Source organism: Entelurus aequoreus, linkage group LG21 (genome assembly GCF_033978785.1).
Source record: "Entelurus aequoreus isolate RoL-2023_Sb linkage group LG21, RoL_Eaeq_v1.1, whole genome shotgun sequence".
NCBI classification, from domain to species: domain Eukaryota; kingdom Metazoa; phylum Chordata; class Actinopteri; order Syngnathiformes; family Syngnathidae; genus Entelurus; species Entelurus aequoreus.
The window spans coordinates 39,510,368-39,637,867 of NC_084751.1; the positions used below are offsets into that span (position 1 = coordinate 39,510,368).

The 127,500-nt window shown below is 37.3% G+C and overlaps 1 protein-coding gene across 1 annotated transcript; it reads left to right on the top strand.

The window, feature by feature from the left end:
• Positions 1-19,322: 19,322 nt before the first annotated feature.
• On the top strand, positions 19,323-105,257 carry onecut2 (one cut homeobox 2). The gene is made up of 2 exons (XM_062031645.1): positions 19,323-20,772; positions 104,950-105,257. Exons 1-2 carry the CDS (start codon positions 19,608-19,610, stop codon positions 105,234-105,236), a joined length of 1,452 nt encoding a protein of 483 aa, XP_061887629.1. The 5' UTR covers positions 19,323-19,607; the 3' UTR covers positions 105,237-105,257.
• Positions 105,258-127,500: the final 22,243 nt, after the last annotated feature.

The following is a 127,500-nucleotide window of genomic DNA, read 5'->3' on the forward strand; positions in this document are numbered from 1 at the left end:
ATGTTCTCCCAATTTTTTTCACTGCAAAAACTGCAATCTAAGTAAGATTAAATAGCTCAAATAAGGGTGATATTTGCTTATTTTCTGTCTGATAAAATAATTATTCTCACTAAGCAGATTTTATGTTAGAGTGTTTTACTTGTTTTAAGGGGTTTTGGTCCTAAATGATCTCAGTAAGATATTACAGCTTGTTGCTGAGATTGTATGACCTATATTGAGTAAAACATGCTTGAAACTAGAATATCAACTGTTGCAAAGCTGTGTCATCAACACTCACAAGTATAAAACTACTTTTTTAAAGTAATCATTTCTCATTTCAAGCATGAAAAAAAAAAATCAAGACTTTGACACAATTGTGTCTCATAATTAAAACAGATGACAGTTGGCATAGTACAGTAAACTGACAGTTAATATTTAAAAATTTAACATTTCTAACAATTTTGAACAGAAATAGTTCATGCACATTCAGATGAATTCTTCAAAATTACAATTAAAAATGTTTTGGCCGGGGGCCGGGTTGTATATATGCGCACTAATTGACTGAAAGAGCACGCACTTGACGCGATGATGTCATGTTATCCATGGAAAAATGCATTTTTAGACCATATGATTTGCCTGAGTGGCTAGGAGACCATGAGAGTAACAACCTTGTTGCCTTTCCATTAAGAACAATGAATTAGTTTTTAGTATAAGTTTGCTGGTTTCAAGAAATGTAAGGCCTACACTGCAAAAAGTCAATGTTCAAAAACAATTTTAAAAAATTAAAATAATTTGGGGTATATTATATGAACTAAGCAAAATTATCTGCCAATAGAACAAGAAAATTCGGCTTGTCAAGACTTTCCAAAACAAGTAAAATTAGCTAACTTCAATGAACCCAAAAATTCCTTAAAATACCGTATTTTCCGCACTATAAGGCGCACCTTCAATGAATGGCCTATTTTAAAACTTTGTTCATATATAAGGCGCACCGCATTATAAGGCGCATAGAATAGACGCTACAGTAGAGGCTGGGGTTGCGAGACCTGTTGTGGCTCAATATTGGTCCATATATAAGGCGCACCAGATTATAAGGCGCACTGTCAGCTTTGAGAAAATTTGAGGTTTTTAGGTGCGCCTTATAGTGCGGAAAATACGGTAAGTATATTCTCACTAATAACAAGTGCACTTTTCTTGGTAGAAAAAAAGAGACCTTTTTGCTCAATGTGTTGAAAATATTCTTAAATGAAGTAAATGCTAGTGCCATTATCTTGACATAATGATATGCGCTCGGCATCATGATTTTTTTTTCATGCTTGAAGTAAGAAATTATTTCTTTAAAAAAGTAGTTTTATACTCGTGAGTAAGGATGTCCGATATTATCGGTTGATAAATGCTTTAAAATGTAAATGTGTTTTTCTTATTATTGGTATCGTTTTTTTTTGTTTTTTTTGTTTTTTTGTTTTTTTAATTAAATCAACATAAAAAACACAAGATACACTTACAATTAGTGCACCAACCCAAAAAACCTCCCTCCCCCATTCACACTCATTCACACAAAAGGGTTGTTTCTTTCTGTTATTAATATTCTGGTTCCTACATTATATATCAATATATATCAATACAGCCTGCAAGGGATACAGTCCGTAAGCACACATGATTGTGCGTGCTGCCGGTCCACTAATAGTACTAACCTTTAACAGTTAATTTTACTCATTTTCATTAATTACTAGTTTCTATGTAACTGTTTTTATATTGTTTTACTTTCTGTTTTATTCAAGAAAATGTTTTTAATTTATTTATCTTATTTTATTTATTTATTTTTTTAAACGGACCTTATCTTCACTATACCTGGTTGTCCAAATTAGGCATAATAATGTGTTAATTCCAGGACTGTATAAATCGGTATCGGTTGATATCGGTATCTGTAATTAAGAGTTGGACAATATCGGAATATCGGATATCGGCAAAAAAGCCATTATCGGACATTCCCACTTGTGAGTGTTGATGACACAGCTTTGCAACAGTTGATATTCTAATTTCAAGCATGTTTTACTCAATATAGGTCATCAAATCTCAGCAACAAGCTGTAATATCTTACTGAGATCATTTAGGACCAAAACCCTTAAAACAAGTAAAACACTCTAAAATCTGCTTAATGAGAAGAATTATCTTATCAGACAGAAAATAAGCAAATATCACCCTTGTTTGAGATATTTAATCTTACTTAGATTTCAGTTTTTGCAGTGTAGCGCATATCATTATGTCAATTTACTTAATCTAAGAATATTTTTCAACATATTGAGCAAAAAGGTTTTTTTTCTACCAAGAAAAGTGCACTTGTTATTAGTGAGAATATACTTATTTTAAGGTATTTTTGGGTTCATTGAGGTTAGCTAATTTTACTTGTTTTGGAAAATCTTGACAAGCCAAATTTTCTTGTTCTATTGGCAGATAATTTTGCTTAGTTCAAATAAAATACCACTAATTTTTGTATTTTTTTTTCCTTCTTTTTGAACACTGACTTTTTGCAGAGTCGATGTTACACTTTTTCCCCCCCCCCTCAGTTGGTTTTATCCAGCAGTCACGACGATGCCGTCTTTTCTCTGCGAGAGAGACAAAACTTCTGAAGGGGAAACCGGCAGACAGGTTGTCCCTCAGTGGACCCCCTGCCTGGTGCTCTGACAGCTGATCAAAAGAAGAAAATGGGTCAGGCTTCTGTTCCTCTGCCCTTAATTACACAACAGTCTTTAAACAAAGCAACATCTGCCCAACTACCCACCCTGCTCCTCCTCCATCTTGCCTCTTTGCGTCCCTTCATCGCCCTTCTTCTCACCCAAACTCAAAACATTTTATAGTGGTCTTTTTTTTTTAAAGAATGATTTTCAGGCAATTTTCAGGCAATTTCCAGTGAAAAAGAGACAAACAATTGGTGAAGATTCTAACGATGTGTCCACTTCCAGTTTAGTACACCCCATTCATTCGTTTGTTGAGCAAAATGTCCTCTGCAGGGGACGTTTGCTTTTGTCGGCGCTACATTACAAATTCCGGATTTTGTTTGAATACAAAATAGACTGGAGTTAACAGTAGCCTCGAAATTTGCTTTCTTTAATGAAGAAAAACAAACATTATAGTTCCCCCCTGTTATTTTATTGTTTTGTTATATCTGTTTAACTCAGGGGTCGGCAACCCAAAACGTTAAAAGGGCCAAATTGGACCAAAAATACAAAAAACAAATCTGTCTGGAGCCGCAAAAAAAGAAAAGCCGTTTATATAAATCTTATAATGAAGGCAACACATGACGTAAGTGTCTATATTAGCTATAATAGCCTACTATCAAAATGACTTTGTCTCGCAGGCTGAAGCAAATCTTCGTTGACAGAAATGTTGAAATGTAAATATTTATTCTGCACATTAGAAACCATTAGTAAATCAGAAGCTACTCAGAATGAAAGATAACTCCTGGAAATTACTGGCCAAAAGTAAAGATTTGTGTGTCCAAGTTAAAGGCTGTCTTCTTTTAATAGATTTATTACGATCTCTGCAAGCTGGGTAACATTTGCTGTGGTCTGGAACAACAACTATGAGAAATGCAGCCAATATTACATACAGATAATGTGTCATGAGACATGCAAATACAAATTAAATACACAGAGGACATAAGTAAAGGAAATTAAATGAGCTCAAATATAGCTACAAATGAGGCATAATGATGCAATATGTGCATACAGCTAGCCTAAATAGCATATTAGCATCGATTAGCTTGCGGTCATGGATTGACCAAAATATGCCTGATCAATAAATCGATAAAATCGACAAAGCTCACCTCTGTGCATTTACGCACGGCATAAAATGTTTGGTGGACAAATTGAGACAAAGAAGGAGTGGCATAAAACAGGTCTTTCCGTGGCAGCATCGGAGAAAGTTGTACATGTAAACAAACTAGGATGAGTTCAAGGATCGCTGAAAGTAGTAGGACAAAACTGTGCATGTTTAATACAAACAGTGGAATCTCTAACAATTAGGAAGGTTTGTGTCATGTTTGTCCTCCTACAGGAAATATAGTAAATCAAAAAAAATATTTTTTTCTTCGCTTTAGTTGTATTTTTCAATTTGTCGCACTTTTATTATTATTATTTTTATTCTGCAAATTTTTTTAAAAATTTTTATTCGACCCCTTTTACCGTATTGCATTTGCACTATCTTGTTTAGCACATTCATTGTTTATGTTCTTTGTTTGTTTTTTGTTTTGCTTAGTTGTTTTTTTTGTGTTTTTTTTTGCTCCATGCTTTTTTAACCTGTAAAGCACTTTGGTTCAATCTAAAAGTTGTTGAAAACGTGCTATATAAATAAAGTTGACTTGACTTGACTTGACTTGACTTATGTATCTTTTTCCATTTTCACACATCTCTGAAAGAGGTCCAGGGAGCCACTAGGGCGGCGCTAAAGAGCCACGGATTGCTGACCTCCATACTAGGGCCATGTAAATACATGTGGAATTTCTCGGTATTTGCTGGGATTGCTTGTCATAGATGGTGCCTTTAAAACAACTCTGTCAGGCTCTTTTGGTGTTTTTCCTTTTTACAACATTAGAAACCATTAGTAAATTAGAGGCTACTCAGAAGGTGAGATAACCCCTTGAAATTACTGGTGTCTAATGGCCAAAGGTATAGATGTGTGTGTCCAAGTTAAAGGCTGTCTTCTTTTAATAGATTTATTACGATCTTTGGCAAGCTCGGTAATGTTTGCTGTGGTCTGGAACAACATGGCACACAAACAACAACAAATATTTTTGGAATACATGACAATATAATATTTTGATTTTGATCATTTTGAATTTTAAAAGATATACAACAGGGGTCACCAACGCGGTGCCCGTGGGCACCAGGTAGCCCGTAAGGACCAGATGAGTAGCCCGCTGGCCTGTTCTAAAAATAGCTCAAATAGCAGCACTTACCAGTGAGCTGCCTCTATTTTTTAAATTTTATTTATTTACTAGCGAGCTGGTCTCGCTTTGCCCGACATTTTTAATTCTAAGAGAGACAAAACTCAAATAAAATTTGAAAATCCAAGAAAATATTTTAAAGACTTGGTCTTCACTTGTTTAAATAAATTCATTAATTATTTTACTTTGCTTCTTACAACTTTCAGAAAGACAATTTTGGAGAAAAAATACAACCCTAAAAATGATTTTAGGATTTTTAAACACATATACCTTTTTACCTTTTAAATTCCTTCCTCTTCTTTCCTGACAATTTAAATCAATGTTCAAGTAAATTAATTGTTTTTATTGTAAAGAATAATAAATACATTTTACTTTAATTTTTCATTTTAGCTTCTGTTTTTTCGACGAAGAATATTTGTGAAATATTTCTTCAAACTTATAATGATTCAAATTCAAAAAAAATTATTCTGGCAAATCTACAAAATCTGTAGAATCAAATTTAAATCTTATTTCAAAGTCTTTTGAATTTATTTTTAAAAATTTGTTCTGGAAAATCTAGAAGAAATAATGATTTGTCTTTGTTAGAAATATAGCTTGATCCAATTTGTTATATATTCTAACAAAGTGTAGATTGGATTTTAACCTATTTAAAACATGTCATCAAAATTCTAAAATTAATCTTAATCAGGAAAAATTGCTAATGATGTTCCATAAATTATTTTTTTAATTTTTTCAAAAAGATTCGAATTAGCTAGTTTTTCTCTTCTTTTTTTCGGTTGAATTTTGAATTTTAAAGAGTCGAAATTGAAGATAAACTATGTTTCAAAATGTAATTGTCTTTTTTTTCGTGTTTTCTCCTCTTTTAAACCATTCAATTAAGTGTAAATATCATTAATTATTAATAATAACATCGAGTTAAAAGTAAATTGAGCAAATTGGCTATTTCTGGCAATTTATTTAAGTGTGTATCAAACTGGTAGCCCTTCGTGTTCATCAGTACCCAAGAAGAAGCTCTTGGTTTCAAAAAGGTTGGTGACCCCTGATATACAATTTCATGCAGTACATGATTTGTAATGTCAAAAGGGAAAGAAGAAATATATTTAGTGAGAAAAGATGAAGCATTTTATTAACACATATTCTTTTGCAGGCTTTTGCGGGCTACATAATATAATGTGGCGGGCCAGATTTGGCCCCCGGGCCTTGAGTTTGACACTTGTGCTCTATGGCAAAAACAAGTTATTATAGTAATAGTTATAGCTGTAGGAAGATTAGTGGCATGGGTTAATGAATGTTAACTTGTGAATATTAAAACACACATAATAGAGGTAGTAACAGTGTAATAGTGTAAAATCATACTATTATGGTAGAATGATGCTTAGTGTGGTCCAACAAGGCCAAATGTTGAAAGAGCCATATTGGACCAAAAATACCAAAAAAAAAATCTGTCTGGAGCCACAAAAAATCAAAAGCCTTAGATAAGTGTTATAATGAAGGCAACACATGATGTAAGTGTCTATATTAGCTATATTAGCCTACTATCAAAATAGCTATGTGTCGCAAATCTTCGTTGACAGAAATGTAATATTTATTCTACACATGTTTGCAACATTGGAAAACATTAGTAAAACAGAGGCTACTCAGAGGGTGAGATAACTCCTGGAAACTACTAGCAAAGGTATAGATGGGGCGGTATAGCTCGGTTGGTAGAGCGGCCGTGCCAGCAACTTGAGGGTTCCAGGTTCGATCCCCGCTTCCGCCATCCTAGTCACTGCCGTTGTGTCCTTGGCCAAGATACTTTACCCACCTGCTCTCAGTGCCACCCACACTGGTTTAAATGTAACTTAGATATTGGGTTTCACTATGTAAAGCGCTTTGAGTCACTAGAGAAAAACGCTATATAAAATATAATTGATTGATTGATTGAGATGTGTGTGTCCAAGTTAAAGGAAATGGCAGGCTGTCGTATTCTTGTGGATTTATTACAATCTTTGCGAGCTGGGTAACGTTTGCTGTGGTCTGGAACAACATGGCACACAAACAACTCTGAGAAATGCAGCCAATTTTACGTACAAACATGCAAAACTAAATTATATAGAAAGAGGATAAAAGTAAAGGATATTAAATGAGCTCAAATATACCTACAAATGAGGCATAATGATGCAATATGTGCATACAGCTGGCCTAAATAGCATGTTAGCATTGATTAGCTAGCAGGCATGCACTGACCAAATATGCCTGATTAGCACTTCACACAAGTCCATAACATCAATAAAGCGCACCTTTGTGCATTCACGCACAGCATAAAACGTTTGGTGGACAAAATGAGAGAAAGAAGGAGTGGAAGATTTTACATGTAAACAAACTGTTGCGTCACAGTCCACACTATGGTGGGTTCAAGAACCGCCAAAATTAGTAGGACAAAACGATGTTCACCAAATACTGTCATCAGTGAAGCATACACACAAACATATTAAACAGTGGGCTTTCTAACCATTGGGAATGTTTGTGTCATGTTTGTCCTCAAACAAAAAACACACTACAACTAATTATTTTTACCCCATCTTTTTCCATTTTCAATCCTTTTTTAAAAATGCTCCAGGGAGCCACTAGGGCAGCACCAAAGAGCAGGCCTGGCCCTAACCAATCTGGCGCCCTAGGCAAGATTTTAGGTGGCGCCCCCCCCCCCCCCACACACACACACATCGGCAGTGAAGTGTATATACTCACAAGAAACCGAATAGCTTTGTCTTTGACCCTTTTTTTTTACTTAAAGAAAGCAAATTAACATATTATATGAGAATGTTATGTTATGATTATCTTTAACCGAATCACAGCAGTGCTCAAATTAAAAAACAGCATTCCCTCTCATGTGATATTGCTTAATTAACATTGATGATGTGCACTTTAACAACTAGGCTTACAACTATACCTAATATATAAAGGGGTGGAAAAGTGACTATTACCTGCAGGGCAAACATTAGGCAATAACAATGTAAACAAAAAACACCTGCTTAAAAGATCTAATACAAATGTCCCTGAGGAATGTAAGGTGGGAGTACTGTAATTACCTAACGTTACATTATTATTTTCCATAACAATTTAGCCCCCTCCACAATATTAACCCGACGTTAAAACAGAACTAGCTATTTATTGATTAGCAATTGCCGAATCATGTAACATTAGCTTAATGCTAAAAAGCCAGGTTACTATCACATTCTGTAACAGACAAATAATTTCATGTAGGCTAACGTTACCTACCTGCTACCTCTGTCTTTTTCTCGTTTCTCCTCCTCTTCTTTTCTATTTTTTCTTCCCTGGGCACCTGACAGTTTTGGCCGTTTTGACATCTTGTGTTGATTTTTTGATGTGGTAAGAGTCATGATACGGGAAGGGAGGGGGCGCACCGTGCGGGGGGGCGTAATGTTGTAACAAATAATATTTCTATTAAATAGGCTTTACTTTGCATTTTAATTAACGTGGGATTATTTTTTGTATTTAGAAATAATAGTACCAACTTTTTTTTTTCTTTTCTCCTCCAACATTTGTGGCACTGGCGTGGCGCCCCCTGATGGACGGCGCCCTTAGCATTTGCCTATACGGCCTAGGCCACGGGCCGGCCCTGCCAAAGAGCCGCGGGTTGCTGACCCCCCGCTTTAACTCCTTGGACAATGTTTTCTCACAATTAGAGCAGGAGGGCTTTAGACAGGGGACGTCTTAATCTGACCGACCAGATGGATTGTTTCTCAAAAGAGTTTCAGAAATCCATCTGGGCCAACAGTAACTCTTTGGACAAGGGAAACACTTTTTTGAGAACATTCAGGGCGGTTGGACAAATGTTGTATCTAAAGTTTTATCACTTGCATTAGTGGACAAATATTTTGACTCAGGGGCCACATTAAAAAATGTGTCTGGGGCGGCCAAGGTGTATGTGTGTATAAATTATATATACACATTTAAGCTGTAAAAATCTTCTGTACAGTATATGTAATTGAGTCCACTTTTTATAACAGACCACCTCAAAAAAACGGAATGGAATTTTACACTTTTTTACTGAATGGGACACCAAAAATGTACATTAAAATAAAGAGAGTGTGATTTACAATATTAAGGCCCGCAAACAGGTTTTATCCGGCCCACAGGATGAATTTAGTCAGTATAAAAATCAACCTGAAATTTTTGAATGAAAGAAACTGCTGTTGTAAATGTGTCCACTAGATGTCACCATATCAATTCTTTGTATCTTTGTAGATGATGTCACATATGTACAAAATAAACCACATGATGTTAGTACATCAGTCGAGGAAAATGGGCAAACTACATAAATATCATACTGTAATTTGATTTTGATATAATTTTTTTATCTTGATAGATTGAAAATGAACACCAGTGAGTTGACTGATGAACATTATCATATAATTTATTCAGAAAGTGTAAATAACGACAAATAAAGATAGAATAGTATTAACTGCAAAAAATAAGTGTAAAAAAAGAACAACGACATTATGATTTCTACATTTTCAGAATGTGCTTGTTCTATTTTTTTATTTTTTTTATTTTTTATTTTTTTTGTCCTGTCCGGCTTCTAAATATTAAAATATGTTACAAAATAAATAAATAAATACATAAACAAATAAATAAATACATTAATAATGTTTTATTTTTAAACAAATAAAACAATCTGAAGTTGTCTTTATTTATAAGTTATCGTGCTGTGATTGTACCAGTCCGGCCCACTTGGGAGCAGATTTTTCTCCATTTTTGTACACCGCCTATTTGTATGTGTTTAATTTTGTCTTCTACTGTTACTGAATAGCATTATTTTACTTTTTCTAAGATTAAAAGATATTCTGTTTTTGTCAAACCATCGATTTAATTTGTCCATTTATTCTGTTATTATTTGTATTAACTTATGTGTGTTCTTTCATAAACAAAACATGGTCGTAATACTAACTTGAAGTCCTTTGTAACTTTACAAATGTCGTTTATACAAAGATTGAACAATTCTGATCCCAGTATAAATCCCTGGTTATACAAAGATTGAACAATTCTGATCCCAGTATCAATCCCTGGTTATACAAAGATTGAACAATTCTGATCCCAGTATCAATCCCTGGTAATACAAAGATTGAACAATTCTGATCCCAGTATCAATCCCTGGTTATACAAAGATTGAACAATTCTGATCCCAGTATCAATCCCTGGTTATACAAAGATTGAACAATTCTGATCCCAGTATCAATCCCTGGTTATACAAAGATAGAACAATTCTGATCCAAGTATCAATCCCTGGGGTACGCCGCAAGATATCTCTCGTGCTGTTGACATATTTTCACTTATTTTCACGTATTGCTTCTTGTTGGTTAAGTAGTTTTTTACGTGGTTCAGGACAAACCCTCTGATTCCATACAGTTTTAATTTATTGATTAAAATATTATGATTACCGTAATTTCCGGACTATAAACCGCACCAGCTAAATTTAGGGGAAAATACAGATTGCTCCATATATAAGCCGCACCCGAGTATAAGCCGCAGGGTTTTGATGTGTAATTAGCGTAGTATATAGGGGTTCCTGCTACCACGGAGGGGATTGTCGGGACAGAGATGACTGTTTGGGAACGCAAAGCGTCCCATTTATTAACAATAAATCTTTCAATCATTCAATCAAACTTTCACATCTTTGACATGGCGAACAGCATTCGTGCAGAGTACAAATAATACAACGGTGCAAAGTAATACAAAGTGCTCGCCTGTACGTTATCAAAATAACCAGCCTACCGGTATATGAAAAGTCAGTCTTTAATCATTGTGTCATCGTCTTCCTCCTGCGTACTAAAACCACCGAAATCCTCTTCGTCGGTGTCGGAGAAGAACAGGCCGTAAATAAGCCGCACCCTTGTATAAGCCGCAGGGACCAGAGCGAGGGGAAAAAGTAGCGGCTTATAGTCCGGAAATTACGGTAATTGTGTCATATCCATAAATACCGCAGCTGCACTCTGTTTACCATCTATTGCATTGGTCATTTCCACTGTTACTTTGATTAATGTCATTGAGGATGAAATGTTAGCTCTGTATCCTTATTGGTTCTCTGCAAGTGTTATGCTTTTGTTCATGAATTTGTCCAATCTGTTTTTTCAACGATTTTAGAACATTTTGGAAGTAAAGGAACAGGTCTCCACACTGCAAAAACTGAAATCTAAGTATGATTAAATATCTCAAATAAGGGTGATATTTGCTTATTTTCTGTCTGATAAGATCATTCTTCTCACTAAGCAGATTTTATGTTAGAGTGTTTTACTTGTTTTAAGGGTTTTGGTCCTAAATGATCTCAGTAAGATATTACAGCTTGTTACTGAGATTTGATGACCTATATTGAGTAAAACATGCTTGAAACTAGAATATCAACTGTTGCAAAGCTGTGTCATCAACACTCACAAGTATAAAACTACTTTTTCAAAGTAATCATTTCTTACTTCAAGCATGAAAAAAAAAAATTATGATGCAGAGCGCATATCATTATGTCAAGATAATGGCACTAGCATTTACTTAATTTAAGAATATTTTTCAACATATTGAGCAAAAAGGTCTCTTTTTTTTCTACCAAGAAAAGTGCAGTTGTTATTAGTGAGAATATACTTATTTTAAGGTATTTTTGGGTTCATTGAGATTAGCTAATTTTACTTGTTTTGGAAAGTCTTGACAAGCCACATTTTCTTGTTCTATTGGCAGATAATTTTGCTTAGTTCAAATAAAATACCCCTCATTTTTGTATTTTTTTTCTTGTTTTTGAACACTGACTTTTTGCAGTGCAGTCTTGTAAAATCGATACAACTTTTTCTATTTCCATTTTTTCTGTTAATTAAACTGTTTGAATTGACAGGTTACGGGTGTACGTTGAAGATGATCAAATTCCTTCGATAACTGTTTTTTTTTATTGTTTTCATATCCATTCCATGGCAGTTCTGGTGAGGTTTTTCTTTACAATTTTGATGATTTCCTCGTTGGTCATTTGTCCTTGGAAGTGTAATGAATTGTACAGTAAACAGGCTACAGGCCATACCGCTCTTTCATTGCAGCTCCCACGCTCATCAATTCACCCCGAGACTGTCAATAACAACCCCATGCACACCATTTACACAGCAGCAGTTTCCACTCAACACTATGAGTGTCTCACTACCTCAAACTTCCTGTTTGAAACATTATGTACAGAGAGACAAAAACAACAACAGCAAACACAACAATAACAACAACAACAACAGAGCAACATCAGCAAAAACGACATGTACAAATATGATGGTAAAAGTGATAGCAAAGAAGCAGTTAGCGAAATAAATAATGATACAGAAATGACAATGAGCATTATTACACTACAAATGGAGCAATACAAATACCAATAGAAATAGCGCAATTGATAATGAACAATAACAATAATGTACCTCTATTATCAACAATACAGTTGTTCAAATGCAACAATACATATACGTAATGATAACGGGAGATACAAAAGAATGCAGAAAAATGGAGGGGAAGAAAGAGAAGCAACCTATATTAACCTTGTAGATTGTTATAGTAACAATAGGTTAAGCTTTGTCAGTGTGCCATGTGTTACCCAGTTTTCCCTAGGGCCACAACGTTAATATATGTTTGTTGAAACGTGATCATGTGCAAGAGTGTATGTATGTATACGTACTTGTATATGTACAGTATGTGTATATGTGTGCTTGTACAGTGAATGTATATGTACAGTATGTGTATATGTATGTTTGTACAGTGAATGTATATGTACAGTATGTGTATATGTATGTTTGTACAGTGAATGTATATGTACAGTATGTGTATATGTATGTATGTATGTATGTCCAAATAATTGTAATATAATCAACATAGTGATTAACTTTAAAAGTGCATATTACAATTTTTTTCTACATTTAAAACGTGGTCTAGATAACATGTAATGGCGGCTTTTTTGTTAGCATTGATTATGCTTTACAGATCATCTTTAAGCCGCTTTCTGGCCGTCTATTTAGGATTGCTGTTTTGTGGACGGTCCTATTTTGCTGTTTGTTATATTTTTGTTGTGTTTTGTTTGATTGTAAAAGATACACAACTAGCCCTGCGATGAGGTGGCAACTTGTCCAGGTTGTACCCCGCCTTTCGCCCGATTGTAGCTGAGATAGGCTCCAGCAACTCCCCGTGACCCCAAAAGGGACAAGCGGTAGAAAATGGATGGATGGATGAATAAAACAACTATCGAGGAGCTGGTCTGAGAAGTAAAAGAGGAGCCATGTTCATATGTAGTTAATATTCAGTGTTTTATTGTTCATAGTTAATATTGTAAATTCCACTTTCTTTATTTTGATGTACATTTTGGGTGTCCCATTCAGTAAAAATCTGTAAAATTCCATTCCTTTTTTTTGAGGTGGTCTGTCATAACTTTTGGTATTAGTGTTCCTGAAAAAAAGAGACCCAAACACACATACTGTACAGAATTCTTACAGCTAAATGTGTATATATAATTTATACACACATACACATTGCCCCCCCCCCCCCCCCCCCCCCCAGACACATTTCTTCTATCAATGTGGCCCCCGAGTCAAAATATTTGCCCAGTTCTGGACTACAGCGTCAGTTACAATGGCAGACTCGCACAAAGCTCTTAGGGTAAATTTCTACCATATATGAAGAATTCACTGTCGCAGTTCTCTGCCGTGGGTTCCCCTGACCACCACGCACTGGCACGAGAGCCCGGTATTCTGGTTACAATAATGTTTTTATTGAGTCCACTCTGCGGCAACTGCACTCCTTAGTCTATCTTGCTCTCCGTTGTGCTCTCTAGTGTGTGTCTTTCTCTCTCTCTAGCTCCAACTCCAACCACATGTCTCGTTCCGGCTGCTGCTAATAAGGGCGACAGGTGATTAGATAACAAGCCCCAGCTGGGCAATCTACTCACCTGCCGCTGTCTTCGAGGCCGGTTCTTACACACCCCTCCACATTCACACTTAGGAAAAACATCACAAATCGTGCATACTCCAAACTACTTGTTTGGAGGAAGGCAATATTGTTTTACAGATATCTCTGAAAATGCCTTTGTGGTTTGATTTCAAATTTTTGGGACAGATACACACAAATCAGGTACCAATAGGTAAGAAAAGTTGGTTTTGCATGGCAGGTTCACTTCAAATGTGATGTGTTGATTGTTCTACTGATTGAATTAAAAGAAAACATCTGATCTTCAACCAAACAGGTTGACGCATTTTACCTTTATTAAAAGTTCTTAAGGTTTGGTTCCTGGAGATTACTTTACCATACATTTCCAAAAGAAAAAAAAATGTGTATGGCAATCAACAGAGTTGCGAGGAATATCAGTTTGATCACCTTTCTTTACCTTGAGAAAGAGTGACGAGCTAAGATGAGATCAAATGGGCAAAGGGTTCAAACAGCACCCTCAGTCTATTACAGAAAAGTCACAGATTAAAGTATGTGGTCTGTCTATGCAAGCTTCTAGATTCTATCAGTAAAGACTGAACTCATCCTTTTTTTTGGATAACATTTGTTCAAATGTGTCCGTTTGACGTCTTTGCTTCTCAGCTTCAACTTGTCATGATCCATGTCCCAGATCATGTTTTATGTTCTGTTAGTTTTGGACTTCATAGTTCTTGTTTTTTGTGCACCCTTGTTTGTTTTAGGTGACTTATTATTTCCACCTGCCTCTGATTAGGGTTCGCCCGCTCACCTGCTGCCCGAGCACTAATCAGAGGCATTATTTAAACCTGCCTTGCCCTCCAGTCAGTGCTGGAGTATTGTTTGTTGTATGCTATGGACTCCCTGTATCATGCAATGCTCTGTTCATGCCTGTTTTCTGGAGATACCATAGTTCATGCTGATGATTTCATGCTTAGTTCATGCTGCTCGTGCCTTGCCAAGTAAGTTTTGTTTATTTATGCCACACTTAGCGACTTTTTGTTTCATGTCCGTAGTTCAGGCTAAGTGTTAGCTTTTGTTTCCTGCGTTAAGTTGTGCCTTCGCCTTGTGCGCCTTTTGGTTTTCACCTTTTTTTTTTAACATTAAAACCATGTTTTCTTGTACACCGCCTGTCATCTCTGCATCTTGGGGTTCATCACCTCCACATCATGACACAACTGGACTCAAACATCCGTTTTAGGAACTGATCAAAGATCCCACCTTTGATTGACAGTGTCAACATATCTATTTTATGATAGATAGATGCGAGGGTGACTCAAAAAAAGCAGAACCCATAAACTATTCACTAAAGCCAACGAACTTCAGTCTGCGTACAACCATTTCCCAAAGTTTCAATTATTTGGATTGTTCTGCATAAAAGTCTGTTCCTTCCAAAATATGCTCCAATTGACCTTTGCAGCCTTCAGCTCGCCAAAGTGCAACAGAAACAATTGGTGAACTAAAGGCAGCAATCACAGCAAAAATCTAAGAAACCCCTAAAGAGGAATGTTTTTCAGTAATTGGCAATTTTGTGCAACATATGCAAGTTTTCTTTTAATGCCGCAGAGCCCATTTGGAGCATATTTGGGAAAGAACATGACTTATATGCAAAGCGAGGTAACCAAGGTAACCCTGAGGAAATATTTATGAATTTTCTTGAAATGTTCTTGACCTTTGGAGCATTTAATGACATTTTATTTGTTCTGTTTATTTTGAGTCACCTGCTGATATGAAAATTACCCTTCAAAATACAAAATGGTATTTTAAGATCATACATTAAATCAGTTTTTCTGTTGGTCCCTTAGATGAAGATCTGTTTTCCAGCTGTGGTCCGTATAGTGCGCAAGCTGACCTAAGTTGCAATACACTTTTCCGCCACTTGTGGCAGTAATGACAATCCGGAGCTAAAGTCACAGAGATTTTTCTTAAGCGCAAAAATGATGCCTAAAATTGTGAAGCTGTATTTTCATTTGCACTTTAATTGTATTGACAGCTTAGTTGAGATTTGTTAAATATTTTGTTGGAGCTGGAGTCTATCCCAGCTGCACTCGAGCGGAAGATAATTGCATTGTAGATGTCGGGAATATGGTTTGTTGTGACCACAATATGCAGACGACCGCGGGAGGCAGCTTGCAGGTAAAAAAGTATCTAATGCTTAAACCAAAAATAAACAAAAGGCAAGTGCCGCTAAGAAAAGGCATTGAAGCTTAGGGATGGCTATGCAAAACAAAGCAAAAACTGAACTGGCTGCAAAGTAAACAAAAACAGAATGCTGGACGACAGCAAAGACTTACAGCGTGTGGAGCAGCAGATGGCGTCCACAAAGTACATCCGTACATGACATGACAATCAACAACAAAATAGGAGAGCAAGACAAGAACTAAAACACTAAACACAGGAAAACAGCAAAAATTAAGTAATTATTAACACTTATTGGTCTACATATAGAAAAAGGCGCTTGCCTTCTTTTTTTGTGTGTGTTTTTAGGTGGCCCGTCTAATTTAGTTGTGTCCCCCACCTCAAAATAGTCTGGATGTGCCCCTGGATATCGGGTTAGTGCGTCTGCCTCACAATACGAAGGTCCTGGGTTCGATCCTGGGCTCGGGATCTTTCTGTGTGGAGTTTGCATGTTCTCCCCGTGACTGCGTGGGTTCCGGCTTCCTCCCACCTCCAAAGACATGCACCTGGGGATAGGTTGATTGGCAACACTAAATTGGCCCTAGTGTGTGAATGTGAGTGTGAATGTTGTCTGTCTATCTGTGTTGGCCCTGTGATGAGGTGGCGACTTGTCCAGGGTGTACCCCGCCTTCCGCCCGAATGCAGCTGAGATAGGCTCCAGCACCCCCCGCAACCCCGAAAGGGACAAGCGGCAGAAAATGGATGGATGGATGGATGGGTCCTGTGTTTACTTTGTATTAGATCGAAACCAAAACGTGCAGTATTTTTTTTTTTTTTTCAGCTGAACACGCAATACATTCAACAACTGAAATAATAACACTCAAAATATGTTTATAAAGCATATTTCGTCGAAGTTTAGGTAAGCTAAGTTTTTTTTAAACTTTTTTTTATTGAACAACAAACATTAGGGGTGTGGGAAAAATCGATTCGAATTCCAATCGTCATTCTCACGTTGTACGATTCAGTATCGATTCTCATTTTTCAAAAATCAATTTTTTTAAATTTTGTAATTTTAATTTTAATTTTTTTATTAATCAATCCAACAAAACAATACACAGCAATACCATAACAATGCAATGCAATTCAATTCCAAAACCAAACCCAACCCAGCAATATTAGTAACAATTTAAACATAGCAGTGATTAAAAATCCCTCATTGACATTATCATTAGACATTTATTAAAAAAATAAAAATAAAAAAGAACAATAGTGTCACAGTGGCTTACATTTGCATCGCATCTCATAAGCTTGACAACACACTGTGTCCAATATTTTCACAAAGATAAAATAAGTCATATTTTTGGTTTATTTAATAGTTCAAACAAATTTACATTATTGCAATCAGTTGATAAAACATTGTCCTTTACAATTATAAAAGCTTTTTACAAAAATCTACTACTCTGCTTGCATGTCAGCAGACTGGGGTAGATCCTGCTGAAATCCTATGTATTGAATGAATAGAGAATTGTTTTGAATCGGAAAAATATCGTTTTTGAATCGAGAATCGTGTTGAATTGAAAAAAAAAATCGATTTTGAATCGAATCGTGACCCCAAGAATCGATATTGAATCGAATCGTGGGACACCCAAAGATTCACAGCCCTTTTGCACATAATACTCAACATAAACAAACTCGCAATACATTCAACAACTGAAATAATAACACTCAAAATATGTTTATGAAGCATATTTTGTTGAAGTTTGGATAAGCTAAGTTATTTATTTTTTTAATTTTTTATTTTTTTATTTTTTTTTATTGAACAACAAACATCCAATCCAATCCAATCCAATCCACTTTATTTATATAGCACATTTAAACAACAAAAATGTTTCCAAAGTGCTGCACAACAATATTAAAAACAATATTAAAAACAATATTCAAATATTATCCTTAGCTCCACCAATGACTGAATAAAAACCAAAAATAAATAAATACAAAAACAATTTAAAAACAATATACAAATAAATATGATAAAAGACGATTTTAAAGGGTAAAACCAATTAAAACAGTAAATAGAAATCCATCCATCCATCCATCCATCTTGGACAACAGAGGACAGAGGACCACACAACTCACGTAGTGTTAAAACATTGCACATAAACAGCCGAACACACAATACATTCAACAACTGAAATAATAACACTCGTCAAAGTTTGGATAAGCTAAGTTTTTTTTTGTTATTTTTTTTTAATTGAACAACAAACATACACTACCGTTCAAAACTTTGGGGTCACCCAAACAATTTTGTGGAATAGCCTTCATTTCTAAAAACAAGAATAGACTGTCGAGTTTCAAATGAAAGTTCTCTTTTTCTGGCCATTTTGAGCGTTTAATTGACCCCACAAATGTGATGCTCCAGAAACTCAATCTGCTCAAAGGAAGGTCAGTTTTGTAGCTTCTGTAACGAGCTAAACTGTTTTCAGATGTGTGAACATGATTGCACAAGGGTTTTCTAATCATCAATTAGCCTTCTGAGCCAATGAGCAAACACATTGTACCATTAGAACACTGGAGTGATAGTTGCTGGAAATGGGCCTCTATACACCTATGTAGATATTGCACCAAAAACCAGACATTTGCAGCTAGAATAGTCATTTACCACATTAGCAATGTATAGAGTGTATTTCTTTAAAGTTAAGACTAGTTTAAAGTTATCTTCATTGAAAAGCACAGTGCTTTTCTTCAAAAATAAGGACATTTGAATGTGATCCCAAACTTTTGAACGGTAGTGTACATTTATTTCACACAAAAGTCAAGGCACTTTCAACATCAAGGAAAGAAAAACAGAAGCAATTACAGATAGAGTAATAATACTAAAAAAATATGAAAAGAAATAAAGACAAAAAGGGCTACCTAAATCACTTTAAATGTTTTTAACAATGATAATTAATTTAAGGGCTTTTCTACTCTTAATCATTCTCCAATATTTGATTGGTAATTGTAACCCATTAAGCCAATTTGAAAATGTAGGCCTTACTTTCATTAATCGACATTTATGTAGAAAAAATAATAATGTTGACAAACATTTATTTGTATGTTACAGTCGTTTACCCACAACGTGCAGTATTGCCCATCACTCTGCCAGTGAACCCGCCCACCGCACCGTACCCTCGCTCCGATTGGCCAAACCGGCCATCAGTCACTCCTTCCCGCTTCTCCACCCCCTCTCTCGTGCAGCAAGTTCGGTTGCGCTGTCGGCTAGGGGACCGTGGACAGCTCCTGTCTGAGCGGCAGAGCGACACAGGAGGAGGAGAGGGCAGGACATGGACGTGGGGGAGCCGCCGCACAGGCCCGTCTGAGCAAAGATTTAAAAAAAAAAACACTTTTTATGTGCACCTTCCACGGAAGAGACACAAAGAGACCGACGCGGAGAGGCCTTGGGAGGTCCGGGGAACAACCGAGAAAGTGAGAGGAAAGAAGGGGGGGGGAACACGGCTACTGACTACTGACCCATCCCGGCGCATCGGGGGTGAGAAGCGGTGCGAGGACGGGGGAGGAGAAGACGGAGAAACATTTCCGCTCGACCCGATGGACTGAGGACAGATGAATGAAGACCGCCTACACTAACGCCTATAGATGCCTGGCCAAGGATCTGGACGCTTACGCCATGAACACGGACATGACGATGGACGGCATCGGCAACCTGCATGGCGGGGTGGCGGTGGCCCCTGATGCGGAGCTGATGAGCGGCCACAGCCCGCATCACGGCCGCGGGGGAGGAGGCTCCTCCGGGGCGGCGGCGGCGGCCGCCCTGCGGATCCACCAGGACCTGGCCTCCCGCTCCGCCATGGTGTCCGGCATGGCCAGCATACTGGACGGCGGCGGGGAGTACCGCCCGGACCTGTCCCTGCCGCTGCACCACGCCATGAGCGTCCCCTGCGACACGTCCTCGCCCGGGATGGGGATGAGCGGCACCTACACCACCTTGACCCCGCTCCAGCCGCTGCCTCCCATCTCCACCGTGTCGGACAAGTTCCACCACCACCACCACCACCACCAGCGGCTCACCGGGAACGTCAGCGGGAGCTTCACCCTGATGCGGGACGAGCGGGGACTACCGGGCATGAACAACCTCTACAGCCCCTACCACAAGGACCACATGTCCGGGATGGGTCAGAGCCTTTCCCCGGTGCTCGGCAACGGCCTGGGCTCCCTCCATAACACCCAGCAGGGTCTCCACAACTACGGCGGCTGCACCACGCATGGAGGCCACGACAAGATGCTCAACTTCGACCACACCGCCTCCATGCTCACCAGAGGGGACCACCACCAGCACCGAGGCCTGGGTGGCCCGGGGAGCGGGATGATGCCTCACCTGAACGGGATGCATCACCCGGGACACCCCGTGTCCTCCACGGGCCACCACCCCCACCCTCACCTCCATTCTCCATCCCACGGGCCGGTGTTGGCGTCCACCCGGGAAAGACCGCCCTCCTCCTCCGGGACGCAAGGGGTGAACAGTTCGGGCCAGCTGGAGGAGATCAACACCAAGGAGGTGGCGCAGAGGATCACGGCGGAGCTGAAAAGGTATAGCATCCCTCAGGCCATCTTCGCCCAGAGGGTGCTGTGTCGCTCCCAAGGGACCCTGTCGGACCTGCTGAGGAACCCCAAGCCCTGGAGTAAGCTAAAGTCAGGCCGGGAGACCTTCAGGAGGATGTGGAAGTGGCTGCAGGAGCCGGAGTTTCAGAGGATGTCGGCTCTCAGACTGGCAGGTAAGACGTCAAATCCACAGTATACCTTAAAGCTGGTTGTCCCCTATTTTGGGATCCTGATCAATAACAAAAGGCAGGCGAGGTTATGGGGAACGTCCCCGCAAACACATTGATCTCCTCAGCGATCGAGCCAAATACCTAAAAGAATTACGCAAACTAGCTGAGATAGGCTCCAGCAACCCATCGCGACCCCGAAAGGGACAAGCGGTAGGAAATGGATGGATGGATAATATGGAAAAAAGTAAAGGAATAGGACTTTTGTGTTGTTAAGAGGAAAAATCACACTAAGTTAAGTGCATCATGACTGATTAAATCATCATTGTGCTGATTACAACTGTTGTTGAGTAGGAGTGATACAGTAGATAACATCTATTTTGAGTATAAGGCAGGAGGTACTAAAATAGTAAATAAAACAAGTAAAAAGCTTAAAATGAAGACAAGCCTTTTCTAGTTAAATTGTGTATTTTAGCTCTCTTTCGCCCATGTTTTAGTTTCCGTTCAGTTCAGTTCGGTTTCAGTTTATTTCGAACATGCGTACGATACAATGTAAGGCATCGCACAATTCCAGTTGTTTCATTAAAGCACGTCCGAAAAGGAGTAGGAAGAAGCAGAGCTTATTTAATCCTACCCCTTTTCATACCATAGCAAAGTTATCCAATTTCCTTGATCTCTGTAACAGAACAGTGAACAAACCATAGTAAAGATACAAATATTGAATACATAAATAATCTTTGTCTCAATAAAGATTATGTATGTATTTCTTTTTTAAGTTGAATTGTATTCATGCAAATGTACATGACGTAACCCCCGAGCGACAAACTGCCCCCTCCGCCCCGCATTTTGGACACCACTTGTGTAAGGTGAGTACCGGTAGATTAACATTGACAGATCCAGAAGAAGGCTCGAGGGGATCAGGAGATTGAAAGGTTGTCACTTCTGTGGGTCTGGGGCCCCCTCTAGTGAGGAGCCTGGTTTGTGTCCCGACAACAACACAAAAAAAACCCCTCTATTGTCTGCAGGGGACAGAAGTAGCAGTGAGGACCGTACAAAAGAATCAGTTTGGATGATAGTGGAGATGTACTGTAAATTGCACCGAAAAAGTTGAGTGATCCAACAGAGGCTGTACTATAAAAGCAGTGTTTTACTGTTAAATTTTAACCCACAATTGCAGGATTTGTCTAAAAAAATCAAATTTTTGTGATAGTTCAGTCCCTGTTAGAAAAGCTGGGCTGCAGGTGTGGTATTTGTTTTATCCCACTCTTATGCAGTGTAGTGTGAAAAAGTGTGATTTATTGTCATTTATTTCAGTAATCAATATGTTGGAATCCCAAAACAATAGAGACAAAAATTAAGCGAACGGATCAAAATAAAGTGAAAGAGGGAGGAGAATGTTTAAAACAATCATATTATGGCTTCTACATGAAGAACTTTCAGTCATCAAGCGCAAATAAAATACAAATGAAATATCTAGTATAATAACAAGATAGTGTAAAAAGTATGTACTATTAGCTTGAAAACATGATTAAAAGTTGTCTTTTTTTTACATTTTGAATCAATTGAATTGTTTAAAATGCTAATTTTGGTTTGGGTAAAAGGCAATTTACAACACTTTGTCAGTAGCAAATATAACAATATATATATTTTAAAATAATGTGTTATTCTGCTGGAACTTGTGATTTAGGGCTATATAAATAAACATTGATTGATTGATTGATTGAAAACATCAAATTGATTATAAGCTGTCATATTTTGACATTTTTAATCAACTGAATTGTTTAAAATGTTTATTTGGGTTTGGGTAAAAGGCAATTTACAACACTTTGTCAGTAGCAAATATGAAAATATATACATTTTTAAATAAATGTATGCTGTGTTATTATACTATAAAGTTAAAAACATTTTTGTTTAGACTGTGGTCCACAAATACAATTAAGGGTAATAAAAGTGCTTTTTTTAAATGGAATAATTATATGGAATTATTTTGTAAAAACTATTACATTTATACAAAATTTAAGGAAATTAAAAAAAAGGGTTCAAGATGTTCATCATAATTCTTGTTCACAAAGTACACAGAACAAGAATTATGATGAACATCTTGAACCCTTTTTTTCCTTCTTCTTTTTAATTGAGACAAAGATTATTTATGTATTTAATATTTGTATGCTTACTATGGTATATTATTTATTTATTGTTTATTTGTTCACTGTTCTGTTACAGAGATCAAGGCAATTGGATAACTTTGCTATGGTATGAAAAAGGGGTAGGATTAAATAAGCTCTGCTTCTTGCTACTCCTTTTCGGACGTGATGTCATGAAACAACTGGAATTGTGTGATTCATTACGTTGTATCGTGTGCATGTTCCAAATAAACTGAAACTGAACTGAATTGAAACTAAAACATGGGCGAAAGAGTGCTAAAATACACAATTTAACTAGAAAAGGCTTGTCTTAATTTTAAGCTTTTTACTTGTTTTATTTTCTATTTTAGTACCTCCTGCCTTACACACAAAATAGATGTCATCTACTGTATCACTCCTACTGGAATTGTGTGATGCATTACGTTGTATCGTATGCATGTTCCAAATAAACTGAAACTGAACTGAACTGAAGTATTTTCAACAATGAATAATTGGTTTAAGACTGATATGTAACTTAACCAACCTCTTTCATGTGTTCAAAACATTCCAAATTCAGTTTAAATAAATAATTTTTTTAAATTTTCTTTTAAACAAATATTTATTCCTCACCATAATGACCTGCGTTTCGGTCAATCAAAATGATCTAAACTGTATCATCTGTTTTTATTCATTAGAATACAGGCTTTTAGTGGAAATATTTTAAAAAAAACACGCAATACGTAAACTCAATAATGTATTTAATATTGTCTGAACTATACTGTTGATATCAAGGCTGTGTTTTGATATGGAATTTCCAACATTTTCTTTTCTTAACACTAATCAAGATTTTTGACTGTTAAGCGTTGATCAATGCAAGTATTTTTGTCAATAACTACATTGAAATGTGTCCAAAACGGAGACAAGAGTGCAGATACATATTTGCTCCAATTGACGAAAGCTTTACATTACCAACAGTTTGTGCTGGAGCTCTGGCTGATGAGATTATCCCTGCACTATTACGCCTGTTCTTTGATTCCTCGATTCCCGTCTATTGACCCTGTGACAGGGCTTGTTTGATTCGGAGAGCTGTTGTTTGATTATAGATTAACAGGAAATGCCTTGAGTGATGGAGGAGGGGTGAGCAGGCGAGGGCGCTTCCACGGTATGTGTGTTGTAAAATGGCAGCATGCAGACACACTAAGCAGCATCCTCCACTCATGCTGTCTGCTGGAGATGTGATGTGCCTCTTCCGCTCCTCCGCTCACCCCAGCTGACTTTTGCACCGTGCAACACCCTCTTCTTCCTCTTGCATCAGTAAATGACAGTAAATTGAGTGTACTTGTCTACATATTGTACATCTATTTTCCAGTGTTATCGATGATTTTATCACAATTACACGCAGTAAATTGTAACGAGATTATATTTTTCATAGACAGTGCATGGAACAAATCTTCTCGACATACATACATTTATTTTGGCATCAATTTACATGCTGAAATGATATATACCAGGCCTGGGCAATTATTTTGACACGGGGGCCAAATTTAGAGAAAAAAATGTGTCTGGGGGCCGGTATATCTATTTTTAGGAAAACTAATACAAAACCTCACAATAAAGTCTGATTGAATGATAAAAATGTTATGACAGACCGCCTTAAAAACGGAATGGAATTTTATTTTTTTCTATGAACAATAAAACCCCAAATATTGAGAACATATGATCGTCACACACCCTCTCAATCGGCATATTTTACAATCAAGCCAAATGCAACAAACACAGCAAAATATGAACGTTAAGGGTAAAAAAAACAAAAAACATCTACAATCTGATATATCACTAAGCTTTAGAACTTTCTTGTAATGCGGGTATCCCTGACACCCGCATTTCAGGCTCTGGAAACACTCTGTGGAAACGCTCCCCACCCACACTGCTTGGTGCCTCGTCTGACCTGCTGTGACGTAGATTACCATACTAACTAGTAGAGTTGTACGGTATACGGGTATTAGTATAGTACCGCGATACTTATGAATCATATTCGGTACCATACCGCCGCTGAAAAATAGCGGTCCGCCACACCCTAAGATTTTTTGTTAAAATAAAGCCAATAATGCCATTTTTTCTAGTCCCCTTTATTTAGAAAAGTATCGAAATAATATTGGTATCAGGACAACACTAGTCACTAAAATATCATGCAAAAGCGCAGATTCCAACCATTGAAAAACTTTGTATAGTTCATAGGGCTGCAACAACTAATCGATTAAATCGATTAAAATCAATTATAAAAATAGTTGGCGATTAATTTAGTCATCGATTCGTTAAATCTATGCTATGCGCATGTGCAGAGGCAATATTTTTTTTATTTTATATATATATATTTTTTTTTAAAATAAGCCTTTATTTATAAACTGCAACATGTACAAACAGCTGAGAAACAATAATCAAAATAAGTATGGTGCCAGTATGCTGTTTTTTTTCCAATAAAATACTGGAAAGGATAGAATGTAGTTTGTCTCTTTTATCCGATTATTAATCGATTAATCGAAGTAATAATCGACAGATTAATCGATTGTCAAATTAATTGTTAGTTGCAGCCCTAATAGTTCACTGCACATCATAATGGCAGCTACACTTTCCATCTTAAAGATCTAAAAAAAATATTTGGGAATGTCCGGCGGGCCAGATTGAAAATCTTAACGGGCCGCATGTGGTCTTAATTTTCCCAGGGCTGATATATACGGTAGTGTCATTACCATCAATTTTCCCTGTGCAGATGGCAGACTCAACTTTTGTCTTTTGAGTATTACAGTTTTTTCCATTTGCTTACACACAATTTTACTAACTGTGTGTCTTTTTTCAAAAGGATTTACACACATTCAATTTTCTTGATTTCTAGATTATTTGCAAAATGACACACTTCGGTCCAAAACACATGCACATTTATCATTTGTCATCTCACTCCCACAGACTTCAAATGATAAGACACTATTGGAGTGAGTTACCCAGAACAGTGATAAATACAAAACACATTTGTAAAAACCCCTATTTTACTATAAGAAATCACATTTTTGGGACATTCTGCCCAACCTTTTTAGCATATGTGATGAATGATTACTGTAACTTGACAAAATATATTGGCAAATCCACAGCAATCGTCATTGTTTACTTTGAAGTGGGCCTATACGTAAGGACCTAAAGAGAAAGTAAAAATATCCTGTAATCTTTTCAAGAACTGCAAAATGCAAATATTTATTTTTACCCCAGTCAGGTAAAGTAACATACAGTTTTTTCCATTTGCTTACACACAATTTTACTAACTGTGTGTCTTTTTTCAAAATGGATTTACACACTTTTCCAAACACAACATTCAATTTTCTTAATTCCTAGATTATTTGCAAAATCACACACTTCGGTCAAAACATGTGCCCATTCATCAAAATAAAGCAAGCATTTGTAAAAATGCAGTTTTATTGTCATCTCACTCCCACAGACTTCAAATGATAAGACACTATTGGAGTGAGTTTCCCAAACAGTGATAAATACAACACACATTTGTAAAAACCCCTATTTTACTATAAGAAATCACATGTTTGGGGCATTTTGCCCGACCTTTTTAGCATATGTGATGAATGATTACTGTAACTTGACAAAATATATTGGCAAATCCACAGCAACCGTCATTGTTTACTTTGAAGTGGGCCTATACGTAAGGACCTAAAGAGAAAGTAAAAATATCCTGTAATCTTTTCAAGAACTACAAACTGCAAATATTTATTTTTACCACAGTCAGGTAAAGTAACATACATTTTTTTCCATTTGCTTACACACAATTTTACTAACTGTGAGTCTTTTTTCAAAAGGATTTACACACTTTTCCAAACACCACATTCAAATTTCTTAATTCTTAGATTATTTGCAAAATTACACACTTCGGTCAAAACATAAACCCATTTATCAAAATAAAGAAAGTATTTGTAAAAATGCAGTTTTATTGTCATCTCACTCACACAGACTTATCATTTTATTTATTTTTTTCATTTATTTATTTTATTTCAGGCAATGACATAAAAAAGTACAAAGTTGACAACACATAATAATATAATTTAATATAGTGCAAAAGGTAATGTATAGCATGTAATGTCTGATTGTCCAGTTTTGCCTGAAAGGGAGTGGGAAGAAGATAACTTATTTAATAATTTTAATTAATGACTTTAATGAATGATTACTGTAACATGACAAAATATATTGGCAAATCCATAGCAATCGTCATTGTTTACTTTGAAGTGGGTCTATACGTAAGGACCTAAAGAGAAAGTAAAAATATCCTGTAATCTCTTCAAGAACTGCTCAACAATGATGCTGCAAACTGAACATATTTATTTTTACCCCAGTCAGGTAAAGCAACATAACACAGTCGTCAACAATGACATGCAGTACAAATTAAAATCTGAGACAAATACAGTTTTTTCCATTTGCTTACACACAATTTTTCTAACTGTGTGGCAAATCCATAGCAATCGTCATTGTTTACTTTGACTATACGTAAGGACCTAAAGAGAAAGTGAAAATATCCTGTAATCTTTGCAAGAACTGCTCAACAATGATGCTGCAAACTGCAAATATTTATTTCTACTGCAATTGAGGGGATTATTATGATGCGTTCAAGGGCCATAAGACTCTTGAACGCATCATAATAATCCCCTCAATTCCCCCCCAAAATGGATTAACTCGCTGGAATATAAAGACAATACAACATACATCCATAAACGTGGATGCATATGCAAAAGTGCAATATATTTATCTGTACAGCAATCTATTTATTTATATCTGCACCTTATTGCTCTTTTATACTACCATGAGCTAATGCAACAACATTTCGTTCTTATCTGTACTGTTAAGTTCAAATTTGAATGACAATAAAAAGGAAGTCTAAGTCTAAAGTAACATCACAGTAGTCAACCAATGACATGCAGTATGAAATTAAAATCTGAGACAAATAAAAAGGTTTAAAAAAAAATCTGGAGATAAAGATGATCACAATCCTAGTGTGAAAATGTGTGTATCACAATCATTATCTGTGTGCAAGATGTGAAGATGTGTGTATCACAATCCTTATCTGTGTGCAAGATGTGAAGATGTGTGTATCACAATCGTTATCTGTGTGCAAGATGTGAAGATGTGTGTATCACAATCCTTATCTGTGTGCAAGATGGGAAGGTGTGTGTAAAGCATTGTGTGTAATATTTCTCAAAAACTGTAAAGCAGAGTCTATGCTTAATATTAGGCAAATCTGCACAATGGTTTTGCTTACTGTGTGTACACTTTGTTAACTATGTGAACTAAAGATGTCCGATAATGGCTTTTTTGCCTATATCCGATATTCCGATATTGTCCAACTCTTAATTACCGATTCCGATATCAACCGATACGATATATACAGTCGTGGAATTAACACATTATTATGCCTAATTTTGTTGTGATGCCCCGCTGGATGCATTAAACAATGTAACAAGGTTTTCCAAAATAAACTGTTCTGTTGTGTTTATGTGGTGTTACGGTGCGGATGTTCTCCCGAAATGTGTTTGTCATTCTTGTTTGGTGTGGGTTCACAGTGTGGCGCATATTTGTAACAGTGTTAAAGTTGTTTATACGGCCACCCTCAGTGTGACCTGTATGGCTGTTGACCAAGTATGATTTGCATTCACTTGTGTGTGTGAAAAGCCGTAGATATTATGTAATTGGGCCGGCACGCAAAGGCAGTGTCTTTAAGGTTTATTGGCGGTCTGTACTTCTCCCTACGTCCGTGTACCACTCCGTACAGCGGCGTTTTACAAAGTCATACATTTTACTTTTTGAAACCGATACCGATAATTTCCGATATTACATTTTAAAGCATTTATCGGCCGATAATATCGGACTGCCGATATTATCGGACATCTCTAGTGTGAACATTTAAAGTATTTAGTATGTAAGCAATTGGAAAAAACTGTATAAAACAGGGTTCCTCAACATTTTTTTCCACCAGGGACCCGTTTAAAGTATGCATTATTTTTCACGGACCGGCTTTCCATGTGTGTCAGATAAAAACAGCAAAAAAAATTAGCATGAAAAATCAACTCACCGTAAGACTGAAGAAGTGGGAGCCCTGGGCGTGTTTCTTTGCGAAGACATAGTCCCTGGCATGTTGATGGCATATATTGTATACCAGTGTTTCCTAACCATAGGAAAGAGCGCCTCCTAGAATGTAATATACACTATATTGCCAAAAGTATTTGGCCACCCATCCAAATGATCAGAATTAGGGTGTATGGTTGTTTTTCAGGAGCTGGGCTTGGCCCCTTAGTTCTAGTGAAAGGAACTTTGATTGCTCCAGGATACCAAAACATTTTGGACAATTCCATGCTCCCAACCTTGTGGGAACAGTTTGGAGTCTGGTGTGGATGAACTTGACTGGCCTGCACAGAGTCCTTACCTAAACCTGATAGAACACCTTTGGGATGAATTAGAACGGAGACTGAGAGCCAGACCTTCTCGACCAACATCAGTGTGTGACCTCGCCAATGCGCTATTGGAAGAATGGTGGAAAATTCCTATAAACACACTCCGCAACCTTGTGGACAGCCTTCCCAGAAGGGTTGAAGCTGTAATAGCTGCAAAAGGTGGACCGATTTCATGGTGAACCCTATGGGTTAGGAATGGGATGGCACTTCAAGTTCATATGTGAGTCAAGGCAGGTGGCCAAATACTTTTGGCAATATAGTGTATGTGTTTTTTCAGCTGTGGTCCGTATCGGCAGCAGCGGTGCTCAGTTAAAATACACTTTTCCACCAATATAAAACAAAGTTTAGTTTAGTTAAAAAACATATTTATTATTAATTTAATTTATTTCAGCACAACATAATACATCCATCCATCCATCCATCCAAATTGTACGTAAATGTATTGTTTATTTGATTAGTACTTATTTTTCAAATCGGCCTGACCTAAGCCTAAGGTTTATTTGTTCAATTAATAATAATCTTTATGATTGACACATGCTTATATATAATTTGACAAGGTAGTAAAACTGTAAGTAGGTTAAATATAAGTATTGAATATGATCAAAATCAAGAGTAAGATTACTAATTCAGGGTTAATATTGTAGTGGGCCCCGGGCTTCTCTGTAGTGAAAAAGTTGGGTTAAGAACTCCTGCTATATACAATGACAATTAGCCTTTGGCTACAATCCGGCACATTACCACCAGACCTTCGTAACTTAGACTCAATATCCCTCTTCAAATCAAGACTCAAAACACACCTATTCCTGACTGCTTATTCATTGTAAATCTTATCGATCTTTGTTGTTGTTGTTGTTTTTATCCAATTGATTTTATTGTTTTGATTTCGTACAGTGTCCTTGAGTGCCCAGAAAGACGCCTTATAAGTAAAATGTATTATTATTATTATTATTATTATTATTAACATTGTATATAGGGTTGGGTATCGAGTATCGAGTATCGATTGGAACCGGGACTAACTTTCCGATTCTCCCAGAATCGTTCAAAAGTTTAAATTTAGATTCCTATTTTCGATTCCAGTCCGCCGACCGGAAAAAAATATGACACCAACGAAGAAGCGCCCACCGCCGGAAGTGTTAGCATAGCCGAGCGAGCGAGTCAGTCAAGCTCAAGCATGGATAGCGGGCGTCGGCGGTCGAAAGTGTGGCTTTACTTTACAAAAAAAAATGAAATAACCGCGAAATAACAGAGCTCCATGTCCACCAAGAAACGAGTGGAGAGAGAGCTGCAGATGTACCAGGACGTTCCACCGATACTTATGTCTGACGACCCTGCTGCATGGTGGTGGAACCAACAAAAGACTTATCCTTTGCTGTCATATCTCGCTTTCTCCTATTTATGCGTTCAAGCTTCTTCCACACCCAGCGAACGTGTATTTTCCACAGCAGGAGACACTATCTGTCCAGAACGCTCACGCATCCTGCCTGAGAAGGCGGATATGGTCATTTTCCTAAACAAGAACTGTCTCTGATTTTATACTGTACCAGCTGCTAATCTGGACTGGGTTTTGCAAGTTGTTTCTTATTGTTTATTTGCTTTTCTGCACCAGGTTAGCCCATCAGTGGGAGCACGGTAACATTTTTAAGTACCTGCAGCATCATACACGTGTGTGTGTAAATGTGTTTTCATGAGGTTTCCTGCAGCATCATACACTTGTGTGTAAATGTGTTTTCATGAGGTTTCCTGCAGCATCATACACTTATGTGTAAATGTGTTTTCATGAGGTTTCCTGCAGCATCATACACTTGTGTGTGTAAATGTGTTTTCATGAGGTTTTCAAAAATAAAGCTCTCTTGAGGAAAGTGTACCCCTGGGAAAATGTATTCATAATTTATAATATTTATATTCAAGTTCATAGATTTGATATTTATATTCTAGTTGAAAACAGCCCTGTGAGGAATTTATAGTAAAGTTCATAAAAAGTTAATAGAATTAAAATTGTTGGAGAATGTCAGACTATTTCATTCAGAAAGACTGTAGGTTAGCTAGCTCATTTAAAATATCCTAAACATTTTTTTGACACTGCCTCTTAAAAGAATCGGAATCGAGAATTGTCAGGAATCGGAATCGAAACAAAGAATCGGAATCGTTCGAATTCAAACGATACCCAACCCTAATTGTATATGTCCATTAATGTGCATTGTCCCATGTACTATAACAAAGGAGTTGTAATATACATCTATTAACAAGCTTATTGTTTCGGTGCGGCCCGGTAGCAAATGCGTCACAGGCCGGTACCGGTCCCCGGACCGGTGGTTGGGGACCTCTGTCATAAAAAGACCAAATTCACAGGCCATTTTAGCTTAACGTGTACCGAACATGAAACATGCTGGGCGATTTAACTGTTATTTGTTCCCTGTTGATGGAGTTTTTAGTTCAGTTTTTTTTTTACCGAGAACTACCATTCGTGCAGAGAGTCAATATTGTCAAAGGAGATGATCAGTTGCTGTTGTTGGGACAGTGGCCGTGCAGGGATTACTGTAGCGCTATGTTTCTCTTTGCCAATATGATTTTTCGAATGACAGGAAGCAGCAAATCCTTGATCAACAACGCTATAGCCAGCTCAAAGAGCTGAGGTCGCAGGTCAGAGCTGCAACACAGCTTTATACGATGTGGCAAATGTAGAAGCTGCAGGGGAAAGATACTTGCAGCCACCGGAAGGGTTTGCAGTCAGCACTATTTTCTGCCAAATTTCTCCAAGGAATATTATGTAAGGGATCATGTTTGACTGAAAAAGGGACATGCTCTTGTAAGAGCTCTACCCAGTGCAATTTTGAACTAATTTTGTACTGACTTATAGTGACAACTGTCAATGTCTCAGAAAATTTAGGGATTAGATTTCATTTTCTTGGATCATTGAGCATTCACACATTTGGCTTTCTACACCAAAATGTGTCTATTTATTAAACTTCTTCAACTTCTTCTTCTTCTTCTTCTCTAGATTTTGGTGCGCTCTACCTCACACATTTTTCACCCGATTCAAACCATTCCAACTTCAAACTGTTCAGCCTATTCGGGAATCGTGGGTTTCCCTTGAAAAATTCCAAAAATTCCCAGATTTCCTAGAATTCTAGGTTTTCAGGGACATTTTTCACATTCAGAATTAATTGGCATTTTTCACACTTCCACCATTTCCACATTTTTCAACCCATTCAAACCATTCTACCTTCAACACATTCCACCATCTTGGAAATTCAAACTACCTTTTTTCTAAGTTAAAAAAATATTCCAGGTTATGCCAGAATTCCTGTTTTTCCAAAGCCCTATTTCCCCTCTTTTTTCTGGCGACTACTCCTTCCACCTTTTTTAACGCATTTCAACCGTTCTACCATACTTGCCAACCTTGAAACCTCAGATACCGGGAGGTGGGGGGTGGGGGGGCGTAGTCGGGGGTGCGGCGGGGGGGCGTGGTTGGGGTGCGTGGTTAATAGGGGAGTATATTTACAGCTAGAATTCACCAACTCAAGTATTACATATATATATATATATATATATATATATATATATATATATATATATATATATATATATATATATATATATATATATATATATATGTATGAAATACTTGACTTTCAGTGAATTCTAGCTATACATATATATATATATATATATATACATATATATATATATATATATATATATATATATATATATATATATATATATATATATATATATGTATATATATATATATATATATATATATATACATATATATATATATATATATATATATATATATATATATTATTATACATATAAATAAAATAAATACTTGAATTTCAGTGTTCCGGAGGCTATCCAGTAGATGGCAGTATTGTCCTGTTTAACTTCTCCGTTCATGACTGAGTATATCATTTCGGCCACCGTGTTCAATGGAGAAGTCTGTTCTACAAAATGTACAGGCAACATTAACCTTCCCCTTCGAATTGTCCTGGATGAACTGAAATTCTTGTTTCCATTCGTTTTGGAACTTGCAAGCGTATTTCTTCATCTTGCTCGTCGACGGCGTCGCCATGTCTGTAACTTCCTCGTTCTTCTGCTTCGTCTCCTTGTTGTGTGCGCAGTTGTGTACTCTACTCTCTAAAAGCCGTAGATGTTATGATGTCATTGGGCAGGCAAGCTGTTTATATCGTGGGAAAGTGGACGTGAGAACAGGCTGTCCCCACTCACGTCCGCATTGAGCTGGAGGGGGCGTGGCCTCCAGCTCCGGCTGAATACCGGGAGTTTGTCGGGAGAAAATTTCTGCCGGGAGGTTATCGGGAGAGGCGCTGAATACCGGGAGTCTCCCGGTAAAACCGGGAGGGTTGGCATGTGTGCGTTCTACCGTCAAAACACTCCACTTAATCAGGACAAAAAACAAAGTTGTTTTTTTAACTGGAAAAATTTCCAATTTTCCCGTAATTCCAGGAACTCTGTAATACCATTTCTCAATTCAATGTATTACTACATGTTCCTGGAATTACTACTTCCACATTTCTCGACCGATGTGAAAAATTCAAACACCAACTATTTCAACTCGTTTACACCATTCAAGTTTATTTCAATTTTTTTTTTTAAATCCTGCTTTTCTCGAAATTCCCATTGAAATCAATGGGACATTCTTCAAAGTTCCACAACTCCCACATTTTTTATCTGATTCAAACTGTTCCAACTTCAAAATATTCAGCCTGTTTGGGAATTGTGTGCTCCACTTCAACAATTCTTAAAAAAAATTCCAGGATTTCAGTTCAACTTTAGCATTGGAACATTCACACACAATTCCTTCAGGAATTGCCTCATCTAGTTTTCATTATCATCCGACAAGCTTGTTCAAGTCCTAGCTCCACACCAGTTATGTGAAAGAAGTTCTATAATCAAAGTTTTATACTGCTTTAAAAATCTGACTTTATAATTCCTGGCGATCACAGCAATCAGTCGTGATTTAGTAATACAGATCATAGTGTTAGGTTACCTCCAGCTTTGACGGCAAAGTAAAAAGTCAAACATAAACAATTAGCAGGATTACAAACAACACACAACTGATTTTTCATTTACTTTGTACAGTTGAAGGCCGAGGAAAAAAAATCTATTCCCTAGATTCCCCTTTGTGAACACTTTCTGGCGACTGAGTGACACTCAAAGGCAGGCCTGGGCAATTATTTTGACTCGGGTGGCCAAATTAATAGAAAAAATGTGTCTGGGGGCCGGTATGTCTTTTTTAGGAACACTAATACAAAACCTCACAATAATGTCTGATTGAAAGCTAAAACGTTATGGAATTTTACTTTTTTTTTTACTGAATGAGACACCCAGAATGTGCATGAAAATAAATAATGTGGGATTTACAATATTAACTATGAACGATAAAACCCTGAATATCGACAACATATGAACGTCACACCCCCTCTCCATCGACATATTTTACAATCAAGCGAAATGCAACAAAAATGCAACAAACGCAGCAAAATATGAACGCGAAGGGTAAAAAGAAACCCCACCTACAATCTGATATATCTGATATATCCCTAAGCTTTAGAACTTTGTTGTAAAAATCTTCCTGACATCCGCATTTCAGGCTGGCCACTCTGGATACACTCTGTGGAAACGCTCCCCACTCGCACTGATTGGTGCCTCGTCTGAGCTGCTGTGACTTAGATTACCATAGTAACAAGTATATCATGCAAAAGCGCAGATTCCAACCATTGAAATACTTTGTATAGTTCAAGTTTTACAGTCATTTGAAAACATCACTGCACATCATAATGGCAGCTACAGTTTCCATTTTAAAGATGTAAAAAAATGATTTGGGAATGTCCGGCGGGCCAGATTAAAAAGCTTAATTTGGCCAGATCTGCTCTAAAGAAAATTTCATGTCACAATTATAGTAACCAAAATTATCACCATTATCAAAAAGTACACAAACCGAAATCTGTTAACCACATTTTTTTTGGAATGTATTTAGAAATACACAACAGACACACAACTGTCCTTGGCAGACAATACATTGAATATTGTGCTTCCTAAGAGCCTAGTTAATGTTATTTGAGTGTTTAAAAATTTAAATGTTTCAAAAATGTTCAATTACAGGTTCACGTCCTGTTGTGAACACATCTACCACTGTGTTCTAAGAGAGCACAGCCTGTAGGTTGAAGAGTTTAAGTGCTCAGACAGCAATGATTTTATACAAACTTATATTGGGGTTTGGCGTTTGTAACGGGGAAAGACGTTAAGATGTCTTGTATTAATTGTGCGATATGTACAAAAATATGTATCCCGACTAGGGCTGCAACTAACGATTCATTTGATAATCGATTAATCTGTCGATTATTACTTCGATTAACCGATTAATAATCGGATAAAAGAAACAAACTACATTTCTATCCTTTCCAGCATTTTATTTTAAAAAAAACAGCATACTGGCACCATACTTATTTTGATTAATGTTTCTCAGCTGTTTGTAAATGTTGCAGTTTATAAATAAAGATTTATTTAAAAAAAGAAAAAAAAATATTTTTTTATTTTTTAAAAGCCTCTGCGCATGCGCATAACATAGATCCAACGAATCGATGACTAAATTAATCGGCAACTATTTTTATAATCGATTTTAATCGATTTAATCGATTAGTTGTTGCAGCCCTAATCCCGACATACATGTACTAGCTAATTTTATATCCCGATAACAATATATATCACAATATAGTATTTTCCTGTAGATCAGATATATACACACACAAGACAAATGTACATTTTGAGTTTGAGTTTGAGTTTGAGTTTGAGTTTATTTCGAACATGCAAGCATACAACATGATACATCACAATTTCCAGTTTCTCTTTTCAACATGTTCGAAAAGGAGTAGGAAGAAGCAGAGCTTATTTAATCCTACCCCTTTTCTTTTACATACCAGTTTCTAAAACTTTTGTTCACTTCCTGTTCTCAATTTATCCATTTCATATGATGAGATAAGTCAGATTATTTTGAGAGTGAAAGAATGGATGAATTAAATAAATTCAGTATTCTTCTTCTTTGTACTTTGTAAACACTTTAAGTTTGAAGAGTTACGTTTGGTTACGTTTGGTTACATTGGTTATGTTTATAGTTATGTTACCTTTAATTTGGCTATTATGGTGTCATTTTGATCATTGTTTTGATTATATTATAATTGTAATATTTGAATGATGGTAAATGAATGTGTTGTAGCAGTTGTGGATGTCACTAATGTGGCGGTTCGAGGAAACACTCGGTTGCTTTTCCAAACACGTCTTTAATGAACTGCCAACATAATAATGCTTAACAGTTTAATGGCTTTGTAAAAACACTGAGACAAAGTCAAAGTTCATGGTGTTTTGGAAAAAGCACCATTTTTTTCCTCACAGTTTTCCACTAACTTGAAATGTTTTGCCAAGAGGATTATTTATCATGTGTACGTTTTCAGAATATGCTTGTTCTATTTTTGGCCAAAGAAAACAATTTTGAAGTTGTCTTTATTTTTAAGTTATCATCCCATGATTTTACCAGTCCGCCCCGCTTTGCTTATATGTCCTCATTTTTATTTATAAAACACATTTATAACAAAGACAAGGCAATGAAAAAATATTGTTGTATTGTTAGTACCGGCCCTTCTTTTCAACAGTTTATAATAGGGCAGGGGTCTGCAACTCAAAACGTTGAAAGAGCCATATTTGACCAAAAATACAAACAGAAAAATCTGTCCGGAGCCGCAAAAAATTAAAAGCCTTATATAAGTGTTATAATGAAGGCAACACATGATATCAGTGTCTATATTAGCTATATTAGCCTGCTATCAAAGGCTGACATAAATCTTCATTGACAGAAATATTGTATTTTAATTGTTATTCTACACATTTGCAACATTGGAAATCATTAGTAAAATGGAGGCTTCTCACAGGATGAGATAACTTCTGGAAATTACTGGCTCAGAATGGCCAAAGGTTTATAGATGTGTGTTGTCAAAGTTTAAGGAAACGGCGGGCTGTCTTCTTCTAATGGATTGATTACAATTTTTGCAAGCTGGGTAACATTTGCTGTGGTCTGGAACACACCGTTGCATTTTGTGGCTTTTAATGCCTCACAATCAAACACTTTTATGTTAAAATGCTGAACAGATGTTTATTGGCATTAAGTAAACATCTGTTCAGTATTTCACAATCAAACACTTTTATGTTAAAATACTGAACAGATGTTTATTGGGATATGTTAAAATACTGAACAGATGTTTATTGGGATAAGGTAAAATACTGAACAGATGTTTATTGGGATATGTTAAAATACTGAACAGATGTTTATTGGGATAAGGTAAACATCTGTTCAGTATTTTAACATAAAAGTGTTTGATTGTGAGGCATTAAAAGCCACAAAATGCAACGGGTCCATCAGACCCACAGACGCTGGCTGAGTAACAACAATATGAACATTACACAAAGGATGCTTAGTCTGTCGCAAAATGATTGTCAGATCTTCACCGTATCAAGTCCCACCAGACGTTTTCTTTTTAAGATTTTTTTTTTCCCTCAAAAACGTTCCTTAAGGAAATCCTCGGGGCAGTTCCTACGGTAGGAAAATGCTCCAAAGGTGCAGCTTTGAAACATCTCCCAAGCTTTATCTCTTTTCGGGGGGGCGGGGGGTATTATGTGATTGTCCGGGGAATTGAACACAAGAGCAGAGGCAGCAGCAGCCCGATGAATTATTGATGGGAATCTCGGCGTGACCCTCCTCGGTCTGCTCACTTCACTTCTTCTTCACCTCACAGCCGGGTTAACCAGGCAAAATGGAGGGAGGGAACAAGATGGGGGGAGGAAGAGTGGAGCCCATTGTTTGGATGGAGGATGCTGCCTGGCTGCCTTCGACTTCAAGTGAATTATGGATGAAAGGAAAACGATCCTCAAATCAGTTTTAGAATATAGGAGAGCTCATATTTCCACTCAAACAATTCCATCAACACAAGGGTCAAACATTTTGTGGGGTTTCTGCAACAGGATGACGTATGAAACGAGTACGGAATGGCTACATTACACAAACCATGCACAGGATCTGCAGCATCTACCTCGAGATGTTTTCCCTCCAGATGGAATGGAATTTGAACTGTTATGTCACGAGAGATATTGCGATTAGAGAGTCCACTCTGGGTCAAATTGCACTGAACATCCAAATGACTCAACTCTAAATATTTTTCCATTTTATGCATCCTTTCTGCGAGCAGACACAGTACATTATTAATGAGCTGAACTCTGGCTTTAGCACACTGATTACCAGCAGTTACTCTGCGTGTGTTTTTGTTGTGTATGTATTTGGTCTTCCAGTTCGAGTGCATCTGTGTTTTTAGCTTTTTTCCCCCCAGTCTTCCATAATACTGGATTTAATTAGGCTGCTGGAAAGAGACTTAAAGAATGTTAGTGTGTCTGTGTGAGACAATGTGACAGAAATAATTGTAATCTCCTCTTCTTGTTTGCTAAGCGCTTGCACACTGCTAGACTTTAAACCCCTAAACCTGGAAAAAGCACATAGACCTGTGTATGCGCATGGTGCAGCATCAGGATTGAGGAAGATAAAGAGTCAACTTATTACACATGCAAATGTACACTACCGTTCAAAAGTTTGGGGTCACCCAAACAATTGTGTGTTTGAGCCTTCATTTCTAAGAACAAGAATAGACTGTCGAGTTTCAGATGAAAGTTCTCTTTTTCTGGCCATTTTGAGCGTTTAATTGACCCCACAAATGTGATGCTCCAGAAACTCAATCTGCTCAAAGGAAGGTCAGTTTTGTAGCTTCTGTAACGAGCTAAACTGTTTTCAGATGTGTGAACTAGGGCTGCAACTAACGATTAATTTGATAATCGATTAATCTGTCGATTATTACTTCGATTAATCGATTAATAATCGGATAAAAGAGACAAACTATATTTCTATCCTATCCAGTATTTTATTGAAAAAAAACAGCATACTGGCACCATACTTATTTTGATTATTGTTTCTCAGCTGTTTGTACATCTTGCAGTTTATAAATAAAGGTTTATTTACCGTATTTTCCGCACCATAAGCCGCCCCGTGTTATTAGCCGCACTTTCAATGAATGGCATATTTCAAAACTTTGTTTACCTATTAGCCGCACCTACGCCGCGCTAAAGGGAATGTCAAAAAAACAGTCAGATAGGTCAGTCAAACTTTAATAATATATTACAAACCAGCGTTCTAACAACTCTGTTCACTCCCAAAATGTAATGTGCAAATGTGCAATCACAAAAACTTTAATAATATATTACAAACCAGCGTTCTAACAACTCTGTTCACTCCCAAAATGTAATGTGCAAATGTGCAATCACAAAAATAGTAACACTCAAAATAGTGCAGAGCAATAGCAACATCAATAACTCAACGTTGCTCGAACGTTAATGTCACACAACACACAAAATAAACATTTAAAGCTCACGTTCTGAAGTTATTACTCATCCACAAATCCCTCGAATTCTTCTTCTTCTTCGGTGTCACCCAGTCTCTTCGCGTAAACGTCTATCAGCCACTCGCTCATCTTTTCTTCATCCATCCATCCCTTCGAGTTAGCTTTTATGATGACGCCGGCTGGAAAGTTCTCTTTTGGCAAGGTCTTCCTTTTGAATATCACCATGGGTGGAAGTTTCTGGCCGTTAGCATGGCAAGCTAACGGATATTCACCGTACGTGCTCCCGTTGTATCCACAGTGCGGTTCACATGAATATCAAAAGTCAGTGGAACCTTGTACGCGTGTCTCTTAGTAGGAGACATTTTGTGGTCTTTACAGAAACACACAAATGAAATGAAACGTAATATCCGTGCGCTTCTTCTTCTACGGGGGCGGGTGCTCACCTTGGTAGTTGCTTACAGTAGAAGAAGAAGCGCTTCCTCTTCTACGGGGAAAAAAGATGGCGGCTGTTTACCGTAGTTGCGAGACCTAAACTTTATGAAAATAAATATTAATATTAATCCATATATAAAGCGCACCGGGTTATTAGCCGCACTGTCAGCTTTTGAGAAAATGTGTGGTTTTTAGGTGTGGCTTATGGTGCGGAAAATACGGTAAAAAAAAAAAAAAAAAAACTTTTTTTTTTTAAAAAAGCCTCTGCGCATGCGCATAGCATAGATCCAACGAATCGATGACTAAATTAATCGGCAACTATTTTTATAATCGATTTTAATCGATTTAATCGATTAGTTGTTGCAGCCCTAGTGTGAACATGATTGCACAAGGGTTTTCTAATCATCAATTAGCCTTCTGAGCCAATGAGCAAACACATTGTACCATTAGAACACTGGAGTGATAGTTGCTGGAAATGGGCCTCTATACACCTATGTAGATATTGCACCAAAAACCAGACATTTGCAGCTAGAATAGTCATTTACCACATTAGCAATGTATAGAGTGTATTTCTTTAAAGTTAAGACTAGTTCAAAGTTATCTTCATTGAAAAGTACAGTGCTTTTCCTTCAAAAATAAGGACATTTCAATGTGACCCCAAACTTTTGAACGGTAGTGTATCTGCTATCATCATGTAGTGCAGGCCTCGGCAATTATTTTGACTCGGGGGGCCGAATTTAGAGAAAAAAATTTGTGTGGGGGCCGGTATATCTAGATATATATATATACATACACATATACTGTATGTATGTATGTATATATATATATATATATATACAGTATATACACGCACACACACTATATATTAGGGGTGTAACGGTACGTGTATTTGTATTGAACCGTTTCGGTACGGGGGTTCCGGTTCAGTTCGAAGGTGTACCGAACGTGTTTCTACACGGACATATTAAGTAGCACACGTTGTGTAAACAATGCACACCGAGGCACAACACACGGCATGCTAGCAGCTAACGGGCTACGATAGACTGACCATACGTCCTCTTTTCACCGGACATGTCCTCTTTTGCGGAGCTGTCAGGGCGGAGTTTCTTAAATGCCTCAAATGTCCGGCATTTTGAGTTAGGGTTGCGTGTATTTTCAATGTACGTTCAGGGTTAAGAAGGGGCTAAAAACAAAAGAAATTGTGCACACAGCAGCATTTGTGAGGGAGGGGCAGAGACAGAGAGAGCGAGAGAGTTAGGATAAACGCGCATGCGTCGCCAGGCTCTGCTTTTTATCCATAGATTTATCAGATTTAATTTGTTATTATCTATAGCAGGGGTGTCAAAAGGGTGCCCCGGAGGCCATTTGCGGCCCACAGCTAATGTTTTAAAGGCCCAGGGCACATTCTAAAAATACTATTAAAATAAACAAAAACATAACATATGTGAAATAAAAAATCTTAAAGGTTAAATGTAATTTAGAAAAAGTTGCAATGTTGACTAATAAAACAAAGCTGTTATTTTTTCTTTCAAAACATAATATTGAATCAAAATCAATGTTATTATGAATTATTGACCTATCCAAGGTTCCCATTACTTCACATCAAATATTTCACGAAGAAAAATATTTTTGGTGGAAGATTTTGCAAATTTGGTAAATAAATAACCCAAAAATTTATATTTTGTTTTTTTCTTACTGTACCGAAAATGAACCGAACCGTGACCTCTAAACCGAGGTACGTACCGAACCGAAATTTGTGTGTACCATTACACCCCTACAATACATATATATATATATATATATATATATATATATATATATATATATATATATATATATATATATATATATATATATATATATATATATATATATATATATATATATATATATATATATATGTAAACTGTGAAAATCTGCTGTACAGTATGTGTGCTTGGGTCCTATTTTTAGGAATACTAATACAAAACCTCACAATAATGTCTGATTGAATGCTAAAAATGTTATGACAGACCGCATTAAAAAACAGAATGGAATTTTAAATTGTTTTACTGAATGAGACACCCAGAATGTACATGAAAAGAAAGAATGTGGGATTTACAATATTAACTATGAACGATAAAACACTGAATATTGACAAAATATGAATGTCACACCCACCCTCGATCGACATGTTTTACAATAAAGCGAAATGTAACAAAAATGCAACAAACACAGGAAATATTAATGCGAAGGGTAAAAAAAAACTTTCGATATATCTGATAAATCACTAAGCTTTAGAACTTTGTTGTAAAAATCTCCTTCCGCGTCTGTCCCTGACACCCGCATTTCAGGCTGGCCACTCTGGAAACACTCTGTGGAAACTCTCCCCACCCACTCTGCTTGGTGCCTCGTCTGAGCTGCTGTGACTTAGATTACCATAGTAACTAATTAGATTACCATAGTAACTAGTATATCATGCAAAAGCGCAGATTCCAACCATTGAAATACTTTGTATAGTTCAAGACTTACGGTCATTTGAAAACATCACTGCACATCATGACGGCAGCTACAGTTTCCATCTTAAAAAACTAAACAAATTATTTGGGAATGTCCGGCGGGCCAGATTGAAAAGCTTAGGTCTGATGTAGTGTAATCATATTGAGCTTCTGTACTGGCTCCAATTACTTTGGTACAGTTGAGGTAACATAAGATTGGTTAATTTTGTGTCAGACTGTCATGTCACCATATACAAGCAGTCTCGTAAGAGTACCGGTATATTCATATTATTCATTGAGATGCATGCGGTAAACAATGCTTTAAACAGAGCTTTAAGAAATACATAGAAATGAACCCTAGAAATAGTTGATCTCTATAGCGCATACCTGGGCAAATTAAGGCATTTCAAGTTAGCATCGATTAGCTTGCAGTCATGGATTGACTAAATATGCCTGAAGAGCACTCCAGCAAATCAATAATATCAACAAAGCTCACCTTTGTGCATTCACGCACAGCATAAAAAGTTTGGTGGACAAAATGAGACAAAGAAGGAGTGGCATAAAACACGTCTTTCTGTGGCAGCATCGGAAACAGTTGTACACGTAAACAAACTACGGTGAGTTCAAGGATCGCTGAAATTAGTAGGACAAAACGGTGCTTGCCAAATACTCTCATCAGTGAAGCATGTATAACATAAACAGTGGGATTTATAACAATTAGGAAGGTTTGTGTCATGTTTGTCATCTAACAGAAATTTTTTTTTTTTTTAAATAGTATTTTTTTTCTTCATATTTTTCCATTTTCACACATCTCTGACAGAGGTCCAGTGAGCCACTAGGGCAGCGCTAAAGAGCCGCATGCGGCTCTAGAGCCGTGTGTTGCCGACCCCAGCCTCGGGGATGAAGATGCACATTGCAGCATCCATTTTACTTCAACTTATGTTAGTAAATATAGTTCTTCCTAATTACTACATGGAAATACATAAAGAGTAATCCTCAATTACTTAAAGGCCTAATGAAACTTACTACTACCGACCACGCAGTCTGATAGTTTATATATCAATGATGAAATCTTAACATTGCAACATATGCCAATACGGCCGGGTTAACTTATAAAGTGCAATTTTAAATTTCCCGCTAAACTTCTGGTTGAAAACGTCTTTGTATGATGACGTATGCGAATGACGTCACTAGTTAAACGGAAGTATTGGTACATCTTTGAATCCAATACAAAAAAGCTCTGTTTTCATCTCAAAATTCCACAGTATTCTGGACATCTGTGTTGGTGAATCTTTTGCAATTTGTTGAATGAACAATGAAGACTGCAAAGAAGAAAGTTGTAGGTGGGATCGGTGTATTAGCGGCTGGCTCTAGCAACACAACCATGAGGACTTTGACTTGGATAGCAGACGCGCTAGCCGACGCTAGCCGCTGACCGCACGGATGATCGGGTGAAGTCCTTCGTCCTTCCGTCGATCGCTGGAATGCAGGTGAACACGGGTGTTGATGAGCAGATGAGGGCTGGCTGGCGTAGGTGGAGCGCTAATGTTTTTAATCATAGCTCTGTGAGGTCCCGTTGCTAAGTTAGCTTCAATGGCTTCGTTAGCAACAGCATTGTTAATCTTCGCCAAGCTGGAAAGCATTAACCGTGTAGTTACATGTCCAGGGTTTAATAGTATTGTTGATTTTCTGTCTATCCTTCCAGTCAGGGGTTTATTTCTTTTGTTTATATCTGCATTTGAGCCCGACACTATCACGTTAGCTCCGTAGCTAAAGTGTTTCACCGATGTATTGTCGTGGAGATAAAAGTCACTGGGAATGTCCATTTCGCGTTCTCGACTCTCATTTTCAAGAGGATATAGTATCCGAAGTGGTTTAAAATACAAATCCGTGATCCACAATAGAAAAAGGAGAAAGTGTGGAATCCAATGAACCAGCTTGTACCTAAGTTACGGTCAGAGCGAAAAAAGATACGTCCTGCACTGCACTGTAGTCCTTCACTCTCACTTTCCTCATCCACGACTCTTTCATCCTGGCTCAAATTAATGGGGTAATCGTCGCTTTCTCGGTCCGAATCTCTCTCGCTGCATTGTAAACAATGGGAAAATGTGAGGAGTCCTTCCTCCGGTGACGTCACGCTACTTCCGGTATAGGCAAGGCTTTTTTTTATCAGCGACCAAAAGTTGCGACCTTTATCGTCGTTCTCTACTAAATCCTTTTAGCAAAAATATGGCAATATTGCGAAATGATCAAGTATGACACATAGAATGGATCTGCTATCCCCGTTTGAATAAAAAAATGTCATTTCAGTAGGCCTTTAAGGGTTCAGTTCATTGCTCAGCAGTAAATAGTTTTGTATCTAGCCACCAGTCCGGTTGTCCATGGTACCAGTTCTTACATCTTTGGTTTACAAGCCAAATTAGAAAGTTTCAAAAAATGCAAAATCTGACCTTTAGAACGCACAGAGCAATTTTCCGTTGGACTAATTTCTTCCAAAATGAAAGTGACTCGCTGTCAACCAACCAGTATGCAGGATAGTGATAGTGAAGTCTGACCTGAAGGTTGTGACTTTAGAAAACTAGACTCAATCAAACTGTGCAATGCAGTAGTCGAGATCAAGTTATGTTACAAGGCCTTTGCTTTGGATTGATGTTTTCTACACAAGCTTTAAAACAATGCAGCGCCTCATCAATTACTTAAATGTTAAGGAATCAGCCCTGCTTGTTCACACTCTTTACAATCTTCACGGTGGCTTCCAATGAGAATATCAGAGGCGCTGTGCAGTGATTTTTCTATTAAGAATGTCTGCAACAATTATGTTGCCCTGGAGGTGTTGGAGTGGTACAAGTGTTGCCGGGCACAACAGAGGAGGCCGAGTTCAGAGGAGAAAATGGTCCTGTCACTGCTTTATTAAGGCGGTCAAATCAAACGTGACATCTGTACTCTGACCTCATCGAGGCCGAGTGTTTGGAGAATACACACAACCATCTGCAGGGAGAAAGAAGGAAGCAGGCCAGAGTTTAAATCAGATCTTTTGCAGCCTTGACTATCATCAGGTTAAATGGATATGTACTTTATATGTTCATGCAAAATCTGGCAAATAAATGTGATGCTATTGTTTCAATTCATACATTATAGAAATAGTAACAAATATTTATGAAAGAAAAATGATCAAGCAGGTGCTTTTGTCATTAAAAACGGACTTAACATTAACTTCAGTGTGTATGCTGCAGAATTCACTGAAGGTGGTACAATCTAAACCCGTCTTATACCGCTTATACCTTTGGATTTTGGTTAGAATATTTGTCCTGGTTATGCCCTCTTTTGTAGCCTATATATACACACTATGAGGAGTGTTGAGACATGTATTGATCTGCAAATCTGTCAGTTGGGGATTGGCTGATTGTGTACAGGGCTGCAACTAACGACCGACAGTTGTCTTGTCATCGACTATCTTAACGATTAATTGACTAGTCAGATTATGAAGCTTATACATATTCAGTGGCTCTTATTTGGCCAAGGGCGTTTAAATTCAGCTTGAGATATTTTTATGCATAAGACAATAAGACAATAAAGCTCAGTACTTCATTGAGAGATAGATATTTTTACCTTTACAGCGCTGCTTTACAAAAAATAATAATAACTAGAGATGTCCGATAATATCGGACCGCCGATGTTATCGGCCGATAAATGATTTAAAATGTAATATCGGAAATTATCGGTATCGGTTTCAAAAAGTAAAATGTATGACTTTTTAAAACGCCGCTGTACGGAGTGGTACACGGACGTAGGGAGAAGTACAGAGCGCCAATATACCTTAAAGGCGCTGCCTTTGCGTGCCGGTCCAATCACATAATATCTACGGCTTTTCACACACACAAGTGAATGCAAAGCATACTTGGTCAACAGCCATACAGGTCACACTGAGGGTGACCGTATAAACAACTTTAACACTGTTACAAATATGCGCCACACTGTGAACCCACACCAAACAAGAATGACAAACACATTTCGGGAGAACATCCGCACCGTGACACAACATAAACACAACAGAACAAATACCCAGAACCCCTTGCAGCACTAACTCTTCCGGGTGCTACAATATACACCCCCCCCCCCCACACACACACACACACACCTCAACCCTGCCCACCTCAACCTCCTCATAGTCTCCCTCAGGGAGAGCATGTCCCAAATTCCAAGCTGCTGTTTTGAGGCATTTTAAAAAAAAATAATGCACTTTGTGACTTCAATAATAAATATGGCAGTGCCATGTTGCCATTTTTTTCCATAATTTGAGTTGATTTATTTTGGAAAACCTTGTTACATTGTTTAATGCATCCAGCGGGGCATCACAACAAAATTAGGCATAATAATGTGTTAATTCCGCAACTGTATATATCGGTATCGGTTGATATTGGAATCGGTAATTAAGAGTTGGACAATATCGGATATCGGCAAAAAAGCCATTATCGGACATCTCTAATAATAACTCTAATAAGCTTTTGTCCGTTTAAAAGCAACGACAGGCAAAGTTCTGATACAAACAACGTTTATTTATGTAATCAAAAGACAGTCAGAATCGCAGCAATAACAACAAAACAGTTTGAAAAAAAACCTTTAAAAACATAATTGTGCCGTATTTGGAAACAAATTACGCTTCCTGTATTGAGCGGTAAAGGGATGCAATTAATACTGTATTTTTTTTACCATGAGGATAAAAACTAGTCTGTAAAATGTCAGTGAATTCCACTGACTGACAACAGATTCACAACAGTCTACCACAGGCTAACCCCGTATTTTCACTGGATGCGTAACGGCTGCTGAACGGTGCCCACACGGAACGTCTCCGCCATCGGCTGTCCACAAATCCTCACCGTTGTTCTAATGCGCATTGCTGCAGCTAAGCCAAAAAACCTTTTGTCAGAAAAATTGTATGTAAATTATCAAAAAACTTTCCATTCTCTGAGTTCCCAGTGAACAGACAAGAGGCTGTCTTTGTTGCACCAAGCCAAAGGCTTCGAAAATTCCGCTGTGTACGATGCGAGGAGACGGGAGGGGTTATCTATTTTGATCCAAGACCTGCACAAGCTCGATCCAGGACCAGTCCGAGCCCGAGACATCTTTTTCTTTTGTGTTAATGTGACCGAAAACAATGGCTGTTTACATACCCCCCATTCTTTTTAGAAACAGCTGTTGTTATGTAAACAGGGAAAGTCCAAATAATAAGAGGTGGCGTACAATCTTTCGCCAGAGCGTGCTGAAGACTGTGCAAGAGTTTCTCCTCAAATTGAGCCAAATTTAATTCTGTCTCTGTTTAATTCCTTGCTTCTTGTCTCGTTTAATAGATGTCATCAGTGTTTGAGCCTGACACCTTTGACAAGTTGACTTCATATAAGTATACCATACTATTATGTATTTTAATGTTACAAAAAGTATTTATTGAACAATTTGTTTACCGTGTATTCATAATCACTCCAAAACATGCATGTAATTCAATTCTGTGTGTAGTCTCTATGTAGATTGTCAGTCATCAATTCATATAATCCGCAAAGGTTGAATGGAAGCAACCAATTATTATTTTTTGTGTGTAGAAACGTCTGGGTGTGCTTGTATTACACTGACACTAATGTTATTAATAACAATATAGCAGGAAATACTGTATTTTAGCACTGATGAGAAGCCCTGTGCCAAAAACAGTCATAAGTATTTGTTATAAATTCATTCAATTGTTTGAGTATTCAGTTTGTTTTTAGTAATACTGGTGGACTTAGTTCAAATATCTGGATTAAACCAACGATCGCTTCCTGGAATCATTTGTTCATATTCTGCTCTATTTTTCCGTTTTCCGAGAATTTGTCTCCTCAACCTCTGCGCCCCCTTCCCTGAGGTTCATTAGTATTGGTGTAGCAGCGTGGCTGAAATAACTCTGTCTGCAGGTGTAATGAATAAAGACAGGCGGCACAGAGCCGTCAGTCTCTGGACAGGCTTTATGGTGAAAGACGAACAGCAGTGAGAGAAATAAAAGGACAAATAAAACACGTTGCCTTTTGGGGTTCGACCCCGTGTTGCACAAAATCATGTCGTAATAGATTACGTGCTAATGAAATTCACGTAGCCGACATTTACTGCCGCTTGACAGGAGGGTAGAAAACATTGAAAGTATGGTAACATCAGCACAATGCGAGATACAGTTTTCTTATTTCAGTGTTTTTGTGTGTTTGTTGACAGTGTGTTGTATGTAGGTGAGCTGATATGTATCGGTAAAGTGGATCAATGCACCAAACAGCAACATGTTGTCTCTTCTTTGCTTTATTTAGATTGTGCGTGTGTGTGTGTGTGTGTGTGTGTGTGGGTGTGATAATCAGTATAGGTAATGTGTGTGTGTGTGTGTTTGATTGCGAAGCGGCAGTTTGGGCTCGGCCAGTGCGTGGGGATGGATATATGTGGATCGATGGCTGTAATCCAGAGCAGATTAAAAGAGCATTAATACTGGCAATGATAACATAAACGGTGCGGACCTAGATCTCCATTGATCTGCTGGAACCTGATCTAGACTGGTTCCTGGAAGAGGGGAGGAAGAGAAGGGAGCGCTGACGGATGGTGGTTATGGTAATACGAATATAGTACAGACGTTTGTTATGTACTGTAAAATACATGTTTTTTTAAAAATGGCTATTTCTGATGCAAAATATCCCTAATTGATTGTGTTTACTATATATTAGATCAGGGGTGGGCAATTAATTTTTAACGGGGGCCGCATGAGCAACCCAAGCACTGCTGGAGGGCCACATCGACAATATTTCAATTAAATTTTGCTCAATATTATTTTTGATATATACCGTAAGATAAATAATAATAATAATAATAATTAATAATAATAGTAATACTTCAACATAATGTGTGTAACAGCATTCCATGACTAATATAAATAAATTAACATTAATAACAAATGACAGTAAAATAAGCACACGTATGACTGAGGAGTCATAGTGTAACTTTGTGTGGTGTTTGAGTTGTCCGACTTTTTGTGTGGCCATAAACGCACCAGTGGTTTAGTGCTATGCGTGTTGGTGACAGATGACAAGTTGGTTTTGGCCTGGTTTGTACGGCAGAAAATGACTAGTTTTTTTAGATAGAAGTGTTTTACTCATGTTTTTGGTGTGGTTATGTCCGAATATAAACAGTTTTGCTCAATAAAGTGATCAATATAATTCCTGTCCTCGAAGCATCTCGATAGACGTTACAATAATTGAACGGTGTTCAATTGAACGGTGTTGACGAACACCGTTAGGGACGCTTGTTGTCACTGTCACTCAAAGTTGCAAAAAAAAAAAAAAAAAAAAAAAAAGTTGCATTGCAAAATTACATAGAATAAATATGTTTATTTTGTTTAGAACTCAGATGGGTTTGATTTGGTGCGCGGCATATATTTGCTGCGCGCAGCGGACGCTTGAGCAGTGCGCAATTGCGCAGGCGCGCACCTTGGAGGGAACGTTGCTTGGCAGTCCATGTCTTGTTGGAAACACGCCATTCTTCATCATCTTTTCTCTTTTTAGCGTCTCGGGTGTAAACCGTGCATCACTTGTCGCTGCATGTGCACCTTCACTCGCAGGTTACACACGGACACACGCCCATAAATAATACTTTTCAAAATAAAAGCAGCACAGTTGCATTGCGCGCACGACATAGATGTTCTTTCAACTTTATTTTGTAATTTGTGATTGCAGCTGTTCACATTCACTCACAATCACGCACACGCATACGTCCACACGGAAGTAATACAAATAACGATTTTCAAAACAAAAGCAGCACCGTTGTATTGCACACTCGACATAGATACTTTTTAAAATTTATTTTGTAATTTATAATTGGCCTCACGCGGGCCAGACAGGGACGCACAAAGGGCCGGATGCGGCCTGCAGGCCGCAGAATGCCCAGGTCTGGGTTAGATACATGTTCTTTATTGTAGATTACAGTAGTGTGTTCACTGCACCATATTTGATCTGAGGCTTGTGCAGCCCTTTGAGACACTCGTGATTTAGTGCTATATAAATAAACTTTGATTGATTGATGATTGATGTGTTTCTAGTAGTTTAGTATTTTTTATTTATCCACATGAAAGGCACAGTATAATAAACTAGATAACTAATGAACGACAAAACATGGTGAAATAAGACAGAGTGGAACTTTGCATAATTGTGCAGATGCTTACACTCCCAGAGAGTAGGGTTATGTAACCGGGCGAAGTTGGTAGAGTGGCCGTGCCAGCAATCGGAGGGTTGCTGGTTACTGGGGTTCGATCCCCACCTTCTATCATCCTAGTCACGTCCGTTGTGTCCTTGGGCAAGACACTTCACCCTTGCTCTTGATGGGTGTTGGTAGCGCCTTGCATGGCAGCTCCCGCCATCAGTGTGTGAATGGGTGAATGTGGAAATACTGTCAAAGCGCTTTGAGTACCTTGAAGGTAGAAAAGCGCTATACAAGTATAACCCATTTATCCTTATTTATTTACAACAGCAAATATCAACAGATTAGCAAATGTATACGAACAAATTCAACGTTGTCAAGCAGGATTTACAATCTTGTACCGTATTTTTCGAAGTATAAGTCGGTCCAGAGTATAAGTCGCACCGGCCGAAAATGCATAATAAAGAAGGAAAAAAACATATATAAGTCGCACTGGAGTATAAGTCGCATTTTTGGGGGAAATGTATTTGATAAAACCCAACACCAAGAATAGACATTTGAAAGGCAATTGAAAATAAATAAAGAATAGTGAACAACAGGCGGAATAAGTGTACGTTATATGAGGCATAAATTACCAACTGAGAACGTGCCTGGTATGTTAACGTAACATATTATGGTAAGAGTCATTCAAATAACTATAACATATAGAACATGCTATACGTTTACCAAACAATCTGTCACTCCTAATCGCTAAATCCCATGAAATCTTATACGTCTAGTCTCTTACGTGAATGAGCTAAATAATATTATTTGATATTTTACGGTAATGTGTTAATAATTTCACACATAAGTCGCTCCTGAGTATAAGTCGCACCCCCGGCCAAACTATGAAAAAATCTGCGACTTATAGTCCGAAAAATACGGTATTTGTTTATCAAATGCTGCGAAAAAGGTTTGCTTTGTTTCAAATTCAAGTGTGATTCAAATTCAAATGAATGTGCGCTGTTTTAAATCATCCTCAGTTAAAATGTATTATATCATATTTGCAGCTATTTAATTTAGCACTTATGATTACTTATTTGATATTCTCAACTACTGTATTTTCCAGACCATAGGGCGCACTGGATTATAAGGCGGAATGCCGATGAGCGGGTCTAGTCAGGTCTATTTTCATAAAAAAGGTACACCGGATTATAGGGCGCATTAAAGGGGTCAGATTATTATTACTTTTTTCTAAATTGAAAAAACTTTCCTGTGGTCTACATAACATGTAATGGTAGTTATTTGGTCAAAATGTTGCATAGATTATGTTTTACAGACCATCTTCAAGCCGTTTTATTTACGTGGCTCACCTTCGACAGCGTCTTTTCTCCGTCATCATCTTTGTTGTAGCGGTGTAGCGTGCAAGGACGGGAGTGGAAGAAGTGTCAAAAGATGGAGCTAACTGTTTAAATGACATTCAGACTTTACTTCAATCAATAACGGAGCAGCATCTTCTCATCCGTGGCTCACTAGTGCAATAACAACGCCGGAAATGTGTCCCGTGAAAAACCGTCCGACCGGAACTCTCTAATAACTAAAGTTCCTTGGGTAAATAATGTAAACTCACTACACCGGTATGTTTTAGCGCTCTCATGGCGAGTTTACTGACAGATATAAGTAAGAACTTTACACTACTTTATATTAGAAATGGCAACAGTGGATGAATGTCCCATAACAAGAAGATAGAGAAAAAGAAAAAACTTATTGACTATGGTGCCGTCACAGACTACAAAGGCGGACACGCGCACATTTTCAGGACTTGTGCAGATCCCAAATACAGATCAGCAGGTACCAGAAGGTAAGAAAAGTTGTTTTTGCATAATATTGCGAAACAAAACACCAGATAATGTCTTACCTTATACACACTCCATAATAATACTCATGTGTTGAAGCACAGTACAATCCATTAAGCGGTGTGGCTTACCAAAGTCGTACTAAAACATTTTGATAGATTTTTGAGCGCCATATGTAATGTTCTATATTTTCAATGGAACATATAACATTTTGGTGTTGTTTATTTGAGTCATATTGCAGTCCACACGTATCTCTTATGTGTGACTGCCATCATATTGCAGTCTACACGTATCTCTTATGTGTGACTGCCATCTACTGGTCACACTCGTCATTAAACCATGTACCAAATAAAATTCGGTAAGGTCGGTAAGCACAACCAAAATTATTCTGTACATTAGGTGCACCAGGTTATAGGGCGCACTGTCGAGTTTTGATAAAATGAAAGGATTTAAGTGCGCCTTACCGAAAAATACGGTATGTCATTTTTAGTTGAACCGTTTAGTTTAGTTTAGTTTAGTTTAGTTGTGTGCAGTCAAACAGTCAAAAGCAAATTTGAACATCAACCAAGAAGGAGATTGATGGTCATATTTTTTTCCATTTTTCTTCCTCCACATTTGGTGGTAAAAGAATTAAAGAGCTCTATTTTGATGATCAGACTCGCTGGATTGGATTGAGTGGAATCCTTTTCAATTCAAGTGGGCCACATAACAGGATTCCCTGAGATGATATTGTCTGTTACTGGATGAAGTTTTAGATTAGATGGATTGGATCCAATTGTAGATACTGCAGCGTGTATTGGAGACAAGTTCAAATGGGACAGAGTAGCTAGAAATGTGTCTTTCGTCTCTATCCATTCATTCATCCATTTGTAATCAGCAGGCATGCATTTATAAACCCCGTTTCCATATGAGTTGGGAAATTGTGTTAGATGTAAATATAAACGGAATACAATGATTTGCAAATCATTTTCAACCCCTATTCAGTTGAATATGCTACAAAGACAACATATTTGATGTTCAAACTGATAAACTTTTTTTTTTGTGTAAATAATCAATAACTTTAGAATTTGATGCCAGCAACACGTGACAAAGAAGTTGGGAAAGGTGGCAATAAATACTGATAAAGTTGAGGAATGCTCATCAAACACTTATTTGGAACATCCCACAGGTGAACAGGCAAATTTGGAACAGGTGGGTGCCATGATTGGGTATAAAAGTAGATTCCATCAAATGCTCAGTCATTCACAAACAAGGATGGGGCGAGGGTCACCGCTTTGTCAACAAATGCGTGAGCAAATTGTTGAACAGTTTAAGAAAAACCTTTCTCAACCAGCAATTGCAATGAATTTAGGGATTTCACCATCTAATGTCCGTAATATCAACAAAGTGTTCAGAGAATCTGGAGAAATCGCTGCACGTAAGCAGCTAAGCCCGTGACCTTCGACCCCTCAGGCTGTACTGCATTAACAAGCGACATCAGTGTGTAAAGGATATCACCACATGGGCTCAGGAACACTTCAGAAACCCACTGTCAGTAACTACAGTTGGTCGCTACATCTGTAAGTGCAAGTTAAAACACTCCTATGCAAGGCGAAAACCATTTATCAACAACACCCAGAAACGCCGTCGGCTTCGCTGGGCCTGAGCTCATCCAAGATGGACTGATACAAAGTGGAAAAGTGTTCTGTGGTCTGACGAGTCCACATTTCAAATTGTTTTTGGAAACTGTGGACGTCGTGTCGTCCGGACCAAAGAGGAAAAGAACCATCCGGATTGTTCTAGGCGCAAAGTTGAAAAGCCAGCATCTGTGATGGTATGGGGGTGTATTAGTGCCCAAGACATGGGTAACTTACACATCTGTGAAGGCGCCATTAATGCTGAAAGGTACATACAGCTTTTGGAGCAACATATGTTGCCATCCAAGCAACGTTACCATGGACGCCCCTGCAATGCCAAGCCACGTGTTACATCAACGTGGCTTCATAGTGAAAGAGTGCGGGTACTAGACTGGCCTGCCTGTAGTCCAGACCTGTCTCCCATTGAAAATGTGTGGCGCATTATGAAGCCTAAAATAGCACAACGGAGACCCCCGGACTGTTGAACAACTTAAGCTGTACATCAAGCAAGAATGGGAAAGAATTCCACCTGAGAAGCTTCAAAAATGTGTCTCCTCAGTTCCCAAACGTTTACTGAGTGTTGTTAAAAGGAAAGGCCATGTAACACAGTGGTGAACATGCCCTTTCCCAACTACTTTGGCACGTGTTGCAGCCATGAAATTTTAAGTTAATTATTATTTGCAAAAAAAAAAAAAAGTTTATGAGTTTGAACATCAAATATCTTGTCTTTGTAGTGCATTCAATTGAATATGGGTTGAAAAGGATTTGCAAATCATTGTATTCCGTTTATATTTACATCTAACACAATTTACCAACTCATATGGAAACGGGGTTTGTACTAACCTTATCCCATTCATACTTGTCCGTTTAATATCTATACCCAACCACCCATTCATGACCCATACCCAACATAGCACTCCATAGTTCAAGTTATATCATGGGCTATTGAGCTGCCGAGCCCTGCTGATCTTTACCGCAGCTGTATCCCAGTGTATACAAGGGTAAAGATTGATTCTCTTAAAATAGATGCACACCCAGGGAGATACAGTTACATTTCCAGATTCCTTGTTACACGCATGCAGGCGTTTCATGAATTCTAGCAGGGTATGTGTCTTGCCTGAACACTACCTCAAATTTCAGATCAAACTGCAACTAACGTTTCGTCTATCCACAGTGCGAAGCTGCTTATAAGACACTAATCCTTACCACCATGGCGCAAAATAAACTACATTTAATCCAAGGTACATTATCATTATCACCAGCAGGAAGTACCGTATTTTTCGGACTATAAGGCGCACTTAAAATCCTTTAATTTTCTCAAAACTCGACAGTAAAGTAAGTAAAGTTCCAATGATTGTCACACACACACTAGGTGTGGTGAAATTAACCTCTGCATTTGACCCATCCTCTTGTTCACCCCCTGGGTGAGGGGAGCAGTGAGCAGCAGCGGTGGCCGCGCCCGGGAATCATCTTGGCGATTTAACCTGCGCCTTATAACCCGTTGCGCCTAATGTACGGAATAAATTTGGTTGTGCTTACTGACTTCGAAGCTATTTTATTTGGTACATGAAATGATAAGTGTGACCAGTAGATGGCAGTCACACATGAGAGATACGTGTAGACTGCAATATGACTCAAGTAAACAACACCAAAATGTTATATGTTCCATTGAAAATATAGAACATTACACAAGGCGCTCAAAAATCTATCAAAATGTTTTAGTATGACTTTGGTAACACCGCTTGATGGATTGTACTGTGCTTCAACATACGAGTATTATTATGGTGTGTGTATAAGGTAATACATATTATCTGGCATTTTGTTTGGCAATGTTATGCAAAAGCAACTTTTCTTACCTTCTGGTACCTGCTGATCTGTATTTCGATCTGCATAAGTCCTGAAAATTTGCACGTCCGCCTTTGTAGTCCGTGCCGACACTGTAGTTGATAAGCTTCTTCTTTTTCTCTATGTTCTTGTTATGGGACATTCATCCTCCGCTGTTGCCACTTCTAATAAAAAGTAGTGTAAAGTTCTTACTTATATCTGTCAGTAAACTCGTCATGAAAGCGCTAAAACATACCGGTGTAGTGAGTTTACATTATTCACCCAAGAAACTACAACAAAGATGACGGGGAGAAGACGCTGTCGAAGGTGAGCCACGTAAATAAGACCGCCCACAAAACGGCGCATCCTGAAGCGACTGTCAGAAAGCGGCTTGAAGATGGTCTGTAAAACATCATCTATGCAACATTTTGACCAAAGAACCACCATTACATGTTACGTAGACCAGGTCAACATTTATCAACAAGCTATTGCGAGGAATGTAGACCAGGTCCCCAACCACCGGGCCGCACAAGAAATTAAAGACATTTATTTTTTATTAAATCAACATAAAAAACAAAAGATACATTTACAATTAGTGCACCAACCCAAAAAAACTCTGTCCCCCATTTACACTCATTTACACTCATTCGCACAAAAGGGTTGTTTCTTTCTGTTATTAATATTTCTGGTTCCTACATTATATGTCAATATAGATCAGGGGTCACCAACCTTTTTGAAACCAAGAGCTACTTCTTGGGTGCTGATTAATGCGGAGGGCTACCAGTTTGATACACACTTAAATAAATTGCCAGAAATAGCCAATTTGCTCAATTTACCTTTAACTCTATGTTATTATTAATAATTAATGCTATTTTCACTTAATTGAACGGTTTAAAAGAGGAGAAAACACTAAAAAAATGACAATTAAATTTTGAAACATAGTTTATCTTCAATTTCGACTCTTTAAAACTCAAAATTCAACCGAAAAAAAGAAGAGAAAAACTAGCTAATTCGAATCTTTTTGAAAAAATTTAAAAAAGAATTCATGGAACATCATTAGTAATTTTTCCTGATTAAGCTAAATTTTAGAATTTTGATGACATGTTTTAAATAGGTTAAAATCCAATCTACACTTTGTTAGAATATATAACAAATTGGACCAAGCTATATTTCTAACAAAGACAAATCATTATTTCTTCTAGATTTTCCAGAACAAATATTCTTCGTCGAAAAAACAGAAGCTAAAATGAAGAATTAAATTAAAATGTATTTATTATTCTTTACAATAAAAAAAATAAAAAAAATTACTTGAACATTGATTTAAATTGTCAGGAAAGAAGAGGAAGGAATTTAAAAGGTAAAAAGGTATATGTGTTTAAAAATCCTAAAATCATTTTTAAGGTTGTATTTTTTCTCTAAAATTGTCTTTCTGAAAGTTATAAGAAGCAAAGTAAAAAAATTAATGAATTTATTTAAACAAGTGAAGACCAAGTCTTTAAAATATTTTCTTAGATTTTCAAATTCTATTTGAGTTTTGTCTCTCTTAGAATTAAAAATGTCGAGCAAAGCGAGACCAGCTTGCTAGTAAATAAATAAAATTTAAAAAATAGAGGCAGCTCACTGGTAAGTGCTGCTATTTGAGCTATTTTTAGAACAGGCCAGCGGGCTACTCATCTGGTCCTTACAGGCTACCTGGTGCCCGCGGGCACCGCGTTGGTGACCCCTGATATAGATCAATACAGTCTGCAGGGATACAGTCCGTAAGCACACATGATTGTATTTTCTTATGACAAAAAAACAAAAACAAATAAAATACCAGAAAGTAAGTGAAGTGCGGCCACTTTTTCAGTCATAAATAGCTTTTTTTTTAACTTTTAAATTATACTATCTACTATGTTCATAACACCACTGTTTTCAACCTTACGCCTCAGCCACTTGGTCCTTCAGTGATACTTCTCCACTGTAACTTCCATCACTTCCTTTGTGTCTTAAAGTTGTGTTGTGGCTTTATGTTACTGTGTTACTGTTAAAATCGCACTTATACTCCAGTGCGATTTATATGTTTTTCCCCTTCTTTATTATGCATTTTCGGCTGGTGCGACTTATACTCCGGAGCGACTTATACTCCGAAAAATACGGTAGTATATCATGCAAAACCGCAGATTCCTACCATTGGAATACTTTGTATAGTTCAAGACTAACGGTAATTTGAAAACACCACTGCACATCATAATGGCAGCTACAGTTTCCATCTTAAAGATCTAAAAAAATTATTTAGGAATGTCTGGCAGGCCAGATTGAAACGCTTAACCCCTGGGCCTTAATTTGCCCAGGTCTGCTACAGTCCTTTAGAACCGCGGCCTGAAATCATAAACACTGCTTTTGTAACATAACATTATTCAGTTGTGTATTAGTGTGGCGGAACTTACAAGGTCGGACCAGGATGTAGGGATATAACGTTTGCATCTCGTTTTGAACTGACCCTAAAATCACCCATTCATTTATCATTCATACACATCTGATTACTACTACAGCATCCTTTCACCATCCATAATCAACCATCATCCATTTATTCACATCTACAACCATTGCACCTCACACTGTACTCTCAGTTTCAAATGCTAAGCTACGGAATGCTTTGCATCTCAAAGACCAAAAAAACCTGATCCACTTTAACAGCCACAGGTCGAAATAAAGACAAAAACAGCGGCGAGCCGTTTGCCAGTATGTCAGTTTATAGCCGCCAAACCTCCTCTCGATCAATCGCTGACAACAATGCAATCTATTGATTGCAAAATATAATCATTCTGCCCGTCTTTGCTCTCTCACACGGCGATGGCTTCAGGATGCCAAAAAACATATCTGATAAGAACAAGTACAGAGAAGCCAGTTAACTCATCATCTATTAGTCTTTGTGTGTGTATTTCCAAACAGAGCTTCTCTTTGACTTATCCTCACTGTCAACATCCAGTGAGTCAAGGTTAGTGAATGTTTTCCCTGAAGCCTTTTTGTCTCTCCCGAGACATTTGTTTGTAAATGTCCATTATACATTCTGGTGTCACAGTCACAACATGTCTTGACCAAAAGTATGAGAAGTATGAGGCGCATTTAGATTTTTTTGAAATATTTTCGTATAGGCTTTTCGAATGGTTTCAAGTATAGGCAAGGCATTTATAGAGCACAATTCGTACACTGCAAAAAGTCAGTGTTCAAAAACAAGAAAAAAAAATAAAAAATTAGGGGTATTTTATTTGAACTAAGCAAAATTATCTGCCAATAGAACAAGAAGATTCAGCTTGTCAAGACTTTCCAAAACAAGTAAAATTAGCTAACCTCAATGAACCCAAAATACCTTAAAGGCCTACTGAAATGAATTTTTTCATTTAAACGGGGATAGCAGATCCATTCTATGTGTCATACTTGATCATTTCGCGATATTGCCGTATTTTTGCTGAAAGGATTTAGTATAGAACAACGACGATAAAGTTCGCAACTTTTGGTCTCTGATGAAAAAAGCCTTTCCCCTACCGGAAGTAGCGTGACGACACTGTTCATATTTTCCTATTGTTTACACCAGCAGCGAGAGAGATTCGGACCGAGAAAGCGACGATTACCCCATTCATTTGAGCGAGGATGAAAGATTCGTGGATGAGGAAACGTTAGAGTGAAGGACTAGAATGCAGTGCAAGACATATCTTTTTTCGCTCTGACCGTAACTTAGGTACAAGCTTGCTCATTGGATTCCACACTCTCTCCTTTTTCTATTGTGGATCACGGATTTGTATTTTAAACCACCTCGGATACTATATCCTCTTGAAAATGAGAGTCGAGAACGCGAAATGGACATTCACAGTGACTTTTATCTCCACGACAATACATCGACGAAACACTTTAGCTACGGAGCTAACGTGATAGCATCGTGCTTAACTGCATATAGAAACAAAATAAATAAATCCCTGACTGGAAGGATAGACAAAAGATCAACAATACTATTAAACCAGGGACATGTAAATACACGGTTAATGCTTTCCAGCCTGGCGAAGCTTAAAAATGCTGTTGCTAACGACGCCATTGAAGCTAACTTAGCTACGGAGCTAACTTGATAGCACCGTGCTCAAATGCAGATAGAAACAAAATACATAAACCCCTGGCTGGAAGGATAGACAGAAAATCAACAATACTATTAAACCATGAACATGTAAATACACGGTTAATGCTTTCCAGCTTGGGGAAGCTTAACAATGCTGTTGCTAACGACGCCATTGAAGCTAACTTAGCAACGGGACCTCACAGAGCTATGATAAAAACATTAGCGCTCCACCACGCCAGCCAGCCCTCATCTGCTCATCAACACCCGTGCTCACCTGCGTTCCAGCGATCGACGGAGCGACGAAGGACTTCACCCGATCATCGATGCGGTCGGCGGCTAGCGTCGGATAGCGCGTCTGCTATTCAAGTCAAAGTCCTCCTGGTTGTGTCGCTGCAGCCAGCCGCTAATACACCGATACCACCTACAATTTTCTTCTTTGCTGTCTTTATTGTTCATTAAACAAATTGCAAAAGATTCACCAACACAGATGTCCAGAATACTGTGGAATTTTGCGATGAAAACCGAGCATTTTTGTATTGGATACAATGTGTCCGAATACTTCCGTTTCAACCATTGACGTCACGCGCATACGTCATCATACATAGACGTTTTCAACTGGAAGTTTCGCGGGAAATTTAAAATTGCACTTTATAAGTTAACCCGGCCGTATTGGCATGTGTTGCAATGTTAAGATTTCATCATTGATATATAAACTATCAGACTGCGTGGTCGGTAGTAGTGGGTTTCAGTAGGCCGTAGGTGGATAGCTAATGTTTTTAGCATAGCTCTGTGAGGTCCCGTTGCTAAGTTAGCTTCAATGGCGTCGTTAGCAACAGCATTGTTAAGCTTCGCCAGGCTGGAAAGCATTAACCGTGTGGTTAAAGGTCCATGGTTTAATAGTATTGTTGATTTTCTGTCTATCCTTCCAGTCAGGGGTTTATTTCTTTTGTTTCTATCTGCAGTTAAGCCCGATGCTATCACGTTAGCTCCGTAGCTAAAGTGCTTTGCCGATGTATTGTCGTGGAGATAAAAGTCACTGTGAATGTCCATTTCGCGTTCTTGACTGTCATTTTCAAGAGGATATAGTATCCGAGGTGGTTTAAAATACAAATCCGTGATCCACAATAGAAAAAGGAGAAAGTGTGGAATCCAATGAGCCAGCTTGTACCTAAGTTACGGTCAGAGCGAAAAAAGATGCGTCCTGCACTGCACTCTAGTCCTTCACTCTCACGTTCCTCATCCACGAATCTTTCATCCTCGCTCAAATTAATGGGGTAATCGTCGCTTTCTCGGTCCAAATCGCTCTCGCTGCTGTTGTAAACAATGGGGAAATGTGAGGAGCCTTTCAACCTGTGACGTCACGCTACTTCCGGTACAGGCAAGGCTTTTTTTATCAGCGACCAAAAGCTGCGAACTTTATCGTCGATGTTCTCTACTAAACCCTTTCAGCAAAAATATGGCAATATCGCGAAATCATCAAGTATGACACATTGAACGGATCTGCTATCCCCGTTTAAATAAAAAAATGTCATTTCAGTAGGCCTTTGAATAAGAGGGTTTTCAACCCAAACCAACATTGAGGCCTGTCTCACATCCGCTGAAAACTATTCCAGATTTTAGGAGCATAAAACTGAAACACAGTCTCAACAAATTTGGTCCTGACTCTAGGCATTAGCAGGAGACCACTCCCTGAGGTTCTTAGAGCTCAAGATGTTCATTTGGCTCGAACATGTAAGAGATGTACTTGGCACCAGACCATGAAAAGACTTGTACATAAGCAGAGCTGTTTTAAAGTCTATTCTCAGAGCAAAAGGAAGCCAGTGCAGGGACCTAATCACTAGACTAAAGTGGTCATATTTCCTGGTTCAAGTCAGGATTCGAGCAGCAGCATTTTGAATGTACTGTTGTACTGATGTTCTCATAGTCATTCACATCGACGTCCCACTGGGGTGAGTTTTCCTTGCCCTTATGTGGGCTCTGTACCGCGGGTGTCGTTGTGGCTTGTGCAGCCTTTTGAGACACTTGTGATTTAGGGCTATATAAATAAACATTGATTGATTGATTGATTGACTGAAGCTGCTTTACAGCTCGTTTAGAGAGCCCAATGTGAAGGCCATTACAGTAGTCTAACCTGCTAGAGACAAATGCATGGATTAGTCATTCTAAGTCAGGTTTAGACATTTTTTTACTGTAATTTTGGCAATGTTTTTCAGATGGTAAAAAGCTGCTAATGTTATTGACTCTGAATATAACAAGCCAAACTGCCCTCTGCATGGATGACAAAAAAATATTAAGCTACACTATTGGCATGCCCACGTAGACCATGATGGAATGCGGTTGACCTTTGGATGACAAATATACAAATTGTGCAAAAATGGCAAATAAGTTGTGATGCAACACTGAAATGATGCATGGTCATACGAACTAACAGACCGGAGAAGGGGGACACGAGCTTGGATCTGTGACTTGCGATGACAGTGATTCTAAGACTTTTCAAAGTTCTGAAGCCATGTATCGTTTGCTTCTGCACAAAACATAAACCAGTGTCTTAACCTGAATTCTTTCTCACCCATTAACTTAAGTATGATCTAACCCAGGGGTCACCAACGCGGTGCCCGCGGGCACCAGGTATCCCATAAGGACCAGATGAGTAGCCCGCCGGCCTGTTCTAAAAATAGCTCAAATAGCAGCACTTACCAGTGAGCTGCCTCTATTTTTAAAATTGTATTTATTTACTAACAAGCTGGTCTCGCTTTGCCCGACATTTTTAATTCTAAGAGAGACAAAACTCAAATAGAATTTGAAAATCCAAGAAAATATTTTAAAGACTTGGTCTTCACTTGTTTAAATTCATAAATGTTTTTACTTTGCTTCTTATAACTTTCAGAAAGACCATTTTAGAGAAAAAAATACAACCTTAAAAATGATTTTAGGATTTTTAAACACATATACCTTTTTACCTTTTAAATTCCTTCCTCTTCTTTCCTGACAATTTAAATCAATGTTCAAGTATTTTTTTATTTTTTTATTGTAAAGAATAATAAATAAATTTTAATTTAATTCTTCATTTTAGCTTCTGTTTTTCCGCGAAGAATATTTGTGAAATATTTCTTCAAACTTATTATGATCAAAATTCAAAAAAATTATTCTGTCAAATCTACAAAATCTGTAGAATCAAATTTTAATCTTATTTCAAAGTCTTTTGAATTTCTTTTAAAATTTTTGTTCTGGAAATTCTAGAAGAAATAATGATTTGTCTTTGTTAGAAATATAGCTTGGTCCAATTTGTTATATATTCTAACAAAGTGCAGATTGGATTTTAACCTATTTAAAACATGTCATCAAAATTCTAAAATTAATCTTAATCAGGAAAAATTACTAATGATGTTCCATAAATTCTTTTTTTAAGTTTTTCTCTTCTTTTTTTCGGTTGAATTTTGAATTTTAAAGAGTCGAAATTGAAGATAAACTATGTTTCAAAATTTAATCGTCATTTTTTTCGTGTTTTCTCTTCTTTTAAACCGTTCAATTAAGTGTAAATATCATTAATTATTAATAATAACGTCAAAGGTAAATTGAGCAAATTGGCTATTTCTGGCAATTTATTTAAGTGTGTATCAAACTGGTAGCCCTTCGCATTAATCAGTACCCAAGAAGTAGCTCTTGGTTTCAAAAAGGTTGGTGACCCCTGATCTAACCTATTATTTTGAAAAAGGAAATATTTACATACGAACATGTCCTCTTTAATAGCCCTTTAAAAATGTACACACACATACCAGGCTGGCTATAGTTGTTGACTGATCCAGCTGTGATGTACAATATTAATTGCCTTATATGTGCTGTAGTAGCTGTTATAAAACATCTGCCGTGAAGTCATTGATGCGCGAGAAACAGTGTTGTTTGATGATGGCATGGTATGTATAGCTTTTCTTGTACTATGTCTAAATATTGGTACAACAATGCAAGGTTTCATTGAGTTGTGGGACAGAACTTTTGTACAGTGGCAGAATAAACCCACTGTCAGGTTCAAACACTGATGACATCTATTAAACAAGACAAGAGGCAAAGAATTAAACAGAGACAGAATTCAATTTGGACTCAATTGAGGAGACACACCTGGCCACACTGTACCCGTGTACAGTATCTCAGCACGCTCTGCCAAAAGATTGCATGCGTCCTTCTTTTATTTTGGACCGTCCCCGAACCACCTGGCCACCGCTGTTTCCAAAGGACAAAGGTCGCAAAAAACTTCACAGAAAAGGTCGTAAACAATTCACAGAAAAGGTCAGTTCAAAAAGAGTTCCTTAAAATAGTTCAAAAAGAGTTTGTAAAATACTTCAAAAAGAGGTCTTCTGGAAATTGGGCAGATCCTGTCATCTCTCCGCTTTGAAGTCACAGTTGAGTTTTACGAGCCTTCTTCTTGGTACGTTTCAAAGACAGCTTTTGTCTTCTTGCTAGGAACTCATTTCAACACAATGTTTTTTGTGATAACTTACAAACAATTATTCTAACACCTAACAGTACAAACATTTATTTAATTTCATTTAGACTTACACTACCGTTCAAAAGTTTGGGGTCACCCAAACAATTTTGTGGAACAGCCTTCATTTCTAAGAACAAGAATAGACTGTCGAGTTTCAGATGAATGTTCTCTTTTTCTGGCCATTTTGAGCGTTTAATTGACCCCACAAATGTGATGCTCCAGAAACTCAATCTGCTCAAAGGAAGGTCAGTTTTGTAGCTTCTGTAACGAGCTAAATTGTTTTCAGATGTGTGAACATGATTGCACAAGGGTTTTCTAATCATCAATTAGCCTTCTGAGCCAATGAGCAAACACATTGTACCATTAGAACACTGGAGTGATAGTTGCTGGAAATGGGCCTCTATACACCTATGTAGATATTGCACCAAAAACCAGACATTTGCAGCTAGAATAGTCATTTACCACATTAGCAATGTATAGAGTGTATTTCTTTAAAGTTAAGACTAGTTTAAAGTTATCTTCATTGAAAAGTACAGTGCTTTTCCTTCAAAAATAAGGACATTTCAATGTGACCCCAAACTTTTGAACGGTAGTGTAGGTTTTAGGTTTTTTAGGTTTTTAGGTTTTTTATTCAGCCCACAATACAAATGAGATCTTATAGGGCCTCTCTAGCACTGACAACATTGGCGCCTATTTCATAGTTCTGGACATTAAAAATACAGGTAAAATTACCCCCAAATAGACATAATACAGATTTTAGGCTTATTATCTACAGCTTCACGTTTAGCTTCAAAATGCTCCGAAATCACCTTGCTGATGTCACTTACAGAAGCCTGGAGGCAATTTAATATTGTGCGGTATAGGCCTGATCTACTAACATCCAAATACCACGAGCTAAACAGCGTGTGCAAACTATAGGGCGTGATTAGTTGCGTGTCATCTACTAAGACTATGTGTACAATCGATAACTAGTGCAAAAGTGGTGCAGACTGCTCTGTTTAAATTAGGTTTTTCCGTGTCCTGTGCAACTTTCACAATAGAAACACTCCTTTCCCCCCTCATTCATGGTATCGTGCTCTTACCTGTGGCGTTTTACTATGTTTTGAAACAATCACCACATACAAAACCCAAAACCAGTGAAGTTGGCACGTTGTGTAAATGGTAAATAAAAACAGAATACAATGATTTGCAAATCCTTTTAAATTTATATTCATTTGAATGGACTGCAAAGACAAGATACTTAATGTTCGAACTGAGAAACTTTTTTTTTTTTTTGCAAATAATCATTAACTTAGAATTTAATGGCAGCAACACCTTGCAAACAAGTTGGCACAGGGGCATTTTTACCACTGTGTTACATGGCCTTTCCTTTTAACAACACTCAATAAACATTTGGGAGCTGAGGATACCAATTTTTTTAAGCTTTTCATGTGGAATTATTTCCAATTCTTGCTTGATGTACAGCTTAAGTTGTTCAACAGTCCGGGGTCGCCGTTGTGGTATTTTACGCTTCATAATGCACCACACATTTTCAATGGGAGACAGGTCTGGACTACAGGTAGATTTGTGAGTGCCGTGTGTAATGTTCTTTATTTTCAATCGAACATTTAAAGTTTTGGTGTTGTTTACTGGCGTCATATTGCAGTCTACACGTATGTCTTATGTGTGAATAACCTCTACTTGTCACACCTATCATTACACCGTGTGCCAAATAAATTTGCTTCGAGGTCAGTAAGCACAACCAGAATTATTCTGTACATTAGGCGCACCGGGTTATAAGGCGCAACGTCGATTTTTGAGAAAATGAAAGGCTTTTAAGTGCGCCTTATAGTCTGAAAAATACAGTACTATCATGTCTATTATGCCTAATGTCACTATTTTGTGTCACAGCTACATTCATATATATTGTGTGTGTTATATTACACATGGTGATGTGTAATGTTAACACAATATCATACTGATACACATTGTAGGACATTATCCAGCATCCTCTGCTCTTGGCGGAAATTTTCATTTTTCTACTAAACAACTAAATGTCAGCTGACACATTTACAGTAAGGAATGTATTATTAAACACAGCGAGGAATTTGTACATTTGCAAAAGTTTTAATATAGTGTTGCAACATTCTGTTTACATACGCATCAGTTGTTGGAATGCAATGGACAACTAGATGAGGCAATTCCTGAAGGAATTGCGTGTGAATGCTCCAATGCTGAAGTTGAACTGAAATCCTGGAACTTTTTTAGAATTGTTGAAGTAGAGCACACCATTCCCAAACAGGCTGAATATTTTGAAGTTGGAACAGTTTGAATCAGATGAAAAATGTGGGAGTTGTGGAACTTTGAAGAATGTCCCATTGATTTCAATGGGAATTCCCAAAAAATTTGGGATAGCGGGAATTTTTTTGAAAATGGTTGAAAAAAACTTGAATGGTCTGAATGAGTTCACATGCTTGGTGTTGGAATTTTTCAAATCAGTGGAGAAATGTAACATGTTGAATTGAGAATTGGTATAATGGAATTCCTGGAATATCGGGAAAACAGGGAATTTTTCCAGTTCAAAAAACAATTTTGTTTTTGTCCTGATTAAGAGGAATGTTTTGACGGTGGAACGGTTGAAATGCGTTGAAAAATGTGGAAGGAGTAGTCGCCAGAAGGGTGGAAATAGGGCTTTGGAAAACCAGGAATACTGAAAAATCCTGGAATTTTTTTTAACTTGGAAAAAAATTTAGTTTAAATTTCCAGGATGGTGGAATGTGTTGAAGGTGGAAGGGTTTTAATCGGTTGAAAAATGTGGAAATGGTGAAAGATTGAAAAATGGCCAATTCATTTTGAATGGGAAAAATGTCCCGGAAAACCTGGAATTTTGGGAACATCTGGGAATTTTTGGAATTTGTCAAGGGACAGCCTGTGATTTCCGAATAGGCTGAACAGTTTGAAGACTTGAATGTTCTGAATGAGAACATTGGTGTTGGAATTTTTCAAATGGGTCGAGAAATGTTGAAGTAGTAACATTTTTAATTGAGAAATGAATGGTATTAAGGAATTACAGGAATTTCGGGAAAACCGGGAATTTTTCCAGTTCAAAAAACAACTTTGTTTTTTGTCCTGATTAAGAGGAATGTTTGGACGGTGGAACGGTTGAATTGGGTTGAAAAATGTGGGAGGACTAGTCGACTGAAAAAGGGAATTCTTGAAATTTCTAGACATTTTTTGAACTTGGAAAAATGACAGTTCGAATGTCCAGGATGAGTGGAATATGGTGAAGGTGGAATGGTTTAAATCTGTTGAAAAATGTACACCCCCCCCACCCCCCACCCCCCGCGCCCGCCCACCTCAACCTCCTCATGCTCTCTCAGGGAGAGCATGTCCCAAATTACAAGCTGCTGTTTTGAGGCATGTTAAAAAAAATAATGCACTTTGTGACTTCAATAATAAATATGGCAGTGCCATGTTGGCACTTTTTTCCATAACTTGAGTTGATTTATTTTATTTTGTTACATTGTTTAATGCATCCAGCGGGGCATCATAACAAAATTAGGCATGATAATGTCTCAATTCCACGACTGTATATATCGGTATCGGTTGATATCGGAATCTGTAATCAAGAGTTGTACAATATCGGAATATCGGATATCGGCAAAAAAGCCATTATCGGACATCTCTAGTGGGAATGCTTTGGAGCATTCACACAATAAACAGGAATAGAGTGACTAAGTGAGGTGGATAACAATAAAGGCCATTTCCTCATCTGCTCAGTGACATCACCGGGCCATCAGAACCCGTGATTGGTCAGCCTGTATCTTCTGGTAAATAGTGGGCGATGCATTACACACACACACACACACACACACACTAGGGATGGGCGATACCACACTTTTAGGATTCAATACGATACCGATACTTTTTCTTGCATTTTCATCGATACCGATACCGATACCAATACCAATAATTTCTTATTGGCAATTTTTTGTCAGTCAAAAATATTATTACTATTGTTATTATTTAAGACAAATCACAAGACAAATACAGACCATTTATACCACATTTATTATGGTCAATATATAATAAAAGTAAAATTAGAATAAATAACATAAATATGAAAAATAAATTAAATATTATATATAATAATAACTATATATTATATATAATAATAATTAAATATTAGGGCTTTCCAATTAACAGTCAAATCCGAATTGCAAGAAGCTGCAGTTATTTTTTAAAGTTTGTGATATAATTGGCAATTAATGAAATATGAAATAGGCTAATGTTTTCGAAATGTAAGAAATCATGTTACAGATTAAAACTAAAATCACATTCAATCATATATTCAAGATTTTCTTGGAAAAAAATAAAACTGTAATGCAAAGATGAAGAATCTCCAAATTGTATCTCTTTCTTATCTTGTTTTAAATACTCAAGCAATTTTCAACTAACAGTAAATTCCCCTGTGTGGAAATTATTTGAATTTAGGATAATCATTCAAACAAAAATATTCAGTAAACATTACTAAAAAAAACAAAAAAACAATGCCTGTTTTAAGTCAACAATTGGACAACACTGGATATGCCTGGCTGCATCGCTGTCGGCTGGCTGTGTGTGTGTTGCACGTTGACGACGCTCATTCGCTGTCTCCTGTAAGGCTGCAGCTAACGATTATTTTTCTATCGATTAATCTATAGATTATTTTTTTTCGATTAATCGGTTAATCTATAGATTATTTTTTTCGATTAATATATAGATTATTTTTCCTTTTGCCGATTATTTTTTTATTCAAAATGAAGATGAAAAAATAAATGTAGGCCCGTTTTTTCAAAAGGCATGGCTTTTATTTACAAAAAAAAAGAAGTATGGCCACTCAGTCAACATTGACAACAACATGACTAAATATTCTGTAACAATGTAAACATTTAAAACTTTTAACATTTAACAAAATTAAAAGTAGCTTATTTGCTTTTTAATGTGCAAATATAAAAGTCAACATCCAGTGCAAATCTTAATATTCTGCAATAGTATAAGCATTTCAAAAGTAAAAGTATTGCTTATTTTGCTTTAAAATGTGCAAAAATAAAGTAAACATCCAATACAAAAAAGTGCAAAACGAAATATTCTGTAACAACAGTGTAAACATTTCAACAAAAGTGAAAGTATTGCTTATTTGCTAAAATGTGCAAAAATAAAGATAAACATCCAATACAAAAAAGTGCCAATCTAAATATTCTGGAGCACTGTAAACATTAAGTATTGCTTTTAAAATGTGCAAAATAAACATCCAGTCCAACACAGTACACAATAACCAATTCTACTCATTCCAGTGAGTGTCTAACAGTTGTAATGAAGAAAGGTTAGCATGTCTACATGCTCTGGTTCTTTTCTTGTTTACAATATTCCCAGCAGCTGAAAATAGGCGCTCAGAAGGGGTCGATGTGGCTGGAACTGAGAGCTAATTAGCCTTCACCTCAAGCCAGGACTGCGAGTGAGCTGAGCTGCAGTTTAAGTTTCTAGAAGGTCAACGGGCTCATAGTGATGTTACTAGTAGTTGACTGGGAGGTGTTTATTATCATTTGGGGAGAGTCCGCTGCCTGATGCTCACCTGCTAAACACCTATCTGCTCCACGCTGAAGCGCTGACTACATGCGCTCTGAATACGCACTGCTGATTGGCTGATAATGCTTCGTGTGTACCAATCAGATGGTTGTGTGGGTGGGACAATGCTGCGTGTGTACCAATCAGATGGTTGTGTGGGTGGGACAATGCTGCGTGCTGAGACAGAGGCAGACGGAGCAAAGCAGCTTGGTAAGACTTTAGCTTTAGCTTAGAAACTCGTTCTGTACACCCCCGTACCGAACCGAAAGCCCCGTACCGAAACGGTTCAATACAAAACACGTACCGTTACACCCCTAGCAGATACAAATGACACATTCATGTTTTTGTGTAATGATGACAACGTATGTTCGCGCGGACGATTGACTAGTTGATGGTTTTCTTTTCAAATGTTCGTTCCTAGCCGTTGTGCTGCTATGATAGGCCATTTCCGCTCGACACAGTGTGCATACAACAACATTATTAGGCCGTTTATTGAAATACTCCCACACTTTTGACCACTTTTGGCATGCTTTTCCCCCCTCGCTCGCGCCGCTCGCATCGTCTTCTTTGATCGTCTGCTTTGCGCTTCGCCATGACGGTAGTGTGACGTCATTATGCTACGCGTCGACGCACAAAAACGGCGTCGACGTATTTACGTAACCGATGACGTCGATGACGTCGATGACGTCGATGACGTCGACTACGTCGACGCGTCGTTTCAGCCTTAGTCTCCTGTCACGTGACTGGGCCAGCTCTATACTCTGCCAGGTACAGGGGTGTCCCAGCACATAGTAAGTTAAGTAAGTCATCAAAAACATCTGAAAGTGATGCTTGCACCCCCCACACGCCGTTTTTTGGTTTATATCGATACTTTTTTCAGAAAAGTGATGCCAAATGAGTAGCGTGTGAGTATCGATATATCGATACCACAGGATCGATACGCACATCCCTAACACACACACACACACATAAACACATGCTCAAATAAGGAACAATTAAATACTCTACATTTGGCCCTAAAACAACTCCTTAACATCATTATGTGTTGTGTGCGCACAATTCCAGAAACACTGCCGAGCACATTTACACCCTTAATTGTGTGCTTATATTGATCTCCAATCAGTTACATTAATGATTAAGTGCTTCAGCTGCTAAGTGTATTGAATAGCGCTGATGTAATTCCATATTTTTCTTTACATTAAAAACGCCTTTAAGCGACGGGTGATTAAACTTTTAGTGCTCCTGCGAGTATTTCCTGCAGCAGGACAGTCAGTGTGTGTGGCATTGATCTCCAAACTAGTTTCCACGTGAGTGTTCCCGTTTAACAAAAGGAGGGTAACCAGCTAAACAGTGTGGCTAATGAATAGCCATAATGTACAGGCACATTTTCCAGCCAGCTTGGTTTATTACGACACAGTTTGCAAGCACGAAGCCTAATTTGATTTGTGTTTCCACCTTGGGATGTGCGTAACAATGCGGGGTGAAGAAGTAGAACCCATCAATAGAGAAGAGGAATGGTAGTACATCCCAGATGTTGTCTTGTTTATTTTGAGTATTTACGTGCAATTTGCCACTTAAGTCATCAGCTATTTAGACATTACTTTTGCTTAATACATATGAAAACATTCAAACATTCTAGATCCAATCCGTTTACGGTACTTATTAAAACTAGCCGACATTTTTGGGTGTTTTTCTTTCCCAGAACGACGAGACAAAGGGAGACAGCGAGAGCGTCTTTAGTCTTGTGTTCCATTTCCGGTTGGCAAAATGGAAAGATCACAGTGCATTAAGCACATCCCCACACACACACACACACACACACACGGGCGTACACAAAAGTGTATTGTGTAGTGCTCATTGCTAAGTGCTAAATTATTGCATTTCTTTATGTACTACTGTAAAGTATGTATGTGTGCGTGTATGTTTTGAAAATATAGTTAGAATCAGTTTAAGTGCTGTGATAGTAAGTGCGCATTGCTGTATCAAGTGTCAAATCTGGAGTGTGATAACACAATAAGGTACGACTATTTTCTGATACCAATATTGATCCCGTATAATATCAGCATGCATTATACGTATTATTATTATCATTTTGTAGTGTGGAATGTTAGAAAGGGCTTGATCAAGTGAAATTACTCAAAGAGAGAACATTGATATGTATGAAAAACACTAACCTGTTTATTATTAATCGTCTGGATTAGATTTACAGTGCATCTGAAAAGTATTCACTGCGCTTTGCTTTTTCGTCATTTTGTTATGTTACAGCAGACCTGGGAAAATTAAAGGCCTACTGAAATTATTTATTTTTATTTAAACGGGGATAGCAGGGCCATTCTATGTGTCATACTTGAACATTTCCGATATTGCCATATTTTTGCTGAAAGGATTTAGTAGACAACATCGACGATAAAGTTTGCAACTTTTGGTCGCTGATAAAAAAAGCCCTGCCTGTACCGGAAGTAGCGTGACGTCGCAGGTTGAAGGGCTCCTCACATTTCCCCATTGTTTACACCAGCAGCGAGAGCGATTCGGACCGAGAAAGTGACGATTACCCCATTGATTTGAGCCAGGATGAAAGATTCGTGGATGAGGAACGTGAGAGTGAAGGACTAGACTGCAGTGCAGGACGTATCTTTTTTCGCTCTGACCGTAACTTAGGTACAAGGGCTCATTGGATTCCACACTCTCTCCTTTTTCTATTGTGGATCACGGATTTGTATTTTAAACCACCTCGGATACTATATCCTCTTGAAAATGAGAGTCGAGAACGCTAAATGGACATTCACAGTGACTTTTATCTTCACGACAATACATCGGTGAAGCACTTTAGCTACTGAGCTAACGTGATAGCATCGTGCTTAAATGCAGATAGAAACAAAAGAAATAAGCCCCTGACTGGAAGGATAGACAGCAGATCAACAATACTACTATCAGGAGACACCGAACCAAACACTGGACCTGTAACTACACGGTTAATGCTATGCCGCCTGTCGAAGCCTAGCAATGCTGTTGCTAACGACGCCATTGAAGCTAACTTAGCTACGGGAACTCGTCAGAGCTATGATAAAAACATTAGCTATCCACCTACGCCATCTGCTCATCAACACCCGTGCACACCTGCGTTCCAGCGATCGACGGCGCGACGAAGGACTTCACCCGATCATCGATGCAGTCGGCGGCTAGCGTCGGATAGCGCGTCTGCTATCCTCAAAGTCCTCCTGGTTGTGTTGCTGCAGCCAGCCGCTAATACACAGATCCCACCTACAGCTTTCTTCTTTGCAGTCTTCATTGTTCATTAAACAAATTGCAAAAGATTCACCAACACAGATGTCCAGAATACTGTGGAATTTTGCGATGAAAACAGAGCTGTTTGTATTGAGATACAATGTGTCCGAATACTTCCGTTTCAACCATTGACGTCACGCGCATACGTCATCATACATAGACGTTTTCAACCAAAAGTTTCGTGGGAAATTTAAAATTGCACTTTATAAGTTAACCCGGCCGTATTGGCATGTGTTGCAATGTTAAGATTTCATCATTGATATATAAACTATCAGACTGCGTGGTCGGTAGTAGTGGGTTTCAGTAGGCCTTTAAGGCCCGCCGGACATTCCCAAATAATTTTTTTAGATCTTTAAGATAAGCTTGGTTAATAATGTGCCAGACTGTCATGTCACCGTATCCAAGTAGTCTCCTAAGAGTGTATTCAGATTATTCATTGAGATGCATGCGGTAAACAATGCTTTAAACAGAGCTTTAAGAAATACAAAGAAATGAACCCTAGAAATAGTTGATCTCCATAGCGCACACCTGGGCAAATTAAGACCCGGGGGCCGTTCAATCTGGCCCGCCGGACATTCCCAAATAATTTTTTTAGCTCTTTAAGATGGAAACTGTAGCTGCCATTATGATGTGCAGTGATGACATACACTATATTGCCAAAAGTATTTGGCCACCTGCCTTGACTCATATGTGAACTTCAAGTGCCATTCCATTCCTAACCCATAGGGTTCAATATGATGTCGGTCCACCTTTTGCAGCTATTACAGCTTCAACTCTTCTGGGAAGGCTGTCCACAAGGTTGCGGAGTGTGTTTATAGGAATTTTCCACCATTCTTCCAAAAGCGCATTGGTGAGGTCACACTCTATGATGTTGCCTGGCTCTCAGTCTCCGTTCTAATTCATCCCAAAAGTGTTCTATCGGGTTCAGGTCAGGACTCTGTGCAGGCCAGTCAAGTTCATCCACACCAGACTCTGTCATCCATGTCTTTAGGGACCTTGCTTTGTGCACTGGTGCACAGTCATGTTGGAAGAGGAAGGAGCTAGCTCCAAATTGTTCCCACAAAGTTAGTAGCATGGAATTGTCCAAAATGTTTTGGTATCCTGGAGCATTCAAAGTTCCTTTCACTGGAACTAAGGGGGCCAAGCCCAACTCCTGGGGGGTTGTTTGGGGGCGGGGGGCATGGTTGGGGGCGTGGTTATTTACAGCTAGAATTCACCAACTCGAGTATTTCATATATATTTCATATATATATATATATATATATACATATGTATGAAATACTTGACTTTCAGTGAATTCTAGCTATATATATATATATATATATATAAATATTTTTTTTAATTTTATTTACATAGAAAAAAAAAATACTTGAATTTCAGTGTTCCAGTGGCTATCCATTAGATGGCAGTATTGTCCTGTTTAACTTCTCCGTTCATGATGAGTATATCATTTCGGTCGCCATGTCTGTAATTTCCTCGTTCTTCTGCTTCGTCTCCTTGTTGTGTGCGCAGTTGTGCACTCTATAAAAGCCCTAGATGTTATGACGTCTTTGGGCAGGCAAGCTGTTTATTTTGTGGGAAAGCGGACGTGAGAACAGGCTGTCCCCACTCAGTCTCAGATCCGCATTGAGCTGGAGGGGGCGTGGCCTCCAGCTCTGGCTGAATACCGGGAGTTTGTCGGGAGAAAATCTCTGCCGGGAGGTTGTCGGGAGAGGCGCTGAATATCGGGATTCTCCCGCTAAAAACGGAAGGGTTGGCAAGTATGGGATAGGTGGCCAAATACTTTTTGGCAATATAGTGTATGTCTAGCTTGTGTGCTATTGTGTGCTGAGCTGTTGTGTAGCTGCTGGCTCCTAGTAGCATAGAAGCATACAGCCTACCATGTTTACCTTTTGTAAATAACTACACTAAAATACAAGAAAGGACCAATTTGTGTGCTAATTGAAGGATATTTAGCTATTAACTTGCTGTCCAGCTTTGTACAATTAAATGTTCTGATAGACAGATATGGTTCAGGACACACCAAATGATTAACCATATGATTATAATCATGAGCACATTTTTTTCAGTAAAATGACATGAGGTACAGTCACAAACATTTGATATCAGCACCCATCAGTGCCCGGAAGCTCTGGATCAGTCTATGAGGTCATCATATATTGAAGTATTATAGCGTAGTAGCTGTATTTGATGTTAATGTGGCACTATATATATGTTTTCATGCAGTGACTCAATTTTTAATGAGCAGGATGACTATGAGGCAATTATGCTGTCATTCGTATTGTAAACAATGCCTTAATAGTGCCTTTTTTGTGTGTGGCATAAGTACTAATGGTGGTTCTTTAGTCAAAATGTTGCATAGATTATGTTTTACAGATCATCTTCAAGTCGCTTTCTGACAGTCGCTTCCGGATGCGCCGTTTTGTGGGCGGTCTTTATTTACGCGGCTCACCTTCGACAGCATCTTCTCCCCGTCATCTTTGTTGTAGCGGTGTAGCGTGCAAGGACGGGAGTGGAAGAAGTGTCAAAAGATGGCGCTAACTGTTTTAATGACATTCAGACTTTACTTAAATCAACAACGGAGCAGCATCTCCTCATCCGGAAAACAACAACAAGGCCGGAAATGTGTGAAAAACCGTCCGACCGGAACTCTCTAATAACTAAAGTTCCTTGGGTGAATAATGTAATCTCACTACACCGGTATGTTTTAGCGCTTTCATGGTGAGTTTACTGACAGATATAAGTAAGTACTTTACACTACTTTATATTAGAAATGGCAACAGCGGAGGATGAATGTCCCATTAGCACCGTGTGTAATGTTGTATATTACATATATAACTATATCTACACGTAACTCTTATGTTTGACTGCCATCTACTGGTCACATTTATCATTTCACCATGTACCAAATAAAATAGCTTCGGGGTCAGTAAGCAAAACCAGAATTATTCCGTACATTAGGAGCACCGGGTTAGAAGGCGCACTGTCGAGTTTTGAGGGAAAAAAAGGATTTTAAGTGCGCCTTATAGTCCGGAAAATACGGTGTGGACGTTGCCTCCTAGCAGCTCCACTGTCAGACACGGCACAGGAGCCAAGCGTGCAGGTTTTAACAAGGTTTTAATAAACATAGGTTTTTAACAAAAGTTTTCTCTCCTGAAGGACGCGACTTTTCAGCCACGTCCGTATCCTCTCTCCTCTCCTGCTCCCGGCCGCTTACTGTTAAGTTAAAGTTAAAGTTAAAGTACCCATGATAGTCACACACACACTAGGTGTGGCAAAATTGTTCTCTGCATTTGACCCATCACCCTTGATCACCCCCTGGGAGGTGAGGGGAGCAGTGAGCAGCAGTGGTGGCCGCGCCCGGGAATCATTTTTGGTGATTCAACCCCCAATTCCAACCCTTGATGCTGAGTGCCAAGCAGGGAGGTAATGGGTGCCATTTTTTATAGTCTTTGGTATGACTCGGCCGGGGTTTAACAGCTGATTAGATTAACACGTACCACCTGTGAAATATAATCACCTGCCAGCTGTGTCTCGCCGTCAGCACTGCCACGCGGCAGTCTGATGGTGCTCTGTCCTCAGCACCAAGGACAGAGGCGGTGACCTTTGCTCCTGCAGGCAGCGCTGGCCACATCCCCCTCCACATACGGTATGTCGTATTATTTACCCTGTATCTCCCCCGAACTTAGCTGTCATTTTGGAATAAGTGACAGAAGAGAAATGCATAATGCCCGCAAAGTTAGACTCTGTGGAAAATGAGCAGCATATTTTTCCTATACAGGACTTTAGCATTTGACTTCACAAAAAAAGAGTCATCCTAAACTAGACACTTCCCAACTCCAGCAATGGTGTCGCCTTCAAATTGGTTGAACGGAATGAAATGACAATTAACGATTTAGATTATTTTGGAGGTAAACAGTACAGGCATCATGACAGAATTGTTTTCTGCTGGACCTCCTGTTGAAGTGTTTTGACGTGCCAAAACGTGGCGCCACACTCCAGCGCTGAAATGTATGTTGAAGGACGACTTTACTACTTACACTGCACTTATATGCCCTGAGTGTAATGGATACCAGGCCTAAGTGGTAATGGTGCAATAAAAAAATGATACAGAGTGCAAGAGGAGGGGAGCCATGGTGAAAGGAAAAAAAAAAAAAAGAGGAATGAAGCAAGTCAAAAAAAATAGGAGGGGCGGAAAGATGAGCAAGAGGCAGGGGAGACTGATGCAAGCAGCTATAGGTATAGAGGAGGAGAAACCAGGATGGAAGAAAGACAATGGAGCGGCAAGATAATGGAGACAAAAGAGTGATGATGAAAGCAAAAATGAGTGAGAGACACAAGATGATAGATGATGCAGAGAAACACAAAAGGCAAGCTTTTGAAAGAGCAAAATAATGAGTCAACAGAAGAGGAAACGACGATGCATAGCGGGAATGGTGATGAGGTAAAAAAAAAAAAAGGAGTAAATTATAATAAAAGTTGCAAGTTTGGGTTTATTGTTCTGTTCATACTTGCACATCTGATTGAATTTGGGGCGGCATAGCTCCATGCTTTTATTTTTTTTCTGTATTGTGTAGTTATAATGATATGCTTTTACTTGTAATTGTATTGAGTTTGTGGACCCCAGGAAGACTAGTGGGTTGTTGTGGCAACCAGCTAATGGGGATCCTTAATAAAAATCAAAAATCAAAAAAATCAAATCAAAATAGCTCGGTTGGTAGAGTGACCGTGCCAGCAACTTGAATTCCAGGTTCGATTCCCGCTTCCGCCATCCTAGTCACTGCCGTTGTGTCCTTGGGCAAGACACTTTACCCACCTGCTCCCAGTGCCACCCACACTGGTTTAAATGTAACTTAGATATTGGGTTTCACTATGTAAAGGTGCTTTGAGTCACTAGAGAAAAGCGCTATATAAATATAATTCACTTCACTTCAATTTATCATTGATTATTTTTAGAGACATATTCATTTGACAGTGACTATTTTTGTGGTTGTAGTTTGCAACTGCATCATTTTCTAATATTTGACATCTCTAACTATCAGCTACCGTATTTTCCGGACTATGAGGCGAACTTCAAATCCTTTCATTTTCTCAAAAATCAACGGTGTGCCTTATAACCCGGTGCGCCTAATGTACGGCATAATTCTGGTTGTGCTTACCGACCTCGAAGCAATTTTTATTTGCTACATGGTGTAATGATAAGTGCGACCAGTAGATGGAAGTCATACATAAGATATACGTGTAAACTGCAGGATGACGCCAGCAAATAACACCAACACTCTAAATGTTCCATTTTCGAATATAGAACATTGTACACGGCGCTCAAAAATCTGTCAAAATGTTTTGGTACGACTTTGGTAAGCTATGAAGCCGCACCGCTTGATGGATTGTGGGCGCATTAAACATACGAGTAGGGCTGCAACTAACGATTAATTTGATAATCGATTAATCTGTCGATTATTACTTCGATTGATCGATTGATAATCGGATAAAAGAGACAAACTACATTTCTATCCTTTCCGGTATTTTATTGAAAAAAAAACTGCATTCTGGCACCATACTTATTTTGATTATTGTTTCTCAGCTGTTTGTACATTTTGCAGTTTATAAATAAAGGTTTATTAAAAAAATAATAAAATAAAATAAAAAAAATTGTCTCTGCGCATGCGCATAGCATAGATCCAACGAATCGATGACTAAATTAATCGCCAACATATTCGATTTTAATCGATTTAATCGATTAGTTGTTGCAGCCCTACATACGAGTATTACTTGTTACGGCGGGGTTGCAACTTACTGCGAGGTTCGTTCTCCCGGGATGCAAACGGACGACTCCGGACAGGACTTGCAGGTAGGAACATGATTTAATCTTGAAACAAAAATCGAAGAGGTACAAAACAGAAAACAACCGACGGAACAAGGTGCCGATAGCACTTGAAGCTAGACTTAGCATGAGCTAGGAGGCAAGCAAAACTTTCGTAACAGTAGCGTGAAGCAAACAAAGGAGCCAGGACGAGTGACCGGCAAAGACAGGCTTAAATAATGTCTGTTGATTAGAACCAGGTGAGCGTCCCGAACACCAGAGGCAGGTGAAAATCATAAGTAGCCATGGTAACAAACAGGAACTAAGGAGTCCAAAACTAAACGAAAACACAAAACCTAATCCGGACCACGGATCATGACATTACTATGGTGTGTGTATAAGGACCGCAAAATGGCACCTATTAGCAGACATATTACCTGGCGTTTTGTTTCGCAATATTATGCAAAAGCAACTTTTCTTACCTTCTGGTACCTGCTGATCTGTATTTGGGATCTGCATAAGTCCTGAAAGTGTGCGCGTAGTCCGTAGTCATAAATTTCTTCTTTTTCTCTACCTTCTTATGTGGCATTCATCTTCCGTTGTTGCCATTTCTAATATAAAGTAGTGTAAAGTTCTTACTTATATCTGTCAGTAAACTAGCTATCAAAGCGCTAAAAACTGTAGTGTGTTTACAAAATTCACCCAAGGAACTTTAGTTATTAGAGGGTTCCGGTCGGACGTTTTTTTCACAAGACACATTTCCGGCGTTGATGTTGCACTAGTGAGCCACGGATGAGGAGATGCTGCTCCGTTGTTGATTGAAGTAAAGTCTGAATGTCATTAAAACAGTTAGCTTCATCTTTTGACACTTCTTCCACTCCCGTCCTTGCACGCTACACCGCTACAACAAAGATGAAGACGCTGTCGAAGGTGAACCACGTTGGTAAGACCGCCCACAAAACGGTGCATCCTGAATAGACTGTCAGAAAGCAACTTGAAAATTATCTATAAAACATAATCTATGCAACATTTTGACCAAATAACCACCATTACATGTTATGTAGACCACAAGATAGTGTTTTAAATTCAGAAAAAAATCATAATACGACCCCTTTAATGCGCCTTATAATCGGGTGTGCCCTATTATATTATTATTATCCCCCCCCCCCCCCCCCCCGCAAGGAACAATAACTCACATCCCAGCCTTGTTTCACATGTACACTTGTCATTAATAATACTGCTTGTGCTGTGTAGAGCAGTGTTTTTCAACCTTTTTTGAGCCAAGGCACATTTTTTGCACACCACCAGCAGAAATCATTAAAAAATGAAACTCAGTTGACGGTAAAAAGTCGTTGTCGCAATTGTTGGATATGACTTTAAACCATAACCAAGCATGCATCAATATAGCTCTTGTCTCAAGGTGGGTTTACTGTCACCACCTGTCACATCATGTTGTGACTTATTTTGAGTTTTTTGCTGTTTTCCTGTGTGTAGTGTTTTAGTTCTTGTCTTGCGCTCCTATTTTGGTGGCTTTTTCTCTTTTTTTGGTATTTTCCTGTAGCAGTTTCATGTCTTCCTTTGAGCAATATTTCCCGCATCTACTTAAGTTAAAGTACCAATGATTGTCACACACACACACTAGGTGTGGTGAAATTTGTCCTCTGCATTTGACCCATCCCCTTGTTCACCCCCTGGGAGGTGAGGGGAGCAGTGGGCAGCAGCGTAGCCGCGCCCGGGAATCATTTTTGGTGATTTAACCCCCAATTCCAACCCTTGATGCTGAGTGCCAAGCAGGGAGGTAATGGGTCCCATTTTTATAGTCTTTGGTATGACCCGGCCGGGGTTTGAACTCACAACCTACCGATCTCAGGGCGGACACTCTAACCACTAGGCCACTGAGTTTGTTTTAGCAATCAAGAATATTTCAGTTGTTTTTATCCTTCTTTGTGAGGACATTGTTGATTGATTGTTCGGATGTACATCGTCTTTGCCCCACAGTAAGTCTTTGCTGTCGTCCAGCATTCTGTTTTTGTTTCCTTTGTAGCCAGTTCAGTTTTAGTTTCGTTCTGCATAGCCTTCCCTAAGCTTCAATGCCTTTTCTTAGGGGCACTCACCTTTTGTTTATTTTTGGTTTAAGCATTAGACACCGTTTTACCTGCACACTGCCTCCCGCTGTTTCCGACATTTACTAAGCAATTAGCTACCGGCTGCCGCCTACTGATATAGAAGAGTATTACACGGTTACTCTGCCGATCTCTAGACAGCACCGACACTCAACAACAACACATCATTTGCAGACTATAATTACTGGTTTGCAAAAAATATTTTTAACACAAATAGGTGAAATTATATTATCTTCCACTGCACACCAGATTGTGGTTCAAAAACACTGGTGTAGAGGACATCCTGGGCTTTCCAGTGATATGTCATTTGTTGGGGTTTGTCCAATGCCCCACAATTTTGGCCAGCAATGTTTTATGGTCACAGAAGAAGTTAGTCAATTCGTTCAAGACGCAGAAATGTTTGTATGGCATCAAAACAGTGGCAAAATCCTAGCACATGAAAACCACACTGCACAAACAGACTCGTTTTGTCCATGCGCGAAATAATTTTACGCTCGCAACGCCACACTTTGGCACTAACATGCGGGGATTAAATACATTTCCTCTGCGTAGATGGTGAAATCCCTAAATTCCTTGCAATAGCTCGTTGAGTTAGCCTGTTCACCTGTGGGATGTTCCAAATAAGTGTTTTGATGAGCATTCCTCCATTTTCTCTGTCTTTTTTGCCACTTGTGCCAGCTTTTTTGAAACACGTTGCAGGCATCAAATACCAAATGAGCTAATATTCGTTCGAAGGTTAAGTATCTTGTCTTTGCAGTCTATTCAATTGAATATAGGTTGAAAAACATTTGCAAATCATTGTATTCTGTTTTTATTTACTATTTACACACGTGCCAACTTCACTGGTTTTGGGTTTTGTACAAAAAATAATGCATTTATTGCCTATGGACACAACAGCAGTGCTTAGGAAGAAGGAAGATGTACCTCCTGAGCCAGGCCGTCCTCCTGTACTGCATCACACTCAAATAATTCAACATCGAACTGGAAACTTTTTTTTTTTTTAGCAATTCGCACAATTTATTAGATGTGTAAGACAGATTTTCTTTTTTGAGTGACAACATCAAACAACAGTAACAATTGGAGAGATAACCCTACAAGGTGCAAGGACAATAAAAAGTACATTTAAACAAAGTACATTGATTTAAAAGTACTGCCATTTTTTTACTTTTCCAAACACGAAGAAAACAAAAACTCACATTTTTACTGAATTTTGACTCTCCAATTTGTATATATGTTTCTTACCAAGAAGAGATGAGAATAAGGTTCGAAGTGTTACCTTTAGAATATAAAGGAAATTCCTGCAAAACAAAAGTATCATTGCATCACACTGCAGGTCAAATCCGATGTTTTTGAATCGCATTTTGCATGTCAGTGTGAACAGGACAATTACGATTTCTTCAAATTTGACTTAGACTTCTGTTGTATGCGGTCATTAAGTTTAGGAAATCAGCTTTGCATGCGCTATCATGTTTGCACATGTTTTATTACACGCTAACTAGAGATGTCCGATAATGGATTTTTTGCCGATATCCGATATTCCGATATTGTCCAACTCTTAATCACCGATTCCGATATCAACCGATACCGATATATACAGTCGTGGAATTAACACATTATTATGCTTAATTTTGTTGTGATGCCCCGCTGGATGCATTAAACAATGTAACAAGGCTTTCCAAAATAAATCAACTCAAGTTATGGAAAAAAATGCCAACATGGCACTGCCATATTTATTATTGAAGTCACAAAGTGCATTATTATTTTTAACACGCCTCAAAACAGCAGCTTGGAATTTGGGACATGCTCTCCCTGAGAGAGCATGAGGAGGTTGAGGTGGGCGGGGTTGGGGGTGCGGGGGGTGTATATTGTAGCATCCCGGAAGAGTTAGTGCTGCAAGGGGTTCTGGGTATTTGTTCTGTTGTGTTTATGTTGTGTTCTCCCGAAATGTGTTTGTCATTCTTGTGTGGTGTGGGTTCACAGTGTGGCGCATATTTGTAACAATGTTAAAGTTGTTTATACGCTCACCCTCAGTGTGACCTGTATGGCTGTTGACCAAGTATGCCTTGCATTCACTTCTGTGTGTGAAAAGCTGTAGATCAGGGGTCACCAACCTTTTTGAAACCAAGAGCTACTTCTTGGGTACTGATTAATGCTAAGGGCTACCAGTTTGATACACACTTAAATAAATTGCCAGAAATAGCCAATTTGCTCAATTTACCTTTAAAGATTAAAACTCTATGTATTTATTAATAATGAATGATATTTACACTTAATTGAACGGTTTAAAAGAGGAGAAAACACGAAAAAAATGACAATTCAATTTTGAAACATAGTTTATCTTCAATTTCGACTCTTTAAAATTCATAATTCAACCGAAAAAAAGAAGAGGAAAACTAGCAAATTCGAATCTTTTTGAAAAAATTAAAAAAATAATTTATGGAATATCATTAGTGATTTTTCCTGATTAAGATTAATTTTAGAATTTTGATGACATGTTTTAAATAGGTTAAAATCCAATCTACACTTTGTTAGAATATATAACAAATTGGACCAAGCTATATTTCTAACAAAGACAAATCATTATTTCTCCTAGATTTTCCAGAACAAAAATTTTAAAAGAAATTCAAAAGACTTTGAAATAAGATTTAAATTTGATTCTACAGATTTTCTAAATTTGCCAGAATAATTTTTATGAATTTTAATCATAATAATTTTGAAGAAATATTTCACAAATATTCTTCGTCGAAAAAACAGAAGCTAAAATGAAGAATTAAATTAAAATTTATTTATTATTCTTTACAATAAAAAAAATAAATTTACTTGAACATTGATTTAAATTATCAGGAAAGAAGAGGAAGGAATTTAAAAGGTATATGTGTTTAAAAATCCTAAAATCATTTTTAAGGTTGTATTTTTTCTCTAAAATTGTCTTTTTGAAAGTTATAAGAAGCAAAGTAAAAAAATTAATGAATTTATTTCAACAAGTGAAGACCAAGTCTTTAAAATATTTTTCTTGGATTTTCAAATTCTATTTGAGTTTTGTCTCTCTTAGAATTAAAAATGTCGAGCAAAGCGAGACCAGCTTGCTAGTAAATAAATAACATTTAAAAAATAGAGGCAGCTCACTGGTAAGTGCTGCTATTTGAGCTATTTTTAGAACAGGCCAGCGGGCTACTCATCTGGTCCTTACGGGCTACCTGGTGCCCGCGGGCACCGCGTTGGTGACCCCTGCTGTAGATATTATGTGATTGGGCCGGCAGTGCCTTTAAGGTTCATTGGCACTCTGTACTTCTCCCTACGTCCGTGTACACAGCGGCGTTTTAAAAAGTCATGAATTTTACTTTTTGAAACTGATACCGATAATTTCCGATATCACATTTTAAAGCCTTTATCGGCTGATAATATCGGACATCTCTAATGCTAACCTTTAGTAGATCAGGCGCCTATTCACTTGCAGAATAAGGGACACGGGGTAGGCCCTGATAATCACTATAGTGTTTAGTCTGTCTTCATGAATATCCAGAATATATGATGATTCTCAGAAGGCCTAAAATACTGGAAAATAGAAAATGCAAATATGATTATTCAGCACACGCAGTGTGATTTATCAAGAGTGAAACTGTTTTTCGGGCACTGTTTTGCGTCTTCATTTGTGTGAGAAGGGAGGTGATCGCACTGTAGCTCCATCTTACCTATGCTTGTCAACATATATGAACCGTCAAAATAAAAATATTAGACATATTATCTACCGGTATTCAGGAATATATTTAATAGTTTTATAGCTGATGGATGACTTAAAAGGTTGACTAAAACAAATTAAATTGATGCGTTTTGGTGTCTACTGGTGTTTTTTTAAACAATGTTTGTTTCTTCATACATGTGAAAAAAAACTTCTTGCAATGTGCATTTTCTTGCATCTGAAGCACACGCTTGCAATTTGAGTTTGAGTTTGAGTTTGAGTTTGAGTTTATTTCGAACATGCAAGCATACAAGATGATACATCACAATTTCCAGTTTCTCTTTTCAACAAGTTCTAAAAGGAGTAGGAAGAAGCAGAGCTTATTTAATCCTACCCCTTTTCTTTTACATAACAGTTGCTAAAACATTTGTTCACTTCCTGTTCTCAATTTATTCACAATATACTCCATAAGTAATCACAAGAAAAATAAATAAATAAATAATACTCGGTGAAGTAAGTTACATTTCATATGGTGAGATGAGTAAGATTATTTTGAAAATGAACGGATGGATGGATTGATTGATTGATTGAGACTTTTATTAGTAGGTTGCACAGTGAAGTACATATTCCGTACAATTGACCACTAAATGGTAACACCCGAATAAGTTTTTCAACTTGTTTAAGTCGGGGTCCACTGGATGAAATAAATTCAGAATGTTTATCATGGTTCTTCTTCTTTGTACTTTGTAAACACTTTAAGTTTGAAGAGTTTCTTGAAGTGGATCATATTAGTACATTGTTTGATTGCTTTGCTTAATCCATTCCATCATTTAATTCCACATACTGATATACTGAAGGTCTTAAGTGTTGTACGTGCATACAAATGTTTTAAATTACATTTTTGTCTAAGATTATATTTCTCCTCTTTTTTTGAAGAGAATTGTTGTATATTCTTGGGTATAAATCAATCAATCAATGTTTATTTGTATAGCCCTAAATCACAAGTGTCTCAAAGGGCTGCACAAGCCACAACGACATCCTCGGTACAGAGCCCACATGGTAGCAGGTTATAGTTTGCTTTGTGTATAATTTTAGCTGTTTGCAAATTCACTATGTCATGGAATTTCAGTATTTTTGATTCAATATTGTGTGTATGTTCTCTATATCCAACATTATGTATTATTCTAACTGATCTTTTTTGTAACACCGTTAATGAAGGAAGTGTACTTTTGTAGTTATTTCCCCATATTTCTACACAATAACTCAGATATGGTAACACTAGCGAGCAGTAGAGAATATGAAGTGATTTTTGGTCTAGAACATGTTTTGCTTTATTCATTATAGACGTGTTTCTTGCTACTTTATGTTGTATATTTTTTACATGAGATTTCCAGTTGAATTTATCATCAATCATTATACCTAGAAATTTGGTTTCATTTACTCTTTCAATTTCTATTCAATGTATTTGTATTTGTGTTTGACTTTCTCTTCTACTGTTACCAAATAGCATTATTTTAGTTTTACTGAGATTCAAAGATAGTCTGTTTTTGTCAAACCATCTTTTTAATTTGTTCATTTCTTCTGTTATTATTTGTATTATCTTCTGTGTGTTCTCTCCTGAACAAAACGCAGTTGTATCGTCCGCAAATAGTACTAATTTTAAATCTTTTGTAACTTTTCAAATGTCATTTATATAGCGATTGAATAATTTTGGTCTTAGTATTGATCCCTGAGGTACACAGTTAGCGCCAGCATCTTCCATAAGCGCACCTTCAGTGGCTAAAAAAGTGGGTGCCATTGTAGATCGCACTGCAGTACTGTTTTTAAAAGGCCCACAAAAGTGGCACAGTACGTAGATGTCCCCGGGATGTTACAAAACATAGCAAAACGCCAGAGCTAGGAGCATGATAACATGGATGTGCAGTAAATGAGTGTTTCTATGGTGAAAGCAGCGTAGTACATGCAGAAAAACCTTATTTTAATAAAGCGATCTGCACAAGTTATCAATGTTGTTTTTGACAACCATCTTACATTTAGTCTTAGTCTTAGTCTTTTGGACTAAAATGCTTATTAGTTTTAGTCACATTTTAGTCACTTTTATATGTGATAGTTTTAGTCGACAAAAACTCAAAAGGGTTTTAGTCTAGTTTTAGCCATGAAAAGTCAATTTAACAGTCAGTTTAACATATCAATTTACGTGCTGACAGAACGTACTCACAAAGCGATAACCACACCGTCACTGAATGTAAACATGGCTAAACATGCTGCTAAAGTAACACACACATAATGAATTGACGTTAGCGTAACAAAAGCTAACTTTAGCCTGAAGTTAGCAGCCCATTTGCGCCAGGAGTATGTGGAAAACGTACTAATGTATTAGCTTACTATGACATTTATCGATTATGTTAACAGCATTTGTAACTTACCTTCGAAAAAATATCCTTGTGGCGAGCCTTAAAGGCCTACTGAAACCCACTACTACCGACCACGCAGTCTGATAGTTTATATATCAATGATGAAATCTTAACATTATAACACATGCCAATATGGCCGGGTTAACTTATAAAGTGACATTTTAAATTTGCCGCTAAACTTCCGGTTCGAAACGCCTCTGAGGATGACGTATGCGCGTGACGTAGCCCGGGGAACACGGGTATGCCTTCCACATTGAAGCCAATACGAAAAAGCTCTGTTTTCATTTCATAATTCCACAGTATTCTGGACATCTGTGTTCGTGAATCTGTTGCAATCATGTTCATTGCATTATGGAGAAGGAAGCTGAGCAAGCAAAGAATAAAGTTGTCGGTGCGAAATGGACGTATTTTTCGAACGTAGTCAGCAACAACAGTACACAGCCGGCGCTTCTTTGTTTACATTCCCGAAAGATGCAGTCAAGATGGAAGAACTCGGATAACAGAGACTCTAACCAGGAGGACTTTTGACTTCGATACACAGACGCCTGTAGAGAACTGGGACAACACAGACTCTTACCAGGATTACTTTGATTTGGATGACAAAGATGCAGACGTGCTACTGTGAGTATGCAGCTTTGGCTTCTAAACATTTGATCGCTTGACCGTATGTGCGTAACTTTTTTTTGCGTATGTACGTAACTTTTTTAAAATATATAAGCTTTATGAACCTTGGGTTAGGTGAACGGTCTTTTGGGCTGAGTGATTGTGTGTGTTGATCAGGTTTTTGAATTGTATTGGCGTGTTCTATGGAGCTAGGAGCTAGCATAGGAGCTAGGAGCTAGCATAACAAACACGCAGGTGTTTTTATGCAGGATTAATTTGTGGCATATTAAATATAAGCCTGGTTGTGTTGTGGCTAATAGAGTATATATATGTCTTGTGTTTATTTACTGTTGTAGTCATTCCCAGCTGAATATCAGGTACCGTGAGTATGCAGCCTTGGCTGCTAAACATTTGATAGCTTGACCGTATGTGCGCGTCACGTACGTAACTTTTTAAAAATATATAAGCTTTATGAACCTTGGGTTAGGTGAACGGTCTTTTGGGCTGAGTGATTGTGTGTGTTGATCAGGTGTTTGAATTGTATTGGCGTGTTCTATGGAGCTAGGAGCTAGCATAGGAGCTAGGAGCTAGCGTAACAAACACGCAGGTGTTTTTATGCAGGATTAATTTGTGGCATATTAAATATAAGCCTGGTTGTGTTGTGGCTAATAGAGTATATATATGTCTTGTGTTTATTTACTGTTGTAGTCATTCCCAGCTGAATATCAGGTCCCACCCGCCTCTCACAGCATCTTCCCTATCTGAATAGCTTCAACTCCCCACTAGTCCTTCACTTGCACTTTACTCATCCACAAATCTTTCATCCTCGCTCAAATTAATGGGGAAATTGTCGCTTTCTCGGTCCGAATCTCTCTCACTTCATGCGGCCATCATTGTAAACAATAGGGAACTTTGCGTATATGTTCAACTGACTACGTCACGCTACTTCCGGTAGGGGCAAGCCTTTTTTTTATCAGATACCAAAAGTTGCAATCTTTATCGTCGTTGTTCTATACTAAATCCTTTCAGCAAAAATATGGCAATATCGCGAAATGATCAAGTATGACACATAGAATAGATCTGCTATCCCCGTTTAAATAAAAAAAATTCATTTCAGTAGGCCTTTAATGTGCCGCTTAAGGTTGGTCGTATTTTTTCTGCATATTTTGTGGCCACATTTGTCACCGTCTTCCTTCACAATACACTCTGTTTTATTATCTACTGGGTTATATTTAAAATACACCCATATGTCGTCTCTACGTTTGCGACCACCGAGCCCCTGTGTTGAAACTGCCGCCGCCATCACGGTCCATTGCCTGATGAGTAACAACAGTCTGACGTGTTGAGCACGTTGTGCGCTGCACGCCAGTTGGTGGGCGTGACCAAACAAGGATAGAATGCAGCAAAACAGAAATGTCATGCATTTTAAACGTCTGACAGAATACCCACTAACATTTTCGTCCGTTTTCATCTCGTCAACGAAAACTCACACACGTCTCGTCATGTTTTCGTCATCAGAGAGACATGTTTATCTCGTCACCGTCTCGTTATCGTCATGAAAAAAAGTGGCGTCAACGAAATGATTTCGTCATCGATGACGATGACGAAATCATCAAGTTATCAGTCTTAGAAGATCCCATGCAACACGCCCACTAATACACGCAATTTAAAAGTTTGCACACACTGTTTTGTATGTAGTATTTGGATCTTAGTAGATCAGGCTCTAGGTGTGTCTGTCATAATTATGTGACTGTTAGCTGGATGAAAAATACTGATATGCCCTATCATTTGTCTAGAATCTTAACGCTCTTCCTGTACTAGGAACCAGGAAGAAAAAATAATGGTACTCGGTATTAGGGCTGGTTCATGATTGAAAAATAATGAAAACCAACAATTAGACATTCAAAACAAGGTAGACTCTGTTGTGGTGGTTAATTCAGAGGTTTTTTTCGATAAATATACCAGACTCACTCATACATGCACATGCATCCTCATCTTTTGACATTTCGAATACAAAATAGCATATAGTTCTAACTTATATCTGTCAGTAGACTCGACACGGAAGCACTAAAAACTACAAATAACTGACAGGAGCACAACTCAGTCGAAGAGGAGGCAGGTAAATAAGACCGCTCACAAAACAGCACATCCTGAAGAGACGGACTGAAAGCGGCTTGAAGATGGTCTGTAAAACATAATTTATGCAAAATGGATCTATGCAAAATGTTGACCAAATAACCACCAGTACATGTTAAGTACAACACAAGGAAGTGTTTCAAAAAACTAGCCTTGGTGTCAGTTGTGTGGGCACACTTTGGCTTCAAGAAGGATAAGGTCGACCAAATTGTAGTGAAGTGCAAACACTGCAGAAAGCAGTGTGTGTGTGTGTGTGTGTGTGTGTGTGTGTGTGTGTGTGTGTGTGTGTGTGTGTGTGTGTGTGTGTGTGTGTGTGTGTGTGTGTGTGTGTGTGTGTGTGTGTGAGTGTGTGTGTGTGTGTCCAAAGGTAACACATTAAACATGTTCCAACATTTGGAGCACTATCATGTACAGTATTAACAAATATAAACATTGCATGTCAAGGCCTCGAATTTGAACTTTTTAAGGTCAAGGCATGTTGCCTTAAAGGAGGGCTCATATTTAAGGGCACCAAGGCAAACAATATTTTCTTTCAAGGCAAGGGCTCCAAAGCATGCTTGTATAATATATATATATATATAATGTATTTTATATATAGTTTTTATTCATTAATAAATGCCTACTGAAATGAAATTTTCTTATTTAAACGGGGATAGCAGATCCATTCTATGTGTCATACTTGATCATTTCGCGATATTGCCATATTTTTGCTGAAAGGATTTAGTAGAGAACATCGACGATAAAGTTCGCAACTTTTGGTCGATGATAAAAAAAAGCCTTGCCTGTACCGGAAGTAGCGTGACGTCACATGTTGAAAGGCTCCTCACATTTCCCCATTGTTTACACCAGCAGCGAGAGCGATTCGGACAGAGAAAGCGACGATTACCCCATTAATTTGAGCGAGGATGAAAGATTTGTGGATGAGGAACGTGGGAGTGAAGGATTAGAGTGCAGTGCAGGACGTGTCTTTTTTCGCTCTGACCGTAACTTAGGTACAAGCTGGCTCATTGGATTCCACACTTTCTCCTTTTTCTATTGTGGATCACGGATTTGTATTTTAAACCACCTCGGATACTATATCCTCTTGAAAATGAGAGTCGAGAACGCGAAATGGACATTCAAAGTGACTTTTATCTCCACGACAATACATTGGCGAAGCACTTTAGCTACGGAGCTAACGTGATAGCATCGTGCTTAACTGCATATAGAAACAGACGAAATAAGCCCCTGACTGGAAGGATAGACAGAAGATCAACAATACTACCAAACTCTGGACCTGTAACCACACGGTTAATGCTGTAACGCCTGGCGAAGCCAAGCAATGCTGTTGTTAACGACGTCATTGAAGCTAACTTAGCTACGGGACCTCGACAGAGCTATGCTAAAAACATTAGCTCTCCACCTACGCCAGCCAGCCCTCATCTGCTCATCAACACCCGTGCTCACCTGTGTTCCAGCGATCGGCGGCTAGCGTCGGATAGCGCGTCTGCTATCCAACTCAAAGTCCTCCTGGTTGTGTTGCTGCAGCCAGCCGCTAATACACCGACCCCACCTACAGCTTTCTTCTTTGCAGTCTCCATTGTTCATTAAAAAAATTGCAAAAGATTCACCAACACAGATGTCCAGAATACTGTGGAATTTTGCGATGAAAACAGAGCTGTTTGCATTGGGATACAATGTGTCCGAATACTTCCGCTTCAACCATTGACGTCACGCGCAAACGTCATCATACATAGACGTTTTCAGCCGGAAGTTTCCCGGGAAATTTAGAATTGCACTTTATAAGTTAACCCGGCCGTATTGGCATGTGTTGCAATGTTAAGATTTCATCATTGATATATAAACTATCAGACTGCGTGGTCGGTAGTAGTGGCTTTCAGTAGGCCTTTAATATAAACTTGTCAGCTTTTTGTCATTTCATGATGCCTTTGTCTCTGTTTACATTTTGTACAGGGAGGTATTTGTTTTAATTATTTATTTAAGTTTTTAAGTTATGTACATTCAAATGTACATGTAGATGCTGTATCGGGACAGATCCATGAAGAGTTTGAGCAGAAATATGTCGTATAGTGTAAGAAAACATGATACAACAACTGGACAGCACAGGTACCATTATCAGCTCACTATTAAATGTGAAATTAAAAAAAAATTGATTTTAATATGAAAAACAAATGTGAAAGGCTACCCATTAGGGATGGGAATCTTACAACAACTCACAATTTAATTTGATTAAAATTCTTGTGGTGACGATGCCATTCAGAATCAATTATCTGCTGACATTGCAGCAAGTGGCCTACTACAAGTGTTTTTTTTTTTGTGTTTTTTTTATTGATTTCTGAACATTTTAAATGGATTTAGCATCATACTAAAGAGGAATCATGATTTGAATGTTTTTTGTTTTTTTCCGGCACCCCTAATATTCATCCCTAGACACAAATAGATGTCGCATTTTTCTGGTAATGTGAAAAAGATTGTATTTTAACTAGAGATGTCCGATAATTGCTTTTTTGCCGATATCCGATATTCCGATATTGTCCAACTCTTAATTACCGATTCCGATATCAACCGATACCGATATATACAGTCGTGGAATTAACACATTATTATGCCTAATTTTGTTGTGATGCCCCGCTGGATGCATTAAACAATGTAACAAGGTTTTCCAAAATAAATCAACTCAAGTTATGGAAAAAAAATGCCAACATGGCACTGCCATATTTATTATTGAAGTCACAAAGTGCATTATTTTTTTTAACATGCCTCAAAACAGCAGCTTGGAATTTGGGTTATGCTCTCCCTGAGAGAGCATGAGGAGTTTGAGGTGGGCGGGGTTGGGAGTACGGGGTAGGGGGTAGCGGGGGTGTATATTGTAGCGTCCCGGAAGAGTTAGTGCTGCAAGGGGTTCTGGGTATTTGTTCCGTTGTGTTTATGTTGTGTTACGGTGCGGATGTTCTCCCGAAATGTGTTTGTCATTCTTGTTTGGTGTGGGTTCACAGTGTGGCGCATATTTGTGTTAAAGTTGTTTATACGGTCACCCTCAGTGTGACCTGTATGGCTGTTGACCAAGTATGCCTTGCATTCACTTGTGTGTGTGAAAAGCCGTAGATATTATGTGATTGGGCAGTGCCTTTAAGGTTTATTGGCGCTCTGTACTTCTCCCTACGTCCGTGTACACAGCGGCGTTTTAAAAAGTCATGCATTTTACTTTTTGAAACCGATACCGATAAATTTGAAACCGATACCGATAATTTCCGATATTACATTTTAAAGCATTTATCGGCCGATAATATCAGCAGTCCAATATTATCGGACACCCCTAATTTTAACCAACAATCTGAATTGGCCAGCCCAAGTCTTTATTAGAATAATATTGACGTGACAGAATATATTCAAAGTGTGCAGCCCGTCAGGAGAATGTTTATTTGTTACTGTAATCCAGATCAGGGAGGCAAACGATCCAAGTGAGCCTCCATATTTTCAGCGGATCCCGTCTGAACTTAGAGACACATTTAGCAGCACTCTGATTCGCACCAGAGAGCTGATGAAAGACAGAGCAACCCTGCCTTATTGATCCCATTGATCCCAGCCTCACCTTTGGAGAACATACCCCTCCCCTTTACTATCAACAACCTCTCCATTCCTCACCCTCCCCCTTGCTCTCAGACGGCTAAATTCCTTTTGAATAATATAATTGCACATTTGATCGTCACTGTAACCCCGATCAAAGGGTGGAAAAAAAGTGATTGAATCACTCAAGCGTGCTTGTTCTTCCGTGACGCCGAGGCTTGTGTGTGTTTGTGTGTGGAGCTGAGCCATTGTGATGCCTCTACTTTTACACTTAGACGTGTCTGCACTTTTTTTTTTTCAGATATTGTCTGGGGAAAACTGCTGCTGAGCTCATTTTTTTATGAAGATAAATTACGTAGGAAACAGGAGATAGTCAGAGATACGTTGGAATTTTGTTTACAGGAGAACTTCTAGCCTTTGCTCACATATATCAGGGATTCACATTGGTTTTTAACCTATTTCCATTCTGCAAGAGTGTGATCCCATTGTTTAATAATACATACATAAACACATACATACATACGTACATACACACATACATACATACACTACCGTTCAAAAGTTTGGGGTCACATTGAAATGTCCTTATTTTTGAAGGAAAAGCACTGTACTTTTCAATGAAGATAACTTTAAACTAGTCTTAACTTTAAAGAAATACACTCTATACATTGCTAATGTGGTAAATGACTATTCTAGCTGCAAATGTCTGGTTTTTGGTGCAATATCTACATAGGTGTATAGAGGCCCATTTCCAGCAACTATCACTCCAGTGTTCTAATGGTACAATGTGTTTGCTCATTGGCTCAGAAGGCTAATTGATGATTAGAAAACCCTTGTGCAATCATGTTCACACATCTGAAAACAGTTTAGCTCCTTACAGAAGCTACAAAACTGACCTTCCTTTGAGCAGATTGAGTTTCTGGAGCATCACATTTGTGGGGTCAATTAAACGCTCAAAATGGCCAGAAAAAGAGAACTTTCATCTGAAACTCGACAGTCTATTCTTGTTCTTAGAAATGAAGGCTATTCCACAAAATTGTTTGGGTGACCCCAAACTTTTGAACGGTAGTGTACACACAAACATATACATACATACACATACATACATACATACATACATACATACATACATACATACATACATACATACATACATACACACATACATATACACACACACACACATTCATAAACACAAACATACAAAAACACATACATACATACGTACATTTACACACACACACACACATTCATAAACACATACATACAAATACACATACATAAACACATACATACATACATACATACATACATACACGCATACATATACACACACACACACATTCATAAACACAAACATACAAAAACACATACATACATACGTTCATTTACACACACACACATCCATAAACACATACATACAAATACACATACATAAACACATACATACATACATGCACACATACATACATAAACATAAACACATACATACACACATACATACATACATACACACATACATACAGTACATACACAAACACATACATACAGTACATACACAAACACAAACATACATACACACATACATAAACACATTCATACATACATACATACATAAACACATACATACATACATAAACACATACATACACGTACGTACGTACGTACGTACATACATACACATATATATACACACACAGACACACATTCATAAACACATACATACAAATACTCACACACACACACACACACACACACACACATTCATAAACGCATACATACAAATTCACATGCATAAACACATACATACATACAGTACATACACACATACATACAATACATACACAAACACATACATACAGTACATACACATTCATACATACATACACACATACATACATTCATAAACACATACATACATACATAAACACATTCATACGTACACACATACATAGACAAACACATACATTCACACATACATACATACACATACATACACGAACACATACTACATACACAAACACATACATACATACATACAGACACAAACACATACATACGTACACACACACATAAATACACATATATACACACACACACACACACACACACACACACATGCCGATATCCGATATTCCGATATTGTCCAACTCTTAATTACCGATTCCGATATCACCGATACCGATATATACAGTCGTGGAATTAACACATTATTATGCCTCATTTTGTTGTGATGCCCCGCTGGATGCATTAAACAATGTAACAAGGTTTTCCAAGATAAATCAACTTAAGTTATGGAAAAAAAATGCCAACATGGCACTGCCATATTTATTATTGAAGTCACAAAGTGCATTATTTTTTTTAACATGCCTCAAAACAGCAGCTTGGAATTTGGGACATGCTCTCCCAGGGAGAGGTTGAGGTGGGTGGGGTTGGGAGCGGCGGGGTTGAGGTGGGGGGGTAGGGGGAAGCGGGGGGTGTATATTGTAGCGTCCCAGAAGAGTTAGTGCTGCAAGGGGTTCTGGGTATTTGTTCTGTTGTGTTTATGTTGTGTTACGGTGCGGATGTTCTCCCGAAATGTGTTTGTCATTCTTGTGTGGTGTGGGTTCAGAGTGTGGCGCATATTTGTAACAGTGTTAAAGTTGTTTATACGGCTACCCTCAGTGTGACTTGTATGGCTGTTGACCAAGTATGTTTGCATTCACTTGTGTGTGTGAAAAGCCGTAGATATTTTGTGATTGGGCCGGCACGCAAAGGCAGTGCCTTTAAGGTTTATTGGCGCTCTGTACTTCTCCCTACATCCGTGTACACAGTGGCGTTTTAAAAAGTCATACATTTTACTTTTTGAAACCGATACCGATAATTCCCGATATTACTTTTTAAAGCATTTATCGGACGATAATATCGGCAGTCCGATATTATCGGACATCTCTAATTGTTAGGCTTTCATGATATTTTTTAATCAGGGTTGTTCCGATCAGGGTTTTATGCTGCCGATTTTGATACCGATAATCTATGCATTACTTGTACATTTTACTCACAATCCTAATCTGAAAAAATCACAGGATAGCAGTGTAACAATTTCTTCACAAATGTTAAACTAGTTCCTTATTCCCTTTTACTATTTACAATTGTTTGATCAAAACAAATTCTTACACAGCAACTAAACAAAAGTAAAAACTACTTTTTACTGCTCTTTAAAACTATGTTGGTTTTTGCCCTGAAAGTTTTTAAACAATAACGAAAACGACGAAAAAAATTATTTTGTGAAAATGATCAGTATCGATCACATACTGACACAGCTCTTGATATCAACACTACGATATGTGCATCAATCCACCCTACTCTTACGTGTACTCTTGGCCGCAATACAGCAATAGATTTGCCTCTCTCTTGACTCTTACTAATCTACTTGTTAATTTTCTGTTAATAGCTGCTTACGTTCTGCTGCAATGCGGTTCTATCTAGGCTTCTTAAATTTTACTAAGCACGTATTTCTCATGCTGTTTCAATCTGGCTTCGCGATTAGTATACAAAAATAAATAAAGTGTCAGCCTAACGAGATCAGCTTTTGTGATCATCATTGAAAGGCATTAGTCGGCATTGACCAATCACATACTTTTTTTTATAGAAATCGACTGATTAGTGATTAGTGGCTGATCGAATGGCACATTTTTAAAGTACCAGTAGAATGAAAAAACAAGTTGACTTTGTATGCTTAATTGTGTTTCAGTGTATCCATTACATATCCAATTGTATTTACAAAGTACCGTATGTAAAAAAAAAAACTTCGAAACATTAGAAAATGCCACAACTTCAAATGGCCATTTTGAACATTTCTGCTCCGAATATCTTCAGCAATTTCCATAGATTCAACACAAAAAGACGCTAGTTGCTGCAACTTTTTTTTTAACCCTTTGTGAGTACTGTGATTGATTTTTCATCCAAACGAAATTATGTGAGCGTCCCGTCGGTCGGCAATTTGGAAATGGATTGGAAATATTACAGTAAGTGATTGTTTTATTATGGTTTATCATGAATTGGTTAACGCGGACCCCGACTTAAAAAAGTTGAAAAACTTATTCGGGTGTTACCATTTAGTGGTCAATTGTACGGAATATGTACTGTACTGTGCAATCTACTAATAAAAGTTTCAATCAATCAATCAATGGTTAGTTTGTATGTTAGCACTTAGCAATGCTACTGATGCTAGTGTCACAATACAGCTGCATCCGTTAAGCACTCGGCTTCTAAAACTGCCCATCCTCTTTGTGTTCGGGCTCAAAAATATAAGGTCCTGGATCCTAATTTGTCCCAAAGTAATCGTTGTCGGCTCTCGCAAAGTCTGCAGGATTAGCATTGTTGTTGATGGGGAAGGGATCTGTGGGTCCTAATGCTACGTCACGGATCACGGAGAGCATTATCTCTCAAAATGGTTTGGGAATCTCTGAGATTGATACTATTTTAATAATATCCATTGGCTAACTTTGGAATTCTTTTGGTGTCATAAATCAGATATATATGATAATAGCTTCAATATAGAGGCAACTTGTCTTTGCATTCTACTGGTACTTTAAGTATTGTGGAGAAGATTGTGTAATACTTCTGAATCATTTAATACAATGAACCAACAACCATTGGTTTTAAGCAAGCATAATATATTATCCCCTTTATTACCCATTCATCCATCCATTTTCTACCGCTTGTCCCTTTCGGGGTCGCGGGGGTTGCTGGAGCCTATCTCAGCTGCATTCGGGCGGAAGGCGGGGTACACCCTGGACAAGTCCCCGCCTCATCGCAGGGCCAACACAGATAGACAGACAACATTCACACTCACATTCACACACTAGGGCCAATTTAGTGTTGCCAATCAACCTTATGAAAAATATTTAAAAAATAAGGAGCTTTTTTTTTTTTAAATTGCGTAACATATTGATCATTAGTTTACTTTGAAATTCATTAGTAAACACTGTATAGACCAGGGAACGGCAACCAAAAACGTCGAAAAAGGACCAAAAATACAAAAAACTAATCTGTCTAGAACCGCAAAAAATGTAAACCCTTATATAAGTCTTATAATGAAGGCAACACGTGACATATTAGCTGTAATAGTCTACTATCAAAATTACTATGTGTGGCAGGCTGAAGCAAATCTTCGTTGACAGAAATGTTGAAATGTACTGTAATATCTATTATGCACATTTTTACAACATTAGAAACCATTAGCAAATCAGAGTCTACTCAGAAGGTGAGATAATTGGAAATGACTGGCTTTTAATGGCCAAAGGTATAGATGTGTGAGTCCAAGTTAAAGGAAACTTTTAATAGATTTATTACAATCTTTGGCAAGCTAGGTAATGTTTGCTGTGGTCTGGAACAACATTGCACACAAACAACTATCTGAAATGCAGCCAATAATACATATAGATAATGTGTCATGAGACATGCAAAACTAAGTTATATACAAAGAGGATACAAGTAAAAGATATGATATGAGCTCAAACATACCTACAGATGAGGCATAATGATGCACTGACCAAATATGCCTGATTAGCACGCCACACAAGTTAATAACATCAACAAAGCGCACCTTTGTGAATTCACGCACAGTATAAAACGCTTGGTGGGCAAAATGAGACAAAGTAGGAGTGGAGGATTTTACATGTAAACAAACTGTTGCGTCACAGTCCACACTATGGCGAGTTCAAGAACCGCCGAAATTAGTAGGACAAAACGATGTTCACCAAATAGTCTCATCAGTGAAGCATACACACAAACATATTAAACATGTCATGTTTGTCCTCAAACAAAAAACCTACTAAAACAAAAAAAATATTTTCTCCCATCTTTTCCCGTTTTCAATCCTTTTTTAAAAATGCTCCAGGGAGCCACTAGGGTGGCACTAAAAAGCCGGATTGCTGACCCCCGGTATAGACTGTTTAGCCCTAAAAAAAAACCCCACCTCTGATGGAATGGTAGTTAATTTATGTTGTTTTTGTTGTCACCTCCAACACACACTGCCAATGTGTTTGTGCATACGTGTGTTTGTGTGAGATGCTCCAAAGCTATACTTGAGGGTGAACATGAACAGTGTGACAAAAAGCTGAAAAGAGGCAAGAGGAAGAGTGTTACAGGGAGAGCTTCCCCTTACATAATAGTCGTGTCACCGGATTGAGCCCTCAAACATAATTTGTATTGATTGGTCGGCTTGTGACTTGTGCATACTTAATTCAAAGAGCTAATCAAATCAAATCCCCTTACACCTCCTGCTCCTGGCCTGACTGAGAAACAAGTGCAGACACCTTAGAGAGATTGCTGCATATGACGTCATATCCGTTTTTCTTCTTCGCGGCTTAATTCACATGACGGTCAACCAACTTGAGCGTAGCATTGAAACAAGTGAGAGTGAGTGTGGAGTTTGAGTTTGTGTTTTCTGTTCTGTTCTTGGGTGTTCCAATCGTTCAAATAGAGATATAGGAAACAGCTTTCATAGAGTGGTTCATAAAGGTAATAACGTCAGAAAAACCCCAAAAATAAAATATCACTTTCATCATCTTGTGGAATACAATCGAACCATGCTTGTGTCTGCAGTGATCACTTTGTAAAATGTTTGTTTGAACACTTGATTTGTTTGAGAAACTTTCTGTGATGCAATCGAGTTTATTTTCTACTATATTAGTAGTGTTTGATAACAGAATTAAACGTAAGAAAAGGACAAAAGATCGCGTTAGTTTGTGTTCTTTTGTGGTTGCTATGCCGAAATATGAAGACATGGTTGTGCAAATAAACTAATGTTACAATAAGTCTTATTATTAAATGTGGAGGGGGGGCGTGGTCTGCGGGCCTGCCGCGGAGCGGGGTGTGTAAGGACCGGCCTCGAAAGCACAGCTGGCAGGTGATTGGATTACCCAGCTGGGGCTGATCATCCAATCACCTGCCATGCTTATTAGAAGCAGACACTGTTGTTGGGAGTTGGAGTTATGCAGCAGACGCACACTGGACATTCAAGGACTGAAAAGTCATCAAGCAGAGTTGTGACCTGGTGTGTTAGCACAATAAAAGATTGTTCAACCCAGACCCCCGGGCTTCCGAGCAGATCTATTTCGGTCAGGAGAACCCACAAGAGGGAAACCTCTACATTAAATATTGTGATTGTTGGTCCAATCCACCGTATTTTCATCGTCCATAACAGAAAGCAAAGTGCTTTATTCGACACTGATGACCACATCACAGCGACTTTGGTGATATTTGTTAACATCAAGAAAATATCCTTAATACCATTAATGAAGTAGATAAATAAATCTATCACAGGTTCAACAGCATAAACTGAATTATGATATTGCTAGCAATCATTGCTGAACAACAGGGACATTTATAGCTAAATAATGAGACAAAATATGAACTTCACACCATCGAAACGACTGCAGACATGAATTGTAGATGAGACTAATATATGTAGAAGGAAATCAACTGCAAACAAACGTATCCTTTTTCTCAATAGCGTCACTATCACAGCAGCACGGCACTCGTTATGTCAATCAAATACGGTACTTAGCGATGCACAAATAAATCCAGCTTTGTCTCTCACCGATTGTTTAATTTGTGGACCCCTCTAAATACCGTGAGAGTCAAATGAAATGAGGTTGTAGCGAGCAGAACGTCTTGGTGATGATCAATTAATTAAATCATGAAAATAAATATAGTGTAAATTAAAACATTTAGTTTTAATGATTGCTTATATATTTGCCAATAAACCTTTCAAAATACGCCCAAATCTGCACTGATTTAGGTAAATAAGCCTAATGGGACTATAGACCATCGCCTGAAACCCAGAAGTGCCTTTAGATCACGTGATTGCAACCCAGCTGTAGATAAATATAGAGATTAAAACAATAATTTACAGTACTTTCTGTGACCATACATAGATGACTGAAAACAGTGATGAACTTAAACAAATATTAAACTTGGACAACCCTACTTTGATGTAACGAAGTCAAATATCACACTAGGTATTTGGTAAATTGCTATGATATAATTGCATTAAAGTATTCCATCCATTCATTCTACATGCATTTTTCTCAATGGTGTGGCAACAGCAGTTTCCATCAACATGCAGTGTTCAAAGGAAACAAACTGGTGCATCACATTTTCCCATAAAGTGTGCTTTTTCAGGCAATGTTCTTAGTGTGCATATTTACATGGTGTGTAGCAATCAGTATTATTTATTACCATTTACGTATTAACAAGAGTTTGTCCTCAGTTTGTTGTTTTTCTTGCAGATTTCAGTTTGTCATCGCATCTCTGAGTATAAATCATATATATTTTATTTTGTAGTTAAACATTTACAGTAATCTCCATAGCAATGTGATTGCTAAAAAGATTTAAATAACAAAATGTGAAGCATGGTTAAGGGAACTGGCACTTCTTTCATCCTATAGACCAGAGCTATTCCACTGGTGGCCAGGGGGCCAATGACGACGATAATGACACCAGACCGGCCCACGAGTTCAGTAAGAAAAAACTTGGAAACATTTTTGCAGCAGATTCCTAGAAAACACTAAAGCACTTTCATATGGATGATCTTTGACTAGCTTTTTTGTAGTAGGTCCTTAAAAACAGCATATTCTTAGGAATATACAAAATAAGAATCCTAGTGAATAGAGAAGTCTGGCCCCTGGTCCTTAGTTCTCTGGAAATGTGGCCCCCCAAAACAATTGAGTTGACCAGCCCTGATTCTGGTTCCAAAATAGGGGGCATGGTATCAGATGTGCTGTCATGTTTAACTAATAATAGCCTCTCACAGAATTCATATTTAATGTCTGAGGGGTACGCAAAAACCCCATCGGATTAATCACAAGACAAGATGAAACTCGTAAGAATAATTCGGATTAATTGTTCTAATCGATTGACAGGCCTAAAAAAATTATGCTATTTTGTTATTGTTTGTCCAAAAATAAGAACTATGTTGCACAATATGGACGATATAAAACGTTGTCTACATCGCTAAAAGAAAAATCTAAGAAAGAGAATCCCTCTGCCATCTTCCACTAGTTTTTTAAATATATAAATCGCCCATTTGAATATTCCCTTCTCTTCTCCGACTCTCTTGTCGTCATTTGGGATGTCTGTTGTGATTTCCCTTCCTGGTTCGATGACCCGCCCTATCTTGCCTCTGATTGGCCTGTCCGTAATGTTTTGCCCTTATCTTAACCAATCGTGACTCATCAGAGTAAACCAACCAACCAATCATGGATTTTCTTATACGTAAACCAACCAACCATCATTGATGTTTCCCGTATAGTTTGTCCCCTGCCCGTGGAGTTGCTTCGCTACATAGTTAAGTTAATCATTTTTAATGGAAAACCGTAGTTTTTACCACTGGATTATCAAAAACCGTACTCATTACGGGAAAACCGTAGTTGTCGACAGGTATGGCAAAGAGACGGATCAAGATTTTAACACGCATTGTGAGTCGGAAAACACTGAAAATATTTGTTTGTTTTTTCACAAAGATAAAGAAGACGGATTTCCGACTATAGACGGAAAAATCACATGCCTGTTCTAAATCACTAATCCTCGCCTTCATGGCAGAAAATAAACTGTTTCTCACAAGTATATTATCACTGGAGGATGAGGAATAGCGAAACATGCTGCACAACACCCGATAGGAGTATCCAAAAAAAGCATTGCAAAACGCTAAGCTAGAACAAGGGTGGGCATATCGATAAAAATACCGACAGTAATGATATCAAATATAGTATCAGTTAATAGTCGATACTACAGAGATTAAAATGATATCTTAGTTATCACAAAATCCTTTTTTGTCACTTTTTTTTATTGTTTACAAACGCATAAAATAAGAGCCAATAGCAGTAGTTTAATACCCTTTGTAATAAAATGGAAATTATTTGAATTGTTACACTGCCATTCTGTGTTTTTGTCTGATTATAATTGTGATCAAAAATTGAATTATTCACCGGTCTTGAAAATGTTTAGCATTAGCATTGGTATGCTCATTACTGCCCCTGCAACTACTTGGTATTGGATCAATACCCATTTTTGTAGTATCGACCATACCAATTTTATGTATCCAAACAAAAGAAAAATAAGTATTTATTATATTTTTACAGAAGAGTAGATAAAACCATCTTACAACAGAAAGTAACCAGCTATTAACAGTAAATTTGCAAGTAGATTAATAATAATTTTAACAAATGTTAAGCCTTTTAACTGGTTTTAAAATGGTTCTATTATCATGTACCGTATTTTTCGGGGTATAAGTCGCGCCGGAGTATAAGTCGCACCGGCCGAAAATGCATAATAAAGAAGGAAAAAAAACAATATAAGTCGCATTTTTTGGGGAAATTTATTTGATAAAACCCAACACCAAGAATCGACATTTGAAAGGCAATTTAAAATAAATAAAGAATAGTGAACAACAGGCTGAATAAGTGTACGTTATATGAGGCATAAATAACCAACTGAGAACGTGCCTGGTATGTTAACGTAACATATTATGGTAAGAGTCATTCAAATAACTATAACATATAGAACATGCTATACGTTTACCAAACAATCTGTCACTCCTAATCGCTAAATCCCATGAAATCTTATACGTCTAGTCTCTTACGTGAATGAGCTAAATAATATTATTTGATATTTTACGGTAATGTGTTAATAAGTTCACACATAAGTCGCTCCTGAGCATAAGTCGCCAAACTATGAAAAAAACTGTGACTTATAGTCGGAAAAATACGGTATATGGTATTCGTATTGTTCTCGCAAGAGGTTTGCAATATCAATTTCAGGCCATATCACCCACCCCTAATAAAACTTACTGTAGTAATAACAAAACAGGGATCTACTACAGATACAATAATTTTCTCTGAAATATTAGACTTTCTGCAAGCAAGCAATACTGAATCTAACTCATGTTTTGTGTCCTTTTCCCCATCGTCCATAGCGTGCAAACGGAAGGAACAGGACACAGCGAAGGACCGCAACACACCAAAGAAATCTCGGTTGGTCTTCACCGACCTGCAGAGGCGCACCCTGCTGGCCATTTTCAAGGAAAACAAGAGGCCTTCCAAGGAGATGCAGCTCACCATTTCACAGCAGCTGGGCCTCGAACTCACCACTGTCAGCAACTTCTTCATGAACGCCCGCCGCCGGAGCCTGGACAAATGGACAGACGACGGATCCAGTCCCGGCGGCCAATCTTCGGCGTCCAGCACTTGTACCAAAGCGTGATGATATGTGGATGAGATGACAGGGAAGGGGGGGGGGGTTAGGGTAGGGGGCGTAGGTCGAGGTTTAGCCTGATCTCCCAAGCATAGCGGGAAACCAAACGTTTTACACGTTTTTTTGTTTTTGAGAGGGGCTGCTCACTGTGACCGCTTATTTTTAGCCAAACCGCCTTTTTCAAACTCATCATGACTCCATCTACAAGCTGAAGAATGATCTCTTCCTTAGAAGAAAAAAAAATATATTGTTGCTGGGACAAGAAACCGATACACTAGCACGAAAACCAAAGACGAGAGGACGATATATGTTTTCTATTATGCAATATAAGCTAGGAACCAACCATTGAAAGCTTTATAACGACAGAATGTGCTTAGAATCAAAGTGAGAATTTCCTCCAATTTATTTTTGACCAAACCAAAGAAGTTGTCCTGACAACACCCCAAGTGAGTGACCTAGTTCCTTGACCACGGAAGTAAGCGTTTTTGGCAAACTCACAAAGGTTTCGCTGGGTTCATTTGGCCCTCGGCTTCACGTACAGCGACAGAGAACCAAAGTCATTTCTTCTTGTGCTTTTGCCGTTTTCGAGCATCTTTTAAAGCGACAGTCATACCTATGACAGAAAGCAGAGAATGATTAGGAAATGGCTAAATATGCAAGCACAAACACACAAGAAACCTTCCTCACATTTTGAGCCAACATGTAGAACCGCAAGTTTCCAGTGGAGTCCAACGGATACGAATACTGTAACGTACTTGAGCACAAATGTCGAAGCACATTTTTCTTTGCAATAGAACCGGGGCTCACCTCCAAGCCGAGTGGTTTTCACATCTTAGAAAACTCAGGATGCCATTTTTTTCTAAACAGTGGCTGAAATCCACTCTGCGTTCTACAGTCATCGAGTCATACACAACAACGTACACTTTTTACGGAATGACAGACATGGTCAAGCTAAACCGACGGCTGCGCTTCCCCATCTTTTTTCTTACCACGCATTAGCATTAGCACAATCATAAACTAGGACAAACAGACCTGTAAAGGCAGTCCCACCGTCGCTCATATTGTTTAGATTTTAGCTATTAGTCGTGTAAAGCCGTAAAGAACCGTCGTCTCGGCAAATGGTTCTTGGAAAAAGTACATATACAAGCATTATCCGATATGTTTGATTGCCCTTAAAGACAGCGGTACACTTAAGGGCTATCAAATATTCTAGTTCTTCCTTTTTGGTGTAAGCGTTAATGCCTTTTTGGAAGACTGCCATCCAAACACCACAGAGACCAGCAGCCCGTTTGATCCCACGGGGGAGCCGACCTGCTCAGGCGAATCAGGGCCTTTGTAATAGTAAAAGAGGACAATCTAAAGACGATGCCTGGCAAGTCCGTCTCTTACCGCGGGTCACTGGGCTGGAAAACAATAGGACAAGTCATAAACGCCACAGACAAATCGTGTTGAGTCCTAAAGACTTCAAATCATCAACATTTGTTCGCAGGTTAACTTTATTCAAACGTCACCCCAGCAATCGCAGATTAGGAAATTCCATGTAACAGCCTTTTCCCATACCATGTAAATACTAACACCCAGCAGCACCCACAATGTTTCACTACACAATCACCTCATCAATCATCTCTCACACGAGCTATCAAACCAAAAAAAGAGCAACCAAACCAAAGCAAAAGGCGCCAGTCAGCAGCCCCTCCTCCTTTAGAAGACCCAGGCGGAGTCCCAGCCTGGTTAGAAGCAAGCCAAAGGCTCAAGAACGATTTAAGATTTAAAAATGGACACTTGTGACTTTTTCTATTTATTGACAAATCGAAACCAAAGAAAACCCTTTTTCTGCACCTAACTGTTCCGACAAGCGAACCGAAGATGGAAGAGAATTACTACCAAAAACCAACAAAAAGATTTTTTAAAAATGTTCAAAAAAAAACAAACAAAAAAAAAAAAAGTGGAGGCGGAAATGTCAAGGACTGAGGACGACGTTGCGAGGAAGAGGAACGGACGACATCAGGATAAGTAGCTTTTGTTCTGGCCGAGATCGCGTCAGGTCTGGCCAAGTCTCGGAACTGAAAAGGGTAAAAAAAAAACACACGAGAAAGACGGAAGGATGTTCTTCCCTTTCCGGCCCGGAACATTAATGTGTCTCTCACGGTTGAAGAGTGTCTTTAACGTGTGCCTATGCAGTTTTTCAAAGAACAAAAAAAATGGTTAAAACGAAAACGAACAACAGAAACCTCATCAGCTAACAAACCAAAGATTCACTGTTGACTCCAGTAGCAGTTCTCCTCCTCTTGGAAAGGAAAAGCAGCTTCCCTAACCGCTGAAGGTTGGTTGTACGCACCGGTCGCCCGATTTCTTCCATTTCATATTCTAGAAACCAAAAAAATGTCTGAGTTTGTGCTAAGACAATTAGTCATAAAAGTAGGGTAAAAGCGATAGCTAGCTAGCAAGTATGTGGGTTCAATCTTTCTGGAGATTGATTTATTCTTAATGGGTAGCATTATTTTTTTACAAATCATGCGAATAACCACAAATAAAGGAATTTGTTCAGCCGTTAGCCTTAGCAGTTAGCTTCTTCACAAGGCATGTCTACCTCCAAGCTCCCAGGGTCCGACGCGGACTATTTACCGTATTAATTTGAGCAATTGGCAGCTCAACAATTAGTCGTAATAAAAGTAGGGTAAAAGCGATAGCTAGCTAGCAAGTATGTGGGTTCAATTCTTTCTGGAGATTGATTTATTTTTAATAGGTAGTATTTTCTGGGGAATAAACACAAATAAAGGAATTTTTTCAGCCGTTAGCCTTAGCCGTTAGCTTCTTCACAAGGCATGTCTACCTCCAAGCTCCCAGGCTCCGACGCGGACTATTTACCGTATTAATTTGAGAAATTGGCAGCTGAACAATTAGCCGTAATAAAAGTAGGGTAAAAGCGATAGCTAGCTAGCAAGTATGTGGGTTCAATTATTTTTGGAGATTGATTTATTTTTAATAGGTAGCATTTTTTGGAGAATAACCACAGTTAAAGGAATTTGTTCAGCCATTAGCCTTAGCAGTTAGCTTCTTCACAAGGCATGTCTACCTCCAAGCTCCCAGGGTCCGACACGGACTATTCACCGTATTAATTTGAGCAATTGGCAGCTCAACAAGTAGCCGTAATAAAAGTAGGGTAAAAGCGATAGCTAGCTAGCAAGTATGTGGGTTCAATTCTTTCTGGAGATTGATTTATTTTAAATAGGTAGCATTTTTTTTAGAATAACCACAAATAAAGGAATGTGTTTAGCCATTAGCCTTAGCCGTTAGCTTCTTCACAAGGCATGTCTACCTCCAAGTTCCCAGGCTCCGACGCAGACTATTTACCGTATTCATTTGAGAAATTGGTAGCTCAACAATTAGCCGTAATAAAAGTAAGGTAAAAGCGATAGCTAGCTAGCAAGTACGTGGGTTCAACTCTTTCTGGAGATTGATTTATTTTTAATAGGTAGCATTTTTTTTTAGAATAACCACAAATAAAGGAATGTGTTTAGCCATTAGCCTTAGCCGTTAGCTTCTTCACAAGGCATGTCTACCTCCAGGCTCCCAGGCTCCGACGCAGACTAATTACCGTATTAATTTGAGCAATTGGTAGCTCAACAAATAGCCGTATATAAAAGTAAGGTAAAAGCGATAGCTAGCTAGCAAGTATGTGGGTTCAATTCTATTTTTAATAAGTAGCATCTTTTTTTACAAATCATGAGAATAACCACAAATAAAGGAATTTGTTCATTAGCCTTAGCCGTTAGCTTCTTCACAAGGCATGTCTACCTCCAAGCTTTCAGGCTCCGACGCAGACTATTTACCGTATTAATTTGAGGAATTGGCAGCTCATAAACAAACAAAAACATTGCTAACTGACTACGTTGCTTCCCTCGTTCATGTTTTGCTTCCATCGAGTCAGCCATGAAACGTTGACGTTTCTTCGGACTTGTCGCTAATCTACCGCACTTCCTACAGCTAAAAGAGCGAATTAAACGCTGTATTAAGTGTGTCGTTCACACCAAAGACCGTTTTTTTGTACTAGTAGACTTAGGCCCCGTTTACACTAAGGTTATCCAGGGTAAATCCCACCTAACATTATCCTTGTCCACACACACACAATGGTCGTTTAAGACCCCCTCCGTCAGCCGGCGCAACGCGACCTAATACGCATGCGCGGAAAATGCGCACGTCATAGTCACCTCCAGTGTTGCTTTGTGTGCAAGTTCTTAAGTTTAACTTATCTGAACAATATCCAGTGTTGTGGTATTTTAGTTAACTGGGGCCCTAATGTAGTGAATCACGCCTGAGCCATCATAAATTAATCAAATCTTTATTGGACACGAAAGTACACAATGTGACAAAGAACATTTGACAACAATCAATCTAGGGATCTAGATATCTGGTCAGGACGCCTTCACCTTCATTGTCCAATCGTTTTTGGTGACTTTATATACTCTGGACCTAGACGTTGAGTCCACGACATACATGGCGGACAATAACTGATACAGTCTGCTTTGCCAGTCCGAGCGCATTCGCCGTTTTCCGTAGTCTTCCCTCCACGGCCAGGTAATACCAAAGCACACGTTACCTTTTTTATCACATCCACGAGAGCCCGCATTCTCGTTGGCGCTCCTTCGACAAATGGACAAAGTTTTTTTGGTAAGTAGAATCACAGCCGACCCGGACATTCGAAAGTTCTCTTGCCATCCGAGAAGTGTTGTATCCCAAATAGCTGCAATGGCTTTCTCTTAAGGTATTCATGTGTGATTTCCACAAGGGTCTGTCGACTCCATATTTCCAGTGGTTAGCTCCGAGTTCCGAAACCGCTTTGTTATGAAGCTGGCTGTGACGCGTTCTTTCTGACGTGAGGCGCGGTCTTTCTGGCGTGGCTTCCTCTCCGAACTCAGTTTGTAAACGATCAATGAGTCCATACAAAGCTAAGAACCGGAGATTCAAGAAATACACGGCGCACTTACTGTCAGGTTCCAACACTGATGACATCTATTAAACAAGACAAGAGGCAAAGAATCAAACAGAGACAAAATTCAATGTGGTTCAGTGAGGAGAAACGTGCACATCTGTACCCTTGCACAGTGTCATTACGTTCTGCCAAAAGATTGCGCGCCTCCTTCTTTTATTTTGGACCCTCCCTGACCACGTGGCCACCACTGTTTCCAAAGGACAAAGGTCGCAAAAAATTCACAGAAAAGGTCGTAAACTATTCACAGGAAAGGTCAGTTCAAAAAGAGTTTGTAAAATAGTTGAAAAAGAGTTCCATAAAAGAGTTCGTAAAATACTTCAAAAAGAGGTCGTCTGGAAATTGGGCAGATCCTGTCATCTCTCCGCTCTGAAGTCCTTGGGCCAGAACAACATCCTTCTTACTCTTGGTAGGTTTCAAAGACAGCCTTTTGTCTTCTTGTCAGGAACTCAATGTAATGCAAAGTTTTTGTGATAATTTAGAAACAATTATTCTAACACTTACCCGTGTAAAAATTTGTCCGAGGAGAGGAACCTTAAACGCTGGTTTGGTGTGGCCGAAACGGGGCTTAGGCTAAACGGTTATTCGTTTAAGGGGTTATCCGGCTTAGTGTAGACAGAGCCTAAAAAAATGCGGGTATAGTTGAAATCCAGTTGATTAGCATAATGTAGGTAGCTTGTTAGCACAAAAACTCACAATGCACATTAGCTGGATCTTCAAGGGGAGGGGAACTCTGCTGCCTTTCCGTGGTGTACGACAACAGTACACGGAAGCAAAATGACACAACTTCACTGAGAGAAACTGCTCAAATATCGGTCAAATAGCTTTAACCTTCATTTTTCTCTATTTCTGTATGTATAGCTTCTAGTCCAAAGAGATACGGCCACCCGCCCGGGCCCGCCCATCCTGTTGACCACGCCCAGTGGAGGCAGGGGCGGCGGGGGGGCGGTGGCGGCTATTTTCCTTTTCTGACTGGAAAATACGATATGAAACCAAAAAAAAAAAAAAAAAAAAAATGTTCCAAAGAGGTTTTCATTGCTTGTTTGCTCCAAGTACCGTATTTTTCGGAGTATAAGTCGCACCGGAGTATAAGCCGCACCGGCCAAAAATGCATAATAAAGAAGGAAAAAAACATATATAAATCGCATTTTTGGGGGAAATTTATTTGATAAAAGCCAACACCAAGAATAGACATTTGAAAGGCAATTTAAAATAAATAAAGAATAGTGAACAACAGGCTGAATAAGTGTACGTTATATGAGGCATAAATAACCAACTGAGAACGTGCCTGGTATGTTAACGTAACATATTATGGTAAGAGTCATTCAAATAACTATAACATATAGAACATGCTATACGTTTACCAAACAATCTGTCACTCCATGAAATCTTATACGTCTAGTCTCTTACGTGAATGAGCTAAATAATATTACTTGATATTTTACGGTAATGTGTTAATAATTCCACACATAAGTCGCTCCTGAGTATAAGTCGCACCCCCGGCCAAACTATGAAAAAAACTGCGACTTATAGTCCGAAAAATACGGTACTTAAAAATGATTTGCCAATAATCACGTCTAGTATTATTACCACTACATTCTTACTTATATGTCTTTTTATTTATGTTTTTAATCGTAATTAATTTAAGCGAACAAATTTTGTTGCCAAATCTCCCTGAACCTTTTACCCTTTTTGATGAAGTTTAGCTTTGCCAAAGTTTACATCATTTTTTTTTTTTTTTTTTCCGTTTGATGCTGTATTTATTTATGAAGTGTTTAGAACACTCTAGGTTTGTACTTGATGATAATTTAATGCTATTTAATTAGATGTAATTGTTTTTTAATGAATATTTATGTATTTAAGAATGTTAGTTGCATCAAAGATGCAGTGCTTATGCCAGGCCTTTTTAAATTATTCCTAGTTTAGCAAATAAAAACAAAATGTTTTAATAACTGCTTACAGTAGACTTAATGACAGAACAATGTAGAAATGTCAACGTAGATTTACAAACCTTTTGAATGTCCACACTTCTGCACCATGTCTAGTATTCTTTGTCATTTTTCAGCAAAGTTTTATAGGAGCCCAACAATGATGAGCACTGCATCGATTTGTTTCTGTCTGCTAATTTATTGATTGATTTGGAATTTCTTTTGCATTTCGCTGATCATTGTTGTAAAGGCGATGGATTTCAGGCTGATGTTTTTGATGGGGGGGAAAAAAATGGGGGTTGATGTAAACTTAACTACCAAAGATAACTGGAATCCTTGAGAGCTCACATCCCGGTGAAGGAATTATTCATACAGAGGACTTACTGTACGTACACGTGCATCTCAGTAAAATGACAATATCATTCAAAAGAAGAATAAAAAGTTCATTACAGATGAGCAATTTAAAAGGCCCGGAGAGTTTTTGCAGTTTATTCACTGATTAAAGCGTAAAGTCATAGTTTAAAACATAGGAAAAGTGTTTGTTGATAAAATACTTCATTTTTTTTACTATATGCCAATAACTATTTCGATTTTGACAGGAAAAAATGCGTATCTTTTAAACGTTATTATATAATCATACCAAATATTACATTATTATATAGCCGGCCTGGGTAATTATTTTGACTCGGGGGGCCAAATTTAGAGAAAAAGAATGTGTCTGGGGGCCGGTATATCTATCTATCTATGTATACAAAATATACATATATATATATATATATGTATGTGTATATATATATATATATATATATATATATATATATATATATATATATATATATATATATATATATATATATATATATATATATATATATATATATATATATATACACATATACACACACACACACATATACTGTGTGTGTATATATATATATATACATATATATATATATAAATATATATACATATACTGTGTGTGTGTATATATATATATATATATATATATATATATATATATATATATATATATATATATATACATATATCGTGCGCACGAGATACTGTCTCGTGTGCACAAGATAGTTTTTCGTGCGCACGAGATACATGTCAAAAAAAAAAAAAAAAATGTTTTATTTTTTTAGACATGTATCTCGTGCGCAAGATAAACTTTCTCGTGCGAACGAGATATATGTCTAAAAAAAAATTTAAAAAATGTTTTTTTAATTTTTTTACAACTTTATAAAGTTTCTCATGCGCACGAGATAGTTTATCTTGTGCACGAGATACATGTCTAAAAAAAAATTATAAAAAATGTTTTTAATTTTTTTACAACTTCATAAAAAGTTTCTCGTGCGCACGAGATAGTTTATCTTGCGCACGAGATACATGTAAAAAAAAAAAATGTATTTATTTTTTTAGACATGTATCTCGTGCGCAAGATAAACTTTCTCGTGCGAACGAGATACATGTCTAAAAAAAAAATTTTTAAATGTTTTTTTAATTTTTTTACAACTTTATAAAAAGTTTCTCGTGCGCACGAGATAGTTTATCTTGCGCACGAGATACATGTCTAAAAAAAAATTACAAAAAAAAAATTATAAACATTTTTTTTTCCCCCATGTCCTTAGGTTATTGCCTGCATGCATAATTTTAATACATTTTTAAAACGCTGCCCTTACTGCGATGTGGCCCTCAATGAAAACAAGTTTGGCACCCCTGGTTTAAAAAAAAAGTGGTCCCTCGCTTTTTGTTAGTAACGCGTTCCGAAAAGTTTAACAATAACCCAACCTTACGTAAACTGAACTAATTTTTTACCGAGGTTTCAATTGAACTACTAAAATAAATATGAACATTTATTGAGATGCACTTGTAGCAGAAAGTTCACCTAAAACCTACGCTGACCTAAATATTTGTATGAGTTATTTCAATAGACTAATATTAGACTAACTCTCCCATCAAGGCTGATCTATTCTGAGCAAAAAGTGCTCACTAATGGTAGGATAACTTCTTCTAAAGAGGATGTGATGCTAACACATCCCAATCCCCCATTTCAGGTGTGAGTGTTTGAATGCAAACACACTCGTTTTATTTTAGGAAGAAAAAGTGAGACACTCTTTAAAACAAGAATGACTTTCTGTCTTTGTGTGTGTAAAAAAAAAAAAAAAAAAAGTGTTTGGATAGTGAGAACCATGAGAGGCTACCTCACTGACTGTTCATTTGTTTGTGTTGATGAAACCAAAGAAACCAAAGATGTTGTTTTTTTCTCTTTTTTTGTTCTTTTTTGGCCTTGCAGGGTCTCTAATCCTTACAAGAGACCCCATTAATGATGTGAATTAGGCACCCATTTGCCATAATATTTCATATTGTTTCCAAAATAAATAGATCTCCATCTTGTTTTGATCAACTGTATGAAATATAATTCATGATATGGAACTTTTCTTGACTCCTGGTGTTCTGTAAAAATTTTCAGAAATGTAAACAATGCTAGTTTTGATCATGTCATGTGTGCAATGTCCGAAGAAATCAGCCAACACAATTTGCATCCCTTTTCTAAAAACTTTCTATCATTTTTGCTTTGTATTTTTATGCCGCAAAGCAAGCAGAATGTTGTGACTTGGTGTTTAAACCAACAAACTGGTAAGTTGCTCTTTTAAAAGGGAAAAAGAAATAGGAAGAAATATATTCTTTGTGGACTAAAGTATGGAGACGTAGCTCGTTAGCGACCTTAATTACTAGCAAAAGAGCCATTTTGCCTCATCTTCCACAAAATAAATCTTATAATTTAATTCACATTATTTATTTTACAGGTAAATTAATATATTAACTCTTTATTTCCCTCTGGTATGTGTCTTTTTTCAGGCTGTATTCATGGTTAATAAATATTATAATTTCGTTCACATTGTTTATTTTACAGGTAAATTAATGTATTAACTCTTTATTTCCCTCTAAAAATTTACTTTTTTGGGCTTGTATTCATGGTTAATAAATTTCCTAATTTCATTAACATTATTTATTTTACAGGTAAATTAATGTATTAACTCTTTATTTCCCTCTAAAAATTTACTTTTTTGGGCTTGTATTCATGGTTAATAAATTTCATAATTTAATTCACATTATTTATTTTACAGGTAAATTAATCTATTAACTCTTTATTTCCCTCTGAGATTTGTCTTTTTTCGTATTCATGGTCAATAAATATTATAATTTAATTCACATTATTTATTTTACAGGTAAATTAATCTATTAACTTTTTATTTCCTTCTGAGATTTGTCATTTTTCATATTCATGGTTAATAAATCTTATAATTTAATAATTAACACTATTTATTTTACAGGTAAATTAATCTATTAATTATTTATTTCCCTCTGAGATTTGTCTTTTTTCGTATTCATGGTTAATAAATCTTATAATTTAATTCGCATTATTTATCTTACAGGTAAATTAATCTATTAACTCTGTTCCCCTCTGATATTTGTCTTTTTTCATATCCATGGTTAATAAATCTTATAATTTAATTCACATTATTTATTTTACAGGTAAAAGAATCTATTAACTCTTTACTGTATTTCCCTCTGAGATTTGTCTTTTTTCAGGCTGTATTCATGGTTAATAAATCTTATAATTTAATTCACATTATTTATTTTACAGGTAAATTAATCTATTAGCTCTTTATTTCCCCTTGAGATTAGTCTTTTTTTTTATATTCATGGTTAATAAATCGTATAATTTAATTCACATTATTTATTCTACAGGTAAATTAATCTATTAGCTCTTTATTTCCCTCTGAGATTTGTCTTTTTTCGTATTCATGGTTAATACATCGTATAATTTAACTCACATTATTTATTTTACAGGTAAATTAATTAAGTCTTTTTTTCCCTCTGAGATTTGTATTTTTTTTCCAGCTGTATTCATGGTTAATAAATCTTATAATTTAATTCACATTATTTATTTTACAAGTAAATTAATCTATTAACTCTTTATTTCCCTCTGATATTTGTCTTTATTTCATATTCATGGTTAATAAATCTTATAATTTAGTTCACATTATTTATTTTACAGGTAAATTAATTAACTCTTTATATTCTTATGAGATTTGACTTTTTTTGGGCTGTATTCATGGTTAATAAACCTTATAATTTAATTCACATTATTTATTTTACATGTAAATTAATCTATTCACTTTTTTTTAACTTCTGAGATTGGTCTTTTTTCATATTCATGATTTATATATCTTATAATTTAATTCACATTATTTATTTTACAGGTAAATGAATCTATTAATCTTTGTTTTCTCCTGATATGTGTCTTTTTTCGGGCTGTATTCATGGTTAATAAATGTTATAATTTAATTCACATTATTTATCTTACAGGTAAATTAATTATTAATTTCTCTCTGAGATGTCTTTTTTCGTATTCATGGTTAATAAATCTTATAATTGAATCCACATTATTTATTTTACAGGTAAATTAATCTACTAACTCTTTAGTTCTCTCTGAGATTTGTCTTTTTTGGTATTGATGGCTAACTCCTCCCCTTTCCTTGTTTTCCTCGCTCCCACCCAATCACCATTCAGGAGACGTTCACCGCCTCAAAGACAGTCGGAAATTATACAATTATTTTTCAAACGTCCACATTTCCCCCATTTCTGTGTTGCTTTGTGTTCCTCCGACCTAATCGAGGTGTATGATAGAATGTTTGGAGGAGTTTGGTGTGGAAAAAAGTGAGAGTCCTGGCGTCCAACAAAGAAATAGAGAAGAACAGAGAGCCTTTTGCTTTTTGAAGGGAGTCGGATCTTTAGGAGAAGTTCCTTTCAAAGAGCCGTTCAAAAAAGACGGGCTCAAATCATTTTATTTTACTCACTTGGTGTGAAATATTCAAAAATATTGACTATACATATACATGTATATTTGTTTAATAAATTCATGTTTTGACGCTCACTAGTTTGATGCTACCGTATATTGGGTCTCTTAAAAGAGCCATTCAAAAGACTCAGTTCGTTCGTGAAGGTCACATTGCCAGTCCATACCAAAGAACTCATGGAAATGAGCATTTTGTTGCCTTTTATGTTAGCATTGTTGTATTCCAAGCCATAGAAACGTACATATTCCAAAACTAAATGATATCTGCCGGCTTTAATAAGTTAATTATTTTAAATTCTGCTTGTTTTGCCAGCTCACATGTCATGAAAAGCTAACGAAAATGTACTTTGCTGTGTGCGAATCTGAGAAGTGATGAACTAACTCAATGAACGAACGGGCCAAAATCATAGAGTGGTGCTAAAAGTACAGCAAAAAGCATCACATCTCGATATCGGATATCGGTCTGATATCAGCAAAAAAAAACATGTATAGTATAGACCAGGGGTCACCAACCTTTTTGAAACCAAGAGCTACTTCTTGGGTACAGATTAAAGCGAAGGGCTACCAGTTTGATACACACTTAAATAAATTGCCAGAAATAGCCAATTTGCTCAATTTACCTTTAACTCTATGTTATTATTAATAATTAATGATATTTACACTTAATTGAACGGTTTAAAAGAGGAGAAAACACGAAAAAAATGACAATTAAATTTTGAAACATAGTTTATCTTCAATTTCGACTCTTTAAAACTCAAAATTCAACCGAAAAAAAGAAGAGAAAAACTAGCTCATTCGAATCTTTTTGAAAAAATTAAAAAAAGAATTTATGGAACATCATTAGTAATTTTTCCTGATTAAGATTAATTTTAGAATTTTGATGACATGTTTTAAATAGGTTAAAATCCAATCTACACTTTGTTAGAATATATAACAAATTGGACCAAGCTATATTTCTAACAAAGACAAATCATTATTTCTTCTAGATTTTCCAGAACAAAAATTTTAAAAGAAATTCAAAAGACTTTGAAATAAGATTTTAATTTGATTGCACAGATTTTCTAGATTTGCCAGAATATTTTTTTAAAATTTCAATCATAATAAGTTTGAAGAAATATTTCACAAATATTCCTCGTCGAAAAAACAGAAGCTAAAATGAAGAATTAAATTAAAATTTATTTATCACTCTTTACAATAAAAAAAAATGAATTTACTTGAACATTGATTTAAATTGTCAGGAAAGAAAAGGAAGGAATTTAAAAGGTAAAAAGGTATATGTGTTTAAAAATCCTAAAAATCATTTTTAAGGTTGTATTTTTTCTCTAAAATTGTCTTTCTGAAAGTTATAAGAAGCAAAGTAAAAAAAATAATGAATTTATTTAAACAAGTGAAGACCAAGTCTTTAAAATATTTTCTTGGATTTTCAAATTCTATTTGAGTTTTGTCTCTCTTAGATTTAAAAATGTCGAGCAAAGCGAGACCAGCTTGCTAGTAAATAAATACAATTTAAAAAATAGAGGCAGCTCACTGGTAAGTGCTGCTATTTGAGCTATTTTTAGAACAGGCCAGCGGGCTACTCATCTGGTCCTGACGGGCTACCTGGTGCCCGCGGGCACCGCGTTGGTGACCCCTGGTATAGACAATGCATTGTTGTGTCTTTAACTCTTTTATTTATATGCACTTCTGCTTTTAATTGACATGAATTCTCACAAGGCCTAAAAAGTCGTTTGTCTTCTCCTTTCTTTTTTTATCTCCTTCATTTCCCTTCATCCCTGCCACGGCCGTGTGTGTGTGTGTGTGTGTGTGTGTGTGTGTGTGTGTGTGTGTGTGTGTGTGTGTGTGTGTGTGTGTGTGTGTGTGTGTGTGTGTGTGTGTGTGTGTGTGTGTGTGTGTGTGTGTGTGTGTGTAATCATCCAAGCATCTTCCTTCCACCATCAATCCACCTCATCACTTTTCACCTTTAACCCCTCCTCCCCTCCTTTTTAATCACTCCATCGCCGCCTCCTCCTGCTCCCCGTTTCTGGCTCCCGTTGCCAGGGCAACGCGGGCCTCCGGGTTGCTGTTAAATCTTGCCACATTGTCTTCCTATTACCTGTGGGTCAGATGCCTGATAAAGCGGACAAAAGCGTGGGAAAGTGAAGAGCGACCGCGGTTTAAACGTCGGTGAAAATGACGTCTACGTTCGTACCACCGTGGGTGACAAAAATAGCCGAGGGGTGGAGGGTGACGGGTGGGAGTGGAAATGTTTATTGTGGCAAATAAATATGACTCTCATGGCTGGAAGTAGACTGATAAGGAATCTGCAGGGATCTAAACAGCCTCCCGCCTATAAAGCCCCCCTTTCATTTTTGTGAAGTCGTGTTCTTTTGGGCTCGATTCCATCAGACGGAATTTGATTAAACCCTGCGGGCCGTCCTGAGATATCAAGGTTGTGTGGAAAGTGACACAAAAGGAGTGGGAAATGATCACAAAAGGTATGATACACCCACTGGACACTTCATTAGGTACATCTGCACATGGAGTCGTGGCACGTGAAACCGAATAAAAGCGCCATTGTGGAAAAGAAGTCGAGAACAGAGGCAGGGAACGTGCTAGAAATATCGATATCAGATATCAGATGTTTGATACCAGGGGTAGTATCAGTATCAGATCGATACCAGAGTGATGAGATCAATATTTTTCAGTTCATTTGTTTATTTTCACAAATATTTGAGTTTTTTTGCAGTTTATAGTTTTTCTTTCTTTTTTTTTTTATTGACATCCAGCATCAGACATTCCTATCGATTACATCATATTCACATACATCATATATCTGTTGTCTGCCCTAAATGTATAAATATTTTTTGTTTACATCCCAACCATACAACCCACTCCCGCCCCTAAAAAAAGAAAGAAACAGCAAAAAAAAACAAGTAATATCTACAAATACATCAATTAAATAAACAAAAATGTGTATATAAAATATGTATATATATGTATGTATGCATATATATTAGGGATGTCCGATAATGGCTTTTTTGCCGATATGTGATATCCCGATATTGTCCAACTCTTAATTACCGATACCGATATCAACCGATACCGATATATATACAGTCGTAGAATTAACACATTGTTATGCCTAATTTGGACAACCAGGTATGGTCCTTTAAAAAAAATTAATAATAATAAAATAAGATAAATTAATTGAAAACATTTTCTTGAATAAAAAAGAAAGTAAAACAATATAAAAATAGAAACTAGTAATTAATGAAAATGAGTCAAATTAACTGTTAAAGGTTAGTACTATTAGTGGACCAGCAGCACGCACAATCATGTGTGCTTACGGACTGTATCCCTTGCAGACTGTATTGATATATATTGATATATAATGTAGGAACCAGAATATTAATAACAGAAAGAAACAACCCTTTTGTGTGAATGAGTGTAAATGGGGGAGGGAGGTTTTTTGGGTTGGTGCACTAATTGTAAGTGTATCTTGTGTTTTTTATGTTGATTTAATTTGAAAAAAAAAACCAAACAAAAACGATACCGATAATTTAAAAAACGATACAGATAATTTCCAATATTACATTTTAAAGCATTTATTGGCATCTCTAATATATATGTATATATATGTATGTGTGTGTGTGTGTGTGTATATATATGTATATATATATATATATATATATATATATATATATATATATATATATATATATATATATATATATATATATATATATATATATATATATATATATATATATATATATATATATATATGTATCTGTTATCTGTTTTTTTTAATTTTTTTTATTTGTGATTATTATTATTATTAATGTATTATTATTTATTTTTAGTTTATAGTTTTTCATTGTTATATTTAGATTTAGACAAACTTTAATTAATGATCCACAAGGGAAATTGTTCCACACAGTAGCTCCGTTACAAAGGATGGAAAGGATAAGGATGGAAAGGATCGTGCACACGAGGGCACAAAAAGAGGGCGAAAACAAAAGGTGTAAAAGTAGACTAAAAAATGTACCATAGTAGCAATATAAAATATATGTAATATTTACATATTATATATAAAATATATTATATATACTGATATATTATATTGTTATATAATACATACAATATTTATTTGTTTATACAAGGGCACAAAAAGAGGGCGAAAACAAAAGGTATAAAAGTAGATTAAAAAATGTACCATAGTAGCAATATAAAATACATGTAATATTTACACATTATATATACAATATATAATATATATAATATCTATTTGATTATACAAGGGCACAAAAAGAGGGCGAAAACAAAAGGTATAAAAGTAGACTAAAAATGTACCATAGTAGCAATATAAAATATATGTAATATTTACATATTACATATAAAATATATTATATATACTGATATATAATATTGTTATATAATATATACAATATTTATTTTTTTATACAAGGGCACAAAAAGAGGGCGAAAACAAAAGGTATAAATGTAGACTAAAAATGAACCATAGTAGCAATATAAAATATATGTAATATTTACATGTTATATATTGTACATATAATATATACTGATATATTATATTGTTGTATAATATATACAATATTTATTTGTTTATACAGGGGCACAAAAAGAGGGCGAAAACAAAAGGTATAAAAGTAGACTAAAAATGAACCATAGTAGCAATATAATATATATGAAATATTTACACATTATATATACAATATAAACTGATATATTATATTATTATATACTATTTACAATATGTATTTGTTTATACAAGGGCACAAAAAGAGGGCGAAAACAAAAGGTATAAAAGTAGACTAAAAATGAACCATAGTAGCAATATAATATATATGAAATATTTACACATTTTATATACAATATAAAGTGATATATTATATTATTATATACTATTTATAATATTTATTTGTTTATACAAGGGCACAAAAAGAGGGCGAAAACCCATCGTATAAAAGTAGACAAAAAATGTACCATAGTAGCAATATAAAATATATGTCATATTTACATATTATATATAAAATATATTATATAGACTGATATATTATATTGTTATATAATATATACAATATGTATTTTTTTATACAAGGGCACAAAAAGAGGGCGAAAACAAAAGGTATAAAAGTAGACTAAAAAAATTACCATAGTAGCAATATAAAATATATGTAATATTTACATATTATAAATACAATATATAATATATATAATATCTATTTGATTATACAAGGGCACAAAAAGAGTGTGAAAACAAAAGGTATAAAAGTAGACTAAAAATGTACCATAGTAGCAATATAAAATATATGTAATATTTACATATTATGTATAAAATCTATTATATATACTGATATATAATATTGTTATATCATATATATTATATAACAATATAATATAATATATATATATTGGCCCTGCGATGAGGTGGCGACTTGTCCAGGGTGTACCCCGCCTTCCGCCCGAATGCAGCTGAGATAGGCTCCAGCGACCCCCCGCGACCCCAAAAGGGACAAGTGGTAGGAAATGGATGGATGGATGGATGGATATATAATATATACAGTATCTATTTTTTTATACAAGGGCACAAAAAGAGGGCGAAAACAAAAGGTATAAAAGTAGACTAAAAATGAACCATAGTAGCAATATAAAATATATGTAATATTTACATATTATATATACAATATATAATATATATAATATCTATTTGATTATACAAGGGCACAAAAAGAGGGCGAAAACAAAAGGTATAAAAGTAGACTAAAAAATGTACCATAGTAGCAATATAAAATATATGTAATATTTACATATTATATATAAAATCTATTATATATACTGATATATAATATTGTTATATAATATATACAATATTAATTTTTTTATACAAGGGCACAAAAAGAGGGCGAAAACAAAAGGTATAAAAGTAGACTAAAATGTACCATAGTAGCAATATAAAATATATGCAATATTTACATGTTATATATTGTATATATAATATATACTGATATATTATATTGTTGTATAATATATACAATATTTATTTGTTTATACAAGGGCACAAAAAGAGGGCGAAAACAAAAGGTATAAAAGTAGACTAAAAATGAACCATAGTAGCAATATAAAATATATGTAATATTTACACATTATATATAAAATATATAATATATACTGATATATTGTTATATAATATATACAATATTTATTTTTTTATACAAGGGCACAAAAAGAGGGCGAAAACAAAAGGTATAAAAGTAGACTAAAAATTAACAATAGTAGCAATATAAAATATATGTAATATTTACATATTATATATTGTATATATAATATATACTGATATATTATATTGTTCTTTAATATATACAATATGTATTTCTTTATACAAGGGCAAAAAAAGAGGGCGAAAACAAAAGGTATAAAAGTAGACTAAAAATTAACAATAGTAGCAATATAAAATATATGTAATATTTACACATTATATATACAATATATATAATACATGCTGATATATTATATTGTTATATAATATATACAATATTTATTTGTTTATAAAGACAGGGAATAAGAAATTGCACACAGGTAAGTTTTGCCGGTAAAAAAGTCATTAAAAGATTTATCAGATTTGATATTGGAAATAGAGGACCTCTATTTACCGTATTTTACGTACGATTGAGCGCAGCAGAAAATATATATATATATATATACATATACGTTGTGAAATTAGTTATTTACGCAGAAATATTTTGTAAATGTTTATTTACCAATTTTAGTTGTTTCCAAGCGTTGCCTGTAACAAGGCAGTAAAACGGCTGATCAAACAAAACAGAAGTCATCGTCATTGTTGTTGTCTTATCCCCCTCTTGTCCCCTGCAATTTCCCCCTCTGTCTTCCTTTTTTTCCTCGTTCTATCCCCTCCTGCTCCCGTCCAGCTGTGTCAAACATTAATATGAGTCCATTAAATGAAGTCAAATACAAATAAGGCAACAAGAGGAGTATCTCACACTTCTTTTTTGTAAAGTAATTTTGTTCAGCGGATACGGGCATCCACATCAACTATATGGTTTGCCTGAGTGGCTGGACAGGAGATGTTAAAAAATGTAATAAATAAATAAAAAAGAGACCAAGAGAGTGGATGACTGACAAGAGGGTTCACTCTGTTTCTCTCATTCTGTATAAACAACTCAAAAAGCTTTTGTCAGATTTCCATACAACTTCCAAGTAATGTCAGAAATGGGATAAGAAACTAGTGATCGATACCAGAGTGATGAGATCAATATTTTTCAGTTTATTTGTTTATTTTCACAAAACCTGAGTTTTTTGTTGTTTTTTTTGCAGTTTCATTGTTATATTTGCTATTTGTTTATAAAGACAGGGAACAAGAAATTGCACACAGGTAAGTTTTGCCGGTAAAAAAAGTCAAAGGATTTATCAGATTTGATATTGGAAATAGAGGACCTGTATTTTTCCGTATTTTCCATAAAATATTCCACCATAAGCCGCAGATATATACCTTGTGAAATGAGTTATTTGCGCAGAAAATGTTTATTTACATAGGTGATTAGATAACAAGGCCCACCTGGGCCATCTACGCACCTGTCGCTGTCTTCTAAGCCGGTCCTGGCACACCCCGTCCCGCGGCAGGCCCGAGGGCCACGCCCCCCTCCACAGAAATGTATTAAGAAAGCAAGATATAACAGTAATTATAATCAGCTCATTGTTAAATATTACGTAAATATACTATTTTATTATTCTTAAATGACATGTATTAACACACAAAAGTACTACCAATTGGTGGAGTTGACTACTTAGTGACAGAGCTTCCTGGAAAAGGGAAAGTTGTTTGGACTTCTTATAAAGGAAAAGTTAAGACCTCAAAAAGGTTAAATGCGATAAAGAAACATTTTTTACTGAGTGTGATATCATTCCCATCATAAAGACAAACCTGTATGAACGTTGATTAGGATGAAATACTTTTGAGTTTTAACACATTACTGCCACCTAGTGGCGCACCTCATGCAAGGGCCAGGAGTTAATAATAATAGATTTTATTTGTAAAAAGCACTTTACATTGAGTAAACAACCTCAACGTGCTACAGTGTATTAAAAATAAAAATAAGATAAAAAATAAAAAAAAAATAAAAACTAGAACAGCCAAATAGCTAAAACTAGGATGCATATATCTAAAAAAAAAAGGCTTTTTTTTTTTAAAAAGAAGGGTTTTTAAGCCTTTTTTAAAAGCATCCACAGTCTGTGGTGCCCTCAGGTGGTCAGGGAGAGCGGTCCACAGACTGGGAGCAGAAAGCATTGTTCGTAGCTTTGTCCTGGGAGGTTGGAGGAGGTTTTGCAGATATGCAAAAACTAAACCAAATTCCAGTTGCTTCCATAAAACAACAGCAGACATTGTTGTTGTTGTTTCTCTCTCTCCTGACCCTCCATCTTGTTATCTGCTCTTTTGGTTCTTTGGTGGGGCTTTTTCTTTTTCTTTTCACAACTTCATGCCGCTCTCCTTTCTCCGAGCAAATCAATGGTCCTTCTCTCAATCGGAGGTCACCGGGTCGGCCTTGCAGCTTTTCAATTACTAGCAGCCTGCAGTCACCGTAGTGTACGCACACACCCACACCCACACCCACACCCACACCCACACACACACACATACTGGTTATCATTTGGAATGGGGACCACGTTTTTGATCATGACTTGTGGGGACCACCCTTTTTACAGGTTGTGGAGGCATAAAAAAAAGTTAGCTCATACACGTCTTTAAATGTCTGGATTGATGAAGTAATGTGCTGATCATTCTTACTGGGGCCCCTGGGGAAAAAAAGAGTTAATATGCTTCATGGGGACCACATTTAAATGATTTTGCATAATTCACACAAATTTGTACGTGACTACTGAGCAGGGCCGGCCCGTGGCATAGGCCGTATAGGCAAATGCTAAGGGCGCCGTCCATCAGAGGGTGCCGCGCCAGTGCCACAAATGTTGGAGGAAAAAAAAACAAAAAAAAACTATTATTTCTAAATACATAAAATAATCCCACGTTAATTAAAATGCAAAGTAAAGCCTATTTAATAGAAATATTATTTGTTACAACATTACTATATAATAATAATTAAAAAATATCAATGGCATATCAAATACAATTTAAATAAAAATTGAATGCCTCTTTTCTATTTGCAGCCTTCTGAGGTAAATATCAACATTAACTTTTTCCACAGGCTAATAAATTAGAAAATAAAATAACAATGAATAAACCAACCATTCAGGACTTTAAACTGCTCAGTTTGCAACACACCGATCTAATCTGATGTGCCCAAGCCAGATACCTGGCATCTTTTCTTGGATGCTAGTTCATTCATGTCGGGGCTCAGGCTTTGAGCTGAGGCAACCTTCATTATCCAACGAAGGTGTTCACCAGTCATTATATCTCGTAGTCCACAGTCTTGGGGGCGTGCCTTAAAGGCACTGCCTTTAACGTCCTCTACGAGCTGTCGTCACGTCCGCTTTTCATCCATTCTAACAACGTGCCGGCCCAGTCACAAGATATGTGTGGCTTCTGTACGCACACACAAGTGAATGCAACGCCCACTTGATCAACTGCAATACACGTTACACTGATGGTGGTAGTATAAACAACTTGAACACTGTTAGAAATATGCGCCACACTGTGAATCCACACCAAACAAGAATGACAAACACATTTCGGGAGAACATCCGCACCGTAACACAACATAAAAGCAACAGAACAAATACCCAGAACCCCTTGCAGCACTAACTCTTCCGGGACGCTACAAGCCCCCCTAAAATGTTCTTAAACCCCCCTAAATAATTTGGTGTTAAAAAAAAAAAAAAAAAGTACATGCCGACATATTCATTATAAAGTGGCCCGAAAATGACTTTAAATAAATAATCATACAACCTGTCATTATACACTCAGTTTCCCCTCACTTCATAGTGTAAGGTAGAGAGCCCCTTTAGTGCGTCGGTATTCAATCCATTCCACTTGTTCATATAGAAAATGGCCACATCACTCAAAATCCAGTCCGCATTTTCTCTGCGACCTTGCTTGCAGTCCTGCAGGTGTACGAAGCACATTAGCACACAGCACTGCAGAACAAGAAACCTTGTGTCTGCAATTGTAAATAATTTAGTTTTTAAGTTTTGTGTTTCTTGTAGAATCTATATAAAGTAATATACATTAGCCTATATTGTTAAAATAATGGAAAAAAAACATTAAATATATTTGCTTTATTGTATTGTTACATTAATAGCTGTTGTATTATTATAGGATGGCTTGTTAAACATTTCATAGGATTTTCAGAGGGTGCAAAAACCAAGACATTTCATTTAAAATGTAAAATGAATAAATACATAAAAAGAAAAAGAAAAAAATGGTTAAAAGCCATCGTCCCGGGGAGCATTTTATTTTGTCCCGTGCATTTTTTTTACTGACCCCTGGACGACGGGACTACTTTAATCTCAAGTCCT

Excerpts from the sequence above, each read along its gene's own strand:
- onecut2 (XM_062031645.1), top strand. The coding sequence starts at position 19,608 with ATGAAGACCGCCTACACTAACGCCTATAGATGCCTGGCCAAGGATCTG. Across the intron at positions 20,773-104,949 it reads GTCGGCTCTCAGACTGGCAG|CGTGCAAACGGAAGGAACAG; the intron begins GTAAGACGTCAA and ends CATCGTCCATAG.